The sequence below is a fragment of the Cibotium barometz genome, chromosome 39 (genome assembly GCF_041138505.1).
Source record: "Cibotium barometz isolate CiBa-2024 chromosome 39, ASM4113850v1, whole genome shotgun sequence".
Lineage (NCBI taxonomy): Eukaryota > Viridiplantae > Streptophyta > Polypodiopsida > Cyatheales > Cibotiaceae > Cibotium > Cibotium barometz.
In genome coordinates, this window is record NC_141084.1 from 28,112,242 (window position 1) to 28,256,420 (window position 144,179).

General features: G+C 42.6%; 1 protein-coding gene across 1 annotated transcript; it reads left to right on the forward strand.

Annotated features, from left to right (window-relative positions):
• Nucleotides 1-7,585: 7,585 nt before the first annotated feature.
• On the forward strand, nt 7,586-64,508 carry LOC147615956 (uncharacterized). Its single transcript, XM_086778588.1, has 5 exons — nt 7,586-8,088; nt 27,608-27,784; nt 27,861-28,085; nt 63,795-63,923; nt 64,028-64,508. Exons 1-5 carry the CDS (start codon nt 7,870-7,872, stop codon nt 64,253-64,255), a joined length of 978 nt encoding a protein of 325 aa, XP_086634714.1. The 5' UTR covers nt 7,586-7,869; the 3' UTR covers nt 64,256-64,508.
• The last annotated feature ends 79,671 nt before the right edge of the window (nt 64,509-144,179 follow it).

The following is a 144,179-nucleotide window of genomic DNA, read 5'->3' on the forward strand; positions in this document are numbered from 1 at the left end:
CCTTAAGATATTAATTTTGAATTTCAGCAAATGGAGATTCAAAATGATAACAACCACTCAAGAGGTGTACTGGATTCTTCCAATGAAGAAGTAGCTTTGTCTATTCCACCAGAGTTGATGAATGTTCGAGCTGCAAAACACCTTGCTAGGTCAAGGTCTCCATCCGGACAACCAAAGTCTAAACGTCTACAAAATATTGCGAACATATGCGAGCGGTCTGAGAAAAAACAAGTTGCTTGTTGCAAGAAGTACTTAGAAGCCCTTTGGGATGAGATCCGTGGAAGTGGCAGCCAAAGGGGAGATATGCTAAGAGACGAGTTGTCTCATCATCTCCACCATGTCCTTGACAATAATGGTCAGATGGAGGCTAACCAACTAGATATGATTTCTTACATGGAGAATATTCATGTTGAAATTGGGGAACGTCAAGGTGGATGTAATAGGCAATGTAAAGAACAAGTGGATTCTCTAAAAGAGCAAGTACGTACTTTAGGCTTGGAGGTATTAAGTCTTAAGATATCTATTAATCGACTCAATGCTATTATGAAAAAGATGAGTCGTATGTTAGAAGCCCAGGCAGTTGCCTAGGGTTTTGGTTAGAGTAATGATGTTTTTACTCAAGGCACAAATTGTATTGCAACTTGCAGAATTGGATCTCTCTTTTGGCTATATGTATGAATTTTCCATTTTCTTAAATTCAATACTTCTCTCTTATTTTGTTCTCTCGCACTTTTTTATTGTGTCTCAACTTCTATTTCCTCTCTCTCTCTCTCTCTCTCTCTCTCTCTCTCTCTCTCTCTCTCTCTCTCTCTCTCTCTCTCTCTCTCTCTCTCTGTATCTATCTACCTCTGTGATTGTATATGTTATTACCCTTTATCTTTGTAAGAGATGGATTGTATATGTTATGCTCACTTATTCATCTAGGAAATGGTTTGTATACATTATACTCATGTATGTATTAAAAACTTCTCTAAAAATTACAGTCTTATTGAGCTGAGTCTATTTGGTCACATGTGTGATAATGGTTGTTGAAGTAGAATATTATGTTGGTGTTTGAAGTTAAGAATGTTTTAAAAGGAAGTTAGTATTCCCTATTTTGTGTTTTGAAGGAGATTTGAAGATGGTTAGGAGCTGTTTTGAGTTTAAACCAAGTTTGTCGGCTTCGAGTTTTGGATGTGACACGTGTGTCTCACCCCGTAACCGTTCAAGGACAAGGGCTTACATTCAAAAACAAAATGTTGCTAATTTAATGAATTAAGTTAATAAAAATGAAGTTGGAACATTTGGAAGGGTTGAAAATGGAAGGAACATAGAGGAATCCATGGTGAAATCCACTTACTCCACAAGAAACAGAGCAATTGCCAATGCTATGGTACTTCAAGAATCTATCAATGAACGTCAAAATGCACAGGCACAAAGAGATATAGAGCAAGGCTCTTTTTCATTTGATTTAATGTGAGGCATCAAGAAAGCTAAGACAATATGTTGGCAAACACTGCTGGTGGAAGTGGGAATGTCTCTGCTATCTTTGGAAAACCCACCTCTTGCATTGGCTGAGTTGCTACTTGGTAATGATAATACAAGTAAGGAATACAGAAAGAATATCCGCTCTCTTACAATAATGCCTTGGCATTTGTTTCACTTGGTGCTCACTTGGATAATCAGTTCACTAGGGGGGAGGAGTATTTAATTTCCGAATCCATGGTACTACCTATCATTGTGTTGGCTCTGTAATACCTGATGAAACACGAGATGCGGCTCCTCGATTTGCCCAACTATATGTGTATGATAAAGAGCATGAATTAGAGAATAGACTTCATGGGATGCCTTCTTTAAATCATAATGTACTTGAGAGGTTGTAAACAATGATGTATGGATATAATCTGTATGCATGTGCTCTTGATACAATGAGAGAAATGTGGCTCCTCGATTTGCCCAACTATATGTGTATGATAAAGAGCATGAATTAGAGAATAGACTTCATGGGATGCCTTCTTTAAATCGTAATGTACTTGAGAGGTTGTAAACAATGATGTATGGATATAATCTGTATGCATGTGCTCTTGATACAATGAGAGAAATGTTGCAGTCAAGTGCACATGTAGATTTGAGAATGGTCATCACTGAATCATGATTAACTTCAAGGAAATACCTAGTTCCTATAGGAAGTGAGGTAGCAGCTATCATGCCGGGGTAAGGGGATGATTTACATGTGGGGCATAGAGATATTCAAATAGTGTCGCGCGCACAGGTGCTATAAAAAAAATATCCAACCTACACCATTCGTATATGCCTCTATTATATGTTCGTCTATTTCCTCGAGGCGAGGATGGTTGGCATGTTGGAATTCCACTCAATGGTGGGAATAGAAAAGGTTCAAATGAGGAGACAAAGACCGTAACTCAACGGCAATATTATGCATATAGACTACAAATAAGGGAAGATACAAATGCCTACCTTCTGCATGGTGGTCGGCTATTTGCAACAATACATCGTTGTTGATGCATATAGTAGCATGCAAGAATCTAGATTAGGATGGATACACAATAGTCAAAAAGCATTGCGTGCTGAAGTATACCAAGGTCTTGCATATATGGTTAATTCAAGTGATGGGGTCAATAGAGTCTCTAGGGGGTTGGACGTATGGTAGTTCTACCATCTTCATATACCAGGGAGCCTAGATATATGCATCAACTGTACCAAGATTCAATGGTAATTGTTAGGAAGATGGGTAAACCTGAACTGTTTATTACCTTCACTTGCAATCCTAAGTGGGATGAAATAACCAATGCCTTACTGCCTGGTCAGGTTCCCCAAGATCGACCTGACTTGACAACTTGGGTCTTTTATGAGAAACATAAGGACATGATGCACTTATTGGTAAAAAAAGCAATATTTGGAAAGGTGTTGGGATTTGTGTATGTTATTGAATTTTTTAAAAAAGGCTTGCCACATGCATGTATATTATTGATATTACAAAGTGGAAGTAAACCGATGGAGATTGCACACTATGATATGTTGGTATGTGTTGAACTTCCTAATAAGAAGGTGATGTTACCTGGGTTGCACACCATAATTAGTCATTGTAACATCCATGAACCATGTGGGGAACTAAATATGCACTCTCCTTGCATGGTCAACAAGAGGTAAAAACATTGGTACCCTCGAAATTTTTACGAGACTACTAGCATTGATAACAATGAATATCTAGCTTACATGTGGAGAGACGATGGTAGTTTATAGGTAAAGGATCAAAGGGTGGATAGTCGATGGGTTGTTCCATATAACCCTTCTCTATCTATGAGGTACAAAGCCCATATTAACATTGAAGTATGCTCTACTATTACTGTCGTAAAGTATTTGTATAAGTATGTATACAAAGGACATGATAGAGCTACTATAGAGTTGCAAGACTCACATGGGGTTATTGATGAGGTTAGTCAATATTTGGTGCATGGTACGTGTTTATGTCAGAGGCATGCTGGCGCATAAACCAATATGATTTGCATGATGAAAAGCCTGATATACAAAGGTTGCATGTCTATCTCCCAATGTAGAACGATGTGATATTCAATGATCAGGGTGATTTGCGTGTTATTAGTTGTGATAGAAACCAAATAACATCTTTGATTGAATTGTTCAAAGCTAATCAATTGTATACGGATGCAAGTAGCTTGCTATATGTTGATTTCCCTTGCAAGTGGGTGTGGAATTCAGCTTTGCGCTCATGGACTACAAGGAAAAGGGAAAATGTGATCGAATATATGTATAATGTTACTCCAAGTGTGCAGGTGAGCAATATTACTTACGCATGTTACTTACTGCGTGCAAAGGTTTTAAATCTTTTGAGGATTTATGAACGGTGGATGGACATTTGTATCCATGTTTTAAAGCTGCATGCAAAGCCAGAGGAATGCTAGAGCGCGATGAGGAGTGGTATATGTGTCTCCAAAAAGCTGCATTTTGGAAAACAGGATTCTAGCTGCGTCAATTGTTTGTCATTATAATGGTTTTTTTGAGCCTATATCCCCTGGACACCTTTGGAATAAATTCTCCATTGAGCTTTCAGATGATTTTTTCCATACCTTGCAGAGCAGAGAGTGTGTACAGATGTTGGTGTTTGTCATTCTATAGCAAAGAATCAAGCTCTGTTGAATGCGAGACCTCTTACAAAGAATCATTCTATAGATGTTGGTGTTTGTCATTCTATAGCAAAGAATCAAGCTTTGTTGCAAATGCAAGACCTCTTACAACAATATGGAAAGCGGTTGCATGATTTTGAAGGGTTGCCTGTTTCCAATAGATCAAGTGTTGCCCAGTGTCAAACAATGTATTACTGATGGAAGAGATGATGTTTGATTCTGTTCAGCAGGATGATTTGTCCGTTTCCATGGAAAGGAGTATAAATACTTGTCAATCAAGAGCATTTGACACTATCCTTGAGGCTGTTTCTTTGAACCAAGGTGGTGTTTTTTTCCTTGATGGACCAAGTGGATTAGGAAAAACCTATCTTTATAATGTCTTTGCTGTCTCGATTACGTGGAGAGAATTAAGTTGCATTGACATGTGCATCATTTGGAATAGCTGCATTGTTGCTTTCAAATGGTCATACATTGTACTCACATTTTAAAATTCCATTGGTGCTCAATGCTTCTAGCATATGTGGAATTAAAGCTAATAGCCCATTAGCGGAGGTGTTGAAGCTTGCAAGGTTAATTATTTGGGAAGAGGCTCCAATGATGCATCGGTACGCATATGAAGCATTGGACAGGACATTGAAAGACATTATGTAGAGAGATTCAGTGTTTGGTGGGAAAGTTATGCTCTTTTGGTGGTGACTTTGGCAAATCTTACTGCCGGTTGTGCCAAAGGGATCGCGTGAGGACATTGTTGATTCAACGTTATGCCGGTCATATATTTGGAGATATGTGAAAGTTCTAAAGCTCGCCCAAAACATGCGGGTTAGACACAGTTCTTATGATTGTACGGAACACAAATTTGTCAAATGGACATTACAAATTGGGGACGGCTCTATAGGCCATCCAAACAATGAAGGTAGAGTGGAAATACCACCATGTTGATCCATGGGAACTCCATTTTGAGTTTGGTAGAATGGTTATACAAAGATCTTTAGAGGGTGGAGGAATATGGATACTTCTTTAAAGACCGTGCTATACTTGCACCACGAAATCTAGAGGTTAATGAACTAGTCTTGAGTGCATTGCCCGATCTTGAAAGATAATACGTCAGTGCTGATTTGGTTGCTTCTTCTGAGAATGACGCAATATTGTACCCAATTGAGTACTTGAACAGTTTGAACTTGGGTGGTGGTTACCCTCCTCATCGCTTGATTCTAAAGATCAACGCTCCTATCATGCTGCTCCGCAATTTGGATCCTCGGCGGGCGGCGACTTTGTAATGGTACAAGATTGATATGCAATTTCACTCAAAGGTGATAGAAGCAGAAATCATTACAGGTACCAACATTGGAGACATGGTCTTTATTCCCAGGATAACCTCATACCTCCTATGCTGCAATTGCCTTTTGACACGAGAAGGAGACAATTTCCTGTAAGGTTAGCCTTTGGTATGTCAATAAATAAGTCCCAAGGACAAACATTGAGTGTATTGGGACTTTACTTGGCCACCCAAGTATTCACACATGGACATTTGTACGTTTCTATGTCATGTGTTTGATCATCTGCAAGTGTGTGTAAATCATTATATGGAACATGAAAGCAGCATAGAAGGTTCAAGCAAAGTCTTCACAACCAATGTTGTCTACAAGGAGTCCTTCCAAATGGCATAAATCAGGATGTAAGTTTAATCTATGTCCAAAAGGTAGAGAACAAGCTATTGATATAGCAGCTTACAAACGCTGGAGACTATAATCATAGATATATCTGTATTATCAATGAAAAAGATGTTTTCAATGATGTAACATGTGTAATCTATGTTGTCTTTATGTGCAATCTTTCACATTGATGCTTCTCTTTGGTATTATTGAATTCATGTGTATAAATCTACTTGCATTTAGCTAAAGATACCATGTAGATCCATAAAAGAGAGTGTCCCGTCATTGCTGAAGCGGTGGTTCTAATTGATGAGATGGTGGACGGGTATTGGTGAGTTCCTATTTATTATTTTTGGACATTTGGATAAGCAAACGTTTACTTTTGACTTGCTTTTATTTATTTTTCTTGCTTGGCACAAAATACTATATATATATATATATATATATATATATATATATAGAGAGAGAGAGAGAGAGAGAGAGAGAGAGAGAGAGAGAGAGAGAGAGAGGGAGATCTTAAAGTGTTATGTAAATTATTAGTGTTGTGAGTGTTATATTTGATATCAGGGGTATATTTCTTAGGATGGAGGTGGCAAGGAGATCATTTTCATCTGTTTATGGTGATGGCCAAGATATTGAAGGTAATTATTTTTGAGATTGCTATAATTCATGTATTTTTGTTTTCCATAATCTATGTAATATTCATGGCTGAATTGTAGACCCTTCATTTTGGGAAGGACAAGCAACATCATCTCTAATTATCGAACTGTTAGAGAGCACCGGTGTTTTACGGTATATATAGAAACTCGTTTTTTATGTAGGTTTTGTGTTTTGTTTGATGAATTTATATTGCTTATTTGATACATTCTTTTCGTCAACAGGGAATATCTTTATTTTTTAGAATCCAAATTGTTGTTAGGTTTGTATGGTCGAGACCCTTTACAAATGAGAGCTTTGGGCTCCTTGGAATTTACAGTCAGAGATTACAAAAGATCGTGGATCAACTTCATGTACATGTAATGTTTGTGGACTATAAAAAGCCTGATAGGTTAGATTTTCGAGTCATAGGCACTGGACAATACATAATTTTTCGGTTTGCTGTCTATAAGCCTGTTCAAATCCCATTCACCTCAAATATTGATCCACCAAATGAGTTTTGTAAGGTTTTGTTGTTTTCCTTCCTTTTTTTCACGAAAAGTTTATCTTGCATTAGTTAATGTTTTTTCCTTTAATGTTTTTTTGCCAGATGGAGCGAGGAGTATAGGCTTCCAAGGAGAGATAATCCAGTTGTTCGAAGATTGTTTTAAAGCTTTGTTCAGGTGTGTTGAGATTGTCAACATTATTTTGGGTTGAAATGTTGGCTGTTTATTTACGCCAAGTTTGGTGCTTAATTCAATGAGATTAAGCTTTAGGAGTATATATATGGCAAGCATGGTGTGTTTATATATAGGTTGGCAAGCTAGGGACCATGGGACTCATCACGGGCTTCAAATATAAGGCTTATCCTTCGAAGATGAGTGTTTTTTTTTCAATTGTTTGGAATTAGAAAGTAAGAAAAAAAACACATCCGTAAAAAAACACACCCATACGTGCCATCGCTTTCGCAATGAGGGCTTGAACCCGTGATCTTGGGACTCTAGAGCAACACCTCTTTCTACTGCACTAATTTGTGATCGACAAATAAGGATACTCTTGCCCGTCAGAGACAGGTGAAGCGAGTAGTCTTCTCTAATTTGCTCTCGTCCTCCTCTTCAGCCACGTGTCACTCTCTAGTATCTCCTTTCAAACACTCTCCTCTATTCCTCCTCTAGCCATGGAGCCATGGGGTAGGGTAATTCAAAGAGGCTGATTGTGCCAGGGGTTTACAAAGGGGCTGATTGCACTGGTGGGGTAGTACCGCAGCAGTAGCGCGGGGGTCCAGAATGTGTTCGGTGTGCGAGATGTCAAGTATATGTCAACTCTTGAAAGAAGACGAAGACGAAGCCGCACAGCAGTAGCATTAACAACCGCAACAAAAGCAAGGAGGGCGCGATCGCAGGGTTCATCATCAACAGCATCAGCGCCAGCACCATACCATGGCCCGGGTCACCACTTCCCTTGAGGAGATGAGCAACGACGGGGCTTTCAAGCGTACCCCTTCCACCTTCCGAAACTTCATCTCTCGCGAGAGCTCCGCAGAGTTCCCTGCAGTCTCTGGTAGATACCAGCTCTACATCTCCTACGCTTGCCCCTGGGCCTCCCGCTGCTACGCATTCATCAAGCTTAAGGGCCTCGACCACGCTGTTGGCATCACTGTAATATCTCATGCCTTTTCTCTTTCCATTTTGTAGGTCTAAATTTCAAGGGCTACTGTTAAGCAAGTAAGTAGAAGTAAACTTTTAAATGCCCTTTTTGCTAGCACTCCTGCTTGCAAAAACAATGGGCAAAGTCAAATGTTTTTCTCCTCACAGTTTTTTTCCCGAGAAAAGATCCTGCATTAGTTATAAAAGAAAGAACATCAACTTAAGCAGACTACAAAGATGCATGCTCAATAACACACCTTTGCTGCATCTTGTTAGAATCGCCACTCAGGTGCTGTAATCTCTCTCGAAGAGAATGTATAATGTCAGTCCAAAAATGTCGGAGAATCTTTGCGGGAGGGGTATGAGAACTGTCAACAGCCTAGAGACATCTGGCTCATCATTGGAGATGCCAATGATGTGCTCCCAGCACTGCCTCACACAGAAATTTTGGGGGCTATTAGAAATTACGGTAATTAAAGCCTTTTTCATTTTTTTTGGAAACCCTAATTTTTCAGGGCCATTTTCTGTAAGGGATTGGACATTGGCATTGGAAACTCTCCTTTGCTAAGACCTTCCTAGATGCATTGCATATCATGGCTACCCACATGTTCATTGACAAGTTCAATGGGGAAAGCTTCCGTACCTGGAAGACTAAACTAAAATTTAGTCTCATCAGGCCTTTGGCCTTTCATTGAAGGAGAAAACAAGATGCCTCAGAATGAAGATGCAGCTTAGAAAGCATGGAAGCTTAGGGATCAAAGAGCCTTTAGCCTCATAGCTCTTGGCCTCTCTTATAATTTCATACACCATGTTGTAGATCTACCAACCTCCAAAGAAGCCTATGAAAAAATGGACAAGCCTTTTGGGGCTCAGGCAAAGAACTCCAAAGTTTCTTTGCAGATAGGATTCTATGGTTTGTTAATGCAACCACATGAGAGCTTTGATGCTCATGTGAATAGGATGAAGTTCTTACTGAACCAGCTTGCAGATCTAAAGATGCAAGTTGAAGATAATGTGGCCCTTGCAGTACTTGTAAGGTCCATGCCGGAAGAGCTTTACGAGAACCTCATCGCTACGAAGAACTTGCCAAATCTTACCTTGGAAGGGATCATAGCCTCCTTCAAGGAAGAAGAAAGGAAGACGAAGAACAAAGCGGAGGGGACAACTCCTTCACAAAGAAGAACTCCAAAGATAAAAAGTGTTCTATTTTCATCTCGAAGGAACAATCATGTAGAGAAGGATTGCAATGCTAAGAAGCCTTGCAAACATTGTGGAAAACCCAACCACAATGAGAACAACTGCTTTCACAAACCACAACTTGATTTTAAACATATATCATGCCAGAGGGTTACATAGACGTGCCATGGGCTGCCATAAGACTACTTCATTCTAGAGGGTTACATAGACATGTAGGATATGCACACTTGACCATGACCCTTTACAGTGGATTCCTGGCTGACTCGTCCCGAACAAGGGGTCACAAAGGGCTAGTTACCACTCTTAAGTCTTGCATGTGCTCTCCAAATATGGCCATGTGGTATCCAAGTGCAGCATGCACATGACACAAAATTATAAAATAATGCTCTTCAGAAATGTGAAGTGAACTTGTGATCTTTGTCTGAAGAGATTGTCAGTGGTAGATCACAAACGGGGTGCCAAAATCGGATAAAGAGCTGAGTAATAATATTTTCTGTGGCTATGTGCTTCCAAGGAATGAGCATGCAAAACTTACTCAACCGGTCAAGAATGGTCATACATTGTGCATTCCTGGTTCTCATAGTTGTTGGAAGAGGGTCTACTAAGTCTATGTTGATATCTTGAAAAGGCTGCACAGGAACAGGCAAAGGTTGAAGCAAGTTGAAACGTGGCTTGCTTCAAGTGTGGAACCTTCACTTTTTGGGAAATCTGGCATGCTTGGACATATTGGTAGACTCCCCTCTCATTTTTGGCCAATAGAATATCCGCTCTAACTTCTCCAAGGTCATGTTAATACCACGATGACCCCCAACGAGAGAATCATGGGCATCATGTTTATGCAATCAGTATCATCATGCAACTTGCAGCAAGGCCTTCTTTATACCTTTATGTTAGTGAGCATGAAGCAATCCACTTTAATCTTTAATACATGAGATAGAGCTGTGTAGAGGCGACAGCAGATTAGGTCCCAACTACCTACTTAAGGGTGCAAGCAAGAGTATTTGATTTATTGCTTTGGAGAACTTTCTTTACGATGCAGAAAACTTCCTGATGATGGTTGATTGTGGAATGCCAAATGCAAGGACAAGGTAGACCAAATGTTGGCTGAACCATCAAGCGGATTGAAGACAACTTTGAAACCACTATGCACACCCAGATCTGCTGAGGGAAATGCAAGACTAAAGGCTGAATGTTGAGGAGGACCTTGGGATGCCTTGGATTGAAGCACAATGAAGTGCTTTGCTGAAAATATGTATGCACAAGTATGTTTCCTCCGAGCTTGGCATGAAAGCCTAGTTTTATAGGGACCACATCTTGAGAGTCTCCAAGGATGGTTTCATTGTGATTAGGAGATACTAAAGATCCATATGTCACATGCCATGCGTATCGTGATTGGCGGGCTCAAGGTGTCTTCTCCCCACCTCAGAGTTAATAGTGGCTGCCCCCACAGGAGGACCGGGGGATATGTAGAGTATGTACCACAGGACAGGTGGAAGATGAGGCGCACTACATGCTTAGCTGCTTGGCCTACTATGAGATACTGGGAGGGGTTTGGTTCACTTGCACAGGCGATACAGTTTCATGATAAGAGATGCCTAGGCATGTATTTACTGGAGCTCAAATTTCATAGGGATGCATTATTGAGACAGTATACTGAGAGGCAAACCCGGCATGATACTTCCCAGAGTGCCATTACAGATTTCTTTAGTTGTCATGCATCCACAACAAAGCCCACTGCCCACACTAGCGGTCTAGTCCTCCGCCCTAGAGGGTTCCTTAGTGGTAGAGCTTGATCTATTTCGTGGGCCATATGTTCTCAACCTAGAGTACCATGACGATCCAACGGATAGATGCAGATCGAGGAGGTTCTTTGATGCCATGATATGCTTCCATCAGAGAGACCATATACTCTAGGGCATCATATGTTAATCATGGCTCGTTTCTCCCGTACATGATCACATGTTGACATCACATCTGTATACACTAGTGAGTTGTTGTTCCTTTTCTTTCACTCTCTTTTTCCATGGCTCAGTATATCCATGGTATCATTGTATCAGGTATGGTCTCATAGACCCTTTGGGTCTTTTGTAGACGATAATATTACTCTCTCTCTCTCTCTCTCTCTCTCTCTCTCTCTCTCAATGGTCGCACTATAAAGGGTATACAATTACATCACCAAGATAAATGGTATGCCTTCACATCGCCTACCAAAGATTGCATGGGAAGCGAACTCTAAGCCACAAAAAACACATAAGAGCAAATTGCTTTCCTCTAGCTGGGCGCAAGACCTGCAAAGCTGGTTTGCACATTGGGGGGTGTAGAATTGCCTCGACCTACCACTCAGCGTAACGCAGTTAGTTCCTGTGCAACAGAAGCTATTAGACATCCTTCATCATAAGTGGAAAACAGTAGAAAAGTGCTCCAAGTTTGAATTGCACACACATAAACTCAAGATATTGGCTCGTGTATGCTCAACCACAAGCAAAGGCTGAACCTCACATCAATTTTCCCATGCTAGGATAGGCCAAGAGAGCCATTACTTTATTATGCACTAGATGCCACCCTCTTAGACAATGTCCTATGCATGCCATTGAGATGGAGGAACATTTCACATTGACTCGTGTAGCTACTCTCGGGTTATTGCATGATTGGAAGTTGTGGTGGATTATCCTATATACAAGAGCATGGGAAGTCGAAGAGCCATATATAGGGTGTGGTGGGCCTGGAGGCACCTTGTCATAGATCTCCTCCGGCCAGGTTTTTTGGGGGGAGTAATGGCTGGGAGATGGGAGCCTAGCCACTGGCGTTGCTCAATGCCTTGGGGTGGTGTGTTGCTGTTGCTCATGAAGTGCCCAGCTTATTCACATATTAGAGAGAATTTCAGGTAGCTTCTAGATGGATGTGAAGATATACAACAGCTTTTGCGGTCAAGTTTCCTTTCTCCCACCATGCTAGGCACATTTCTCAACCAACATTTGGATCATAGACAACAGCTTGTAAGTAGTCAAACTGACACCTGAAACCCTTCCGTTTGAAAGGAGAATTATCTATGCTTTGTAAGGAAATTTGGTCCCATGGGTCATATATGGCCCCCAGTGGACGATAATACCTAATCTAATCTAATCTCTCTCTCTCTCTCTCTCTCTCTCTCTCTCTCTCTCTCTCTCGGCTCACACATGATGGGTTCATACAGAGAGCATGCTACCTGACGTTCACATGTCACATGCTATGAGGATAGCAATTGGCCAAATACATGTCTCTTCCCACTGCCTCAGCAGGAGTCAGAGTGGAGATTGGTAGGGCATATCTAGGGAGAGCCATTTGCAGACTGCCTCATTGGAGTCGAGAACTGCCATTGTCTGGTTTATTATGAGATACGAGGGAGATTCCATTGCCTCTTTAGAGAGGGATTCGGTCCACTGACTCGGATCGTTGATTGCTATGACCAACGATGATTGGGGCTCTTTCTACTTGAGCTTCGCAGACACAGAGAGTCCCTTCTTAGAGAGCCTCGCCCACAAGCACTGTCACGATTGTGACTTAGTTCATTATACACAGTCTCCTTATGGTTACAGATACTGAAGTGACATGATTACAGAGGACCCCTACACTCAGATGGTCACGACTATTCGCTCTAGAGACATGCCTCTTCATCAAGAGCCACACTCCTTCGACGACTGGTCACACCCCTTCGCTCTAGGGTTGCAACTCTTCACCCAATGGTTGCAGCTATTCGTTCAAAGGATGTGTCTCTTCGCCTAGAGTCATGACTATTGGTCATGGGATGTGTCTTTTCATTCGTGTCTCTTGGACTCCTATATAAGGAGCCTGTTGTATCACAATTTCAATCAATCAAACATCTGTGTTCAAGTCTCTCGAGTCTACTTTCAGTCTTAAATACACAGATAAGTGGATGAAATACTAAGTAATAACAGTAATCCTCACAGTGGTATCAGAACAAAATTTTTTTCCTGGGCCTACGGTTGTGAGCCTCTCACCCTCTCCGCTCTACTCCCCTACCCGGTCTTGTATGGAAGCAGAAGAAAGATGGAACCTACATCTACGAGTATGAGGTAACCTAAACCTTCTTTCTCAATTCACATATAGAAGACAGATGCACAGATGTGTGTGTGGCGTACCCGGTGAGTGTGCAGAAATTTCCTGCTGGTAGCCCTTCGTGTGCCTCTTCATCGGGTTGTGCCCTTTCGTGCATGGGTTCGCATCCCTTCACACGAACGGTCATCAAATCAGCCCGGCAGGTACCCCTTCACCTTGGCGGCACTCCTTCCAGTCAGAATCATCAAGATCTCTCCATTTAACCAAAAATTCTGTAGTGAGTTTATGTCTTGTTTCTTTTTGTCTGACATCAAGAATTATCTCTGGAATTAAGAGTATGTGTTCATCTTCGATTTCTGGAACATAATCCAAATGATCTAAAACTGGAGAATCACCGTCCACAAACTTCTTAAGCCAAGAAATGTGGAAAGTTGGATGAATTCTACCCCAAGAAGGTGGTAACTCCAACTTATAACTGAGAGATGAGTTCTTCTTAATAATACGAAAGGGTCCATAATATCTTGGACGAAGCTTTGGGAAAACTGATTTCACTGTCTTGTATCGATGAGGGGCAATATATAATAATACCAAGTCTCCTTCTTGAAATTCAATGTGTCGACGACGCTTATTAGCTGTGCGTTGATATTGCTCTTGGACGTTGATCATCTTATCCTTTATCTGTAATAGAATATCTTGCATTTCCTGAATGAGGTGATCTGCTAAAGCCACTTTATGTTGAAGAACAAAGTTGGCAGGAATAAGGGGAGTATGGCCATAAGCTGCTTGAAAAGGTGTCATTCCAATAGCTGAATGATAAGAATTGTTATAAGCAAATTCTACCAACGGTAAATATTCTTCCCATGAAGCTAATCGAGACTGAACATAATGTCGCAGCATTTCTTCCAGAATCTGATTAACTCGTTCCGTTTGGCCATCTGTCTGAGGATGATAAGCAGAGTTAAAGAGTAAATTTGTACCAAGAGACTTGAATATTGAAGTCCAGAAATGTCCTGTAAACTTTGGATCTCGATCTGAAACTATAGATTTTGGCAATCCGTGAAGTTTGAAGATATACTGTATAAACAATACTGCAATATCTGAAGCTTGAGCTGCTTTCTTGCACGGGATGAAATGTGCCATTTTAGAAAATCTATCAACCACCATAAGAATCTGTGTATTGCCTTTAGAAGAACGTGGCAATGAAGTGATAAAATCCATACTAACAGTTTCCCAGCGTTCATTTGGAACTGGAAGTGGTTGAAGAAGACCAGCTGGAACTTGTCTGCTAGCTTTCATACGTTGGCACGAGAGACACGCTGTAACAAACTTAATAACATCTTGCTTCATTTGAGGCCAATAGTATGTAGCTGTCAAAAGACGATAAGTCTTGTTGATGCCTGGGTGTGCAGCATAAGTGACCTCGTGATGTTCTTTCACCAATACTCTTCGAACATGAGTATCATGAGGTACACAAATACGGTCCTGATAATATAATAAATCATCCACTATTGTGTATGCGCCATAAATCTTTAAGTCGGAAGGAGTTGCATTCTGAGAATTGAGAATTCGAAATGCATTTCCAAAATCACGATCTGTTGAATAACGGTCCTTGAAACTTTGAGGTATATCCATTTCAACTGTAGAAATAGCCAAGACCGAAGCTGACAGCATACGACTGAGGGCATCCGCAACCACATTGGTAAGACCAGGAACATACTCAATTGTCATATGAAAATTGGCTAAGAATTCGACCCAACGTGCTTGCCTAGCATTCATAACTGGCTGCGTGAAGATATATTTTAAAGAATGATGATCTGTTTTCACCACTGAATCTGCACCAAGGAGATAATGTTTCCATGCTCGATAGGCATGAACAATAGCTAAAAATTCCTTGTCATATACCGGGTATCTTCCTTGAATTGCAGAGTGCTTATGACTGTCAAACGCAATAGCAAGTCCTTGTTGCATTAAGATGGCACCAGTGGCAATATCAGAAGCATCCATGTAAACATCAAAGGGGAGAGTAGGGTCTGGAATAGCCATGACAGGAGTTGTTGTCAAAGCTGTCTTTAAATTTTCAAAAGCTTCTGTTGCGGCTTCAGTCCATTGGAATGCAGGAGCGGACTTTAAAAGTTCAGCGAGAGGAGCAGCTATTTCGGAAAATCGATGAACCTTTGTGTGATAGAAGTTGGCAAGTCCCAAAAAAGAACGAACATCATGGATGTTTGTGGGAGTTGGCCAATTGACAATAACCTGTATTTTCTTTGGATCTACGAAAATTCCGTCTGCTGAAACAACATGTCCAAGGTATTCCAAGGATGTCTTGAAAAATTCACTTTTGCTTGGATTAATATAAAGAGCATTGTCTCGAAGCACCTGGAAAACGATCTTAAGATGTGCCTTGTGTTCTTCCATATTGCGACTGAACACCAGGATGTCGTCAAGATAAATAATGACGAACTTGTCCAAAAAAGGACGAAAAAGATCATTCATCAGACTCATAAATGTTGCAGGGGCATTGGTTAACCCGAATGGCATGACCAGGTACTCGTAATGACCATATTTTGTACGAAAAGCTGTCTTATATTCATCACCTTCGCGAATGCGAATTTGATGATATCCGGACTTAAGATCTACTTTGGAGAAGACCTTTGCGTGGAGCAATTGATCAAACAATTCATCAATGCGTGGAAGAGGATACTTATTCTTGATAGTTAACTTATTAAGGGCACGATAGTCGATGCAAAGGCGCATAGACTTATCCTTCTTTTTCACCAAAAGCACTGGAGCTCCAAAAGGGCTTTTACTTGGTCGAATGTGTCCTTTCTCCAAAAGCTCAGTAAGTTGTCGCTGTATCTCCTGAGATTCCGTAAAAGAAACTCGATATGGAGCACGAGTAGGTGGAGCACTACCTGGAAGAATATCAATAGCATGGTCGACTGGTGGACGAGGTGGGAGGACCGCAGGAAGCTCCTGAGGGAAAAGATCCAAGTATGGAGCAAAGAAAGGTTGCGTGAGATACATCACCTTTGTATCTATATCCTCGGGAGGGTCGTTTGCTGAATAGACCATTAAAAGTGCTGAGGAACGACCACTCTTGCGGACCCACCGTTTCACTTGAAGAGCTGAAAGGGTTGGTGTAGAAGGTTGGTCTCTGATTCCTTCGAGAGCCACAAGCATATCATTTTGAGCAAATTGTATAGAATGGTTCCGGAAACTGATCAGGGGATCATATTGATACAACCATTCTTGACCAAGGATCATATCATAATGTGCCAAATTCATGACTTGGAAATCCAATTTGTCACGATAGTGCTGAATTCGAAAGGAGAGGTGTTTGACAATGGTGTTACACGAGGATGTAGAACCATCAGCAAGCTCTACTTCATAAACAACACTACTTAGAGAAGTCCGAATCTTCAATCTCTGAGTCAAGGTGGTTCCCACAAAATTATGAGAACACCCACTGTCAATGAGCACCTGAATAGGGTGACTGGAAATAGAACCTTGAAGAACCAAAACTTGAGTAGACCGCTGAGGCAACGGTGAAGAGGCAGGTTGTGTTGTAGCAGTAGCGGTGATTACTGAAGCATGTGCAATAGCATGGTGATTAACTGCACGCTTTCCTTTGTCAGCAACTAGGGGTTTCTCCGCAGAAATGGGGGGTTCAGCATTAGAATTCTGTCGATGAGTTGGTCTTTTGGGGCACTCAAACCAACGATGAGGTCCATTACAAATTGTGCATAATCCTGTCTTTTGTTGATCCCGTCTAGAAGGAACAGTAGAAGGACGAGGATTGCGAGATTGGTCACGTCTTTGGTCCTGTCCACGATCCGAACTGCGTGGTTGAAAGGAGTTAGGACGTCGGAACCGAAAAGAGGACGATCCTTCTGATCGGCGAGGTTGTTGAGAATTATTCCATTGAGGATTAGGTCGGGAGTTAGAAGAGCCAGATGACTCTCTGCGACTGTCTCAGCTCATACGAGATCCACTGGCTTTCTAAAAGTCATTAGTTCGACTGGAAGAGGTCGAATTTCGAGAATTAATGTCTGCAACACGCTCGGCATATCGTATGGCATCGGCAAGATTGACAGGGTTATATTTCTGGACATCGGCACGCAGTGTGGGGTTAAGCCCTTCAACGAAGGCATGAAGTTCGTCCGCTGGGGACAAAGAATCAATCTCCAGTATCAAGTTGGTGAACTGGGAGATATAAGAGGCCAAGGAACCAGTTTGGTCCAAATGGCGTAAGCGAGTACGGGCTTGGAAATCCGCATTGGCAGGTATGAACTGCTTACGGAGGACCTGCTCGAATTTTTCCCACGTTGTAACCGTTTTTCCAGAGTGCTGTCGTCGTTGCCACCATAATAAAGCAGTGTCTTTGAGGAGGGATACCGCAAAAGTTGAAGACAAACAGGGTTAGGGTTAGGGTTTACAGAAAGCAATCAGGCGTGGAAACCAAGGTGAAGGAGTGAACACGACTGCTGTACTCTTCAATGATAGAAAAAAGTGAAGTACAAGCCACATGATAGTGACCCCTAAAGGATAAGTGTTCACATGTCCGGCCATAAATGTGCCGGGTGGACCAAAACACTTATAAACTGCATATAAGTGAAACTGAACTAAACTGGGGGAAAAAACCTCCACTAACTGAAGTAAAAAGTGCCCCAGTAACCTACTGATGATCACTAGCACTCCTCTGGGTGCATACACAGCATAAAACCCAACAAACCCCCCTGGAGTGATATGTGATCACTGTACATCATCCACCAAAAGGAAACAAATTCAAAGCATTGCGGAATGCTTCAAATTTCGGACGTGGTAATGCCTTGGTGAAGATGTCTGCCACATTCTGATCTGTAGGACAGTAGATCAGACTGATATCTCCTGCCTGGAGTCTCTCCCGAACAAAATGATAGTGAATCTCAATGTGTTTCGTGCGAGCATGAAACACAGGATTCCTGGCCACAGCAATGGCACTCTGACTATCAGTATAGATAGGTGTAGGCTCCTCCACTGAAATATCCATATCAGTCATAAGACGACGCAGCCAAACACACTCAACAGTAGTAGTGTAGGCTGCTCTGTACTCTGCCTCACAAGATGAAGTGGCCACTGTGGTCTGTTTCTTGCTTAGCCAAGAAATGCATGAAGCGCCAAGGAAGAAACAATTCCCACTAGTGGAATGTCTGGTATCAAAATCACCAGCCCAATCTGAATCACTGTAAGCATGTAACTGCATGTCACCCCCCTCAGGATAAAGCAACCCAAGAGACAAGGTACCCTGCAAATAACGGAATACATGCTTCACAGCTTGCCAATGTGACAACCGTGGGCTGTGCATGAATCTGCTCAACTGAGAGACTACATACTGAATATCTGGCCTTGTATTACACAAGTAAATGAGGCACCCAACAGCCTGAGCATATGTAGTGGCATCAAAGGAAACACTATCATCTTGTAGTGACAGTTTCATCCGAGGCTCCATAGGAGTACTAATAGGCTTGCAATCCTGAAATTTAAACTTCTCCAGAAGTTTAGCAACATAACGTGATTGCAACAACCCAATGCCTCTGTTATCCTGCACAAACTGTATGCCCAAATAGTAATGTACAAGGCCCAAGTCAGACATGTCAAATGTCTGTTGCAGTATCTCTTTAAAAGCTGCAATTTTGTCATCATTTGATCCCATGAGCAAGAGATCATCCACATAAAGACTGATGACCAGCAGATCTGTCTCTTCTTTCTTCACATACAAAGTGGCCTCTGATGGACTGTTCACAAATCCCTGAGTGAGTAGAAAAGCATCTATTTTTGCATACCAAGCTCGTGGAGCTTGTTTCAAACCATACAAGGCCTTTTTCAGCCTGCATACTTTCCCCTCATGACCATGTTCTGCAAATCCCATGGGCTGAAATACATATACTTCCTCCTCGAGGTCCCCATGTAGGAATGCAGTCTTTATGTCCAACTGGTGAACAACCCAACCACGATGTGCAGCCAATGCAATGACACACCTAAGTGTCGACATACGGGATGTAGGAGCAAATGTCTCCTCATAATAATTGCCCTTCTTCTGTGCATAGCCCTTTGCAACTAGACGGGCTTTGTACCTGTCAATGGATCCATCTGCATGTCTTTTCAACTTATAGACCCATTTAGTACCAATGGCTTTCTTGCCTTTGGGCAGATCAACCAAATCCCATGTTTGATTCTTTTTAATAGAATCAATTTCATCCTGCATGGCTTTGTTCCAATGCACATTATCTCGTGCATCCACAAATGAATCAGGCTCATCATCATCCTGTAAACTGGCTGCCATAACCAGATTCAAATCCATGATGTGTGCATGCTCATTGGTCCTTGTCTCCCTACGAGTACGACCAGCAAGAGGACCTTCTAAATGGCTGTCCTGTAATGTCCTCAAATACCATCTAGGTATATGTCTGACCTGTGGTGCCTGCTGTCCCATATTTGGTTCAGCTTCTGGCTGATTTGGCTGCTGAATTTCTGCACCACCTACATCATTTGCTGGCTGTCCAGTACCCTCATGAGTTGGATCACCAACTGTGGAATGAAACTCCATGGGTAGTAGACCTTCAAACACATCATTTTCAGCCTGATTTGCCTCATAACCAGCCATGGATAATTCTGATTTTTCATCAAAAATCACATCCCGACTGATGAATATCTTCCTGGATAGTGGGTCATATAACCTGTAGCCCTTGCTCTCACGACTATACCCAACAAAAATGCATTTTGTGGCTTTATCATCAAGCTTCCTCCTCAACTCTTTGGGTATGTGTGCATATGCAAGACACCCAAAGATACGAAAATGCGATACAGAAGGCTTGCGGCCATGCCAAGCCTCAAAAGGAGTAATAGAAACCAATGCCTTTGTGGGACATCGATTCAAAATATGACAAGCACACATTACTGCTTCCACCCAAAAGATATGTGGTAGTCTTTTTGCCTTTAGCATACATCTGGCCATCTCCATGAGTGACCGATTTTTCCTTTCTGCAACCCCATTCTGCTGTGGAGTGTAAGGAGTAGTATACTGATGTTTTATACCTCTACTCCCAAGAAAGGAATTCAGCACATGTGACATATATTCCCCCCCTCGGTCAGAACGGAGAGTCTTCACCTTGCATCCTGACTCTGTCTCAGCAAGTGCTACAAAGGCCAAAAATGCATCATATACCTGTGATTTCTGTGTCAAAGGATAGACCCAGCATATACGAGAGAAGTCATCAATAAATGTTGCAAAATAAAAGCAACCACCTAATGACTTTGTCTGCATGGGACCACAAAGATCACTGTGTATAAGTTGCAACTTTGCAGTTGCTCTTAGAGCCTGATCACGTGGGAAGGAAAACCTGTGCATTTTTCCCAAAATACATCCTTCACAAATGTGATCTGGAGGCTTCTCCATGAGAGGTAGATCTGTAAACATATTATGTCGCTGCATAAGCATAAGACTACCAAAATTTACATGCCCCATGCGAGCATGCCATAACTCCGCATCAACCATAGCTGGAGTAAGAGTGAATGCATGATAAGCAGACTGATCCACTGGCTGAAATGCATCCAACTCATAAAGTCCATGACATAATGTACCAGTAAGCATCAAGGTCAAGGCATTTGCTTTGTCTCTGACCATGCATTTATCATCATCAAAGTGGACTTGCATTCCACAATGTGCTAAAGAAGAAATGGACAACAAATTCTTCTTTATCCCTGGTACATATAAGGCATCTGTAAGGCGGAGAATGGAGCCATCAATGGCTGTAAGCTGAATCTCCCCAATGCCACACACTGGATATGAAGCATTGTTGGCACACTGAACAGTTTTGCCAACAGGGGCAGGGCCAACATGACTAAACAAATCCCTGCGAGATGTGATATGCTTTGAGGCACCACTATCAAAATACCAAGTACATGCATGCTCTGTCAAACTGAGTGCCTGTGAAGACCAAGAGGCATCGTAGCTGCATGTAAAAAAACAGTAATCCCTGTCCTCAACAAAAGAAGCAGTCTCTGGAGGAGCTTTAGGAGCATCATTAACAGACATCCCAGCTTCCTTTGCCTTCTCTTTGGCAATCCTCTTCCTACATTCCGTGATGTAGTGACCTGGCTTCTTACAGTAATGACATTTGCCCTTCTTCTTGGGCTGTCCATCACCTTTCTTGGTATCCTGTGAAGAACCACCATCACCTGAATTTTGATTTGCACTCTTTGGCTGAGATTTCCCTTTCCCCTTTTGACCTGTAGTAAATGCTTGTTCAGCATTTGTGTTCATATTCATATTCTTCCTCATTTGCTCCTCTTGTAGTAAGAGAGCAACAAGTTCCTGATACTTGAGGGGTTCAACAGCATTCCTCATGCTAAGGTTCAAAGAGGTATGGAAAGCCAAGTAAGATCTTGGCAAAGAGTGCAAGATGGTGGACACAAGCTGTGTCTCAGGAATAATCTCATCCACATTGATGAGTTGCTCTCTCAAATCCTGCAGCTTGTTTAAGTGGCTAGACATATCATCTCCTTCATTCATTTTCTGATTTTCCAGCTCTCTTTTCAAAAATGAGATCCTAGCTTCATTACGAGCAGCATACATTTGCTCCAAAGTCACCCATGCATTCTGTGAAGAGCCAGCTGAACGAATATGAGGTATAATGGACCTCTGAACTGACAATGCAATGAGTGACAAAGCTTGTGCATCCCTGGCATCCCATGTCTTTTGAGCATTTGTTCTCTGAACAGGCAATGGCTGTCCTGGAGCCTGTACCTGTTGTCCTCGTCCACGAGCACCCCCTTGGGGAGGAGTCTCTGGAGCCAATGGACCTGGACGTGGTTCATCACCACTAACAAAATCCCAAAGACCTTTTGCCACAAGCACATTTTTCAGCATAAAACTCCACAAGGAGTAGTTCGTGCCATCCAATTTGTCTTCCTTAGACAAATATGTGAATACATCACTTTGCTGTTGATTTGCCATTATGCTTTACGCACAATGTTGTACCTGTTTACCAAAAAACCCAATAGCAAAAACCCAGATAACAACTGTACTCCACTGAATACAGTCCACCCAAATCTGCCTGCACTCTCAATCCTCTGAATGTGCAGCTCAATGCACCAATGACTGAATAGAGCAGCAAATGGCGTACACAATGCCAAAATGCCCCAAAAATGCCCAAATTTGCTGCACCCAAACTGTGCTAAAAACCTGTATATTTTCTTGCTAGAAAAACTGCCTGTTGTGCCTGTGTATTTTTCACAGAGAAAAATAAGAATGCCCAAAACTCAAAACCTGTAATGCTTACCAGCTGAGATTGCAATACGTATGAGTTGATTGTTGTACTCGTAAACTGTTGTACTGTGCAGGTAATGTACGAAAGCAGTCCTCTGTAAGCAAGCAGGTACAATACGGATACTGAGGCGACCACAGTACTGAAGGCGTCGCACAGCTGCAGGCGGCGATGTACTCAGCTGGTACTGTACGGAGCACTGTATTGAACAGTGCGAACAGGTACACACAAGGTACTGTATTGAAGGCGACTAGGCACAGTTGGTACAGGTGCTGACAAGTGCAGTACAGTACTGCGCTGTCTTGTACAGTTGGCGCAGGCAGGTGACAGACGGCACTTACAGGCGTATGGCTGCGCAGGTGACTGTCGGCGCTGTCGGTGGCTGGTACACGTACGCTGAGGTTGTAGGCGGCGTGCTACAGGTGGCGCTCAGGTACACGGGCTGAAGGCAGCGCACAGCTGCAGGCGGCGTCTTACAGGTGGCGCACAGGTATAGTTGTACGGGCAGCAGCAACACAGAGCTTCAATGCTCTGCTAAAGTCGGCGCAGGCAGTGTACGTATGATGTACGGGTAGTGCTGAGCAGAGCTTCAATTGCTCTGATACCAATTGAAGACAAACAGGGTTAGGGTTAGGGTTTACAGAAAGCAATCAGGCGTGGAAACCAAGGTGAAGGAGTGAACACGACTGCTGTACTCTTCAATGATAGAAAAAAGTGAAGTACAAGCCACATGATAGTGACCCCTAAAGGATAAGTGTTCACATGTCCGGCCATAAATGTGCCGGGTGGACCAAAACACTTATAAACTGCATATAAGTGAAACTGAACTAAACTGGGGGAAAAAACCTCCACTAACTGAAGTAAAAAGTGCCCCAGTAACCTACTGATGATCACTAGCACTCCTCTGGGTGCATACACAGCATAAAACCCAACAAATCACCTTTTTGGAATCAGAAAGGGTCATGGATTCAAAGTATAACTGCAGTTTGTAGAGCCATTGGTCTAAGATGCGCTTATTGCGTTGACCACCATAAGAGTCAGGGGGTTTAATTTCCAATTTCTTTGTTTTACTGGCTTGCAAAAGACGATAAAGAGTTTTAAGATCGTCACCTTCTACCTCGGAAGGAATGACGTCTTCGTCTGCTGGTACTGTTGCTGAAACATCTGTTGCTGGCACAGAACTTGTGTTGGATTGGCGATCCGTGTGAAGCTGCTGGATCTGAGAGGCCAAGGATGCCATAGACTCCTGGAGTTGCTGTTGGAACTGTTGTTGGAGTTGCTGTAACGCTGACTGCCATTCCGGAGGGGCTGGTATATCAACAGGTTCTGCCATGAGAGGAGATGTGGATGTAGAGGCTTCCAGATGATGAGGCTCAGGGGGTTTTTGTTGCTGATCACGCCGCTGGGCTCTAGTAAGAACCATCGGCTGGAGGGTGCGGCATCTGTAAATCCCGAGAAGGAAGGCTACGTACTGGTGAAGCGGCTATAGACCATCCAGTATAGTAAGGACGATCCTCTGGTATTGGGCTCTCACGAGAGTCTGCAACTGGAGAAGAAGGTACAGGAGTAGGGACAGCTACAGGTGTCAAGGGTGTATACTCCGGTGTAGAGGGGCGCACCGTGAATGAAGATGGATAAATGTCTTCAGAATAAGTGCAATATTCATGAAAGATGATGCTACACTCGGGTAGAATCGCACCCAGATAAGGATGACGCCTGAGCATAAAACAATAGTGATCCAGATCTTGTGCAGAAGTACGAACACGTATCACCCACATGTCGAATTCTCGGAGGTGAGAAGTCGGTGTGGCTATCTGTATTCGGTAATGAGTGGGCTGGACATAAGGGGGCACACTCACTGGAACAGGGGTTGGGGCTGGTGGAGAAACACGGGTAGGAGAGGGCACTATGGATTGAGAGGGTGTATCCTGTAAATAACTGAAGTCATAGGTTTCCTCTGCCATAAGCCGTCGGAGAAGAGGGTAGTGTGTGTCCACGTGATCCCTTTAAAAAAAAGGTATTGGCCCCGGAAGAGTGGAGAGCCCAAAAAGAATAAATGGCAGGTTGTTGATATGTTAATACTCCACTTGAGGTGAAATATGTATACCCAAGAAAATGGAAAGATCACACCTGAAGTAGGTTGCCATAATATCGCTGGAGAAGAAGCACCAAGGTAGCCGTCACACCGCGGAGAACACCATCATAGACCGCAGGTGGGTTTTTTTTTTTTGAAAATGTGCTGATTGCTGGCCGTGAGGTGCTCCTTTGATTTTTCTTTTTTTTAATAATCGCTGGCCGGCGGCTTCACGTCGGGTTCTCCCATTCTTTTTTTTTTTTGTATGCGCTGGTCGGCGGCTGGGTTTCCTTGCGCTGGCGGCTTCCTTGCGCTGGCGCTGGCCGTTAGGTGCTGGCTGCTTTACGTGGCTGGTAAAGCCACGTGTAATAAGGCTTAGTATAAGCCTTAAATCATAAGGCTATTGGTTTTATTGTTTTTTTTAAATGTGAAACGTTACGTTAAAAAAAAAAAAACGTGAAGAGGTAAGATCAAAGGGTGGCGACCCTGGGTGGAGAGAAATGCAGCCCGAAAAGATGCGATGAGGCCTCCAGTAGAACACAGGCATACTACAAGCACTTTGATGTGAGTTTCTGCTTCTCTGCTTCCCATCGTTTTTTTTTGATAGAAAATTAGGAAAATGCTTAATCAAGCAAAATTGACAAAATTGGGTAGAATTAAATGGGGCATTCTCTCCTGCTCTTCCATTCAACACTTGCTACACCCAATTTTAGGGTTTGGGCAGGCTGATTTTAGGGTTAGGGTTTGGACTGATTTTAGGGTTAGGGTTTGGGCATCTCACAGGGCGGAAAAAAGTTTGCTCTGATACCACTGTAAAGCTTTTATAGCTTTATTAACATGATTAAGACTTAATTAACAAACATAAGACAAATGCTGATAGAAAGATTGAGATTGTTTGCATTGAGACAGGGGCCTTTCTTAAATAGAGGCCAAAAGGTTACAAGTGAAGAGACACATCCCTGGGAAGGGGTGTGGCTCTTGAGTCAACGGTTATGTCCTTTGGACTTAGGGGTGTGCCTTTTAATGAATAGACATGTCCTTTGATAGTGACCTATGTGTAAGGGTGTGACCCTTCACAGGTGTCCTTTCAGTTAATAAGGGATTAATGAATAATTAAGGAGAGATTAAGAGAGTTAGTCACAATCGTGACATTGTTGTTCAACACAAGGTGGCATTAGCAGATCAGTTGATTCAAGAAATGCAAGATATTCTTGTGCAAGTTCGAGACAGACTTGTTCATGTTCAGCAGAAGTATCAGAAGTATGCGAATAAGCACAGAAGGCATACTGAGTTTCAAGAAGGTGACTTGGTTTTGCTTTATGTTGCACCGCATCGATATAAGACAGTAAAGTCAGTCTTTCCGAAGTTGCGACCGCGTTTCTATGGTCCATTTAAAGTTATAAAGAAGATTTCAGTTGTTAGTTATAAGTTGGATCTTCCACCATCTTGGGGAAAAATTCATCCGACATTTCACATCTCTTGGCTCAAGGAATACATACAAGGAGATTCATCTATTCCGGAGTTATCTTCTTATGTTCCTGAGATTGAAGATGATCACATTATTCTTGTTCCTGAGAAGATTCTTGACGTTCGTCAGAAAGAAACAAGACGGAAGATTACTACAGAATTTCTTGTTAAGTGGATGGACTTGGATGAGTCAGATTCTACTTGGCAGACAGATGAAGAAATGCAACAATATCCTCAACTCCTCCAAGAATTCTTTGGCAGACGACCGACTCTCATTTAATCACATGGGTTTTATTTTAAATGGGAGGGAATGTCACGATTGTGACTTAGTTCATTATACACAGTCTCCTTATGGTTACAGATACTGAAGTGACATGATTACAGAGGACCCCTACACTCAGATGGTCACGACTATTCGCTCTAGAGACATGCCTCTTCATCAAGAGCCACACTCCTTCGACGACTGGTCACACCCCTTCGCTCTAGGGTTGCAACTCTTCACCCAATGGTTGTAGCTATTCGTTCAAAGGATGTGTCTCTTCGCCTAGAGTCATGACTATTTGTCATGGGATGTGTCTTTTCATTCGTGTCTCTTGGACTCCTATATAAGGAGCCTGTTGTATCACAATTTCAATCAATCAAACATCTGTGTTCAAGTCTCTCGAGTCTACTTTCAGTCTTAAATACACAGATAAGTGGATGAAATACTAAGTAATAACAGTAATCCTCACAAGCACCCCCTGGACCTCGGCAGCAGCCCATTACCAATTTCTTCCAGAGACAGGCTGAGAACAATGAGAGGCTGGATCCCACCACACAACCACCAGCTCGAGCCCTTCCTAATACAGATCCCACACCACCATGGGGAGTCATCCTCGCCTGAGCCGATACTTTACAGCGGGCTAGACGCCCACCTTCACCTAGCCCACCATCTTTCTGTCAGCTGCTGCAGATATGGGATATGCTCCGCCGACACCGATCAGACCCTTCCGACCTAGTGGATATGTCACGGATATCTAATCTACTTGTATCACCCATGCTAGATATCCCAGATGGCCCTCTACCCACCCCGGGGGGGATGATCATACTAGCTTTGATGATGATGTATTTTCATGGTAGTTTTTAGGCAGCTGTTTCTCGTCTTTCATTAGTCAGGTATATTTTCAGTTTCATTTTCTTTTGTTCCATGGCGAGATATAACACGGACTATGACTGTAATCTTTTGGTCTCATAGGCCCTATGGGTCTTTTGAAGACGATTAATATAACTTTCTTTCTTTCTGTTTTCCTATCTCATGTCATATTAAGGATTTAGGGGATGTTCTATTTATCTCCATCTGCAATACACAGGAGAAAATCAGCAACTATTGAAACCATATGTTGGTGAATGGATTTTTTGAAACTTTGTCTTGTGCATTTTTTGCTAATTACAGGTAACAAAGCCCAAATGGGAAAGGACCAGGGAAGGAGAAGACCATTTTGGATGGGTCTTTCCCACCTCAGAGGATGAGGAACCAGGCGCCCAACCCGATGTTCTAAATGGCACCAAAAGCATTCGAGAACTATATGAGCTGGTTGTTCCTGGTTATTCTGGAAAATGCTCAGTTCCTGTAAGTTTTTGCCTCTATATTCTCCCTACATAGGTCTTCTTGGGCGAATTTCAATTCAATCCAATGAAATTCACAGGTTCTATGGGACAAAGAGAAGAAGACTATAGTCAACAATGAGAGTGCAGAAATCGTTCAAATGCTCAACAGTGAGTTTGTCCATGTTGCTAAGAATCTCGATTGTGATTTGATCCCTGCTCATCTCAAAAGCAGTATAGACGATGTCAACTCATTTATTTATGACTATATCAATAATGGTGTTTATCGGTGTGGTTTTGCAAAGCAGCAGAAGCCATACAACGAGGTATTTTTCGTTAAATATACCAAATATTGAATATTGTAAATGCCAAAGCTCTCTGTTTATATTAACTCTCTCTCTCTCTCTCTCTCTCTCTCTCTCTCACACACACACACACACACACACACACACACACACATGATGAGATTCACCGTACTGTCCTCCGTCGAACAGAACTCTAGCAAGATGTCATCAGCAACGATCTGATCACGAACAAAGTGCCTCTGGATGACCATGGGTTCCTCCGGTGGAAGCCCAAACCTGCAATGCAACCTCTGCATCCTCACCACCTCACAAGCAGCATCGCAAACAGCCCGGTACTTTGCCTCTGTGCTCGACAAGTCAAAAGATGACTGCTTCTTACTGCTCCATAAAACTGCTCCTGGGCTTGAAGTAGATCCCCTCGTGTCCGGATCTCCTCCCCAAACTGAGTCACTCCAACCGTGGAGTCGGACTCTATCCAGCAATCCCCCTCCTGTGTACAAGAGTCCACGATCCTTCGCATGCCGCAGAAACCACAGGAAACGCAATCCTGCCTCCCAAAGAGACATCTGCAACAACCATGAGCTCAACTGCCTCATCAGGAAGCTCCCGTCCAATCTGGTGTCCATCAACCAGATCAATGAACCATTCTGCTTCTGAGTCAAAGAGGCATCACACTGCTCACAAGGATCAACACCTGTTACGGTGCAAAAACAAGTCCTGAAAACCTGATGAAGACCATGCCAGGCCTTCTGAAACCTGTCAACCACCCCCTCTGAATCCGGAACCACAAAGCCTGGAGTAACTATCTCTATCTGCAAGTAATCAACTGCCACCTGCCTGGCTTTCCGAAAGGTCCCCGTGGAAAGAACATCCTCATCCACTGGAGGTTCTTTGTCCCGAACACGACGAGACATCAGAGCATAAGTGACCTGTTCAATTTCCTCTGACTCACGAACACAAGAACCACCAACATCAATACTGGAAAGTTCCTGCCAACTGCTGCCATCTACTGGCAAGCTATCCACCATTTGGTCCCGGAAAGCCCGCACCTGCAGCGTATCCACACACAAGTGGCCATTTCCAGACTGCCACTCATCACAAACCTGAGGACCTGGGAGAGAGAGTGCTGAAAGCTTGTAAACTCCATTCTCCACTCCGCCTTCCCAAACCACCTGGCCTGTTGCTTTGTCCCGGAGAGCAACAAAATGCTCATCAAACTCCACCCGTACGCCAGTCTTGCAAACCTGATGCACTGACAACAGATGAAAACCAAGTGCCGGAACATACAACACCTGGGAGGAATGCTTCCCCCCTCTGCCATCAGGAACTATCTCCAACCTGCCCTCACTGTGAACTGGGATAGTGGATGTATCCCCAGTAAGAATGTGACCAGAACACCTGTAGAGATCCTTTAAACCGGAACGGGAAGGAGTCATGTGCCTGGAAGCACCACTATCGAGAATCCACTCCCGAGTATCCGTTGCGGAGAATCCTCCAATCTCCTCCCTGCCTGAAGAAAATGAAACATCGGTGTCCACCACCTCCAGGTGCACAAAAGCCAGAGTCTTCATGATTGTTGCTAAGGAATCTTCACCCTTCTCGGGCTTCTGCTTGGGACACTGCCTCCAATAGTGGCCTTTCTCGCCACAATCATTACAGGTCCTCTCTGCCTTTAGTTTCTCGCGATCAGTAACGGACTTCTTCTCAGAAGACTTCTCCGACGAAGCCTTCCCTTTGTCCGTGTTACGGCCTTTCGACCGTTGGCCAGTTAAGGCCTCCGAACTTCCACCCTGAGGAGGGTTCGTGAATCGTTCCTCCTGGTCCAGGACCATGGGCACAAGCTCCTCCCACGTGATGGTGTTGAGCTTGCCACTGGTAATCAAAGACGAGTAAAATGCTGAGTACGAAGAGGGCAAATGTGACAGCAACGTTATGGCCATGTCTTCTGATGATATCTCCTTCCCAGCCTGAAGAACTTCTTGCTGAAGAGCCTGCAGCTTGTTAATATGCTCCCGCATCATCGACGACTTTGCAGGGCTCATAACCCGCATTTGTACTTCCAAGGAAATCCTCTTCATGGGCGATACCCTGCTGTAAAGAGAGGCCAAATGCTGCCATATACCTCTGGCCAGCGTCATATGCTTTACATGATTGATTACGTGTGGTGTGCAGTTGAGAAAGATAAACGAACGGACCCTGGTGTTGACACGATCCCACATCTGTGTCTGAGCCTCCCGGTCCTTTCGGGTTGACGGTAACTCCCCTTCCTCCACTTTCGGCCGTGGAACCCCAACAATGACGAAATCAGCGAGGTCGTAAGACTCCAGAACAGATTCCATCATCACCTTCCATATGCCGTAGTTGCTCCCGTCCAACTGACGGTCCACCGGGAACGTGGGGAGTGTCGGGATCTTCACATGCCTCTCGGCCATCTCTAACAGATCTGCCATTGCGGGGATGTACTGTGAAAGGGGTGGGTGGGTGGGAACAAAGAAGAACTAAAACCTGCAAGTGGCTGTCCAGCAAATCAGCCCGCCGTCCTCTTGCTTCTCCTCTTCCCGAACAGTCCAAAACAGTCCACCAATCAGCCACACAACAGTCCCCCTCTTGCTCACACAAATCCCAAGACCTATCTAGAGCCTAGGGCTCTGATACCATGTCAGAATACGCAGCGGAGATGATGACCAGATCTGGGAACACGAGCAAAACGCATGCAGAAAAAATACAGCACAAGAGAGAGAGAGATGTAGGCGTGTAACTCTGCTCTATATACACAAGAAGATCCCGGGTATGATACACAAGTGGCAAGGGGGCTGTATATGCCCCCACATTAGCAGTCGGCCTGCTGTAGGCAGCCGACTGGACACAAGAATCCTCACGACTGGATAAACACAGTCGGCCAGCATCAAGATGGGTCGGCCAGTAGAGCAGAAGAGTCCCACGACTCATGAGGTGCAGTCGGCCATGTCACAGATGCAGTCGGCCAGGCTCAGGGTCCTCTTGCCACTACAGGGCTGCCTCCCAAGCCACAGAAAAAATGGGAAAAATAGGGGAAAAATGCGGAGAATGGGGAAAAATGATAAAACACCTCATAAGGGCAGGCACACCCACAACAAAGGCCCTGGTGTATAAAACTAGACAGGAGATGACTTCTAACAACACCTCCTATTTATAGGTGAGGTATGCTAGCGGACTGGGGATGCTAATGCTGGCCGATTAGAGCATGTATGCTGGCCGATTGGTAAAATACCAAAAAGGCTAGGAAAAATCCGAGAAAAATAGGAGAAAAAGGGGTGGCCAGCCCACAATCAAGGGCCATACAAAAGGGACCAAATGGGCACCAAAAGTCAGTAGAAACTGGGGATTGGCTAACACCCCCTCTCAGCACCAGATGCTGAACAAACTCTGAGAAGCCGAAGATGAGGAGCCAAGGAAGCGTGAGAAACCGGCTTGGTGAACAAATCTGCAGCATTCTCCGCTGAAGGACAATACTCCAAACGTAAATCTCCAGCAAGAACCCATTCACGAACATAGTGATACTGAATCTCAATGTGTTTCGTACGAGCATGAAACACAGGGTTCTCGGCGATGGCGATGCAACTTTGATTGTCACCAAAGAAGAGTAGATCTGGTAGGAGGACAGCCGAGCTCGTCCAATAATCTCCGCAACCATATCGCCTCACATGCAGCATAACACACTGCACGGTACTCTGCCTCAGTAGAGGAAAGCGCCACAGTAGGCTACTTTTTACTGCTCCATGAAATGGCTCCAGACCCGAGTGTAAAACGACAACCAATGGTCGAACGCCGAGTATCTGGATCTCCAGCCCAGTCTAAATCAGACCATCCAATAAGAGTGCATCCTTGGCCCTAGAAGATGCCAAAGTCCAGAGTGCCACACAAGTACCGAAGAACTCTGAGAGCACACCGCTAATGCTGCTGATGGGGTTTGGATGAGAAAGAAGTCAATAAACTGGTTGCGAAACATATGTCCAATCGGGAGTAGGTCAACCACACCAAACAGCCGACGAGAACCTGATACTGTCCCTGATCAATCCCTGGAGAAGCATCAAGAAGAGAAAGCTTCTCACCAATATCCATAGGAGAAGATATTGGTCTGCACCCAATCATCTGAAATCTGTCGAGAATCTCCGTGTGTACTTTTGCTAAGAGAAGAAAATGCCCTTCGAGGTCTGCCAAATCTCAAAGCCGAGAAAATAATGCAAGAGGCCAAGATCCGTCAGTTCAAACTCTGTCTCCAAAGCATCCATAACAGAACGGATCCTCACAGAATAAGAACCTGTAAAGATGAGGTCATCAACATAGACCAAAATGATAACAATCAACCCCCTCTCAAGGAGGATACAGAGGTTCGAATCTGCATGAGAACGGCGCAGGGCGAGCTTCTGAAAGAACTCATCAATCCGCTGGTACCAAGCCTGCGGAGCTTGCTTTAGACTATATAAAGCCTTCTTCAGCTGGTACACATGATCCTGTTTGCCTGGAACAACAAATCTCGGCGGTTGATCAACATAAACCTCCTGTGTAAGCTCTCCATTAAGGAAAGCCGACTTGACGTCCATCTGGAAAATGGGCCATCTATGATGACCTACGTGTCACCAGCCTGGACATTTCCCAGTCTGAAAGGGGTCTGGTGGACTCCAGGATGTTTAAAATATTTGGAAAGTACAAGCTTTGGGAATGGGGGATTATCCTGGAATACAAAGGACCACACTCCTAAAATTTAGGAGAGTTGCTATTTTTGGCCCGACTTCGATGGAAATTCTGTTCGCGTCATTACATCTGGAATTGAGCAGATACCAAGAGTTGGCAAAGTGCCTATGACAGAATGTCTACCAGTTCGGATATTTTTAGAGATAAAGTTTATGGAAGGACCCATCTCTTAGATTGGGACATGTGGCAAGTAGGTGGACCAAAGTGAGACAAGTGGCTTGACATTTGTTAGAAAGTGGATCAAAGTGAGACAAGTGGTCTCACACTTGTCACTTCAGCTATTGTGTGGCTCTCCACTTGTCATCGTAGCCTTCTCTTGCCATTTTAGCTCATGGGAGGCCCAAATCTATAAATTGGAGCCCTATCTCTTCATTAATGGAGGCTCTCTTGCCGCACACTAGCCTCTACCACCGTTACAGGCTGCCCTAATGATGGCTACTCTCTTTCTCTCTCTCTTGAAGGCTGCCCATGAAGAATACCGGCTGTTGGGGACTGTTTTGGAGGCTTCCATCGCGAAGAAATACTGAAGGCAAGGGTATTTAATCATTTATTATGATTTCTAGCCATTGTACTTGTTGCACCAGCATTTGTACTTGCTGTACCTGCTGTACCAGCCATCGTACCTACTGTACTGGCCACTGTACCTATTGTTTCGGCTGAATGGAGAGTTGTACTTGCTGTACCAGCTCTATTGCATGAAGACCCGTGGTTTTTGGGAAAGAATCAGTGCCCACACGGAGGTATATGGATTATATTGTTGGCTCGGCATTTCTACAGCCTATGTTCCGGCTTGGTAGCCTTGTGTTGGGCTGTGTTATGGCATTTGTATAGGGATAATCCGACATCTCCCGTGGGGAGAGTAAGGCCCCTCAAAGCTTGTACATGATATTATTCTCCTTGGGTAATAAAATACTCCAAGGGGGGGGGTCTGTTGAGATATCGAGCTCATCTAGTGAGGCGGTGGACACTGATGACCCGCCTGGGGGATAGACCCCGCACTTACACCACTGGCATGGTTGTTGAGATCATGGGAGATATGCGGCCAGTGGGATGACAGGCTGTGTGACAGCCATTCTAGAGACTAGCATAGTTATAGCGCCAGCTCATTTAGTTGGATTCACACTATAGAGAACCCGTGTATGTATTGGTTGAGTACCTTTCATATTATGTGTACTCTTATCTTGTATATGGTGTGTTGAGTGTTGAGTGAAGAAGAAGAAGATATTCAGCCTCTCACCTTGTGTGTTCTCTATTAGGGTTTTGTGAGTGTGTGTGTGCTTGCAAGAGCTCAAGCTCTCTTCTCCCCAGCATCTTTTCATGGTATCAGAGCCTGGTTCGTGCTAAGGGCTGAGCTGCAAGCAAGAGAACCACAAGAAGCGGTATGAGGGTAAGAGCTTCAACTACTCTTCCCTATTTGTGTTGGTTACACCATGTCGGGAGCTCTACGGGAGGCACCGGCAAACGATCTCTGATTGAGGAGCTTTCTTCGCGGGAGTAAAGCTATAGGGCTACTATTTTGTCCTATCGGACGAAATTTTCTGGGCCGAAAACGCGTTTCGGGCGCGTCTGGACCTCCGTTTTTCAAAAAGCAGGCAATTTCGAGCACTGCGGGTAAGTCATCGATTCTCTGCAGAACTCTGTTTTAAGAACTGCAAGAAGACAGATTGACTGTGCAGACACTGTGGGTGCTGCAAGAGGTCAACAGTTGCCATTGGGTGTATGTATGCACATTGAAGTCACTGGTTGTGATATTTGAGAGTACAACAATACCGCTGTGCAGAAAATACAGCAGTTTGTGCAGAAAAACCAGAGTGCAGTTTCTGGTAAAATTGTGTGTTTGGTAAGATGTCAAATGATGGGATAACTCAGATTGTGGCTGAGAAGCTTGACAAGAATAACTTCCATGCTTGGAGGTTCAGGTTGACGAATTTCCTGATGGGAAAAGGCTATTGGGACTACATAGACGGTGAGCATGAAGAGGCACCGGAGATACCAGACATAAATCCGACTGCTGCAGATGTGAAAGAGTTTAAAGACTGGAACCAAGGAGCCAGGAAAGTTATGTATTGGCTTTCCATTAGTATACAGGACACCATGATTGGGCACATTCAGGATGCCAAGTCCCCCAAGGAGGCGTGGGATACCTTGGGTAAACTCTATGAAACAAATACCAAGGCACGCAAGATACAGTTGAAGAACGAACTTCATACTGTAGAGAAAAAGAGCATGTCTGTGAATGACTATGCGCTGAAGATAAAGGGTATTGTGGAATCCCTTGCATCTATTGGTGTGTCAGTAGATGATGATGACAAGGTGGAAGTCTGTCTACGTGGTCTCGGGCCACAATACAAGGCGTTCAAGACATCTATTCAGACTCGGGAAAACATTCCCAACTTTACAGATTTGGTGTCTATGCTGATTATAGAAGAGAAGAGCTTGGGTGAAGACCAACAGTCTTCACAAACCAAAAATAGTCCAGAGCAACAGGCCTTCTACACAAGTTCAGGAAGAGGATGAGGTAGAGGAGGCCGTGGACGCGGTCAAGGAGGTGGCCGAACAGGTAATCAGAATTATGGCCAGCACAGCAGCAACAACAGTAGTCCCAGAATACACAACAACAACAACAACAACACACAGGTGGAAGAGGCAGGGGGAGTCAAAGAGCCCGTGGAAATTGGCAAAGACAGTATAATGATGCACGTGAATGCTATTACTGTGGTAAGCCTGGACATGTGCAGGCAGAATGTTATAAAAAGCAGGCTGACATGCAAAATGGGAAAGTGCAGCAAAACAACTATGCATCCTCAAGCAGAAATAATGAGGATAATGAAAGGTTGTTTGTTATGCAGCATGTCGTGAATGCCATGTCTGAAAATGTTGAAGCAACATAAAAAGATGATGTGTGGTATGTGGATTCAGGTGCTTCGAACCACATGACAAGTCATGGGGAGTGGTTCAAGGAGATGAAAAACCCGGAAAGACCAAGTTTTGTGGAAACAGGGGATGACACTGCTCATCCAATTGCCCATGTTGGAGATGTGCCATTGTCTATGCAGGATGGCAAAGTAAAGTACCTTGCAGATGTACTTCACGTTCCGAACATAACAAAGAATCTGGTTTCAGTTGGCTAGATGATTGAGCAGGGTTTGCAGGTTCGGTTTAACCCTGATGGGTGTTATGTGGAAGATTTTAAAGACAAGTGCAGGTTGGTTGCAAAAGGCAACAGAGTGGGCAGAATGTTTACGTTGAATGTAGACATGCCTGAAATGAGTGCTGCGATGTTTGCAAATGGTTCTGGAATTGTTGCAGACACAGACAATTGGCATAAAAGGATTGGACATGTGAATGTGCAGAGATTGAAGTCTATGCAGACAAAAGGAATTGTGACAGGGTTGTCAAAATTTAAAGTGGAAGGTATGCAGAAAATATGTGAAGCATGCCAATTTGGGAAGCAAACAAAGCATGTGTTTCCACGTAACAGATATGTGAGCAGAAATGCACTAGATATTGTGCATTCAGATGTATGGGGTCCTACGAAGACCATATCTATGGGAGGTTGCAGGTATTATGTGACGTTTATTGATGACCACACAAGGAAAGTGTGGGTATATTTCATGAAGGAGAAGAGTGAGGTGTTCACTCACTTTCAGAATTTCAGAGTTTTGGTTGAAAAGCAAACAGGGAAATATGTAAAGTGCCTAAGGTCAGATGGAGGGGGAGAGTACTTCTCCAATGAGTTCTCTGAATTTTTGAAGAAGAATGGTATTCGGAGACAGTTTACATGCAGATATACTTCGCAGTAAAATGGAGTTGCTGAGCGGAAAAACAGGCACATTGCTGAGATTGCACGAGCATTGATGGAAGAGAAAAATATGTCGCATAGCTATTGGGCTGAGGCTGTTTCTACAGCAGTATACATCATGAACAGGACTCCAACTGCAGCCATACATGATATAACTCCAGAGGAGAGGTTTACTGGTAGAAAACCAGATTTGTCTCATCTGAAAGTCTTTGGGTGCATTGCATATGTGCATGTGCCAGATGAGCTGAGATTTCTTGAATATATATATATATATATATATTCTATACTCTTAAAAAAAAAAACACTTTGAAACCTTGGAGGAGGGGTCTTTTAAAACTTATTTTTTTTTTAAACTTAAAAAAAAAGTGCTTTCCTTGCTTTTTTTTTTCTTTCCTCTTGGATTAGCGCCGTCGGCTGGTTGTAGCTGCTGTCGACCATGCTGCCGGTGTCGGCGCCTGTGTGCAGCTTGCGCATCAAGGCAGCGTGCCTGGGGGCGCCGGCCTGGCCTGGCCTGGCCTGGCCTGGGCGCTGCCTGGGCTGGCCACGCAGGCCTGGCCGCATGCCTGGCAAGCCTGGCCGCCTGGCGTAGGCGCTGTTGCGTTCCCTGGGCTGGCCACGCAAGCCTGGCCACCTGGCGTAGGCGTTGCTGCGGCCGCCTGGTTGCCTACACGGCCTAGGCCGCCTGGCTACGCACTTGCCCGCCTGCAACACGTCAACCACACGTCAGCAGTACTCGGCCAGCATGCTCACTCGCCAACCTGAATCTGCAATCCAGCACTTCTCTCGCTCTCTCTCTTGCGCAAAAAGCAACGTGCTTTTTTTTTTCTCTGTTTCTCTTCCAATTTGCTCATGCGTATGACTGCACAAACTATTCTCCTCTTCCTTGCAAAGCAAGCGACCCTTCTAAGACTACCATCTCCCATCAACATGGGTGTCTTTGATGAAGGAAAAAAAAAACACATACTATTTTGAAAACTGCAGTATGCATAGAAAAAACAGCAAGCTTTTTAACACATACCTTTCTTCGACCTCTTCTTCTCCACCTACCGACTTGCTCATTCACGAGGTATGCTCTGATACCACTGTCAAATCCCCATGGATCTCCTCGTGATCGTTCTTGGTTCGAGACTCGAAACCTGCAAACAAAACAAACAAACAAACAAGGGGGTGCAGGCTTGACTCACCTCCCAACCATGACAGCCATGGGCAAGCCCACAGTCTTGGCTGTCCCCACCGAGCCACGAGCTGAGCTAACTAGGATGACGTACCGACCAATCTCCTCCTCGCGACGTCCCATACCGCCACGAAGCTGCCCTCGCGGGCCTCGAGATTGCTGCCGGCCTCGGCTGCATAAAGCAGGTGTACGTCTGCACTAGATCCAGGCTCCAAGACCATAGAGCTCTCACAAACTCGCGAGACTCTCTATATCCCAATAACTAACCTTGGCCACCCTTTTATAGGCTCTTGGCCAGTCATCGGGCGTCCACACTTGGGTGCCCGCCCGTCCATACTTGGGTGCCCGCCCGTTAGTATTTCCCTAACTCAGCTTGTCAATCAGCCTGCCTAGTTCCAAGCTTCCCCAAGCCTCGAAACTAGTCTTGTGTGCGTGTAGCACACGGTAGATACACTCTGTGCACATGACACCAGCCCACAATCAAGGGCTATACAAAAGGGACCAAATGGGCACCAAAAGTGAGCAGAAACTGGGGATGAAAGTGCTAACACCAAGTAGTATCAATCCAGTCTATACTGTGTATGAGGAATTGTAACACGCGGAAGCTCTGGGGGTCTTCTTTCAGTCCTAAACACCACTGAGAACATGCTAATGCAAAAACGCAGACAGAAGGGAGAGGAGAGAGAGAGAGATAGCTGGAAATTCAGTATATTCATATAGTACAAAAAGGTACTCCTAATCTACAGCCATAGGCTGCCTTTCATAAAAGGTGGTAAACACCAAAACAGTCCTAGTCTAAGGACTTAACTCAAAAGGAGTTGAATGACTCAAACAATGAGCACCTACGCCTATTTATAGGCCCTTTGAACCATTGGAGTGTCGTTCAGCCAACAGCCCCTTGTCTTGCAGCCAACAGCCTCTTCCAAGTCTTCCATGCCTTGCACCAAGTCCGACACTGCCTCTTCTGCCCTTTGTGCTCAAAATCCTAGCTCTAATCTGTTTTTCTGGTTGCCCCTTTAGGATTAGTTCCAGGAAATGTCCATGGGCAAGCATGCACATGACAGGAATATCTTGTAGTATGTAGCGCTGGGTCACACCTCTGCATATCATTATGGTGGTGTCGAGATCCCTGCCCTCAAAAAATATTTGTGGACCAGACTAAGTGATCTAAGTAATAGCACCCCAAGCAACATAAACGGTCTCTTTCCTCACATCTGCACATAAGGTGAGCGATAGAGTTCCAAATCCTTTGAGCAGCTCTACAGTCCCATATGCAACGTGAACTGCTATTTTGGTTTCATATTTTGGCATTAATATTTTTATAAGGCTAAGGCTTCAAATCTTTGAACATACCAATTAGTATTTATACTTTTTGTAGGCCCAATAGTTTATATTTGTAGCTTGCTATATAATGTTAGTATCTATATATTTTGTAGACCCAAGACTTTATATTTGATATTATTCACACTTTTGTGGCCACATGGGCTCGAATACAGGGACCATCTAGATCTACGCATGCAAAGCACATTGTTTTCACAAGGGAGAGGGATCAAGGGATCTTTTTCTCAACGACCCCCACAGGACTCTCTTGGTTGAAATCACCTTACATTTTGTGATGAGGTTTTGTTCTCAGAAGCTACTGGGCATACGGGGTAGGCGGAGTCTACTCCAAAAGTAGCCTTCCACTGATTAATGGGAAGGCCACCATGTAAGAATAACCAAAAGAAGTGGGAGATCTGGCACCTCCTGTATGAGTGCCAAGGTGTGTGCCAAAATCTCTTGAATTAATGGGGTGATTTCATAGCTCTCCCAGTGCAACCCGAGAGTAGGAGTCCTCTAATGTGCCCTAGGAGGAGCCTGGCATTACGGACAGTGTAGGTGAAAAAGGCCGACTCTTCAATCCACTCCCACTCACCAGGATCCCAATGAAGATATCTAATAGAACATTGACATACAACCATAAGCACCAAGACCCACGGGTCACAATATTAGGCAGAGGGTCAACATTCCACTGCTTTCTTGAGCAGCTAACTACTCTCACTGGATGAAGGGTAGTGCCAGGAATAATCTCCTATGTGTTACATTTCAACAATCTCTCTCCTGGCTGGATAGAATAAAACACACGATCTCCCTCCTCATCCTGATCTAGCAAGGCTAACACCTGTAATGACACTCGTGGCTTGGAGAAAACACCCAGCCACCTAGGATTATGTTGATCGTGAAATGTGCGAGTAATCCACTCATGAGGTGTAGCTGCATCAATTTGATTGATCCATCTCTGACTCCCTCTGAGCTGCTGGATAGATGCAAGTCTTCGATCCATAGGGAGACTTTTGAAAGTTTTCCAAGCAATAACTATCGATGCACATCTCTCCTAGCCAAGCCACTGCATATATCCAGATGCACCCAAAGATCATCCAACCTCATCTCTAATGACGTCATTCCACATAATGGGCTGTCTATCAGCCTCATCCTCTGATCTACGAAGCCTCTGTCTCCAAAAAGGTCTCATGCTACTCCAAGCTATGATAATGGTAGCTATAAATGGAGGTGGTGGCCTATGTTCTACCTCGGAGAGGAAGGTGGCCTGCACTCTGCCTTGGTGAAGATGAATCGTAAACTCAGCATCCAATTTCCACCACCATGAGGTGTGTAGTTGTAAATGTGAAACATAAGAAATCCTTCCAAGGCTCGGTGCTTGGAAGGAACGTTTTGACCGCTAGCTTGCAAAGCTGCATTGTATATCCGAATCTACAATATTCAGCCCCCCCTGCCTGTCTGGGGCGTATAACAGTCTCCCAAGCCGCTTTGTGTTTTTGCGTACTTGATTTTTGTACGAGATCATGTTGAGGAAAATAATGTACATGTAAACACTCTTAGTAATGATAGGCTGAAATTTTTGCAAGAGCACAATGATTGTTTTGCTGATGAGTTACCAAATGAGTTGCCACCTGTATGACTGGAAGATCATCGCATTGATCTCGTGCTGGGTAGCTCACCACCTAATAGGCCAGCCTATCGTGTAAGTGCATCCCAAAATTAGTGTTCCATTGGGTCTGGTACTTTGTGTACTTGCCTGGAGCACGTCTATTTTGGTATAGTCTCATGAACGGGGATTGTCCATACCAATGTTGCATTGCATAGCATCTTTATGTGCTTGCTTGTAATTGAAATTGCATGCTGTTTTCATGCTTGCTTTACCAATGTGTAGTTCCGGGTAAGGGGACACCCGCTCGCGAACCGTGCGTGTGAAACTGTCTACTGACATGGTTATGTGGCATGTGATAGGTGGTAAGTATTGGTCATAAACGTAGCCTTAGGAGTTAGCACTAATTTATAAGTGAGTGTGTACACACTTCATTAAGTTTTGGGCGACCAAAACTCACTTATAAATTATGACCAGCTCGGTGTTCAAACACACTGATGTCCCGAGGTGGACATAACCCGATGTCCACCGCTCAGACCTTATCCCCTTTGTACAAAGGGAGTAACTAGCCATGTGTCCACTCTAGCTTGCTCCACAAAGCACCTGCTTGCCACCTACATTGGACAACTCACCACCTCATTCCTCCTCTCTCTAGAGATTGGCGCCTCCTTCATGAGGGCTGTTGGGTTGCATTTTTTGCACTTTCTCCTTCCCAACTCCATTTCCAAGCTTGCTAAGGTGTTTCTCAAGCTTCCAAGAGTGTTTCCGGATGTTGATCACTCTCCTACACACTCCCAATGACTGAAATTTTGCAAAACAGCTGTCTTTATTGCTGTAATTTCTGGTCTTTTTTATTGAAAATCCTAATTACAGCCCTCCTTTCTCAAGTTGAACCTTAGGGGAAGCTTTTCCAAGGTTCCCTTCATCCTCTTGAAGACTTTTGTCGCGAAGCAATGCGACAAATTGAAGATCTCATCACTCCAAGGACTTCCATCGTCGTGAAGACTTTCGCTGTCATCGACTCTACTTGCAATTGGTAAGCTTTTATGCTTAAATATGGAACCGGATTACAAGATCACATACCCTGTGTAGTGTTCTCTTGTCCTACGTACTCTCTTGCAGATTGTTGCTACCATGTGTTGGTGGAACAATAGAGAGCAGGTGGTAGGGAACATGGGCACTTGAGAGGGTAGTGTGGATTGCAAGTCTACATCGATAACCACTTGTTTGCAATACTGTATTCATATGCATTGGTATGGAAATCTGGTCAGAAATGCCCATGACACTATGTACTTGATTCTCCCAAGATCAATATACTTTATTTGAGGGAGGGGTCGGCCGTTCCGGCTCATTGTGCGTCTCTTGTCAATTCAACAAATTACTTCTTGTAATTGAGCAAGTGTCCATCAAATCTTAGTGTATTTAAGTGTATTGATTAGCATTGTGTTCACCCAAGTTACAGGGTCGGCCCATTCCGGCCTCTATGCGGTGTCACATGTGCAAGCTCCATTTTCAGCATTCGTGGATGTTTTGTCCAGCTTTTATGTTTTATTCACAGTGATGATGGATATGTGTTAAGGCTATGGCCATGTTTAAATGTTTTAATATGCATTGATGGTACCAACAAATGTGTCAAAGGCCCTAGTCTCCCGGGCAGCGAGTTACACACACTCTCTCTCTCTGCCTCTTTTTTCTCAGAATCCACCAGGTTCCTTCATGCAACCCCAATAAAAAGCACTTACCAGATTTGCAAATCAAACATGAAAATGGTGACCGAGAGATACGTGGGCAAGACATTTTAGTAGATATGCAAACCCTGTAAAGTTTCTTGCTTCCGTGATCAGATAGGCTTTGATACCAAAAGCTCCCATAACATCACTTGATACACAAGCTAAACACAGAAGGTTAGAACACAAAGAAGGGTGCAGGAAAACTCACCTCCCAACCGTAGATTCCATAAGGAATCTCCTCCGAGCCAAGGGCTAAGGTTCCACTCCCATTGGCCAAGCCAATTAGCCCTGACGTCCATGGTTATTGGCTATTTATGACTAATCGGTTATTTATAGTAGCAACAATCACTATATAACTGACTTATGGGTTATTGTGTTCATATATCGTCTCACCTGACAATTGGTATGTGCCTAGACTATGAAAGAATGAGTACTGTGTTGTGATACCCACAAAGAAATGCTGCAAGATTTGTACAACATTGTGTATGGACAGCAAGCATAAAGGAGAAAAGAAGATCATTGTTGAATATCACCAGACTGCAAGATTTGTACAACACTGTGTATGGACAGCAAGCATAAAGAAGAAAAGAAGATCACTGTTGAATATCACCAGAAAAGGTAGTACATCAAGTGGAGCAGCATGAGGGAGGTCCCATAGATGCTACCTATCACTGCGGAAGCTGAAAAGACGGATAAAAATGAGGCTAAACCTAGCCACCTTTATATAGGTGGGAGGACTTGTGGGAAATGGTTGTTAGGGTTAGGGTTTTGGAAGGCACATCAACAGGAGGCGTGAGAGAGAGAGAGAGAGAGAGAGGAACACGTTTGCGCATATGATGATAATGATAAAAAGGAGTAAAATAGCCACATATAAAAGATGTGACCTAAAGTATGTTCACATGGTCCGGCCATAAACTGTGCCAGGTGGACCAAATCACTTATAAACCCCTATAAGTGAAACTAAGCTAAATTGGGGGAAAAAACCTCCACTAACTGAAGTAAAAAGTGCCCCAGTAACCTACTGATGATTACTAGCACTCCCTTGGGTGCATACACAGCATAAAACCCAACAAACCCCCGTGGAGTGATATGTGATCACTGTACATCATCCACCAAAAGGAAACAAATTCAAAGCAGTGCGGAATGCTTCGAATTTCGGACGTGGTAGTGCCTTGGTGAAGATGTCTGCCACATTCTGATCTGTAGGGCAGTAAATCGGACTGATATCACCTGGCTGGAGTCTCTCCCGAACAAAGTGATAGTGAATCTCAATGTGTTTCGTGCGAGCATGAAACACAGGATTCCTGGCCACGGCAATGGCACTCTGACTATCAGTATAGATAGGTGTAGGCTCCTCCACTGAAATATCCATATCAGCAATAAGACGACGCAGCCATACGAACTCAACGGTAGTAGTGTACTCTGTCTCACAAGACGAAGTGGCCATTGTGGTCTGTTTCTTGCTTAGCCAAGAAATACATGAAGAGCCAAGAAAGAAACAATTTCCACTAGTGGAATGTCTGGTATCAAAGTCACCAGCCCAATCTGAATCGCTGTAAGCATATAGCTACATGTCACCCCCCTCAGGATAAAGCAATCCAAGAGACAAGGTACCCTACAAATACCGAAATACACGCTTCACAGCTTGCCAATGTGACAATCGCGGGCCGTGCATGAATCTGCTCAACTGAGATACGGCATACTGAATATCTGGCCGTGTAGTACACAAGTAAATAAGGCACCCAACAGCCTGAGCATATATAGTGGCATCAAATAAAATACTGTCATCTTGTAGTGACAGTTTCATCCCAGGCTCCATAGGAGTGCTGATAGGTTTGCAATCCTGAAATTTGAACTTCTCCAGAAGTTTAGCAACATACCGAGATTGCAACAACCCCATGCCTCTGTTATCCTGCACAAACTGTATGCCCAAATAGTAGTGTACGAGCCCCAAATCAGACATGGCAAATGTCTGTTGCAGTATCTCTTTAAAAGCTTCAATTTCGTCATCATTTGATCCCATGAGCAAAAGATCATCTACATAAAGATTGATGACCAGCAGATCTTTCTCTTCTTTCTTTACATACAAAGTGGCTTCTGATGGACTGTTCACAAAGCCTTGAGTGAGCAGAAAAGCATCTATCTTTGCATACCAAGCTCGTGGAGCTTGTTTCAAACCCTACAAGGCCTTTTTCAGCCTGCGTACTTTCCCTTCATGACCATGTTCTGCAAAACCTATGGGCTGATGTACATAAACTTCCTCCTCGAGGTCCCCATGTAGGAAAGCAGTCTTGATGTCCAACTGATGAACAACCCAACCACGATGTGCAGCCAATGCAATGACACTCCTAAGTGTCGACATACGGGGTGTAGGAGCAAATGTCTCCTCATAATCAATGCCCTTCTTCTGTGCATAGCCCTTTGCAACTAGACGGGCTTTGTACCTGTCAATGGATCCATCTACATGTCTTTTCAACTTATAGACCCACTTAGTACCAATGGCTTTCTTGCCTTTGGGCAGATCAACCAAATCCCATGTTTGATTCTTTTTAATAGAATCAAGTTCATCCTGCATGGCTTTGTTCCAATGCACATTGTCTCGTGCATCCACAAATGAATCAGGCTCATCATCATCCTGTAAACTAGCTGCAATAACCATATTTATATCCATGATGTGTGCATGCTCATTGGTCCGTGTCTCCCTACGAGTACGGCCAGCAAGAGGAGCCTCTAGATGGCTGTCCTGTAATGTCCTTAAATACCATCTAGGTATATGTCTGACCTGTGGAGCTTGTTGCCCCATATTTGGCTCAACTTCTGGCTCAATCTCCTGCTGAATTTCTGCACCATCTTCATGATTAGCTGGCTGCCCTGCACCCTCATGGGTTGGATCACCAACTGTGGAATGAAACTCCATAGGTAGTAGGCCTTCAAACACATCATTTTCAGCCTGATTTGCATCATAACTAGCCATGGATAATTCTGATTTTTCATCAAAAATCACATCCCAACGAGTGAATATCTTCTTGGACAGTGGGTCATATAACCGGTAGCCCTTGCTCTCACGGCTATACCCAACAAAAATACATTTTGTGGCTTTATCATCCAACTTCCTCCTTAACTCTTTGGGTATGTGTGCATATGCAAGACACCCAAAAGTACGAAAGTGTGATACCGAAGGCTTGCGGCCATGCCAAGCCTCAAAAGGAGTAATGGAAACCAATGCCTTTGTGGGACATCGATTCAATATGACAAGCACACATAACAGCTTCCACCCAAAAGACATGTGGTAGCTTCTTTGCCTTTAACATACATCCGGCCATCTCCATGAGTGACCGATTCTTCCTTACTGCAATCCCATTTTGCTGTGGAGTATAGGGAGTAGTATACTGATGCTTGATACCTCTACTCTCAAGAAAGGAATTCAACATGTGTGACACATATTCCCCCCCTCGGTCAGAACGGAGGGTCTTAACCTTGCATCCTGACTCTGTTTCAGCAAGTGCTACAAAGGCCAAAAATGCATCGGTGATTTCCGTGTCAACGGATAGACCCAGCATATACAAGAGAAGTCGTCAATAAATGTAGCAAAATAGAAGCAACCTCCTAATGACTTCGTCTGCATGGGACCACAAAGATCACTGTGTATAAGCTGCAACTTTGCAGTTGCTCGTAGAGCCTAATCACGTGGAAAGGAAAACCGATGCATTTTTCCCAAAATACATCCTTCACATATGTGATCTGGAGGCTTCTCCATAAGAGGTAGGTCTGTCAACATATTATGTCGCTGCATAAGCATAAGACTACCAAAATTTACATGCCCCATGCGAGCATGCCATAACTCCGCATCAACCATATCTGGAGTAAGAGTGAATGCATGGTAAGCAGACTGATCCACTGGCTGAAATGCATCCAACTAATAGAGTCCATGACATAATGTACCAGTAAGCATCAAGGTCAAAGCATTAGCTTTGTCTCTGACCATGCATTTGTCATCATCAAAGTTGACCTGCATACCACACTGTGCTAAAGAAGAAATGGACAACAGATTCTTCTTTATCCCTGGTACATATAAGGCATCTGTAAGGCGAAGAATAAAGCCATCAATGGCTGTGAGCTGAATCTCCCTAATGCCACGAACTGGATATGAAGCATTATTGGCACACTGAACGGTCTTGCCAACAGGGGCAAGGCATACATTACAAAACAAATCCCTGCGAGATGTGATATGCTTTGAGGCACCACTATCAAAATACCAAGTACATGCATGCTCAGTCACACTGAGTGCCTGTGAAGACCAAGAGGCATCATAACTGCATGTGTAGAAACAGTAATCCTTGTCTTCAACAAAGGAAGCAGTCTCCGGAGGAGCTTTAGAGGTATCTTTTATAGACAACCCAGACTCCTTCTCCTTCTCTTTGGCAATCCTCTTCCTACACTCTGTGATGTAGTGACCTGGCTTCTCACAGTAATGGCATTTGCCCTTCTTCTTGGGCTGTCCATCACCTTTCTTGGTATCCTGAGATGAACCACCATCACTTGAATTCTGATTTGAACTCTTTGGCTGAATCTTGCCTTTCCCTTTTTGACCTGTCACAAATGCTTGTTCAGCACTTGTGTTCATGTTCATATTCTTCTTGATCTTCCTGTAACAAGAGAGCAACAAGTTCCTGATACTTTAGGGGCTCAATAGCATTTCTCATGCTAAGGTTCAAAGAGGTATGAAAAGCCAAGTATGATCTTGGCAAAGAGTTTAAGATGGTGGATACAAGCTGTGTCTCAGGAATAATCTCATCCACATTGATGAGTTGCTCTCTCAAATCCTGCAGCTTGTTCAAGTGGCTAGACATATCATCTCCTTCATGCATCTTCTGGTTTTCCAGCTCTCTTTTCAAAAATGAGATCCGTGCCTCATTACGAGCAGCTCCAAAGTCACCCATGCATTCCGTGAAGAGCCAGCTGAACGAATATGAGGTATAATAGACCTCTGTACTGACAATGCAATAAGTGATAAGGCTTGTGCATCTTTGGCATCCCATGTCTTCTGGGCATTTGTTCTTTGAACAGGCTGTGGCTGAACCGGTGCTTGTGCCTGTTGTCCTCTTCCACGAGCACCCCCTTGAGGAGGAGTCTCTGGAGCCAATGGACCTGGACGTGGTTCATCACCACTAACAAAATCCCAAAGACCTTTTGCCACGAGCACATTTCTCAGCATGAAACTCCACAAGGAGTAATTCATGCCATCTAGCTTGTCTTTCTTAGACAAGTACGTGAACGCATCACTCTGCTGTTGATTTACCATTATGCCAGTGCACAATGTTGTACCTGTGTATCAAAAAACCCAAAAACAACAACCCTGAAAGCAACTGTACTCCACTGAGTACAACTGACCCAAATATGCTTGCACTCTCAATCCTCTGAATGTGCAAAGCAATGCACCACTGACTGAGTAGAGCAACAAAAGTGGCTCACACAGTGCCAAAATGCCCAAAAAATGCCCAAAATTTCTGCACCCAAAGCCTTGCAAAAGCCTGTGGAGGTTTCTTTGCAAGAAAACCTCTTCTAAGTGCTGGTTTGTTGGCTGAAGGGCTGGCCGATTGGACACTAAATGCTCTACACGACTTGTTCATGATAAATAAATGGTATTAAATACTGAAAATTATGGAAAAAATGCCAGATAAATACTAATAAATACTAGATGTTATTTGAAGGCTTCTGCAATGATCTATATGCAATGGATGAATGATATGCAATATGCAGAGTGCTTTCTAATGCAAACCCTAAGGTTTCTACTGACTCTACATGCATGAATGCATCTCTTCAAGTGGGTTGTAATATGCAGCGGAAGTTTTTGTATGGGAAGATCCTGTCACACAAATGCTCACACCGTCTTCTGTATCCTGAGTTTCGTGAGTTTAGCAATCCACTTTAATACTTCAAACTTTAAAGAGATGAGAGAGAGATATATGAGAACTGTACACCAGATTGGGTCCCGAATTACCCACTGAAGGGCCCCCTATCCCGATAACGAGATAGTATTTGCTTTATTACTTTAGAGTGGCTGAACTGTACATGGCTGTAGAAACACCTCAATGAACTGATCTTGAGCCTATGCACTCTTCCCAAGGGCATGAGGAAGGGCTGCACACCTGAGGCTGAGAAAGGATTGTGGTGGACTGCTCTAAGCTATGTAAATATGCTGAAAATGCTTATGAATGATATGTTACCTTCACTAGATACTGTAGCATGTATGGATGATGCACAGAGGGCGGAGGCACTGCTGTAGGGCTGAATACACAAGGTAAACTGCTGTAGAACTGCAAACGCAGGACTGAATTGACCTGAATACCTGCTGGTGGTGATCTATGCTCAAACGCAGAGGGTACCTACTGAACTGGGGCCTGAAAGAGTGCTGTATGCAAGCGCCTGTAGGATGAAAGGACAGAACTGCTGGGTTAGCGTACAAATGGCTGCGCCTATGGTCTGAAGGGACTGCTGTGTGGCACTGTTGAATCTGCTGCGTTGGAGTACAAGGGATGCTATACTGTTGCGTTGGATTGCTAGGGCTGACTGAAGCAGAAACGCAGGTTCTCAAGGGACTGGAGAAGCAAACGCAGAAGCTCCAAGGTGTTGGATGAGTCTATGGCTGCAGGCATGGATGCTCCTAAGGCTGAGGATGAGAGGCACCTGGCTTTTGAAGACTGAATGAATGTCTAAGCCCTATGCAAGCCTATTTATACTAACTAGGGGCCGGTCAAGTTGGCCGGTCATTTATTTAATAAAGTTTATGTTTATAAATGACATTAAATGCGAAATAAATACCATAAAATATGGAAAAAATACCAGATAAATCCTAGTAAATTCCCTAAGGCTTCTGGGATGTTCTAAATGATGCACAAGCATATGAATGCATATTATGCAGGATGCAGAGTGCTTTTTGATGCAAACCCTAAGGCTTCTACTGACTCTACATGCATGAATGACTCTCTCCAAGTGGGTTAAGGGACCTGACTGATTGACTGACCCGCTAAGGCTGAGGAATGACCTACGTAGCTCGTGCCTAACTTATCCTGGAACGAGGATATACAATGGGGTCACGGCGTACGACAAATATCTTCCTACTGGGTTCTAATAATGTGCAAATGTTGCACAGTGCATGTGACATGGGTTAAGGGACTTGGACTGATTGGCTGACTGTCTAAGGCTGAGGAATGACCTACGTAGCTCGTGCCTGACTCATCTTGGATCGAGGATTACAATGGGATCACAGCGTACGACAAATATCATCCTAAAGGGTACTAATAATGTACAATGTTGCATTGATGATGATGAGCCATCTTGTCATCATGCACTACAGTGCAGAGTGCATGTGACATTCCTTCCTGCTTAGCTTGGCGCGGCAGGTTTATGGCTTCCAAGTAGTCCGCCAACAACTGGGGGTACTTTCAATCTGAAAGAACTCCTTGTCTAGCCAAACGGCTTCGTGGGTACCTCGATCTCGGAACTTCGTATAGAACTGACGTATCCGTCGATCAGAACCATGCTTCCAACGATGAAGAAGGATTTGCTTAGGCTCGATGACTTCTGCTTCGTGTACCACGTCTGGCTGCTGTTTATCTGAAACATCAAACACTTCTGGTCCAACATATGGTTTTAGCCAAGAAACATGGAAAACATCATACATTGTCCAACTGTTAGGCAACTTCAGCTTCATGGAGACATCACTTATCTTTTTAACTATTGGGAAAGGTCCAAAACTACGGAAAGAAAGCTTGGGACAACGTTTGCTCACTTGTTTCAATCTCTGTTTCATGATGTGCAGATAGACCCAATCCCCTTCCTTGAAGTGAACATCTCGTCTAGACTTATTTGCCTGTTTGCTATAAGCTTCTTGTGCTTTGGTCAATGATTTCCTTAAAGGGGAACCTGCTAGGAGGTTCTGATCTAGGGACCAAATTGATATGATGGTGCTTAGGACGTGATGGAGGGAGACTGGGCGGAAGATTGTCCCTAAGCATAATGTCCGGATGTCTGGAAAGGAGGTCTGCTAACTGTGGGACTGAAGATGAGATAGGTGCTACCGATGAGGTAGAGGCTATCTGAGCACGAACATAAAGTAGTGCCTCTTCCGCTCCCTTGCGGATAGCTCGTCGGACCTAGAGGTGCGAAATCAATGGGATGCCAAGAATGCTTCTATCCCCATGAATCATGACGGGCTCGGGAAAACCTTTACAGATAGTAAAAGTGTCTTGTCCCCAATCGGGAATAGGCTCATATTGACGAAACCATTGGATCCCTAAGATCATGTCACACCCCAAAAGAGGTGAGACAATGAAATCTCATTGGAATGAGGCCTTTTAAACTTCAAAGCAAACTGCTGTGCCTTTTGAGATATGTGGGTGTGGAGACCAGGTGTGAACTCGTCCACATCCAAATGATATGGCACTAATGTGCAGCTCATCTTGTTAGCCAACTGGGAGGAGATGGCGTCCTTAGAACTGTCCATGTCAAACAGGACTACAAACTGCCGGCCCTTGGCAGAGCCATAAGCTTGGATGAGGCTTTTCTCTGCAGCATCGCTCTCACCCTCCTACTTAGCATTAAATACCACGGTTGGCATAGGATGCATAGAAGGTAAAAGCTGAATTGCATTTGTGGTAGTAGGCGGGGCTGGAGGAGCTGGAGATGTTGTGGCAACTGTGGCAGAAGGAGCTTTGGTGGCTTGCTCTGCTTGCCATTTGTGGCAATCCTTCTTACCATGCTCTATGGTATGACAGAAAAAGCATCTGTTTACTGAATAGTATTTCCTTTGCTACTCTGGAGGAAGATAACATCGAATGATGCTTGCTTTAATCTTTTCCTTGGGGGTTTTCTTAGGCTTGGAGTCTTTATTCTTCTTACTCCCTGAACTAGGGCTATTACTGCCGTCCTTCTTAGCATCTTTAGAAGATGCATTACCTTTCCATGGTTGTGCAGCAGATCGCTGCTGCTGGGGTTTGGTACTCGACTGTGATGACTGCTTGGGCTTGCCTCCGTTCATCTTCATTTCTTCATTTTGAGCAAGAGTCAAAGCCCAGTCATATGTATTGGGTTTAAAGTTGTGAACTGTGAACTGGATGTTGGGATCTAATCCACGAATGAATTGATCCATCTTGGCCTGCTCAGATATCCCTAACTTTTGTGCTAAAGTTTTAACCTTTCTGGAAAACTGAAGCACTGGTGACCCGTTCTGTTTGAGTCCATAAAACTCATATGCTAGGCCAGTCATATATTGGGGCGAGAGAAATGTGGTCTTTAGGTCATGAACAAATGTATCCTAGCTAAAAGCTATGACACTTGTGGTTTGGTTTGTATGAAGACTAGACCAATGCTGCCACCAAGTGACTGCTTCACCCGTAAGGTGGGGAGCCACTACGTGGACTCTGTCTTGAGGATCTGTAATCCTACCTAATGGAAAATGAGCAGTAAATTGATGAATGAACTGATTAACTGCAAATGATCACACTTACCATCATACTTACTAAAATTTGGTTCGAATGATGGTAGTCGATGTCGTGGGCTGGTGGCACCTAAGGTTGGGAAAACTGAAGAGGTGTGCTGATATCTAAGATACACGGCCTCCTTCCCCCTTTGGGGCTCGAGTAACATATGTTCTTGATCGAGCTCTCGTTGGTGCTCCCGAGCGGTGAGTTTAGCTTGACACCGATCTTCTTCGATTCTACGTTGGGCTTCCTCATAGTCCCGTCTATCTGCTTTTTCTTGTTGCTTTCTTGCTTCAGCTTTTGCTTTTTCCTCTCTCCGTCGAAACTCGTCTTCTCTTCTTTGTTGTTCCATCTCAAAGAAGAGGGAGATGTAGTCGGGGGTTGTTGGAGGCGGAGGAGGACGTGCTGCTGTTGCCTCCAAGAGTTGGAGACGCTCCATGAGAAGTTGGTTCTGAGCTCTAGGGAGCTATGGTGTCTGCGGTAGTCGGAAGAGCAATGTCTCCTTCGGGGGAGACTTCTTCCAGCTGATGGGTACTCTCCTCTGTAGACATGATGCTGAAGTCGGTGGTCGTACTGGAACACAATCTGACCATCCAAGGATGCCCTCACGCTAGGATGTGGTGTGTGGACAAGCTGAATCTGATACCAATGTAACACGCAGCGGAAGTATTCATAATTAAGGATCTTGTCACACAAATTCTCACACCACCTTCTGTATCCTAAGTTTCGCGAGTTAAGCAATCCACTTTTATGACTTCAATCTTTAAGAGATTTGAGAGAGAGAGAGAGAGAGATAGAAACTGTACACCGTATGTGTCACCATTTCGTCCATCTCCATTTCTTGAGCCGCTTCTATGGGATTGTCACTCCATAGAGCGGCCAGATTTGTACCATGTTCACATGTGGCCAGGCCAGTGACCCATGTGAAAGGGTCAGTCATTTGGTGTCACATGGACGGAAACCAGTTTTGTGCCACCCGTGTGTGACCAGTATTGTGCCATATGGACGGGAGCCTGTTTGCTGCCACCTGTGTATGACCAAGATTGCGTCTTATCCATGGGATTGTCACTCCATGGTAGGACTGTGATATTTGTGCGGACTTTGTCTGTGGGATTGTCACTCCATGGTAGGACTGTGATATTTGTGCGGACTTTGTCTATGGGATTGTCACTCCATAGGAAGGCTCGTGCCAGGACTTATGTTTTGCCTATGGGACTGTCACTTCATAGGAAAACCAGGACTTCACATTTCTGTCGCGCCAGTTTTGTGCTCGACAAGAAATTCTTGTATAAGTTTCATGAAAGGGAGATTTTGTCCATTACATGTGCACATGCATTTATGTTTGCATGCATCAAGGTGGTTCCAAACGTAGTGAACGATACGTACAGTACGTTTGGAAAACGTGTTGAAAAGATTCCAAACGTAGTGAACATTGCCCCCCCGATATATATATATATATATATATATATATATATATATATATATATATATATATATACTTATAAACTTTTGAAATATGAAGTTTGAAGATTCATCAATGAACATTAAAGCACTTACTAATACTATACAACCTTTAATTTCAATTTTGCACAACTTACAACTTAGTAACTTACAAGTCACAAGTGACAATGGCAAATGCAAATATCAATAATCAAATAAAATAATTAAACAATGAACATAATTGAAAGTGAGATGGATCATGGATAAATGATAAATCTGAAATCATAAGATTGTAGACATATGTTAACAATAATACATGAATGATGATTCCTAGAGGCTAGTCACAAAAAAAAAAACTAGTAACTATAAACTATAGTAGCATCTAGCTACTCATCTAAACCACATCTCCATCCGTGTTGCCATCCGAGTCATAGTTAGGCTCTCTGACCACCGACATTGCAGGAATGGTGTCACTCGTATCTATGGGCCCCTCATCTAAGGGATCATCATCATCATGTGCAAGAGGCTTGTGTTGCTGAGCTATCTGAGCACGGCCTCATCCTCGACCTCTCCCACCACGACGGCAAAGCCCCAAGGCTTTTGGCCTTGGGGCATGTGTACATCATGTAGTTGGTGTGTCCATGCCATCTACATCTACATCTATGAGGTGAGCTGCTTGTGCACACAAATAAACGTCTTCAAAACAGAGTCACATGGGGACGGGGGACGGGGGATGGGGACGGGGAAGTGCCGTCCCGGGGACGGGGTCGGGAACGGCAAAAAAAAACCTCTTTTTTAAAAGCAATTTAGGAGTTGTATGCATGACATACATATAGAGACACACTTTGAACAAAATTTTACACTGAATATACAAAAAAACAAGAGTCATTTTGAGCAAAATGCGCTAATAAAACATCGATGGCACATTGATTATGTGACTGATAGTCTGATAGATACAAAGAGATAAGTACATGCCTCATGGGCAGTGAGGGTTACAAAAAAGAGTGGGTACAAAATAGAGATACTAGATAGATCATAGATGATAGATCACAATAGATCATGGCCATTGGCAGTGGGCACAAAAAAGGTGAGATGGCTCAAGGCTCAAGAGTCAAGCCTCAAGCTCTTGAAGTGCTAGCCTCGTGGGAGGCTTGGAAGTCGAAGTCGTCGATGCCATTTGAAGCCTCCTCCTCCCCCTCAGGTTGTAGCTCCTCCTCTACCTCCTCAAGGTGCTCCTGAGCTGCAGGATCCTGCTGTGCCATCTCCCATTCGGTGAAGGAATCCTCCTTCCCCGTTGCTGTCGCACATAGCATGCGCAAGTTAGCGCTCACAAAAACCAAATCACTTGCCCTTTGCACTTCAAGGCGGTTCCTCTTCTTAGAGGCAATGTGACTGTAAACGCTCCAAAGTTGCTCCAAGCAACTAGAGCTCACAGCCTGGCTAAGGATGCGAATAGCCAAGCGCTGCAACTCCGACCCATCTGATCCGTAATCCTCCCACCAAAGAGGAGACCCAATCTTGAGGCGGTCAAGCTGTGCATCTAAACATCCAAAAGATCCCTGCCACGTCCTGTACTGAGATAGCTGGTCTCTGATCTTCCGCCTGATGGTAGGGTCGGGCTCTAAGCGCTCCAAAATGATCCGCCATCCCCTGCTTACTTCCTTGTCGGCCTCTTGCTTTCTGCCCTGGAACTTTGGATCAACCACAAAGGCAGCCGCATGAAGAGGGGAGTAGTAGGAGTTCCACCTGGACTCACATAGTGAATGGATCTCCTCAAACTCGGCCCTGTCTGGCACAAGCTGCTGGAGTGACTCGATCATGCGATCCATGGCCTCATAGACCTTGCTGATACATGGTTCACGGCCGTCAATGACTCGTAGAAGGTGAACAATAGGCTTGACCAAGGCGTCGAGTGTCTTCACCTTCTCCCACCAAGCGGCATCGTCGGCGCGATCTCGGCACGTTCTCCCTGTTGCCGATTTTGACTGCGGCATGGCAGAAAATTCATCACTAAGGAAAAGCCCTCTTACGGCTCCGCCACATGTAGACAAGCGGCCTAGCATGAGGAAGTTGTATGCAAACCTTGTCTCAGAATACTTGAGGAGGGAAAGAGTGCTCCTTTTAGAGAACTCATGTCGCAGCCTTTGGTGGTTGAGGACAAAGGATACAAGCTGGTTAGCCTCCTCAATGGTGGGTGCAATCCATGGCAAGGCACCTATGTCTTTGAGGAGGTTGTTGAGACAATGGGCCATGCAAAAAGAAACTGTGATGGATGGATACATTGACTCAATAATGGTCCCGGCTGCTCTATTTGACGCCTCTCTATCCGCCACCATGCCGACCACAAGCTCCGGCCCAATGACCTCGATCGTGAACGCCCATTCCGCGGCAAGCACATCCACGGCCTTCCCAGTGCCACTCGCATCATGTGACTCGATGAAGTACACTTTGCCCCTTGAGTAGGCCACCACTCCATGGATGGAGCGCTTGCGCGCGTCACTCCATCCGTCTACAATGAGAGAGACTCCGTTAGTCTCCCACGTTGCCTTTGTATCCGTCGCCGCGTGCTCAACGGCCAACTTCTCCCTATCAAGCAAAGTGGTGCGAATCTTTTCCGATGAAGGTGGCACATAAGAGGGGCCATATGCCCCGATCTTTGTGGCCATCTCACGGAAGTAAGGAGACCTATTTCAAGTAAGGAAAACCATGTAGCATGTTAGTTTTTTTTGGCAATATGACAAATGCTTTGAAGCATGAGACATTTAAAAAAAAAAGAGTGAAGAGAATTGAGTCTCGACTCTCACCGTGCCGCTTGAAACGCAATGTGGTCGTGGTAGAAGAACCTAGCCACCGACCTATCCACCTCATCCTTCAATTTTGGGTTCCAATTCTCGTTAAGAGTGGATTGACGGCGGATGGGAATGGAGGCACCCGATGTGGATGTAGTGGACTTGAATGGTTGAGAGCTTGAAGCAAGATTTGGGTTCCTCTCCACCTCCATTCGCGTCGGTTGCTCTCGTGCTCTCACCACATCATGAGGATCAACGGCAACATGTCGCCCTCTCTTTGCCGCCTCGGCCGCCTCATAAACCTTGAGCTTCTCAAGAAGCTCCGCTCGCTTCTCAGGAGTAATGCGTGCGCAAAATTGCACTTGATGACCGGCCTCGTGCAAAAAGTGAGCTCGCACTTTGTTGGCGCCGCCACTTCTCTTGTAGGAACAAAGCTTGCAATTCCATGCCCTGGAACCACCGCCCACTCCACGACTAGTGTAGTGGACCTCATCCCACCATGACCATGTGTGCACCGTCGGCCTCCTTCGTGAAGAGCCCGCAACGGAAGATGTGGCGGCGGCGCCTTCACCTTGAGATGCCATGAATGATGATAGTGTGAGAGAGAGGGAAGAAGGGTGCAATAGAGAGTTGCAAGTTGCCACTTGACTCTTGAGGCTTGCAAGTCTCAAGAGGGATGGATCATGGAACTTGGAGAGAGAGAGAGAGAGAGAGAGAGAGAGAGAGAGAGAGAGAGAAATGAAATGATATATTAACGTCTTCAAAAGGCCAAAATGACCTATGAGACCAAAAAGGTTACAACAATTGGTGGATCTGATACAATGTCTGTGTAAGAAAAGCTAAAAACAACTACCTGAAACTGAAATAACTATGAGGAAAAGTACGGTACTAGGAGCTCCTAATGGATAACATCTGGGAGGAAAACTCTAGCAACAAAGGTAAGCATCATACACATCACTATCCAAAGAAGTCTCTCATCGGTCGATGGCGGATATCCTCAATGTCCTCCAACTCTGACTGGACGTCTCCCATGCCGTGCTAGTATGGTCCTGATCCTCTGTTGTAGTCTCCGCCGGTGTCGAGATGGGCCTCTCATCTTGGGGCGCTTGGACCGTCCCAGCTCTATAGCCCGATCAATCAGTGTACCTCTAGTGCGGCTATACTCTGGGGCTAGAGAGAGATGGCTTGGAAGTTGGCACAATGTAGATAGTATAGAGAGAGAGAGAGGGCTAACTTGCCACTTGGGCCTTGAGGCTTGGACAATGAAACTTGGAACTTTGGAAGCTTGAGGCTTGAGCAATGAGGCTTGAAGCTTCAAACTTGAGTGTGGATTAAAGTCCTAAAGTGTGCCTTCTTTTATAGCTGGAAATCTGCCCGTTTCTGCCCGTTTTCTGCTTGTTTCTGGCCGTTGGAGGCGTCCCCTCACCGCGTCCCCTGCCCGTCCCGCGTTTCGGGAACGCGTCCCCGAGACGACTTCATGCGTCCCCAGTCTGCATCGCGTCCCCTGCGCCCCCCCCCCCCCCCCCCCCCCCCCCCCGGGTCCCCGGCCGTCCCCGTCCTCGCGTCCCCGTGTGACTCTGCTTCAAAAGACCATAAGCCAAAGCCCCAAGGCTTTGGGCCTTGGGGCATGTGTACATCATGTAGTTGGTGTGTCCATGCCATCTACATCTACATCTATGAGGTGAGCTGCTTGTGTGTGTGTGTGTGTGTGTGTGTGTGTGTAGCTTACATCAAAACTACATTAGGCTCTCCTTTGGAGTCTAATGTCTTGTATATTGACTTTATGAAAATATAACAATTACTGGTTTTACTAAAAAAAAAAGTGTGTGTGTGTAGCTTCACGGCATGGGCTCATCACGAGAGAGAGAGAGAGAGAGAGAGAGAAGAAAGAAAAAAAGAAAGTTGTATTAACGTCTTCAAAAGGCCAAAATGACCTATGAGACCAAAAGGTTACATCATATCCATGAGGTACATCATCTTGGGTACAAAACAGTAATAAAGAAAGATAACAAAAATCTAGAACTATAAAATCTGATCTAAGTACATGAGCAGAGAGCTCTCATATCACCCTAATACATCCCTCATGGGCCGGTGTGACAAGGTGCTTAAGGTGGTAAAACTGAGTTGGCGCGAGAAGGTTCTGCGATGATGGGAGATGATGGCCCGGTTCCTCCTATGGTGGCGTGGCCGTGGGCGAGGGCTATGGGGTCTGGGGCGTCGAGCTCTGCATAACTTAGTGGCTCTGTCGAGTGTCACACCTCTCGGCTGAGCTCCTGCAATAGCTTGTGGTCTGGGTATGATGGGTGGATCGGCCCTCAGAATACTGGTATGGAAGAAGTCCGTGAGAGCTCTTTGTTCTCGTCCTCAAGCAAGTACAGCTGATCTGGATCTCACTAAGGACTCCTGTGTCTATGGAGCTCTAGAAGAAAAAGTCCAAGGCATCTCTGATCCGGGAAGCCCATGATCCTGGAAAGTGGCCGAACCTAGCTCGGAAGAGGCAATGGAACCTCCCCCGAATCTCATAGTATACTGGGCATCGGCATATGTAATGATCCTCTGTCTCGGGCTCTCTATGATAGAGCTGGCATATCTTGTCCTCTGGTGCGGCCGCCCTAGGCCCATATGTGGCAATCTCCACTCTCAGCTGGTGGGACCTTTGTGCGGGTCTGGTCGATCGCACATCTCACCCCAAAGGATAGGTGTGTGTCCATGTAGCGTGGGCGGATGATGAACCCATCCTCTGTTAGGCATAGTAGGTGATCTCTATAGAAGGCCATCTTCGTCCCCAGTGGACGACTAGGTGAACTCCATGTCCTTTGAGTACCCAGTCTGACAATGTCCTTCCTGATAACCTTGTTTCGCTATGTGCTGCTGAGAGCAAATGACGGGGCCTTTACCTCTATGCTGTGCTGGAACGGGGGGAGTGCCTCCATTCGCATATCGTGCATGCCAAACCAAGTGCCTACTTATGCACACCAGCACTCTGTATCTCCCTCAAGTGTGAACTGTCTCGAGGACTCCAGGGCTAGCCGGGGGTATCTATCAAGTGGAATTTCCCATAGCCTGTGCCAGTACGTCACTGTCTGGAATAGAGGCTCCGTCACTATCGGTGTAGCCCCCGTCTCTGCCCGCACAATCTCGTGTGGCACTGATGGCTTACTCCTAGTCATGCGTGAGATCATCGCCACTAGGGGTCTCTCCATCGGCTTCCACCCATCATAGACCTCCTCTGTATGTCTCTGCCGACTTTCTCCTCTGTCTCCTCCTGTGGTATAAGCTAGGACCCCATATGGCGGCACCATACAGTAGTGCAAGTGTAACTAGAGTATCAAATAGCCAAAGCTTTGTCCTCGGCTCTTGAAATTGTATCTGTGAACATTGCCTCTCTAGCGAGCCAAGGGCTGCATATTACCTCATCAGTCTAGCTTTGGCCGCCTGCCGCATCTAGAACTGAGGTCCAGCAAAAGTGATCCCAAGGTATACATATGAGGTAACATACTCCATAGGCTCTCCACTGTATGTAAACTGTACTGCAGATCTACTTATCCATTGTGAGGAGGTGTTAAAGATCATGACCTTGGTCTTTCCAAGGTTCATAGTGAGGTCTCGGTCCTCGCAAAAGGCCCAATGAGAGAGAGAGAGAGAGAGAGAGAGTAAGAATCTACTAAAGACCCAATGGGCCTAGGAGGTTAGAGTGATACAATAACGTCCATGGCATATCTCATCATGGAACGGAAAATAAAATAGAACAAACCAAAAAACTCTCATAGGAGTGATACAAAACTGTCCATGGAAATCGCATCATGGAATACAACGAACATGATGGCGATGGAGCATGTCTTGTATCTAGAGTTGATGAGGGGATTTTGGTTGACCCCCGGGGGGCCCCGCCGGGGGGGTGGGGGGGGGCACGTTGGAATGCTGAAGCCTAGTCTGAGGTAACTTCTCTCGGGCAAGGTGGGTCCACGAGATCCATTGTATGGATGTCCTCGTCCTCCTAGGTCCGGAAGAAGCTGGTGATGGTTGGTTGTTGAGGGAGGGGTCGAGTGGCTGGGATCGAAGCTCTTCCACCAAGAAGTGTCTCTGTGTTTGTAGAGCTGAAGGAGGAAGAGCCCTAGGCAGCGGTGGTCTGGGAAATCAATGACCTTGGAAAGTGGACCAAATCCCTCATGGAATAGACAGGGAAACCTCTCGCAGATCTCATAGTATACTGGGCAACAACATATGTAATGCTCCTTTGTCTCAACCTTTGTGGAATAATTTGAGTCTTTGTATGAGCTCCTCAGAAGACACAACATTCTCCAGAGATCACTTCCTCATACCCCTCTCCCATAGTAGACTTCCACACATCAACTCCCATACAAATGAGTCACAATCCCGATATACAGCCCAATAATTAGTTCATACTACTAAAAGAATTGTGTCCGACCGGTCTCTTATCACTAGCTTGGTTATGTCCAAGCACGGGACATAACATTCTCCCCCTCCCCCTGCTAATGAGAGTAAGGTTAGGAGACAAAATCTGGATACTGGCATTTGAGTGAAGCAACATTCTCCCAAGTGTTGTCTTTGTTGGCAGGATCCCTGCATCTAATCAACCACTCAAGAACTAACCTAATTCTAAGGGTGCGTTCCCTACGATCCAAAAGAGCTGGCCAACCAGCTCCTCTAAGCATATATACAAGCATGAGCCAATCATTGGCATGATTCATTCAGCATAATTCATCATTTACAGCATTGAAGAAGTAGAAGCATGTAGAAGAAGGCTAGATGTCACCCTTACAATAGCCTAGCAGATGGACAGCATTTCAGTCACCTTTTTGCACTATATAATACAATAAAACCTGACACCAACTCTCTCTCTCTTCTTCTCTTGTCACCCACGTGTTTTTGTTAGAAACCCTAACCATGTACATGGAATCTTGTATCAAGAATCTTGAAGATAAATATAACTTGGACATGTTGTTTGACTTAGCACGGCAGGCTTCATGATTAGACATGAGTTCTTATTCTGGAGGAACACATGAATGGACGTGCTTCCATCCCTAAGTGGGGAAGTATGATTGGACATGCTTCCATCCTGAGAGGGGAAGTATGATTGGCCATGGACATACTTCTATCCCTAAGTGGGTAAGTGTGATGAGACATGCTTTATAAAGCATGATGGATTATGCACTCTTACCTTTATGGGGGAGAGTATAGATGGATACAAAGTGTATTGAACGGATGGTATTCACCTTAGGCACATACACATTAAGTTGCTTGATGAACTTGCATCGAATACTGTTTTGGGAATGTGTGAACACGCAGGCATTCATCCTTAAGCATCAAATGTCTGCATGTTACTGGTTGTTGATCTAGTTTCTCGTATTTTGCAGGAGGTTAAGTATTCTTATCACCTAAATTTCAACAAATTTTAAAGATATACTAACTTTTAGGATTGAAATCTGATTTAAGGGATTTCCCTTCATCTTTTGGGAAAACGGAGGTCGGAATTAGAATCAGAACGGTCGAAAACTCCAAAGCAAAAAAAAAAGATGACATGGCACCGAATCTGCTTGCCCGTGCCAGCTTAGCAACTTTTCCATCAGCTAAACATGCAAACTCGTTTTAGAAGTTTAGTTATCAGCATCTCTTTCTATTTCTTGAAGGGGGAAAGTTACTTGTGAAAAACCATGGCTTTCTATTTAAAAAGAGAAAAGTAGACTATCTCTTTCTATTTTGAGGAGAGAACTATTAAAAAAGTTTCTCATGCACACTCATTCTTTCTATTTTCAAAAAGGAGATGCACTTTTAGAAACCATCTCTTTCTATTTTCAAGAGGGAGATGCACTTTTAGACTATCTCTTTCTATTTTTGAAGAGGGGAAAGAACTTCACTATAAAAAGAGGCTAGCTACCCTCATTATACACATGTGAGAGGAGAGGCAAGAACTTCATAATCATTTTGTGAGAGAGAAACAACACTTACAGCTTGAGAGCAAGAAGACAAGGAGGCTAAAGCTACTCTATCAAGTGTGGAGGTTCTTTTGCAAAAGAGAAGACCATCACTTCGTGGTGGAGGGGTTGCCCAAGTGTATGCGGGAAAGTGTTTCAAAGCCCTTGGAGAAAAGCTAGCTGAATTCTTCTTCGAAGGACTATACTCTTGTGTGCATCTAAAACACAAGAAGACAGCCGCTTGTGTAACCCATTGGAAGGCGATTGGGGTGGCACACAGACGGGTGAGTTTCTCCAACTCTTGTGCGTGTATGGTAAGCCGTGACGTACAAATTAAGAGATTCCAAAACGTTTGTTTTCAATCTTGTTTGATGGTGATACCATACTGAATTTAATCAGCCAATATACTTTGTAAAAAAAATTCTGGAGGAATAATCTATATTCTTGTGAAGGGGCCCGGCTATTGTTGGTCTATGCTGTGTCGGCTTTCTCTCTTCATTTCTTCTCTCTCTCTCCAGTGATTGCTGAAAATTCTGAGTGGTTTGCTTCAAAATTCAGCAGTGATTAAAGTTGGCTAAGTGTGATTAGCAACGAATAGTTTGTTATGCAACTGCGACGAATTTCATCTCTCCTCTGTCTTAATAATGTTTAATCAGCATCTTGTTCTTAATCAAGCTTAGGGCTGTGGATCAGTACAGCAAGGCTTCCATGCATGCAGCAGAGGCAGACTAGTTGGTACAGCCGTCTGGGTTGGAGTAGTATGATATGTGTCCTCCTGGGTGGGTTTTCAGATCTAGGTATCACTCAGGGGCATCGACGGGTGCTGGCTTCCTATGTCTGGAAGAAGCTGGTGATAGCCAGCTATGTGCAGATTTAGGTATCACTCAGGGACACCGACGGGTGCTGGCTTTCCAATGCGTTGTCTTCTGGTTCCCTTGCCCAACACTTTCATGCTCAGAATGCTCAATGCCTGTCGCTTGCATCCTCAGAATCAGCATTGCCTGTCAATATCAAACCCAGCCCAACCATGATGGTCCTGAATGGCCGAGGGTCAGTCAGGTTTCCCGAAAAGGGATCCTGGCTGCCGCCAGTGACCGGTCACCCTTAGCTCCTTCCACTGGCCATTCCTTACTTCATCATTCATTGCGCCTATCTTGCCTAGAGTAGGGCACACATTATGCTCTTAAATGCTTTTGGGTCAACCTAGCACGCTCTAGCTTTGATGACCTGGAACCCTCTAGCTTTCATGGGTGCCAGGTTGACCCAAATGAATAGCTGCGAGCAGTTCTAGGGCTTGTTTGCATTGCCCTTCCGAACAAGCCACAATTTTTATATTGTAAGTGATTGTATTAGGATAGCATCCCTTCTGTATTATCTGCACTAAACTGGAAAGGGCAATGCCATATTCACCAACCTAGAGTAAACGGAGAGTGAGTACTGAAATTATATGCCACTGGGGTACAGTTGAACCATGGATGCTCCGGTGGGTCAAAACGCTGTAGGTGGTTGTGTCAGGCAGGCATCCTCGGACCTCTAGTCATCATTTCTTTTAGCATTTATAGGCTTCATCTATATTGCCCTTCTTAGCGAGCCAATTGATATGCCTTCAATTTTTGATCTTTAAGGATATTTTTTCTTAGTGGCTACAGCCAATTCTAGTTTTAATCTTTGAGGACCTTTTTTGTAGTAATTACAATCAATTCTGGACTTGGCCCAGGCTGTCGAAGAATTATTCACCGCACTTGATAGGTGTGAAGAAAAACTGGGGACTCAGAGGTACATGTGCGGAAATGTTTTGACTGAGTCAGACATAAGGCTTTTTGTCACATTGATCAGATTCGATGAGGTAATATTTCACTGCAGACATGCTAGCAAATCATCCCTCAACTCTCTGGTGGTGTTCTTTGTACAGTTCCTTTGCATGATGTTTAATAATTGTTGCCTAAGCAGGTGTATACAGTTCATTTCAAATGCAACAAGAAACTCATCAGAGAGTATCCAAACTTGTTCAACTATACCAAGGATATCTACCAGATTCCCGGACTCTCTGATACTGTGAACATGCATCACATAAAGAAATGTTACTATGGTATGCCTTCCATCAACCCCTCTGGTATCATTCCAGTTGGATCCGACATTGACTACAGTGCACCTCATGATCGCAATAGGTTTAAGTGACAGTAGGGTCTTTGTAATCTAGACAGCCATGCAACCATAACTGTGCAGACAACATGCAGTCTGCAGGACATTTGGACAATGTTTTGTTTTTTCCCTATGTGAGCACTGAGAGGGTACTGACATAAATTGCCATTTAAGTAGATTTGAACTCAGATTCTTCACTTTGGGAGGTATGAGCGTTGTTACATTTGGGCTATAGTCCAAGAGGCATTTGTTTGATACGCAAAGTTTTGTTAAAAGTTTTAACTTTTCTCTTCTGATCTCAGTTTTTTGTTTATCGAAGTGCTCCTAGAGAGTTTTTCTAGTGATGAAGAGACAACGGCTATGGGTACCTTGATGATCAAGATTACCGGTGTTTCAATCAAATGCCACTCTCCAAGGTCCCACTGAAATACGTTAGAGTTGTCCTTGCCACAATAGATTGACGAGTAGTTGATGTGCCTCTTAAACCCAAGGCACAGACAACCTGAACTAGAGCATGTGGCATTATTAACCTTGTAGGTTGTGAGCAATGGTCCACCCTCTAGGCCAATAATGAAGGTGAGAGGGAATATCTTTGTAGCAAGACCAAGGCGAGAGGGGATAAGATATCCACAGAGAGGAGGGCATTAACTCATTCATAAGGATGACGATCTAGATGGTGAGTATGTGCTTGTTGAGTTCTTCTTCGTAGGTGCATGTATTCTTGATCAATCTTTTCAGTTGCTAATGTATGCTTCTGAAAATCAGTAACAACACACCGACTCAATTGTTACACTCATACTTGTCTACACCACACACATTTTCATCCACACATTCTTTTCTTAGATACTTTCTTTTCTTAGATACATTTTCATCCACACATTCTTTTCTTAGATACTTTAATTTTTAGTCTTCAAGGCTCTTTCAGTTTTTTTCTCAACGATTCCAACCGTGACTTATTTTTTAGGGTTGAAATGTTTTAAACTTTCCTTGCCGTCCCCCCCTTCCCTCTTATCAACGATTCTAACCATGACTTATTTTTTAGGGTCGAAATGTTTTAAACTTTCCTTGCCTATTCCCACTCATGATGACAAGCTTTAACGCTCTTATGTACTTCTTTGCATGTTTATTCATCGAGAAAGGTTCTTGGCAATTGCCATGCATCTCTAATTGTTGCGCAGGAACACTGTCACTCTCTTTTGAGAAACACCTATGACTCCTAAAATCCTTCTCAACCACACGTGAAGCAAAGCATGTTGCCTTGTACTCAGCCTTTTGTAGAAGAAAGTGTCACTGTAGGTTGCTTCTTGTTGATTCAGGTTGTTGTTCCACACTTAATAAGAAAACAATAATCAGAAACAGTTTTTTCTTCTATCATAATCTTCTTCCCAATCTGAGTGACAAAATTCAATCTAGGTATTGCTCGATATGTAAGTGATGCCATACCTAATGGTTCCTTTGATTGGCTTTAACATCCACACCTTGCCTTCCCCAATGGTTATCTTGGGATTGATTAGAGAAACTGCCAAGGATACCATTTGCAAAGCTGATGTCAAGCCATGTATTGCACTTAAATATACAAACTTTGCATTGACTTCGTGTACTTTATATCCACAAGTGGAGAAGCATCTTCCATGTCAATTGCCTTCAGAACGTTTCTTGCAAACTTTTGTTGAGAACTGAAAGTTCCATCTGACTCATGCTAGAACTCAATCCCTAAACAAGAATGCACAAGCCCAAGGTCTATCATTTCAAACTTTGAACTCAACATTTTTTGTTTGGCGGAATCTCCTCTCTTTTTGGTTTCCCCATCATAATGAGGTCCACCTAAAGAACAATGATCATGTATCCACTTAGAGAAAATATATAAATTTGCATCTAACGGGATTTTATAAAGACTAATACTTGCAAAGAAGGCATGTCCCAGGGGTCTATTTCTGCCCATACAATGCATGCTTGACTTTACACACTTTGTACAAACACTTTGTTTTTTGAATTGAGGATCTCAAACTCGGGTGCCCATGTCACATAAATCTCCACCTTGAGATGATCCTTTAGAATTGTTGACTATACATCCATTTGCAATATCGGACACTTATCATGGTGTCAGGTCTACTATTATGTGCACATCATATTATGTGCATATACTAGGAGGCTAACCCACCCTAGGCATGTGAGCATGGGAGCATGGGAACATGCTTCAGTGGAACAAGGGTTAGACTTGGTGTCTGATGCGTTGGAACGTCAACATGGCAGTTGGAATGCGGTACTTCTCGACTTGGACGGACGTATCAATGATGCAAGAAATTTCGCGTGAAAATATTATTTTTCTCTATTTATATGATAAAATAAGTATTTTATGGATTTTTGAAATCAAAATACTATACATGCTATTGTGGGTATTTTTTGGTAGAAGGGATTCTCTACATATCTATATTTTTTAGGAAATATTCTAATTAATTAAGACTTTTTAAGAGCATTTTTATAATAAAATAGACATTTTAAATGCATTTTTACGAGTTTCTTGTGGGTGTGTTAATTAATCTCTAATGACATAATTAGTGATTAACCACTCCGTTTAATAGAGGAAGAGAGGAAGGAGATGAGGGAAATAGATGAAGAGGATGATGAGGTGGAGAAGTGGAGGGAAAAGAGAAGCGTTTTCTTCTCCTCCTCGTCCTCAGAGATTCGCGCGCGCACAACCGCCTGTTGGTAAGGGGGACACTTTTTTTTTCTCCAGCCGGCGGTAGCCTATGCTCTCTCCCACAATAATTCGTTAAAAAAAAAGCTTTAAATCAAAGCCTTGAAAAGGTTTAATTTTTTAAAAATCATTTTCATGAAAAAAAAAGTCATTTTGAAACCTTTAGCCTTTCGGGTGCAAATTTTTTTCGACCATTCAAATTTCGGGAGTTTCATGTCCTTTCATTTTTCCCGATTGTTGGCTGTCCGCATTTTGGAATGATTGTTTGGGTTCTGAAATTTGTGTTTGTTCGTATTCTTGTGCGTTCAGGGTACAATTAAATTTTTGAAAAACTTCTACGCTCCTCCTCACAATAATTCGTTAAAAAAAAGTTTTAAATCAAAGCTTTAATTTTTTAAAAATCATTTTCATGATTTAAAAAAAAAATCATCTTGAAACCTTTAGGCTTTCGGCACAAAAATTTTTTTGACCCTTGAAATTTCGGGAGTTTCATGTCCTTTCATTTTTTCCGACCATTGGTTGTCCGTATTCTGAAACGATTGTTCGGATTTCGAAATTTGTGTCCGTTCGTATTCTCGTACGTTCAGGGTACAATTAAATTTCCAAAAAACTTTTGAAAATTCGTGAAAAATTATACATGTTTTTTTTTAAAATTTTGGAATATTCGGGTTTGTTGTCCGACATGTGGTGTGTCCGTTTAGGCGCCTGTGACCGTTCGATTTCTTGTAAAAATCTATTTTTTTCTAAATTTTTTTGCCTTCGTTGCATGGTGGTGGCATGGCTTCGACGTGGCACCTGACCCTTTAGGAGTGTCAGGCTTTCCTGTGACAGTCTGCTTTCCAGGCCTCAGGAAAAGGAATACCTTCTTCTCCCAGTGATTGTTGGTGGTGCCATATCGGGACAGTGATGGAATCCCCCCGCACTGCTTCGGGCCCTTGCACGAGTAGTGGAGATTCCATCTCTTCGCATTTGTATTGCCTTGTTGGATTCTGTGCCTCACATGATATCTATTCCCAGTCTTCAGGGCGATCCCATTATGCAACGAGTGGAGTATTCAAGCCTTCCACGCTAATGCTTTATTTACAGACAAATGGGTCATCTGGCCAGAGTCTGCCCTCGGTGTGTCAAACTAGGCGACTGTCCGTGGTGGTTCCCCCTTCTACTTCCCACTCAGATCCTCATCAGGGAGCCAAGGGAGGAGCAGGTTCCTAGGCCATGGAGCACCAAGTTCCGACCATGGATGACCCATCAGCCGAAGAATGGCAGACGGTTGGCCCCTGTCGTCCTGGTCGCCAGTCGAGGACCAGAGCCGAGCGTCGCTGCCGTGCACGCCAGGCTGTCAACATGCAGAAGGATTTGGTTTTGTCAGAGAACCGTTTCGAGCACTTATCAGAGCACCCACCCGCAAATGGCGGGCTCCCTTTAGTCACGGAGAGGGCCCCCCGCCCCCCCGAGGTGGCGGCTGATTCCTCGCGACTTCTCCTCTAGCCTTCAGTGGTGCCCAGTGGGGTAGACCCATCCCTTGCTTTGTTGAGCCTTCCCTAGCAGCCTTCCTCTCCGATGGATATCTCTCAGCAGCATCCCTCTCTAGCCTCTTCGCCCTCCCACTCCCACTCCCACTCCCACTCCCCCTCGCCTCCTCCCCCTCCCCCATCCTCGCCTCCAACTCTTCCCGCAGTCAGTCCATTTGCCCCTTCCTCTTTCTTCGTGGCTATGATCCCTCCCCCCTCCGCCTCTCCAGAGCATTCCGGTCGCCCCCCTGCAACCCCCGACCCCAGAGAGGAGACATAGGATGAGTACCGTTCGCCACTTGATTCATTGTTTCTCTCAGAGCCGGTGGAGATGACCATTGCGGCCTCACAAGTGAGGGCTCTCCCACCTGAGTCCCTAGGTGGCCCCCCAAGGATCTTGGGGCAACCTGTGGATTATAGTTTCTTTCGATGTCTTTCGGTGCAAGAAGGGACAGACAGGTTCGAGGAGACCATAGCCCCTATTCGGGTATGTGTGGTCTTCCACCATTCCAGACCCTCTACGCTAGAGAATGGCACGATGATCTTCTCTTTCCCCTTGAGCGCAACCCTCGGTACAGAGTGGGATCCAGAGTTGGTGTCTGCTACCATACAAGATCAGGCAGTTGAGCTATCGCATCATCTGCAGGATCTCCGGGATCACTGATGTTCTTACTCATCTATGGCCTTTGGCTAGGATGGAGCTTGGTGGATCTGTCCATAGAGACCAAGGAGGGGAGATGGTGACCTCTAGCCTGGAGGTGCTGCTTTTTGTGTTCATGCATACCTCTGTCACAGTACCTTTCCCCCCTTCTTACACAGATACCTCCATTGTGATCGATGGACACGGAATATGCATACTCTCACGCTCGGGGCAGAGTGGCAGTACATGGAGGGCAAGATCCATGTCCACTTGTTGGCATGACTCCGCACCAGGATAGATTGTGACTATTCCTCGTCTGCGCCCAAGACTCTTCGAGTGGAGGGTGGTTCTGGTAGTTCTGCCTCACACAGAGATTGATATGAGGATTGTCTCATGGAACATTTAGGGCTTAGGGGGGCCTCATTGCTTTTAGAGACGAGGCGTCCTTAGAGGAGATGTTGCATCGTGCTATGGTGGGGGGCATAGTTGTTAAAAAACGTGTTTTTTTGAAGGAATAAAAAACGTATATATTTTGAAACGTTTTTTATTTGGGTACGTGTTTTTTTTAAGGTGATTTTTTCAAATGAAAAAACCCTTGGATATCATGCGTCGCATGTACTTTTTCAAATGAAAAAAACCCTTGGATATCATGTCGTCGCATGTACTTTTTCGATTGTACGCTTCTTCGATCTTGCTGCCGCCGCCGCCGCCGCCGCCGCCGCCCTCCACCGTCCACGTAGCTGCCGCTCCCTGTTGCTCTGGTTCTGCCCGCTGCTCTGCTCCCGCTTGCTACTATCTCTGCTCCCGCCTGCTGCTCCAGGCTTGCTCCTACCCTCTGCTCTAGCCTGCAGCCTGCTCCCTCTGCTTCGCGTGCAGCCTGCTCCCGCTTGCTGGCAGTGCTGCTTCAGTCTCTGCCCTCCTACAAGCTGTACCCTTTGCTTCGCGGTGTGAGCCTTCTCCCACCTATCTACTGCAAGCAGCAACGTGCTCCCGCCTCTCTACTACTCCCACAGGCCACTTAATCATTCTGCTCAGTGCTCCCGCTTGGCAAGTTGCCTCCCGAGTCTCCACTCTCTGCTCCCGCCTCTGCCATCTGCAGCTCTGCTCCCGCCTTTTGTGATTTGTCCCCTCTTCTACACCCGCCTTTGCCCCATTTTCTCATGAGTCTTGAAATGGGCTGAACTCCCAATCCACTGAATGTGCATGTAGAGGACTCTTACGCACAGTTGTTTCACGCGCATGGTTTGAGATGAATGAGGTAAAAGAATGAAGGACCAAATATGTGAAGTTTGAAACCAATATAATGGGAGATGAAGCCTTTTGAAAGAAGGCTGAAGTGTTGGGTGAGGATTCTACAGCCGTTCTACAGTGTCTTACGCATCACCGGTATATGGAGGGCACACACTTGGCTTATTGTATGAGTATATGGACAAGATCGGTGAATGCATTAATAAGGCACAAGGCTTGGAAGAAGAGGAGTAAGTACATTACTGCATTGACTTAGAAGTTGTATCATTTATGCATAGCATCCCTAACGAATTTTAGTGTTTTATGTATAGTGTTTTAATGAATCAATTAGGGTGACAGATCTTCGCAATGTGTGGCTCACTCGATGGGATTGGTTTCATAGACCAATTAATGCTGTTGCACACATCCTCCATCCTCTATGGAGAAATGACAAGCAAGTCTTATGTGAGGAGTTGGAGGATGGCTGGAGAGAGTACATCGATGATTTGACTGGTGGAGATGTGCAGCAGTTGAGGATACTAGAGTAGGAGCGCTTACACTTTCGGAATAGCACATGAAAACACTTTGGGTCCCCCACTGCTCGCCTACGAGAGTGCCAACTTGAGCTTGTGTCATGGTGGAAGAAATATGGCGTTGGTGCTGCCCATTTGGTAGGAACTTTGTTGCAACTTGCTTGTGATCCTTAAGTGATGGAGTGTTAGTAAATTTTCCTCAACTTTTGGAATCTTCATTTACTGTAGAGAAGCTTCTAAGTTCTTCTAATTTTTGAATGGCAGAGAAGCATTGCCATGAGAGTGCTCTCACAGGACTGCAGCTCAGGTCCTTTTGTGAGAGAAACTGGAGTACTTGGGTCCTCTTTCACACAAAGAAGATGAACATATTATCTACCGCTCAGCTGGAGCGTTTGGTGTGTTGCCACTGCAACCTTTGTCTTCTTTGTGCTCTCACAGGACTGCAGCTCAGGTCCTTTTGTGAGAGAAACTGGAGTACTTGGGTCCTCTTTCACACAAAGAAGATGAACATATTATCTACCGCTCAGCTGGAGCGTTTGGTGTGTTGCCACTGCAACCTTTGTCTTCTTCATGAGAAATGCAATTCTATTGAGCCTTGCTAGGTGAATGTCGACTTGATCGACATCGAGAATATGAAGGAAATTCTAGAGATCCCACTAGATGAGCGAGACATTTATGCTATGCTCTACGAGGAGGCCATCTAGCCGATTTGCACCACGCGGAGCCATTCGAGAGTCAGAGTCCAAGTTCAAGGCCATGACCACTTCATTAGTAAAACGAGATCTAGTGCTCAAGTTGGCACGAGAGTATCAGAGTGTTGCAGCATAGATAGAGGAGGCAGATATGGATGATTCAGATGATTTGGATGATTCATCTACTTACACTACAAATTCAGAGGCTGAGGTATCTGATCATGATGTTGAGATGGATGTGTAGACTCTAGAGTGTCAGTCTTCAGTCTTGACATTTTTTTATTTCATTTGTACTTGGCACTTGTGATTGGAATTTAGCATTTTGATTTGACTTTGATCATGGATCATGGATGGTGGATTATGTTACTTGTCTCTTAGCTCTAGCCTTTGGAGTCTGAGTTCTTCAGTTTTATCATTCTTTCTATTTTTAAACTTTACAATGTACACGAATGGTTAATGTTGAATGATCATTGGTAAACCAATATTAAAGTCAATGAAGATGCAGCTTCTCCTAATGCGAGAAGGACTTGAAATCAGTGGTTCCTTGGTCATTGTTTTCATGCACAAGGTTAACTTTTATACATGAAATCTGTGTTCCAACATCCTAGGCTTAAAAATTATAGATACAGGCCATAATTACAGCTTAAAAAAATTAATAAATAAAAAACTTATTTAAAAAACTTCTCCAAAAATAAAAAAACATTTTTAAAAGTATAAAACTCGTATAATACTTCCCATTTTTAAAAGTATAAAACTCGTATAATACTTCCCATTTTTAAAAACGTCTGGCAACTGTGGTGGGGGGATCTATTGACATTCTTTTCCTTCAGGAGCACCATCTTACTGAGGGGCGTACCCGCTCTGCTGCGGGAAGATTCTACCAGACAAGAGTCATACTTTTTGGTCTCCATCCTTTGGCCCTTCAGGGACACATGGAGGAGTGACTCTCTCTGTCACTGAGCATCTTCTGCCATCTGTACAGGATCAAGAGTCATAGTTCTAGGACGTGCTCATTGGGTTACCATTCTGATAGGAGAGGATAGCGTTGGCTTCCCCAACATTTATGCCCTGAATGCGGCTTCAGAGGTAGAGCTATCTTTTGGAGCACTGTCCAACATGCCCTTCGCTAGGTTGATTTTTGGTGCATGGGCAGTGACTTCAACATGATAGAGGCAGCAGAGGATAGACTTGGAGGTGGCACGTCCACTGTCTGCGCGGGGTGTAGTACTCTGCATGGGAGGAGATGATATTGATTCTCAGGGGATAGGACCCTTGGTATATTCCAGAGTTTGGGCACAGCCCTGGGAGTCTTAGATTTTTTCGATTGGATAGGCGGAGCACTGGCCCCAACCTCTCGGCTGGACAGGTTTTATGTTGATGAGTGGGCTTGTAGCTGTGGAGGCATGGTTGGTATTCTGGCAGGAATTACATTTTCAGATCATGCCCTAGTTATTTTGTCCCTTTAGGACCCATGGAGGCATGACATACATTCGAGCTCTAGAATTCCATATAGCCCTCATTCAGGACCCCGAGATTTGTAGCCAGATTGAGCAGATTTAGGTGGGTTTGGAATTTTCCTCATTAGGATCTGCAGCGTGCGCTTTGGATAAGGGTCTTGGGGAGGTCAGTATTTTCTTGCAGGAGGTAGCCTAGAGTAGATTGGAGGGATTTCCAGAGCAGAAGAGGAGTCTGAGGAAGGGCCTAGCCACTTTACAACGTCTTCAGGAGAGTTCCTCGACCGGATAGCCTCTAGATTGAGAGTCAGAGCACTGCTGCCCGCACACAGAGATTTGGTCCATTAAGGAGAGGAGGGTGGATTATAGATACCATGCCAAGGTCTCATTCTGGACAAAGGCCGGTGTGACAGAGTTACTGGAGACTTTTTTGAGATAGCCGGCCCTCATAGGAGGAGAGACGGTATTCACAGGCTATGTGGCGCCAGGATGGAGTTATTATTTCCGATCCCCCTCTAGGTGAGAGCCATCGTCATGGATTTCTTTCGGTCTCTTCTCACTGCTGCCCCATTGTGTACATTATGTGTGCTATGTTATATGCACATTATGTGTGCATATACTAGGAGGCTAACCCACATTAGGCTTGTGAGCATGGGAGCATGGGAACAAGCTCTAGTGGAGCATGGGTTAGGACTAACCTTAAGGGTTAAGGTTAGGGTCAGGCATCCAAGGGTCACACATAGGAAATGGAAAGTCAAGAGTCACTTGAGGGCCCTCCTATATAATAGGGGCATGGGGAGGGCTTGGGAGCTTGGAGGTTTATGCTATGGTCTCTTGTGTAGAGGTCCATATCTACTCACCTACCATTTCATTCTATAGCTACATGCTATTGGATTGGAGTTATACCTCTTGATGGTATGGGACATCAAGGTAGAGGTATGATGTATTTTATTTATAATTCATGTGTGCATCCCTTGGACTCGGGGGTGGTTAGGTGGTTGAGTTTATGCCTGATTTATACATGTTTATGCATAACAATTATCTAGAGAGATCTTAGGGTTTTAACAGTGATATCAGAGCAATCTCTATTTAATTGTTGTTAATTTTTTTAGTAAATTTTAATATTTACTAATAAAAATATTATTTTATTGATTTGTGTTGATGAATTTCACGTGGATCCTCGATATGGCGATTGGAATGCGTGTTACTACAATTTCAATGGACGAATCGACGTTGCGAGTGAATTCCGTGAGTTTAATGCTATTTTTTTCTATTTTTATGGTTTAAAATAAGCATTACTGAAATTTTTTACGAAAATACCACATATTTTATTGTGGATATTTTTGGAAGAATGGATTTCCTAAATTCTTAGAATTTTTAGAAATTTTTTTTCTAATTTTTAAGAAATTTTTTGAGCATTTTTATGATTAAAAATATATATTTTATAGATTTTTGCGCAGGTATGCGATCAAATTTCTATCTAGTTTCTGCTGAAATGCAGTAAGGGATAGCATGTTGATGCATGAAATGCTCTCCCGTGTGCGTGGAGTCCTCTCCGCCTCTCAATTCTGATTTTTTCTTCTTTTTTTCGTAAAATCTCTTAAAAAAGAATTTTTAAATTAAATATTAATCATAATTAATATTAATTATAATTAGAGATTTAATAAAAAACCTTAATGAAAAGATTAATTTTAACCTCCGTTAACACAGAGGAGAGGAAAGAGATTGAAAGGGAGAAGAAGGAGAGGAAAGAGGGGAGAAGAGAGGGAGTTTTCATTCTCTCCCTCTCCTTCTCTTTTGTGCACAGGGAGAGGAGCGCTGCGCTGCAGCCAGCCGGCGAAAAAAATTGCCCCCTCCCTTAAAAAAATCAAAACCTTTACAAAGCTTAATTAAAACTTATTTTATTTTTTTAAAAATAAGTTTTTTATTATTAAAAAAAACTTTTGATAATATTTAAAAAAAAGCTTGAAAAAAGCCTGAAAAATAGTAAGAAATTATGGGATTTGAGATAAAATTCTCTTTTCTTCTTGAAACTTTTTGGCTTTTTATCTTCCGGAATTTTTTGGCTTTTTGTTTTCCCGAAACCTTTTGGCTTTCCAAATTTCGAAATTTTTTTTGACCTTTCGTATTTTGGAAACCTTTGACCTTTCACATTCCGATTTTTTTTTGGTCTTTTCATTTTCCTAAAACTTTTGGCTTTCCATATTCCAGGAAAACTGTTGGAATTTCGAAAATTTTTGACTGTTCATATTTTAAATGCATTCGGGGTAATTTAAAATTTTTAAAAAATTCTTGAAAATAAGTGAAAAATTAGACAAAGGTTATTTAAAATTTTGGAAAAATGTGGGGTTGGTGTTTGGCATGTGGTGTGTCCATTCGGGCGCCCGTGACTATTCAAATTCCTTTAAAATATATTTTTTGACCCAGAAAATTAAAAAATCCATTAAAATTAAAAATTTTCATTGGATTTGAGAATTGTCGAGCGGAATTGGAAGTTTCGTGAACGATGGGATTCTTAGGAATATTCTAGATATTATTTTTAGAAATCTTAAAAATTGATATTTTTAAAATATCAATGGTATTTTGGTAAAATAAATTGCTAAAATGCTGAAAAAATATAGGTTTGGAATGCCATAAGATAGGTTTGGTGGAATTCAAAATTATTATATTTTGAGGTCCTGGAAAATTAGAAAAAATCAGAAAAAAATCACGATAATTCTTTTTCTCGAGAATTTAATATTTTCGAGGGTTATTTAATGTTGAAGTATGTTTTCTCGTGCTGACATTAGATAGATGCGGGTTATTCATATATTATTAATATGATTATATCTTGTATTTATGGATATTTATGTTTGGATTAATTTTAAACGATGTATTCATGGTTTTTTTACCATTGTTTAGCCATTCTTTTTGGACATGTTCCTTAATTTCTTTTGATGGCTATAATTTGCGTTCAAAGTGTGTTTCACCTTTGACACTTTTCCATGATAATTTATTTTGCACTTATTTAAGTATGGATCGTGCTTAATTTCTTAAGCCTAAGACAAATTCTATCATGGGTTAGTTGATCAGTTTGTTTTGGTGGATTTTTATTGGATATTTTTCAAGTTTTATATGGACTCATCAGGTTCTGCCTAGATCACTTGTATCTAGGGATTTTTTATTGAGTGCTACACACATGTGTTTCACTTGCTTACTTTGGAGTTTTGCTTAAATGACACAATGTTCATATACTCTGGATTGATGAGTTGGCCACCAATTTTAATGCTTCTTTTGGCATGATTAATGTCCATTAGATGGTATGCATTGATTTTTATGCTATGGTCTCTTGCGTAGAGATCCATATCTAGTCACCTACCATTTCACACTATAGCTACATGCTATTGGATTGGAGTTATACCTCTTGATGGTATGGGACATCAAGGTAGAGGTATGATGTATTTTATCCATGGTTTTATAAGGATCTTTTGATCTTTTAAATAATTACATGTGCTTTGAAGGTAGCATTTGCCTTCGTTTTTTGCACGTAATTTTGGAGTATATTTCTTGTACTCTTGTACATATTCCAACTCGGATACCTAGTTGCTTATATATCTAGGTGAGTTATTTTTCTACCCTAACTTTATTGTGTTTTGGGTAGTTATCATTAGAAAGGCGCCAATAATTCAATTTCTTTTCTAATGATATACTTAGAAGGAGTTATTCCTTGATGTAGTCTCAAGTATATAGAGACAGGTTTAGTATGTGAAAGTCTGGATAAGGCCATCTTATTCCTTTTATACATGATTTTATTCATATTTCCTAGACGGCATACTAGGGAGGTTCAAATTGTTAAGGTATGTATGGGTGGTATCATGGTGGTATGGGACGCTAGTGATCCCTCCACATATATTATCTTATGGGATAATTTGGGCTCAAGATTGTTGCTTTGCTTACATCACTTAGCATGTTGTCCTCAACATTCAAAGACAATCTCATTTTCTAAATTCACTAGAAGTTATAGTGTGGGCATTCTTCTAGATAAACTTCTTTTATCTATAGCTTGCATGTTTTGATGAGGGTAATCTCGTCGGCATTTTCACTTGTATAAATCTCTTTCTTTAGAGTTCAAACAAGTTTATCTTGTTGTGTTCGGATATAAGGAAATTCAGATTCTTCCTTTGTTGGCATTTCTTTCTCTAGATCCGTACTTTAGGTGATTTATATAGTCAACCTGATTGTTTACAGGGATGGACATATGTGACTCATCGAGATGCTGATGACTCTCTATGTTGATATGGATAACTCGGGACGTCGATTATTCCATATACAGATGTGGGTATGTCGGAGCGCCAATGAATCCCTGGTTTCTGCTGTTATAATGTCATGTTTTTCTACTTTATTCCGAATGGTTTACAACAACGAGGAAGTTACTTTGAATGTGAATTGCTCTGATCATCCGCAGTCTGATGGGCAAACAGAGCATGTGAATCAGATTATAGTGTATATGCTTCGTGCATATGTCTCTAGAAAATCATCATATTGGAAAAAATATCTTCCAATGATGGAATTTTTCTATAACAGTTTTAAATATACGGCTATTGGTTTTTAGTCCGTGCATACTTATGTATGGGTATTAAGTTTTAACACAGGGCACCTATTGATGTCGGTCTTAATAAGGACATCGAGCTTGATGCATCGAGGGATTTCTTGCTGACCGAAGCTGACCGAAGCTCGGGATTCTATCAGGAGGAGTGCTCAAGATAGGGCACGATTTTATGCTGATAGGGGACGCTCATCTTGGTCTTTTGAACCAAGAGCGTTGGTTTATTTTAATGTTCTTAAAGATTCTCAGACTTTGTCAATAGAAAAATGCTCGAATTTATCTCCTAAATATTGTGGTCCATTTTCGAGTTATACATCGGATTGGCATAGTTGCGTTTGAACTTAAAACTACCTCCACATGTTAGAGTTCATCCAGTCTTTCATATCAATAGATTGAAAGGAAAACTGGGAGGTGAGGATAACACAGTTACTCCTCACAAGAACTCATTGAAGTTGATTATTTATCCTATATTCCACATGAATCTGATAAGGTACTTGAATTCAGGGAAAGAAAACTTTGTAGTTGACTAATCTTTGAGGTTAAAATTAGGTGAAAAGATAAGGAAAAAGAGGATTCGACTTGGGAGTCGGTTGAGATTATTCAGCGCAGTTCTCCTTCTTTTCATTGTAAGAGTGCAATGTTTTGAGAGAGGGGAAGTATGTTATATGTACATTATGTATGCTATGTTATATGCACATTATGTGTGCATATACTAAGAGGCTAACCCATATTAGGCTTGTGAGCATGGGAGCATGGGAACAAGCTCTAGTGGAGCATGGGTTAAGACTAACCTTAAGAGTTAAGGTTAGGGTCAGGCATCCAAGGGTCACACATGGGAAATGGAAAATCAAGAGTCACTTGAGGGCCCTCCTATATAATAGGGGCATGGGGAGGGCTTGGAGGCTTATGCTATGGTCTCTTGTGTAGAGGTCCATATCTACTCACCTACCTTTTCACACTATAGCTACATGCTATTGGATTGGAGTTATACCTCTTGATGGTATGGGACATCAAGGTAGAGGTATGATGTATTTTATTTATAATTCATGTATGCATCCCTTGGGCTCGGGGGTGGTTGGGTGGTTGAGTTTATGCCTGATTTATGCATGTTTATGTATAACAATTATCTAGAGAGATCTTAGGATTTTAACACCCATTATCCCCCAAGTGATAGATGCACACGAGAGAGTCTGTGGAGACACACAAGAGATGTGGTTCCCCCCTCCCTTCGGTCTTTCTTATTGACTCCTTTCACTACTGCAGAGGAGCTGGTGGAGGCGGTGAAGGCATTACCCAAGGAAAAATACCCGGGGGCAGATGGGCTTCTTGCTTCTCTCTTTCTTCACCATTGGGACCTCATGGAAGGTGGCCTTTGCATTGCCTTCAATGAGATTCTCATAGGTGCCATGCCAGAGAGGCCCACAGAGGGCTTGATACATTTGATTTCCCAGGAGGGTGGTGATAAATTGGAGATCTGGTAGTGGAGACCCATCACTCTTCTAGGGACAGCCTACAAGATTTTGGCCAAGGCCATCAGCAGAAGCAGGCGACTTCAGACTTCCCATCCCAGACTTGATCCATGACACTCATACTCGTTTTGTTCAGGATCAGAGTATTCTGGACAACATCTTTACCTTTTTGGGAGGCGACAACTTCGGCTAAGATGCGACAACAGGACCTCATTGTGCTACTCCTTGACTTTGAGAAAGCTTATGATAGGGTGGATTGGAGCTTTCTAGAGGGCACTATGAGCTAGATGGGATTCCCCATGGAGTGGATCCGTGGAGTCTGACTTTATTCAGCATCTCACAGCCAGGTTCTCATTCAGGGAGCCCGGAGGCGACAAAGCTCCCCTTTCCCACTCGATTCGATATAGGGCTGTCCTCTGGAACTATACCTTTGACACAACAGCCTACCTTGCTAGAGATGTTGGGAATCTCCAGAGATTTGCGGAGGCGATAGATTTTCTGCCGTGCATCAAGAGCATAGATCAACTGGCACAAGTCGTGTGGTTTTTGGGTAGGCTCATCACCCATCCCAACTTGGCAACCAGTTGAGGCTTTCCAGTGGATCTCGAGGGGCACTCCAGCCCGATACCTCGGCTGCCAGGTTGGCATCGATATCTCTCTCCTGATGAGCAGCAGCTTGCTTTGTTTCTTCTGAGTATTCGGAAGAAGCTTCTCTACTAGAGCTCGGCGAGGTTATCCCTAGCAGCAGGCAGAGTGGTGGTGGCGAACCAGTTACTGCTTGCCACCATGTGGTACATCACCTCTCATGCTGGCCCTTTTCTCGGGCTTGTATATTGGAGCTAGGTACAGTGTTTGATCCAGGCCACCGGAAGTGATGGGAGGCCAGCCACACGGGCCAAGGTGGCATGGAGAGTGATCATTCAGCCATGTAGCAGAGAGGGGGGCTAGGTCTCATTGATCCGGCTATACAGAGCCGTGCCCTGTTGGGCGCAAGTTGATTGTCTGAAGACTCCAACCCGCCAGTGGTGAGCCTTGGAAGGATTTCCTCTTGGCCCGGATTTCAGCTTGCACTCCGAGCCTTGGAGCCCAGTGGCCGCAGAGTACTAGATGGATCTTCACAGAGATGCAAGCCCGTGGTTTTAGTCCTGCCTTTGAGGATAGATTTGCAGCCAGTCTACTTTGTGCTTGGGATCATCTCAGGCTAGCCCTCAGACTGATTGTTTGAGTGGCCTCAGAGGAGCAGCTTCGGTAGCCTTTGATCTGGAACCCCCTTATTCATTTACCCAGTGGCCACATGCTAGGGGCCCGACCACACATATCCTGAGGTGCCTTGAGCATGGGACCAACTAGGTCTCTTGGAGATTGGGTTGCACACAGGAAGTTACCTTAGGAGGAGCAAAAGAGAGGACTGACAGGGATCCAGGGTAGAGATAGGCTTAGCATCGACATTGACTCAGCTATTCCTCCTCCAGAGTGGCTAACTCCTATTCCAGACCCGACCCCCCGATATGGCTAGGTGTGTTCACCAGACACGATATTATTGTGGCGGTCTATGGAGTAGATGAGGACAATTGTTTGATCACTTTTTCTATTGGATTACATAGTAGATTGGAGAGATCAGAGCACCCCTTCGAGGATTTTAGAGGCTGAAAAGATGCAAGGGGGAAGAGAGCTTGAGCTCTTGCAAGCACACACACACACTCACAAAACCCTAATAGAGAACACACAAGGTGAGAGGCTGAAAATATTCTTCTTCTCTACTCAACACTCAACACACCATATACAAGAATAAGAGTACACATAATATGAAAGGTACTCAACCAATACATACACGGGTTCTCTATAGTGTGAACCCGACTAAAATGAGCTGGTGCTATAACTATGCCAGTCTCTAGAATGGCTGTCACACAGCCTGTCATCCCACTGGCCGCATATCTCCCATGATCTCACCAACCATGCCAGTGGTGTAAGTGTGGGGCCTATCCCCCAGGCGGGTCATCAGTGTCCACCGCCTCACTAGACGAGCTCGATATCTCAACACTCCCCCTCGAGCTCAACTCCATCTCATGTACACCAAGCGAAGCCCTGAATTTGCGGAGCTTCTCTGTACCCAATGCTTTGGTGAAGATGTCAGCTACCTGATCCTCTGTGCTGACATAAACAAGGTCAAGATCTCCTGCCAAGAACTTCTCTCTGACGAAGTGGTAGTGGACCTCTATGTGCTTCGTACGAGCATGAAATACTGGGTTCCTGGCCAACTGTATACTGCTAAGGTTGTCACAGAAAATGACAACTTGTCTATCCACTGATAGACCCAAATCTGCAAGTAGCTTTCTCAACCAAGCTACCTCACATGCTGCCATAGCAGCTCCTCTGTACTCGGCCTCTGTACTCGATAGAGCAACCGTAGGCTGCTTCTTGCTGCTCCAAGTAACAGCAGCACTCCCCAAAGAAAACATGAATCCACTGGTAGATCTTCTATCTGAGATACTACCAGCCCAATCAGCATCTGTGTACCCATGTACACATATCTCTGTCCCAATCTCATAGAATAGTCCACAATGCAAAGTAGACTTCACATACCTCAGTATGTGTCTCACTGCATCCAAATGCGGTTTCCGTGGAACCTGCATAAACTGACTCACCAACCCAACAGCATAGCTCAAATCTGGTCTGGTGATCGTCATGTAGATCAAACTTCCTACTATGCTCCTGTACATAGTAGGATCCTCCAAGATCTCTCCTGAATCTGCACTCAACTTGCCATTCTGATCCAATGGCACAGAAATAGGCTTACAGCCCGTCATACCATACTTGGACAACATGTCCAAGCCATACTGTCTCTGCAGTAATCCAATACCATGCGGTGACCTAATCACCTCAATGCCCAAGAAATATCTGAGCTCCCCCAGATCTTTCATCTCGAACTTCTGTCTAAGCAAGATCTTTACATCAAAGATCTCTGCATCATGGTCCCCCGTAATGATCAAGTCATCTACATAGATGACAACAAGCACAACTCCTCTATCACCATGTCTCACATACAGCGAGAAATCTGCATTGGCTACATGAAAGCCAATAGTGACAAGATATTCAGAAATCTTGTCAGACCATGCTCTTGGTGCTTGCTTTAAGCCATACAAGGCTTTCTTCAACCTGCAAACATACTCGGGGTGACCCTCATCCTCATAACCAGGTGGCTGCAACATATACACCTCTTCTTGCAAATCCCCATGCAAGAATGCATTCTTTACATCCATCTGATGTAAAGACCATTGCTTTGACGCAGCCACTGCTATATCAACTCTCACCGTTGCCATCTTGGCAACTGGACTGAAAGTTTCCTCATAATCAATCCCATATGTCTGCGCATATCCTTTGGCTACCAATCTAGCCTTGTACCTGTTTATGCTTCCATCACTGTTATGTTTAACTTTGTACACCCACTTGCATCCAATGGCTTTCTTGCCTTCAGGCAATTGCACTAAATCCCAAGTTTCATTTCCATATAGTGCATCCATCTCCTCATCCATAGCTTTCTCCCAACACATATTTCCAACAGCCTCATTAATGCATGTGGGCTCAACAACCTGCACAACCTTTGCCATATATGCATAGTGATGTGCCACATAACCATCATAGGTAAATCTCTGTACAGGATTTCTCACTCTCCCAGATCTTCGCAGCTTCTCATTCATGGCTTCCATAGCCTTCTTTACACCAGGTGTTCTCATAGCTGGGATCCCAAGCTCCTCATCAAGGCTCATATCTGAGCCACTAGACTCTCCATCAACATGAGAATGCCCTGCAGAAATGTCAGGCATACCAAGGGGCTCAACCACTTTCTCTTTTCCTTTACGTGATGTACTAATCACATTTGCAGGACTGGTATTATGATGCAGCTTGCCACTCCATGGTCTATCAACAGACCCACTAGATGAGGACTCTCCTGGTCCACTCAAAGAGTGTGATTGCTGACCTGCATTCTGTGCAACCACACTTCCACTCACATCAGCCCCAACAGCTTCTTTTCCAGTAGCATACCAGCTGCTCATCTCATCAAAGACAACATCCCTGCTTACCCTCAACTCACGTGTAGCAGGGTTATAACACCTGTATCCCTTTTGCTCAAGGGAATATCTAATAAACACACATTTTTCAGCTTTCGGATCCAGCTTAGTTCTCAGCTCATCTGGCACATGCACATATGCAATGCATCCCCAAAGACTTTCAGATGAGACAAATCTGGTTTTCTGCCAGTAAACCTCTCCTCTGGAGTTACATCATGTATGGCTGCAGTTGGAGTCCTGTTCATGATGTATACTGCTGTAGAAACAGCCTCAGCCCAATAGCAATGCGGCATATTCTTCTCTTCCATCAATGCTCGTGCAATCTCAGCAATGTGCCTGTTTTTTCGCTCAGCAACTCCATTTTGCTGCGGAGTGTATCTGCATGTAAACTGTCTCTGAATACCATTCTTCCTCAAAAATTCAGAGAACTCATTGGAGAAGTACTCTCCCCCTCCATCTGACCTTAGGCACTTTACATATTTCCTTGTTTTCTTTTCAACCAAAACTCTGAAATTTTGACCACACGAGGAAAGTGTGGGTATATTTCATGAAAGAGAAGAGTGAGGTGTTCACTCACTTTCAGAATTTCAGAGCAAACAAAGCATGTATTTCCACGTAACAGATATGTGAGCAGAAATGCACTAGATGTTGTGCATTCAGATGTATGGGGTCCTACGAAGACCGTGTCTATGGGAGGCTGCAGGTACTATGTCACTTTCATTGATGACCACACGAGGAAAGTGTGGGTATATTTCATGAAGGAGAAGAGTGAAGTACATCTGCAAGGTACTTCACTTTGCCATCCTGCATAGACAATGGCACATCTCCAACATGGGCAATTGGATGGGCAGTGTCATCCCCTATTTCCACAAAACCTGGTCTTTCCGGGTTTTTCATCTCCTTGAACCACTCCCCATGACTTGTCATGTGGTTCGAAGCATCTGAATCCACATACCATACATCATCTTTTTGTGCTGCTTCAACATTTTCAGACATGGCATTCACGACATGCTGCATAACAAATAACCTTTCATTATCCTCATTATTTCTGCTTGAGGATGCATAGTTGTTTTGCTGCACTTTCCCATTTTGCATGTCAGCCTGCTTCTTATAACATTCTGACTGCACATGTCTAGGCTTGCCACAATAATAGCATTCACGTGCATCATTATATTGCCTTTGCCAATTTCCACGGCCTCTTTGACTCCCCCTGCCTCTGAATTTGCCTCTTTCACCTGCGTGTTGTTGTTGTTGTTGATTCTGGGACTGTTGTTGTTGTTGCTGCTGCTGGCCATAATTCTGATTACCTGTTCAGCCACCTCCTTGACCGCGTCCACGGCCTCCTCTACCTCGTCCTCTTCCTGAACTCGTGTAGAAGGCCTGTTGCTCTAAACTCTTTTTGCTTTGTGAAGACTGTTGGTCTTCACCCAAGTTCTTCTCTTCGATAATCAGGATAGACACCAAATCTGTAAAGTTGGGAATGTTTTCCCGAGTCTGAATAGACATCTTAAACGCCTTGTATTGTGGCCCGAGACCACGTAGACAGACTTCCACCTTGTCATCATCATCTACTGACACACCAATAGATGCAAGGGATTCCACAATACCCTTTATCTTCAACGCATAGTCATTCACAGACATGCTCTTTTTCTCCACAGTATGAAGTTCATTCTTCAACTGTATCTTACGTGCCTTGGTATTTGTTTCATAAAGCTTTACCAAGGTGTCCCGCACCTCCTTGGGGGACTTGGCATCCTGAATGTGCCCAATCATGGTGTCATGTATACTAATGGAAAGCCAATACATTACTTTCCTGGCTCCTTGGTTCCAGTCTTTAAACTCTTTCACATCTGCAGAGTAGTCAGATTTATATTCGGTATCTCCGGTGCCTCTTCATGCTCACCTTCTATGTAGTCCCAATAGCCTTTTCCCATCAGGAAATTCGTTAACTTGAACCTCCAAGCATGGAAGTAATTCTTATCCAGCTTCTCAGCCACAATCTGTGTTATGCCATCATTAGACATCTTGCCAAACACACAATTTTACTAGAAACTGCACTCTGGTTTTTCTGCACAAACTGCTGTATTTTCTGCACAGCGGTACTGTAGTACTCTCAAATGTCACAACCAGTGACTTCAATGTGCATACATACAGCCAAGGCAACTGTAGACCTCTTTGCAGCAGCACCCACAGTGTCTGCACAGTCAATCTGTCTTCCTGCAGTTCTTAAAACAGAGTTCTGCAGAGAATCGATGACTTACCCGCAGTGCTCGAAAACGCCTGCTTTCTGAAAAACGGAGGTCCAGACGCGCCCGAAACGCGTTTTCGGTCCAGAAAACATTGTCCGATAGGACTCCGATAGGACAGTATAGTTGCCCTATAGCTTTACTCCCGCGAAGAAAGCTCCTCAATCAGAGACCGTTTGCCGATGCCTCCCGTAGAGCTCCCGACAAGGGTGTAGTCACCAACACAATAGGGAAGAGTAGCTCTTACCCTCGTACCGCTTCCTGTAGTTCTCTTGCTTGCAGCTCAGCCCTTAGCACGAACCAGGCTCTGATACCATGAAAAGATGCAGGGGGGAAGAGAGCTTGAGCTCTTGCAAGCACACACACACACTCACAAAACCCTAATAGAGAACACACAAGGTGAGAGACTGAAAATCTTCTTCTTCTCTACTCAACACTCAACACACCATATACAAGAATAAGAGTACACATAATATGAAAGGTACTCAACCAATACATACATGGGTTCTCTATAGTGTGAACCCGACTAAAATGAGCTGGCACTATAACTATGCCAGTCTCTAGAATGACTGTCACACAGCCTGTCATCCCACTGGCCGCATATCTCCCATGATCTCACCAACCATGCCAGTGGTGTAAGTGTGGGGCCTATCCCCCAGGTGGGTCATCAGTGTCCACCGCCTCACTAGACGAGCTCGATATCTCAACAGAGGCTACACCTTGTAGAGAGTGAGGGTGATTGGTTTTTAGGCATGTGCATGGCACATAGATCCAGCACCGGCCAAGGTAGCCCAAGGAGAGATTTTGGCAGTTATGGATTTGGGAGTGCCGACCACTCACACGGTTGCAGTGGGACCCTAGAGAGTGGACATGGCATGATCCCATAGACTGGGTGGTGGAGATTATGGATGCCCCTTTCTTTGCATATACAACGAGCCACAGGATCTAGATGTCGGAGATAGATAGCACACCGACCAGCAGCACACTGGCAGTCTCACACAGGGCCTATCACAGTGCTTCCTTTCAGATTTCTAGAAGATGCTTTGGGAGGACAGCTTTCGGTCGAGGAAGATCACTCTCTTCCTCTAGTTAACGGCACATATAGGAGTTTGGTAATGGGTACTTGGCTGGTAGTCGGAGGGCGGTTAGCAGCTTGCCCGAGGTGTGGCGGCCACCCCCAGGAGTTTCAACGACATTGCCTTTGGGATTGCCTGAAGGGTTAGCAGATTTGGTAGCGGATTCTGCATCTTTGCTATGGACAGGGCATCGAACCGGATTATCACTTGGGGTATTGTTGCTTGGGCCATCGAGGCTAGAGTGGTCAGGACTTACGAGGAGGACGGGGGAGGCCATGCCCTTCATGTCTCCCACCATCATACTGCAGTAGTACCAGTCACAGCCCCACTTGTAGGTGTTTGGTGTCCAAGCTTATGCCAGCGTTGGGAGATTTGCAGTAGCATAGCAGCCTGGCACATTTGGCATGCTAGATGTAGCGAGGCTATCAAGGGTACCCACACTGCCTGTTGAGACTATCAGGAGAATATGGCTCGACATCATTCACACCCTCCATGGTCAGTGGGGAAGCTGTAGGGAGGTTTTGACCGCATGTGCAAGCGGCGGGAAGCCTTCTTGAGACTTTGGAGGGCTGGCCCTTTCCTCATTGATAGAGGCGGTGACCCCATTTGGCACTACAGACCACCTATGTGGTTGTTTCCACCCCCTCCCCCTATATGAGATAGCCTTCTCCTCAGAGAGCGGCCAGCCAGAGGAGAAGTATCTCTCCCCCTTATGATCACTTGTTTCTCGCCCTTATAGTAGGCGAGTTTGTATTTAGCCCTTCATGGTTGTACTTAGCCCTTTTGTGGCTGTTGTCTCTTTAACTAATTGAAGGATCTTTTTCCCAGGAAAAACAAAAAGACCATAAACTAAGACCCGTAGAGATACTATCTCCATGTCTTTAAAGCATAAATGATCGCATACAACTCTTTCTCTTGAACTGGATACCTAGTTTGTGCATCGTTGAGTTTCTTACTCTCAAAGGCCACAGGCTTCCCATCCTAGAAAAAAGCTATGCTTATCGCAAAATCACTAGCATCAGTCTCAACAATGTAAGGCCTACTAGGATCCGATAAGGCTAACACATGAGTTTCTCGACCTTTATTTTTTAAAAGTATCAAAAGTTCCCTGTAGTTTCTTATTTCAATCAATCAGAGAATTAGATTTCTTATTTTTACTCTTAAGAAGATTGGTAAAAGACATTGTTAACTTTGAATAATCCGTCATAGATTTTCGAGGAAACACCACGAAACCTAAGACAGATCTTAACTACTTGTCTGCACACAAAAATGACCATTCCAAAACGTTTTGGATTTGATCCAAATCTATACTTGAGCCATCTGGAGAGATCTTATGACCCAAATATAAAAATTCCTTCTTGAAGAAATCACACTTAGATAATTTACAATATAGTTTCTTTCTGAGCTTTCCTAGAATCTCTTTAAGATGATCCTCATGCTTAGTCAAAGTTTTACTGTATATCAAAATGTCATCTAATAAAATCACCACGCATTTTTCTAATACATCTCGAAATAAATCATTCATGATCTGTTGAAAAGTTGCTGGTGCATTAGTAAGACCAAAGGGTGCACTAAAAATTCATAATGGCCGTAACATGTCCTAAAAGCAGTTTTAGGAACATCTTCTTCTGCAATACGGATTTGATGATAACCGGTTTGTAAATCAAGCTTTGTGAAATACTTAGCTCCTTGCAATCTATTAATAAGATCATCTAATCTAGACAATGGGTATTTGTTTTTAATTGTAACCTTGTTAAGACGTTGTTGTACCCAAGGAAACTTTCATTAATGAGCTTGAGTTAATAGAAAACCTTTTTAACTACTATGAACTTTTTCAATTGGTTATGGATCCAATGTCGTTATGTTTTCATTTTGATGTCAACACTATTTCTTTAGATGTTTGGGGAAGTAAAGTGATTAATTCCATTAAGAGCGAATTTCAAGATGTATTTTCTGATGAGCTACCTCACAAATTACCTCCTAAACGAGAGGTGGACCATAAAATTGAGCTAGTACCGGGTGCAGTACATGTTAGTATTCCTCCTTTGACTTAGCCAGACTGAGAAAGATGAGGTAGCCAATAAATTAGCTGAATACTTCAGGATGGGTCAGATTAGACCAAGTAAGTCTCCTTGGAGTGCACCAGTTCTCCTGGTTAAGAAAAAAGATCAAGGTACCACTTGACGGATGTGTATTGATTACAAACGTCTTAATAAGGTTATAATTAAAAACAAATACCCATTGCTTAGATTAGACGATCTTATTGATAGATTGCATGGAGGCTTGATTTGCAAACCGGTTATCATTAGATCCGTATTGTAGAAGAAGATGTTCCTAAAACTACTTTTAGGACACGTTATGGCCATTATGAATTTTTAGTGTTACCCTTTGGTCTCACTAACAAACCAGTAACTTTCCAACAGATGATGAATGATTTTTTTCGGGATCCGTTAGGAAAATAAATGGTGGTTTTCTGAGATAACATTTTGATATACAATAAAACTTTGGCTGAGCATGAGGATCATCTTAAAGAGGTTCTAGAAAAGCTCAAGAAGAAGAAAGTGTATTGTAAATTATCTAAGTGTGATTTCATCAAGAAGGAATTGTTATACTTGGGTCATAAGATCTCTCGATATGGCTTAAGTATAGACTCGGATCGAATCCAAAAGGTTTTGGAATGGCCAGTTCCGCGTACGATCAAGCAGATCTTTTTTAGGTTTCATGCTGTTTCTTCAAAAATCTGTTAGGGTTTATTCAAAGTTGATAGCGTCTTTTACTAATCTTCCTAGGGGTAAAAATAAGAAGTCGAATTCTTCGATTGAGTGGAATGGGAAGCTAGAGGGAACTTTTGATACTTTGAAAAATCAAGTTCTCTATGCTCTTGTGTTAGCCTTGTTGGATCCTAGCAAGCCTTACGTCGTGGAGACTGATGCTAGTGATTTTGTGATAGGTGTAGCTTTGTTCCAGGATGGGAAGCTTGTGGCTCTCAAGACTAAGAAACTCAACGATCTACAAGCCTGTGGTACCCAGTTCAGGAGAAAGAGTTGTATGCGATCATTTATGCTCTAAAGACATGGAGACAATATCTCTACTACGGTTCTAAGTTTGTGGTCTTGACAGATCACCAATCTTTGCAGTACATTTATGATCAGCCGGACCTGAAAGGTAGAAAGGCCAGATGGACTGAGTTAATGCAGGACTTTGATTTCATAATTAAATACAAGAAAGGTAGGTCGAATCGCATTGTTGATACGTTGAGTTCACAACACAAGAATTGAAGGCAAGAGATAGGCAAGGTTTGAGAGAATAGATCACTATCTTTACTTGAGAGCATACAAGAGTGCATGCAAGAATGCATCCAACAATGCATACTATAATGTATACAAATGAGGATTTAGAGTTACAATTTGACCTTTATACTTGGCTCATAATGTTCACACTTGGCCAGCCAATGTTAAAAATGAGGTTCTAGTGCATCCAAAATAAATAATGTTCAAGTTGTGTACAACGTATTAATGCTATATGTGTTGGGCCAATACCAATTTTATGGTATTAGACTTTCCAACAAGCTCCCTCTCATCATTGTGAACATGGTGAAATGTTTGTGAGGGTTTGAAGAAAGATGAGATTATGTCCTTGGGTCACCACCTCATATTTTTCCTTTACTCACTCTGGTGTAAGCTTGATGTGTGAGACCCCCGCCCCCTCCGGTGTGCCCCTTCCGAGGGCATTGGCGACGGAAGCAGCGTCAGCCTCTCACATGGGGTAGGGATCCACACTTGGGGCCTCGCCCACGAATATCTGGACAAAAAACTAGTTTGGTGGTTCCTCTAAAACCGCACCCGGAAAAACTTCCCTCGCCTGGAAGGCATAGGCGATTCCGCCAGGAAAATCATCTAACGGGAGAATTAATCTAACGAGTCAAAGTCTTAACTATTCTAACTGATCCGATCGAACCTGAAGTCACATGGTCAGATCGAAGAAGAGACTTGCACTTGGTCCATAGAATCACCGCTTTTTTCCTTCTTTTCAAGGTACAGCCGCCGCACTGATTTCCTCCCACAGAACAAGGGTCTTCCTAGGACTTAATCTAACGTTACTAATCGTAACTTATTTGTATCACAAGAATCCCCCGATCTAGCCTCTAACCCCAACCAGCCCATGGGTTAGCCAACCGCTCGACCACTGTATTGGTGGGATTCCTTTATAAAAATTTGGTTATGTTTTGCTCGGGTATCGTGGAAAAGATTTCCCAGGCCCCCTAGCCGGTGTTTCATGCAAAAATTAAGGTAGGCATACCACGTACACACCCAATATGAAATTGCCATTATAACAGATTTGACTATCTTTAAAACAATCCTTCAATGAAAATCATAGTATTACTGATCATAATCCTCCAAAATATTGAGTCCACTGTATTATAAAATATGTCATTTGGACTCTTCGTTGAAGACCAGCTGGCCAACCAACGAGATCCAATATCAAAATTTGATTCACAAAAGTCATTCTTTTTAGTCCATCCAAATCTTCCTGGACGCACACATGGGTGTCCCAGTAACCGCGAGCCTGTACATCACCTGGTCAAAACTCTCTAGGATCCTACTTAGGTGTCCTAGCACTTCACTCAGGGACCGCTTCGTCGGTCCTCGCCCATCATACTGGAAGTGCACCATTTTAATCGTGCCGAGGCTGGTCAAGACCTCAGCAGGCTTTGCCGCGAGGGACGTCCCTCGACGACTCCCCTCCAGTAGCTGTTACAACAAACCTCTTCTTAGTTAAAACACATACCAAATGCTTCCTCCAGCATTCTGGCGTAAAACAGTCCTTTAAAAGAAAATAGAGGTTCTAAGTAAGTAAAATTTCCGGTTTGAGATTGGTTCCAAAAAACCCTTTTTCCTTAATCCATAATTTCATAATGAGAATCATTGATCTCTCATTAAGGTAATACACCCATCATTTGACTGAATGTCCAACTAGATTCTTGGTGATTTCGGTCAAGAAAAAACTAGGTTAATTCAACAGTAGTCTATTCTTTGTATTAAGATCTGGAATTGGTCTCATGAAGTTTTTGCTTGATTCAGATCAAGAGATGGACAAGTAGTTTACTGACCGTCCCTCTCATAGTCGTGGTCTAACCAAAATCATTCGATTTAGTTTTAGCTTTGATTCCAAGGATTTTCTTCAGATAAACATCTACTGAACTTCTAACCGAAGAGAATTCCAACTTTATGAATTTCATTCCTTCTTAACTATAATAGATTAAGAAATGGTTTTACATGATAATATCGGATTTTATAATGAAAATACTCTTCTTCCATTTTGGAAAAATATCAATGTGGTGAATTATCCACATAAATATCTAAAGATTCTTTCTACCAACTTATTTATTAACTCTAATTCTCTGGGTGGAATTATGGTGAAAATTCCTCTTTTGTCACCAAAAATTAATTCAAATCTTTCTCTACTTAAATACCATAAAAATTCATCTTTTAACTAAGTACAAATATCTATTTTTTTGAATAAGCTTAAAATTCATCTTTTTCTCATTTAATGATTGGATTCCAATTGCCATGGGAATTCCTCTTTTATCATAAAATAAATTTATCTAAAATTTCTTTTTAAATTAAATAAAAATATTCATTATTTCAAGAATTCCTTTTTTACCATTTAAATGATTGAATTCCAAATGTCATGGGAATTCCTCTTTTATCATTTAAATTTCCTCATGCATAAATTTTTTTTTATCTAAAATTCCTCTTTAAATTTAAATAAAAATATCCATCAATTCAATTATGCCAAGAATTCCACTTTTACCATTTAAATGCTTGAATTTCAAATGTTATGGGAATTTCTCTTTTATCATAAAATAAATTTATCTAAAATTTCTCTTTAAAATAAATATATTCATTATTTTAATATACCAAGATTTCTCTTTTTTTATTTAATTACATGGATCTCCATTATCATGGGAATTTCTCTTTTTGCATAAAAATAAAAAAACTAAAAATTTCTCTTTTCTTTAATTAATTATTTATGCATAAATACTAAAAAATAGTTTTCCATGAATGTGATGAAAATCATTCTTTTAGCATAGGATGACTAATTCTAGAATATGGTAGGAAGTCCTCTTTTCACATTATGCATAAAAATGAGTTATGTATTAATTTCTAAAAATTTTACCATAGCTTCGCTGCTATTACTAATAATTTTTAATATTTCTAACTATCCTTAGACTTAAATCCACTTTATGGAATTAAATCATAAGTTTACCATAATTTTATTAGCATAAAAGCATAAAAAAGTCATTTTCTTAACCTCTAGCTTAACTAGCATAGAGTTTGATTTTGAATTGAGAATTTATCAATGAGAAGCATCTACTTGAATAAAGAATTAGTCATAGGAATGACTATTCTTTTGGGAGAGAGAGATATACATAAAAAGCATCCTAGTTAAGCATAAAGACTAACTTTTTTGTGATTAATCATTAGAATTCTTATAGAAAGCTTGATTTGCAATGAAAATAATTAATTTAAAACTTCTCAAGCTTGAGAGGGGTTGAGAAGTGAAATCTTTTCAGAATATTAATGAAAACCATGAAATTACTTCTTACCTTTAGATTTTGCTTGTTTCTTTATCTTACAAGGAAGCCCCCAATCAATCAATTGGTTTAGTATGTTGAGAAGAAATCTCCAAGGATTGTTGAAGAGAGAGAGAAGCTCTAATCTCTCCAAAAGTAGAGGATTTTTAAGGGATAATAGAAAATATGAGTATTTTAATATAATACTGGCATGGTATAGTTCACAGATGAGAATACAAAAGAATGAGGGTCTATTTATAGGTGAGGGAGGCCACTAACTGAGTCCAACTAAGTTCTAGGCTTTTCCAGCTTCAATTTGATTGAATTTGGATAAGATTTGGACCAGTTTAGCTCCCATTTTGATCCAACAGAGAGGACACATAAAAATATCTTAACAATTTTGAATTAAAAATCCTCCCACACATGTGAAGGAGGCGCCTACCTCAAACGTCCCCCTCTCGTACCAAGGTGTCAAAAATTTATCATTCCTCCAAAATATCTCATTTTTTTAGTAATATCTCTTAATTTTTAGCTAATAAACCTTATACTCAGTCAACTCTTCATCTTATGTAAGCATTCACTCATTTTTGGATGTTTTTTTTTATTCATTGGATTTATCTCATCCCAACACTTGGCCCATTGGAACCTTAATTGGACCATAATCTAGAAATTTCTGAAAATCTTGACCCTTAGGCTAAGGTCACTTATATCATTTTTAATTGATTCCTAATGCACCTTGGAGAATTTTTTTTGAGCTTTTGTTTCAGGGAAATATATTTTTGATATTTGTAGAATTTTTATATCAAAAAATATCTCAATATTGAATTATCTCTCTTTAGAATTTTTCTTCTCTCTAGACAAAATCAAGGAAAAATAATATTTTCTTGTATTCAGAAATAGGGAATGATTACAAGGGATTTAAGTAAACGTTTATTCATTATTCAAGCGCTGAGGAGGAATCTTACATGATGAAACCATTCTTTCTAAATTTTATAATGTTGAGATGGCCTAGGTGATGGTACAGATGTGAGTGCTTGAGAAGTGCTTACATCCAATTGAAGAGGTGGCAATGTGCTTTCATAAGAGTGAATTTGGCTTAGGTACTCTTTATGATGTATTGGCATGTCTATTTCTTCTTATTAAGAGGGTGTTGAATTGAAGAGTTGGAGCATGAATTGATACTTTGATGGGTGAAGAAGTCTCTTGGCAAGGTGAGATGGCCTAGGTGATGGTACACATGTGAGTGCTTGAGAAGTGCTTACATCCAATTGAAGAGGTGGCAATGTGCTTTCATAAGAGTGAATTTGGCTTAGGTACTCTTTATGATGTATTGGCATGTCTATTTCTTCTTATTAAGGGGGTGTTGAATTGAAGAGTTGGAGTTCAATAGCATGAATTGATACTTTGATGGGTGAAGAAGTCTCTTGGCAAGGAGGTCTATGGATTTTTGATGTTGAAGCATAGTTTGACTCCCCCCTTCCTAAGTTATGTTGTACCATAAAAATCTTTTTAGGTAGCCAAGTTTAGAGAGGTGGAGATGTTGTATACCTCTATAAGTGCCTTGCCCTTGTCTACTCTCAGGCAGCGAAGCAATTGCTACCTAGTGGTGGAGTCGTCACATTCTCTGTTCAGATAGGTTTCCTCTTCCAAGTCTGATTTGGTCATTGGGGTGCATTGGTCATGGTAATTAATGAAGAAACCTTGATGTATTTGGGTTGGGGTAAGATTGTAGTTTGTTTTTGTTTAGGGACCCAAATCCAAGAATTTCCTTTATAAAAGCCTTGTGCTTGTAAAATCTCTTTTTGGATCCACTATAAGGAGTAGTTTTTAGCTTTGACCTCCTCGATTTATTCCTGTTTTTAGCTTTGACCTCCTCGATTTATTCCTATTTTTTCTCCTACTTGTAACCTTTGATTTTTGAGGAGAGGATGCAATGGTTGGACAAAATATTGGAACTTCTTGGGAAGTCTGCTCCCTAGATTTTGGTTTTCATTTATGAGCTCTTTCATTCTTCTTTTTTGGAGTAGTTGATGGAGAAGTTGAGGTTAAAGAATCTTCCATTGATAATGGTGTAGAGGGGTGTGAGCAACTAGCTTTAAATCCATTTGATGGCAAAGCTCCTTGCGACTTGTGATCATCCTTGAGACCTAGCAACTTCACTGAAGGTTGCATAAATACTAGAGTTTTGTAGTTAGGATGTTCTACCATATGTTCAAATTTTTTTTACAAGGTTTCTTTTACTTTTTGTACTTGCCAATTGTAACCAAGGGTGATTGTCCCTTTAAAGTTACCTTTAGGCAAGACTAAGAAGTCACCGACAAGGTGCCCATTATCAGAATAGGTGTCAATTTTTAACAAACGAAGCACTTTTGTATTTTTCTTCTTGTTACCACTCACTCTAGCTTCACTTGGTTGAAGCTTGGAATTTCCTAGTTGGCACCAAGAAGCAAAAGAGATTAAGTTGTGCATGGTTTCCCCATCAATCAAAGCATTAAGTAGCACTTTCCCATAGGGACTAGCCAACAAAACGCATCTTCTTGTTGGTTCTAGAGCTGTTGCAGCTGAAACCACAGGTGCTTCAACACATGAAGTAGAAGCTTTTGGAATAATCTCACTCATGTAATTAGAGTGAAAAGATGTGTTCATGGCCATGGTTTCACTAGCTAGAGGAACATATAGGTCACTAGCTAAGATTTCATTTGGAGTTCTATCCATGCTTGTGTTAGATGGTTTTGGAATAATCTCACTCATGTAATTAGAGTGAAAAGATGTGTTCATGGCCATGGTTTCACTAGCTAGAGGAACATATAGGTCACTAGCTAAGATTTCATTTGGAGTTCTATCCATGCTTGTGTTAGATGGTTCTTGGACGTTTTCTTGATTTTGTGGAGTAGTTAATGGTTTTGTTAAAAACCCCAAGGATGTCATGCTAGATGCAATTTGAGAATTGGCTAATAGATTGTCCCCTTGCTTAGAGGCCTTAGCAACTATAGGTGCATCTGTCTTTGAGAGCTCAAAAGATTTCTTGCCATTAGAAACAATGTTTTGCTCTTTGAGAGCTCTTGAGATTTCTTGGCATTAGAAACAATGTTGTGCTCTTTTCTCATTTCTTCCACAAAGTGATCCAGTCTCATCATCATCAAATGAAGACTTAGTTCTATTCCAATGTCCTCGATGGCTACTTGCATAAGTGCTTGCCAATCCAAAGGGCCATATGGCATTTCTCGGTGACAAAATCCATAAGAATGTTTGTTGCTATGTTATACTCCCAATATTTTTACTTTAGGGGTGGCTTCAAGGGACCCACCGAGTTAGAGTCCACCACCGATTGGGTCCAAAGCTATTTGACCGACATGTATGTAAAAAAATACCCCCTTTAAATGGTACCCTTCTGTATGTAAAAAAATGTGTAAAAAATGGATTTAAAAAAACCCTTCTGTTGAACCCACATGCTACGCTTACATATTTATGATTGCCCCCCCTTTCCCCCCCCCTCCGAGCCTGAATACATCATCCAATTTTACACTGACTCAAACTATCTTCGGGTCTTCCACTGTACTAGGATTGATTTCCATTAGATCATCTTCTTTGACCCTTTTGGATCCACTCTTCAAGTTCTTATTGAAAGCCTTCTCCACCACAATGATTTGCTAAAGGTTTAGTACACTGTCATCTTCGGCCAATCCTTCGAAAAAGTCCAAAGCCTCATCTAGAGACTCAACCTACCTCAATGAACCTCAAAAAAGTTGATCAAATTAGCATTCTACTGGAGGTATTCCTCTTCTTCATCCATATCTAGTCCTGCCAACATGTTGACACCCTTGACTACTTTCGGTCAAGATGCGTTTTCCACTTTCTTGTGCTACTGGAGGTATTCCTCTTCTTCATCCATATCTAGTCCTGCCAACATGTTGACACCCTTGACTACTTTCGGTCAAGATGCGTTTTCCACTTTCTTGTGCGGCTAGCCAGTAACAATCTAACCTTTTAATTACCTCTCCAAATGGTGATTTTATCTGCATCACAATCTTGCTTTCTATGTGCCTACTAGAGCCATGGTCTTCGTATAGTAACATCGAGTAGGCACCTTTGATGTCATCCATGCTGAGCACCACCATTGCTATTTGGAAGGTGAATCCAGAGACTTTCATTATCAGCCCGCGGAACAATCCGAGCAGCTATACTCTGTGTTGATATGCCATTTTCACAATGAATGGGGCTATATCCCAGCTACTTAATCCAAATTTTTGGCATGTTGTATTCGACACAATGTTGACTCCTGATTCTCTATCCAACAATACCTCTGCTATGTCCATGCTAGAGAGCTTGACCTAAATCATCGGGATGGCCTCATCATAAATTGGATCTTCCTTCAGCGGAGTTAGATTTTCAGACTCCATTTTGTGAGTGTTTTGTCAATGTGCATGGTTTTGAGAACCTGGGATGGACCTGTCCTCTCCTTCTAGGGTATGAGTGGGTGGACCAACTACTCTCTGAAGTTCGGCTAGGATTAGCAGCTACTCCACACTAACATGTGGATCTATTGTTTCTTCAAATCTTCCCGTAGATCATACTGTAGAGTTTCTCCCTCAGACTGGTACCTTGATCAGCCTTTCTTCCTGCCTTGGTGCCTCCAAACTTTCCTGATGGTTTACTTTATCCCATGTCTTTGACACTCATTCCCCCTTATCCATGACTTTTTTGATTGGATCACCAGATTGTATTGTGACCTCAACTTCTTTGTTTAATTATTGACCGTGGCCTTTTGAGCTTGCGCTTCTCGAGCTTACTGCTTCTGTACCCAATTGGACACCTATGTCCAAACCTTGTGCTGGTCCTACCATGTTAGCACCTTGTGCTTCCCTTTCTTCTCCAAGGTCAGTTCTTTCTCCATGTCCAGAATCACAGGTTGTATTGACCTTGTCACTGCCATGGCTGGCGATTATGCCTCCTCTATGGTCAGCCTATCTACTTCTTGCTCCTCTAGAGTTGTAATTTCCACGACATTCCGTTTTGGCGGGCTAGAAGTTGATGCTTGAGCACCTTCCAGCTCGGCTCTATGTTTCTTCTAGATTTCACCCGTCAGACTTTTGATGACCCGATGCATGGCAATAGAAACAGGTGAAATTTAGAGCGGGGCGTTGTGCACCTAGGACATCTGTGGGAGCAAAATTTACTATTGGGCGGAATGGAGGCCGTCTGTATGGTTCCTCGGAGCCCCCAGTGTGGGGCAGTTTGAACTGTCACCCACAGCTAGGGTCGAAATCGTAGTTGGTTGAGGTTATCTCCTTCCATTGTATCTACAAGCATTAGTGTTGTTGTGCATGGAAGTCCTATAAATGGCACACGAGATCACATTTAAGCCGCATTCCTCAGCCGTGATTTCGACATCTCGTGCACCAAGTTCCCGATCAGACTTTTTGAGGAGACTTTGCTCCTTCACATGACAACTGAGCCATGGTCGCCAGCCCTTTCCTTGGCTGCTTTCCCTACCTTCTTGCTCTTTGACCGTGTCTTTTGGTTTTCTTCCTCATCCTTCAATTCTTCTTTTGATTTTAAGACATCGTAATCTTGCTCATCCTCCAATTCTTCACTTGATTTTAAGACATCGTAATCTTGCTCTTCTTCCTTATCCAAATAATTAGAAGTGTCCTTTTACAATTTTATTTTGCTTTTTCTCTTACTTTTTCCTTTGAGAACACTCTCTCTGATTTGAGTGTGATGAGTCCACCAGCTGCTCCAAAGTCAAATTTGTGAGATGCACACCAGCAAACTACCCTTTTTAGTTGCTTACTCAATCTCTTTATGAAGTAGGAATTAAGGATCTCTCCTGGTGGCCGATTGGTCGCATCCATTCTTAGAAGGAGCTTCCTTGAAACTTTGCTGCATAATCTTCTATCGTCAACATTTTGTGGTTCATTCATCATAGCTTATCATCCACAAAGGTATTATCGTCCTGAAATGTCTAGAGAAATGTATCCTTGATTTCATCATAGGTTGGAAAGTGAGCATACTCATATTGAGCAACCTAGAGAGACGCACTCTTTTGAAGGTTGGTACAAAAGTGGCCTTCTTCTTCAGATTCTGATCAGTAGGCCCGAGAAAAGTGACATGCCAAGCACTGGCAAACATAAGAATGTGTGCATCCGTATCCTCCAAGAATCTCCCGGAGATTTTTGAATACATCACTATGACTCCTGGTCATGGAAGCATGTTGTAGTGATAAAATCAAGGAGGGGATGGCAGGGGCAGGAGGTTTGGTGGGTGTTGTGGGGTGGGTTTTGTGGTGGAATGTTTTTCATGACCTCCGGAGAGGATGGACGAGTTATAGAGTCTTCCTCATCCTTAGAATCATTCTCTAAGTGAAGTTCTACTGGTGGATGAACTAGGAGGGCTCCTAACAGTTCCAACCCTCCTCCTCCTCCTTAGCTATTGATGCATTCTCGTAATCATCATCGTGTGATGATTTTGAGCTGGATTCAGCAAACAGAAGTGCCCGAGCATGTAGATGCGCTAGATAGCGCTGCTCACGTGCTGCTATGGGCTCTCTTGGCTATACGAAGAACGACGGACTCTAAATCAAAGAAAATCACATAGATAGCAAAACTTGCAAAAAACGCAAGATGCATCGTGGTCGCCCCAAAGTGTTATCAGGTGACTGTTGCCCAATAACCTACTGAGTTTTCTCTCATTATGCATGCAGCATACACCGGTGTAGTGCTGAACAGCTACACATAAAATGAGAAGAAGACAAAGCATAAATTGAATCATAAGAGACGAATAAAATTACAAGAGACAAATCAACACTTATGTATTACCAAATGAAAAAAGGAAAGAGATTAATATACAAAGTAGACGATTGATCAAACTGGCCAACAACACCCATTGTTTTGATTTCCATTACAAGTATATACTACTGAAGGCACAATTACAAAAAGATAAGTTCTGTTCTCTAAGCGACGGATGTGTTACACCCATGATTTCGTTAGAAGTGCCCGACTACTTGACTACGTTGCTCCAACTTGTCCGGCTGTCTAGCCCCAACACATAGATAAAATTATAAAGCCCATAGACCATCTAAAGTAGTTTTTTATTGTGAAAGAGGTGAGCGGGAAATCACTTGCTTATAAAGATGGAGAAAGGCTATGGTGAAGCATAGGAAAAACTATGTAGCCCATAGCCTACCTGAAGTAGTTTATCAAAGCCAAAGAGACGAGCTACATAAGAAAGTAGTTTCTTACAAAGATGCAGAGTTAAAGCAACTAAATGAGGAGATATGAAAATATAATTCTACACCACTAGAAAAGGTAGGCGTAAAAAATAGGAAAGGCTAGATCAAGTGTTGACCCACACAACTAACATTAATGAGTTCCTATGTTGTCCAAGGCAGTCACTTCCAAGTGATTTAACCTTTATATTTCTACATTGTCCCCTTATATTTCTACATTATCCCTCTTTCTTGCAACACAACATTAACTATACAAAGACACTTGTACCAAATTATATCACAAGACGAATTGAGCACACAATCCCCTACATTCATCCATGGTGGTGGCCAAATCATTCTTCCAGCTACCTTTCATAGCATCATAACTCTATAGAACCCCATAAATGCATTCAAGCTACCTCCTCATCTGATGGTTTTGAACTTCAAGTCATGGTGTCACATCTTCCAAGACACCACAAATTTTGGAATTGTGTACTATATAGCAAAACATTGATAGCATAATCTACATCAAAAGAGATACTGAAAGATCGTCTTCAATGGATCCAAAATGAAGGTTGGCTTGCGGCAAGAGTTACAAGAAGACATCTAAAACATTTAGAACCCTACAACAATTTTATCTACAATCCAAGGGGTATTATACTACTTCATAAAGTTTCATACATCTCCAAGCCCAATGTAACAAGGCTCTTTTCACAAGCTACAAATTGTGTTAGAGATCCGTAACGCCGCTACGGGCGTTACCACAAGAGGGGACGGCCTCTGGCTCACCACCCAGCCATAGAGGAAGAATGAGGATTGCCCCTCATCCCCCAGGCTATATAGTGTGTGGCCTGCCGTCCACACTAGCCTGGCCGCCCATGACTCCGCATGGGCGTCCTCTCCCATTGAACCCCGGACATGGCCATCCGGTCTGCCGTCAGTCACGGGCATTACAGCTTACGTACCCACTATCATTACACTAGTAGCTCCATACTAGTCTGTGAGTAGCTCCGTACCCAATGGCGTACCTCCCCCGAGTGGGAGTACCATATACAACCATCTATAACAAGATGCTTAAGTCACTTGCTGCTAAGAAGTGACTACACAAATTGACCCCTCCATTGCACATTGCAGTACAATCTCTGGTATTACAACACGAATTTTTGGACGTCCTTATCATAGAGGTCAACTTAAAAACTAGTGCATAGGTCTTGTGGAGTCTCGGTTGACCTAACCACACCACTGGTGACTTTCTACAAAAAATGTGGCGCCGAAGTCACCACCTATGTACTTTAACTCCGTAAAGTACATGGTCTTCATCTATCATCTATGGAAAGTTGTAAAACATTCCTGCGATGGATTTTTATCACCCTAAAATTATTGTGCACTATTTTAGTGTGAAGAGCTTTTTTCCTGGGTACCATGCTTCATCTGTTGCTAAATTCTTCGATTTAACAAAAGATATGTCTGCCTCCGAACACTCCAGTTCAGCCCCAGACTTTGAGTTTACTTCTTAATACTTTGGTTAAGTCAAAACTTACCAGATACAGTAGGATTTACCACTAAGCTCTCCGGCTTAGCCTCCTATCCTAACTCAGCCCAAGTTTATGTACACTACATATGCCGGATCCGATACTAACAACAACCAGGCTCGTCTGGAGTGAGATACTACTCACTATTGCCATGTAAAACCTTATTAAATCCTAGAAATGCTCCACTCATTCCCCAGGGGTCATACGACTTATAGGGTTTACACGCACATGAACTTTGTAAGCAAAATAGCCTGTCATGCAATATTACAATTGCTTATGTAGGAAAGTAATATATTTTCCAAATTCATATGGTAGCAACTAAAATGTGCTCACAATCGCACACTTATGTTGAACATAGGCAAGACTACACTTGCAAAATGCTATAGGGCATCCCCCATGCATGAAACTATCCAACCAAACTAGTCTTACTGCTAACCTCTAGATTTAGATCACTCCGGAACTAAATCACTCTGTTAGCACTAGTACACCATCATGATCTTGCTACCTAGAGCTTCTCCAAACTTTGTAACTGGGTTTTATCCCAACTTAGGCTATATTTGGTAATTTTCAAAGTTCAAATTTTATCTTGCACACTTTATCACTACAGACAAGTGTACATATAGACCTGCCAAAGAGTCAAGTTACATGCACAAGCCTTGGCGTCCCATTCCACCAAGACTACAATCGATTCCGTGAGAATTTGATGTCCCATACCATCAAATTACCACCAAACCAATTGATGTGACATATAAAAAGGCTCTTTCCCCCCTCGAAAGATCACCACAAACTCTCGAGTAGTGGGATGTCGACGCATGGCAATAAAAAGAAGAGAAAACCATGCTAGTAAGTTTAAGAACAGTTCTCTTCGATCAACTTCTATAAGGGCATTGAGCATTACATCTCAAGACTATACCCCTTCAGATTTACCTTTGATTTCTACAAATCAATCCTAAATCTACTATTATTATCTAGGCATATGCTAATCCCCCAGATTAGTACTCCTAGATAAACCATTCAATTGAGTACTGCTAGCAGCACTGCTAGCCCCTTTATCCCAAGTAATACACACCTTAGGGATTACTTTTACAAGGCAATCTATGTGACTAAATCAAACTACTCACTACTCTCTAGGCCCAAGTAGTGACACTATTTTGTTACTACCAACAAGGGCCAGCTTGCCTACGGGCCAAGGCTCTCTTGTTGCTACAAACAGTAAGCAACTTGTTTGGACACAAGGCATAACCACATCAAGACTACGCTTGTACATTGTTCTCATTTGCCAAAGTTTATCACAATCTTCTAGCATCTGTTAAAAGATTGTGAAGGGTTATGAGCACTACGGCTCAATTAGGCTTACCTTGATTTCTCGTGATAAGCACTTCGTCTAATTTGGGCACAACTAACGCCACTGCCGGTCCTCTTAGCCCAAGTAAAACACACCGCAGTTTTAGATTTACACTATAGCCAAACTACGTGACTTTGATGGTCAATACTAAGTCTATGCTCAGCTTAAATTTAGTCTCTCTGAACCAAATGTGTGATCACCACATGTGCTACCCTCGAGGTGCTACGGCCATAGAAGTGTTCACTAGGCACAACGGCCATAGAACGGCTCTCTCTCGAAGGACTCGGCACTACGGCCGTCGTGGGATTTGTCTCTCTCTTAGCACACGGCGCTACGGCCGTATGCGGTGGGTCTCTTTCATGGAAAATGGGCACTACGACCACACGGCGTGACGGTCGTGTTGGGTTTGTTTCGTGGGGTGTACCGTTGTTTTGTGTTAAAAAAAATACGGGCCGAGCCGGCCCTCGCCGCTTCGGGTGTGGCCGCCCGCCCGTGGGGAGTGTCCACACGATTCTGGTCGCCGCTGCCTGGCTGGCCGCCCGCCTAGCCACCCGCTGCCCGCTGGGCCGGCCGCCTGCCTGGCCGCCGCCTGGGCTGGCCATTTGGGCTGGTCTTCGCCCCCCTTCAAACGTGGTCTTCGCCCCCACCCACTCAGACGTGGTCTTCGCCCCCTCCCACTCAGACGTGGTCTTCGCCCCCACCCACTCAAACGTGGTCTGCTCCCAGCAGTCGTGGGGCTAGTGTCGCCCCCCCCCCCTCGCAGAGTTCATTTAACATTTAAGCCACGGGTCGTGGGCTGGTTTTCGTCCCCCCACCCCCACACATGGTAGTGCGTATCAACATGCTTTCATGGGGCTGGTCTGCGCTGTCGTGACGTGGACGGTATCGCTGGGGAAGTGCGAGACTTTTGGCTGTGAGAGTAGCTTTCAAATCCAGCAAGGAAACCAAACAGATAGCTCTTCAAGGAGCACCACCAACAGAAGCTGGTATCATCAAAGACCAAGTACCCAACTATACATGTGCATCCTCAAAGCCAATATTGGACACATGATACATATAAAAAACTGACATTAACATGGCTTGTCTCATCTCATATGGCTTTGCACTCCAGAAAATTTCCTCATGGTATTCACATGAAAGATACACATGGCTATCATGGAGCATCAGAGGCTCAACATCCAACAAAACTATAAAATCAAAGCCGACATAGACACCTCATATACATGACCAAACCAACCATCTTATGGTTCCAAAACCCAAGAAAAAATCAAAACCCACAAGTTGCAAATGGATCCAAAACTGCAGCAACTCCCGTCAACATTTCATCTCTTTCAAGGAGTCAGCAAAGTAGAGAAAGGTAGGATCAGTTACCCCATCCTTGTAGTAGGCAAAAACCAAAGACGCATCATCTTTCATTATCGAAAGACGGTTGTTCTTGGAGCCTGAAAGTATCAACAATGTCCACCACCTTAATGGCTTCGTTACTCACACCTTCATCATCTTCTCCACCTTCCGCAGAGGGGTTAGCTCCAATATCAACATCCACTGCAATTTCGACCAACAAAATCCGCAACTACCAGCCTAGAGACTTGCTCGCAATGCAGCCCGATGACAACTGCCCTATTCAATCTTGAAAAATCTATCAAATAAGCTCTTTGATTGACAACATCAAACGCGCTTCACTTTGCGAAACGAAGCATACGGAACAATCGAGAACGCTGACAGAAGATCCTGGTAAACCAGCATGGTGGCGAGCCGCCAATCGACCTGCCCGCTACACAGAACGGCACACACCGATTACAGTAGCAGGGAACCTTTATTTGTCGAAAATTACAAGAGGCGTATCGCTAGATGCAGCCTGAATTCCTCTGTATTTTGAAATCCTACATGACATGAACAGAAACGGCCTCCTCGATTTTATTCATTCTGGTTAGTTGGCAGACTGGTTCTCTCTTTTTTCTGCAGACTCCCTTCTGATATCCGCTCCTCTCCCACACTCTGGTTTTTTCTTCTTTCCCCCGCAAGGAATTCGGCACCCCTCCCACCTTTTGCAGCTATCTTCACGCATTTTCCCTCTTCCAAAATACTCATGCGCCACCTTTCCTTTTCTAATGCTTTCGATTATTTCTCCTTTTTTATGCCACGCAAGCTGCTCTCATAATGTCCCTTATTATAATCTACATTCAATAAGGTATGTGATGCTCCTAACATTGGCATCAAGGCAAGCTTTCCAATACAAGGTTGATCATCCAATTGTGTCTCCCGCATTCAATAAAGACTTCGGCACTCTAATGCTCCATTGGATCTCCATTGGGGTCTTGATGCCTCCATGGTTTATAATGTCATCATATCAACCATGTAATTTGTAGAATCCTCCAATTGTTCACTCAAATATATCTCCATGTCTTCATAAATGCATTCCCTTGTGCATTGGCATGCCCTCATGTTTGCACTCCCTTAAGAGGTATTCACTGACTCGGCCCATCAATACCATAAAAAAAAGCTACTACACATTATGCACATGGGAAGCCATTAACATCATTAACATATCCCTTTGGCGAACCACTCATACCATCATATATAACTGAATGTTTCCAACTTACCCATGAGCTCTGAGTAACAGCAAAACCATCACCCACCACACTCATATACAAAAACTCCGAGACCTGGCTCAGCCTCAGCTCGTCTTATTGAACCTCATTTACAATATGAACATATGTACATGGCATCATATAATGACTCGTCATGGCACTTAACCCATGCATCTGGATTTGCATTTGATAGCCTCACATGCATGGTTTCACACCATAGACATGCCATGGCACGACAGCGCCCCCCCACGCTGGTCAGTATTAGCGACGGGCACATTTGCTTTTCTTCGCACATTTGTGCTCTTCGCCCCACTTCTCAGACGACGACCACTAGTAGACAGAGCTTCCTCTTCAACGCAAGTCGTGGGACTGGTGGGGCTGGTCTTCGCAGTGGGGCTGCTCTTCGCCCCCCCACCTCCCCCACACACAGTATAGAGGCGACTTCTCTGTCTATGAAATGAATTTCAACGCAGACAAGAAAAAAACAAAAATTACTTACCTGCAATTTGCTTGCTGTGTGTGATGGGGAGGGAGAGAGAGAGAGAGAGAGAGAGTGAGAGAATTCTTCCCTTCCATTCTGTCTTGGCCGCCTCCCCTCCACACACTCCATTGGAGATAAGGATGAGAAGATGAATGGCTGAAAACCTTCGAGTGGGCTCCGGTCCCCCGGTCACGCGTGGGCTCTGACAATCCCATCGAACCACGCTCTGATACCAATGTTAGAGATCCGTAACGCTGATACGGGCGTTACAACAAGAGGGGACGGCCTCTGGCTCACCACCCAGCCAGTGTTAGAGGTTAGATATCCGTAACGCCGCTACGGGCGTTACCACAGGAGGGGACGGCCTTTGGCTCACCACCCAGCCATAGAGGAAGAATGAGGATTGCCCCTCATCCCCCAGGCTATATAGTGTGTGGCCTGCCGTCCACACTAGCCTGGCCGCCCATGACTCCGCATGGGCGTCCTCTCCCACTGAACCCTAGACATGGCCATCCGGTCTGCCGTCGGTCCACAGGCGTTACAGCCTACGTGACAAATTGCCAATGAGGAATAGAATATATTCGAGGATGCCACACATTTGTTTGTGAATATTAAAAACTATTTCTAGTAATCGTCAAAGTAACTTTGGAGAGCATAGCAACTTATATTGATTCAGAAGTCAAACTAGGTGAATCCATTAACATATTTAGAGAAACTTTCTGCCAACATAACCAGCCCTAGCCTTCTCCATAAACAACTACAAGCCTGCCAACAAGTCTTTTGAGGATGGAACCTACTTTAGGACCGGGGGGTATAAAACGGCATATTATTAAGCCATTCATATCCCAATTTTGTAATCATGAGTCAATATATTATTTCGCTATAATATTCCAATGGCAATTGTCAAAAACATTTGTTATTGCTTCATGATGTCCATGTAAAGGATAATGCTATAAAGCTACCATCATTTTGAGTCTTTTTTATGGATGTCTTGCCTAATACAAGTGACTTTTGTGACACTTACTAGAGAGGCTTTTACAAATAATTTGAGAAGCTCATGTGCACACAGAGAGAGAGAGAGAGAGAGAGAGAGAGAGAGAGAGAGAGAGAGAGAGAGAGAGAGAGAGAGAGAGAGAGAGATTCATTGCATGGTGTGCCTCATGTTCACTTGCTTTTGAGAGTGAAAGAGTTATCTTTCTCATGTATTGGAGTAACCAATATGAGTGACACATCAATTTAGTGGACTTGGAGAAGAATGGAGCGACGACATGGAAGCAACATCTGAGAACATGGCTTTGTGTGTACCTTAACTAGAGTGAGGAGTAATAAGACACTAGTTTCCATAATAGGGATTACAACATGATAAAATGTTTCTTATATACTTTATAACCCTTCCACATCAAGCCAACCAAGAGTAAGTAACCATAGGGAATCCAAAATGACTTCTCTACTATACATATTACATTTTATGCTCATGGATTTAGTTTTATTTCATTGTTTGTGTGTGTGTGTGTGTGTGTGTGTGTGTACTACTAGAGGTGGAAAAAGGGGTAGTATTGTCATTTATGTGTGGAGGCTTCTTCATCTCTGAAGATAATACGAGGTTTATGTGGTGGACATTATTGCCATGTTTGTCAAGAGTTTTGTCATCATAAAAATGCACATTTTGAGACCTTCACATGGTTAGGCAACAACATTAAATCATTTTTTAGTGGATAGGCTTCAGCATCTTTGAAGAAAATAAAAGGTAATGTGGTGGATAGTATTTCCATTTTTGTCACGACCTTTGTCATCATAAAATGCACATTTTGAGACCTTCCCGGATTGTAGGCAACAACATTAAACAAAATCATTTTTTAGTAGATAGATTGCTTTGTAGTTTTAAATTAATGGAAATCGTACTTGATAGACAAAATGTAGAAGAGTCAAGATATGAAGATTAGAGCCCAAAAATGGTATGTATGTATGGAGATACATCAACTATATATATATATATATATATATATATATATATATATATATATATATATATATATATAAAATAAGGCATAACCCAAAAACGTCTCAAGAAAGGATTTCACTAATAGGATCACGTAAACGTTAACATGTTATTAATGTTTGTTAATAACATTCTCCAAACTCGTTATTAACGTTCCTTCACGTTAATATTAAAATTATTAAAATTTCACCAATTGAAATCTTGTGCTAGACTGACCCATCATGCTTTGGTTCTTACTATTGGACCATATGCACTCCAATCAAGGTGACATTTAATTTGTCATGTTGGACAATGTGCTATAGGCAAAAAATTTACCATTAATATAACTTGTTAACAATATGATCACGTTAACATATTATTAACATTTCTTAATAACATAAAATTTTACATGATCACATAAATATAAAATCCCTGATCTTCGACCTTACCTATACATGGTCTCAAGGTATGAGTGTGATTGTCTTTGTCCACTACTCATGTGGTTGTGGTCCTGGCACTCACACTTATCCTCGACTATCACATAGTGTTCCACCTATTATAAAAAGTGATAATATAGCAAATATAATTTCTAGATTTTAAAAGAAAAAGAAAATACTATAATGTAAAAGAAATTGTACAATGGGTCTCTAATACTCTCTATCCTCCCTCATAATGAATTAATGTACAACTATTCCTCATGATCGGCATTACAACTAGTCTTTCTAGCTCTATGTACAACTATTCCTCATGACAAGAATTACACAAGCCGTAAGCTTGGTCATCCCATGTCTCTTTTACAATAAGCACTTTGCACGGTTACAAAAGATGGATTACAATAAATGTAGCCACGCTAAAGGTAATGTTAACCAGAGTGGTTAACAATGGTAGTGGAAGGGGTCTATTTATGGTTGTGGCATTGAGCTTCCTATATTCAACATAGACCCTGAGCTTTTGATTTCAATGGGGGGACAATTACGATCGGAGATAGCCAAGCTGCCTGATTGATTGAATATATGAACCCGACATGTAATAGGTTATCTAGCTCCTCCTTCACTCTTTTTGCATAGTTTGGTTCATCTGATACCTTTGTTGTTGGATCAAAACTGCATCGTCCTTCAGATTGATCTGATGTTGGTAAGATCGGGGGTCAATCCCTCTTATGTCAGTGTAACTCCATGTAAATAAATTCTTAACACTAGTTTGGTACCAAAACAGGACACTTGAGTGTCCTTTTTTGGGGGTTGCAAAAAAAAATCAAACTCCTAATGTAGGCTTTAAAAACCAAAATGCTTCATTGGGCATGTAGAACATAACCCTATGCTTATGTAAAAAATGCTAAACATATAAAATGCCTTTTTATTTGGAAGTACATAAGCAACAAAGTAGCATATGTCTTGAAAATGAACATTTTTCAGGATTTTTCCAAATATGCAAGCATCATTCTCTCAAAAAAAAATCCAATGATATCAATAGCATTTTTCCCAAGATATTTTGATAGCATACATCAGTCCAAGGAGGTAGAAGCTCACCAAAAAAATCATTTTCCTTTCCTAGAATTTTTTCCAAAGAAGTTGTATAAAATCAGCAAAAGTAACGCGTATTATCAAAACTCAATCACGCCACTAAAAAAAATTGTAGCCCTATCAATGAGAATGTTGATTATTGGTTTTCATGCTTGAGATGAGATAAATAAGCCATAATTTGATGTGTATGACACTAACTTAGCATCCACTTAAGTAGGTTCTTATCGCCTAGTTCTAAAAAAACTGTAAAAAATAAAAATACAAAATTTGATCATCTTTTTTCAAAAACTAATCATAACTATGCTTGCACAAGTAGTCTACACCTATAGTTACAACAAATAATGCACTTACACAGCTTTTCCCTTTGATGAAAATCAAAATTAGGCTCATAATTAGACATTTTACGTATTAAAAACAGGTTGCGCAAAAGGCCATGTATGAGAAGAGGCCCAAAAAGTGGCTCTAAAGTTTTGGAAAATTCAAAACAAAGTAGTATTTACCCTATATAACATGGGTGCACCTCAACGAGTCAAAAATTTATCCAATAATTATCGTTTGATGATTCCAAGATTTAGTTTACATCATGGGCTTTCCATCAAGCCAAGTTTCATGATCAAACTATGTCCCTTCTAAAAGTTATGTACAAATTACTACTATTTTGAAAACAGCAAAAATCATTCGTTTTATCAGCATGCGTCTAAGAAAATTAAAATATTGCCTTGCAAAAGCTAAGAAAAGTGCAATTTAAAAAATCTCAATTTTTTTTGGGTCTTGAGGAACATCTGTGGATGTTAAGCATTTCAAAACTCTTAATAGATTGCCCACAAAAATTCAAGAAAAATGCTAACTTTCAGGACACTTTAGTGTCCTCAGGACACTTTAGTGTCCAATTACAGAACTAGTGTTAAAGGATGTGAGTAATCCCCGAATCTCCTCTGACTCAAACTATCTTCGGGTCTTCCACTATACCAAGATTCATTTCCATCAGATCATCTTCTTTGACCCATTTGGATCCACTCTTCAAGTTCTTTTTGAAAGCCTTCTCCACCGCAATGATTTGCTGGAGGTGTAGTACACTCTCATCTTCAGCCAATCCTTTGAAAAAGTCATGAGCCTCATCTGGAGACTCCACCTACCTCAACAAATTCGGGGGACTCCTCTCGCCTGCCGCCTCATTCTACTGAGGGTGGTACTTCTCCTCCATGATGCTAACTACATCAACCTCAAAAAAGTTGATCAAATTAGCATTCTTCTAGAGGTATTCCTCTTCTTCAAACATATCTAGTCCATCTAGCATGTTGACTCCCTTGACTACTTTCGGCCGAGACGGATTTAACACTTTCTTGGGTGGTCATTAACAATCTAACCTTCTTCTTACCTCTCTGAATGGTGATTTTATTTGCATCCCAATCTCGCTTTACCTGTGCCTACTAGAGACATGGTCTTCCTAGTAACATCGAGTAGTCACCTTTGATGTCATCCATGTGCTAAGCACCACCACTGCTATTTGGAAGGTGAATCCAGAGACTTTCATTAACTTCTTACCTCTACTCTGTGGTGATCTGCCATTTTCACAACGAATGGGGTTGTATCCCAGCTAGTTAATCCCATTTTTTGGCATGTTGTATACGACACAATGTTGAGTCTCGATTCTCTATCCATAGTACCTCTGCCATATCCATGCTAGACAGCTTGACCTAAATCATCGAGATGGCCTCATCATAGATTGGATCTTCCTTCAGTGAAGTTAGATATTCAGACTCTGTTTTTTGAGTGTTTTATCAATGTGCATGGTTTCGAGCACCTAGGATGGACCTATCCTCTCCTCCTGGGGCATTAGTGGGTGGACCAATTGCTTTCTAAAGTTCGGCGCACTAGGGTTAGCAGCTGCTCTACTATAGAGATTTTCCCTCCGCCCATACTGTAGATCATACTGTAGAGATTCTCCCTCCGCCCACTGGTTATCTTTTCTTCCTTCCTTAGTGCCTCCGCATTTTTCTGAAGGCCTTTAACCCTTCTCCCCCCTTATCGGTGACTTGTTGGATCGAATCACGAGATTATATTATGACCTCATCTTCTTTGTTTAATTATTGATCATGGCCTTTTGAGCTTGCGCTTCTCAAGCTTACTACTTCTTTACCCAATTGGACACCTTTGTCCAAACCTTGTGTTGATCCTACCATGTTAGCACCTTGTGTTTCCCTTTCTTGTCCGAGGTCGTCGTCAGTTCTTCCTCCACCTCCAGAGTCTCAGGTTGCATTTACCTTGTCACCGCCATGGCTAATGATTATGCCTCCTCTATGGTTAGACTGTCTACTTCTTGCTCCTCTAGAGCTGTAATTTCCACGACATTCAGTCGACGGGCCAAAAGTGGATGCTTGAGCGCCTTCCAGCTCAGCTCTATGTTTCTTCCAGATTTCACTATTAGTCTGCTGATGAGCTTGTTAATGGCAATAGAAACAGGTGAAATTCAAAGCGAGGTGCTGTGCACCTAGGACATCCCTAGGAGAAACATTTACTCTTGGGCGGAATGGAGGTCGTCTGTATGGTTCTTACGGAGCCATCTGTGGGGCACATTAAATTGCCACCCACAGCTAGGGCTGGAATCACAGTTGGCTAAGGTGATCTCCTTCCATTGTATCTGCCAGCATCAGTGTTGTGCATGGCAGTCCTATAAATGGCACACTAGATCACATTTAAGTCGCATTCCTTGGCCACATGGCCATGATTCCGACATCTCGCACACCAAGTGCCCGATCGGACTTTTTGAGGGGACTTTGCTCTTTCACAAGACAACTAAGCCATGGCCGCTAGCCACTTCCTTGGCTAGCGGCCATGGCCTAGTTGTCTTGTGAAAGAGTGAAGGAAAGCAGCCAGTTCCTTGGTTGCTTTCCTTGCCTTCTTGCTCTTTGATCGTGTCCTTCTTGCTCTTTGATCGTGTCTTTTGGTTTTCCTCCTCATCCTCCAATTCTTCACTTGATTTTGAGACATCAAAATCTTCCTCATGCGAAGAGTCAAATGTGACCTTTTTTGATTTCATTTGCTTTTTCTCTTACTTTTTTGCCTTTGAGAGATGTCATCAACACTCTCTCCGCTCTGAGTGTGCTGAGTCCACTAGTTGCTCTAGAGTAAGAGTTGTGAGATTCGCACCAACAACTGCACTTTTTAGTTTCTTACTCAATCTCTTTATGAAGTAGGAATTGAGGATCTCTCCTCATGGTGGCCAATTGGCCGCATTGAATCTTCGAAGGAGCTTCCTCGGCCACATGACCGTGATTTCGACATCTCGCACACCAAAGTGCCCGATCAAACTTTTTGAGGGGACTTCGCTCCTTCACAGGACAACTAAGGCATGGCTGCCAACCAGTTCCTTGGTCGCTTTCCCTGCTTTCTTGCTCTTTGACCGTGTCTTTCTGTTTTCCTCCTCATCCTTTGATTCTTCACTTGATTTTGAGACATCAGAATCTTCCTCGTCGTCTTCATCTAAAGAGTCATAAGTGTCCTTTTTTTATTTCATTTTTCATTTTTCTTTTACTTTTGCCTTTGGGAGATGTCATCAACACTCTCTCCACTCTAAGTGCTAAGTCCATCAACTGCTCCAGAGTCAAAGTTGTGAGATCTGCACTAGCAACTTCCCTTTTCAGTTGCTTACTTAATCTCTTTATGAAGTAGGAATTGAGGATATCTCCTAGTGGCTAATTGGCCGCATCCAATCTTCAAAGGAGCTTCCCCAAAACTTTGTTGCATATTCTTCCACGGTTAACTTTTTTTGGTTCATTCGACATAGCTTATCCAACACATCCACCACAGAGGTCTTATCATCCCAAAATGTCTGGAGAACTGCATCCCCGATTGCATCATATGTTGGAAAGTGATATGAGCGTACTCATATTGAGAAACCTAGAGAGACGCACTCTTTTGAAGGTTGTTACAAAAGTTTCCTTCTTTAGATTCTGATCCAATAGGCCCAGGGACATTCACATGCCACTGTCAAAGAGAAGAATGTATGCATCCGCATCCTCCAAGAATATCCCGAAGATTTTTTAATACTTCACTGTGACTCTTGGTCGTGGAAGCATGTCGTAGTGATGAAATCGAGGAGAGGGTGGCAAGGGCGGGGGGTGTGGTGGGTGTTGTCGGGGGTGGGTTTTGTGTTGGAAGGTTTTTCCCGACATCTGGAGAGGATGGACAAGTTACAGACTCTTCTTCATCCTTAGAATCCTCCTCTAAGTGGAGTTTTGCTGGACGAACTAGGAGGGTTCCTGACAGTTCCAACCCTCCTCCTCAATTATTGATGCATTCTCATAATCATCATTGTGTGATGATTTCGAGCTAGATTCAGCAAACAAAAGTTCCCAAGCGTATAGACGCGCTAGATAGTGCCGCTCACGTGCTGACATGGGCTCTCTTGGCCATGTGAAGAATGACGGACTCAAAATCAAAGAAAATCACATAGGTAGCAAAACATGTAGAAAAAGCAAGATGAATCGTGGTCGCCAAAGCATTATCAGGTGAACGCTACCCAATAACCTACTGAGTTTTCTCTGGTTGTACCACATGAAAAAAGAAAAGAAATTGATATACAAAGTAGACAGTTGATTGATCAAACTGTCCAACAACCACCATAGTTTTGATTTCCATTACAAGTATATACTTCTCAAGGCGCAGTTATAAAAAGAGAATTTCCCGTTCTCTGAGCAACGAGAGTGTGTTACATCCATGATGTTTAAGACAAATTTGTTACAAGTGCGTGACTAGCCACCATGACTACGTTGTTCTGACTTGTCTGGCTGTCGACTTGTCCGGCTGTCTAGCCCCAACACATAGATAAAATTATAAAGCCCATAAAACCTCTAAAGTAGTTTCTTGTTGGGAAAAAGGTGAGCTACATGAGAAATCACTTACTTACAGAGATGGAGAAAGGCTATGGTGAAACATAGAAAAACTATGTAGTCGATAGCCTACCTAAAGAAGTTTATCATAGCGAAAGAGACGAGCTACATGAGAAAACACTTTCTTACAAAGGTGTAAAGATAAAGCAACTACATGAGGAGATATGAAAATCTAAGTCTACACCACTAGCAAAGGTAGGCCTAAAAAATAAGGACCTCAAGGAAAGTCTAGATCAAGTGTTGACGGATGCAATCAACATTAATGAGTCCTATGTTGTCCAAGGTGGTCACTTCCAAGTCATTTAACCTTATATTTCTACATTATACCTCTCTTTACTACAACACAACATTAACTACACAAAACCACTTCTACCAAATTATATCACAAGACTGATTCAGCACACAATCCCCTACACTCATCCATGGTGGCCAAATCATTCTTCTAGCAACCTTTCATAGCATCATAACTCTATAGAATCCCATAAATACATTTAAGCTACCTCTTCATCTTATGGTTTTTAACTTCAAGTCGTGATATCACATCTTCCAAGACACCACAAATGTTGGAATTGTGTACTAATAGCATAATCTACATCAAAAGAGCTGTTGAAAGATAGTCTTCCATGGATCCAAAATGAAGGTTGGCTTGAGGCAAGAGCTACAAGAAGACATCTAGAACATTTAGAAGTCTACAACAATGTTGTCTACAATCCAAGGGGTTTGCCTATAGCACATTGTCCAACATCACAAATTTAATGTCACCTTGATTGGAGTGCATATGGTCCAATAGTAAGAACCAAAGCATGATTGGTGAGTCTAGTGCAAGATTTCAAGTGGTTAAAATTTAATAATGTTAATATTAAACGTTAATAACGAGTTCGGAGAACGTTATTGATAAATGTTAATAACATGTAACAAATGTTAATAACATGTTAATGTTTATGTGATCGTGTTAGTGAAATCCTTGCTTGAGATGTTTTTGGTTTATGCCTTATGATATATATATATATAATGTTGATGTATCTCCATATATACATACCATTTTTCGGCTCTAATCTTCATATCTTCACTCTTCTATATTTTGTCTATCAAGTATGGTTTCCATTGATTTGAAAACTACAAAGCAATCTATCTACTAAAAAATGATTTTGTTTAGTGTTGTTGCCTACCATATTGTGAAGGTCTCAAAATGTGCATTTTATGATGACAAAGGTTGTGACAAAAATGGCAATACTATCCACCACATACACCTCTTATTTTCTTCAAAGACGATGAAGCCTATCTACTAAAAAATGATTTAATGTTGTTGCCTACCATGTGAAGGTCTCAAAATGTGCATTTTTATGATGACAAAGCTCATGACAAACATGGCATTAATGTCCACCACATATACCTCATATTGTCCTCAGAGATGATGAAGCCTCCACACATAAATGACAATACTACCCCATTTTCCACCTCTAGTAGTACACACACACACACACACACAATGAAATAAAACTCAATTTTCTAAATCCCTGAGCATAAAATGTAATATGTATAGTAGATAAGTCATTTTGGATTCCCTATGGTCACTTACTCTTGGTTGGCTTGATGTGGAAGGGATTATAAAGTATATAAGACAAATTTTATCATGTTGTAATAAGGATATTAATCCCTATTATGCGAACTAGCGACTTATTACCCTCACTCTAGTTTAGGTACACACTAAGCCAAGCTCTCAGATGTTGCTTCCATTTCGTCGCTCCACTCTTCTCCAAGTCCACTAAATTGATGTGTCACTCATCTCAGTTACTCTAACACATGAGAAAGCTAACTCTCTCACTCTGAAAAGCAAGTGAACAAGAGGCACACCGCACAATGAATCTCTCTCTCTCTCTCTCTCTCTTTCTCTCTCTCTCTTTTTGCACATGAGTTTGCCAAGAGCTTCTCAAATTATGTGTAAAAGCCTCTTTAGTAAGTGTCACAAAAGTCACTTGTATTAGGCCAGACATCCATAAAAAAGCCTCAAAATGATTGTAGCTTTATAGCATTACACTTTACATGTACATCATGAACCAATAACGAATGCTTTTGACAATTGCCATTGGCATATTATAGCGAAGTGGCTCAATAATGTCCGTCTTGAAGTAGGTGAGTCTCCTGTTACACCGAAAATCTCCCCGCTTATGTATCCACGCTAGATGCTAACTTGCGGCAGAGTGTTTTATTAGACGGGAAAATAGCGACTGGGTGTCAAGAGAATGACTGAAATCCGCCTCAATTGATCAAAAACAGCTCTCAGGATGCAAGTAGGAGGGCGATTGAGGCTGCGAGAAGAAGCGAAGCAAGACGAAACGCTCGGCGGGCATGCCGGACTGCGGCGGCGGAGCCAGAATTAACGGGAGAAGAGAGCGGTAGAAGGCCGTCAGCTGCGGCGAGAACGCTAGCGAGAGAGAGGAGGAAAGAGAGGCACTTTAGCATCCAGGTAAAGCCGCCTTCGGACGAAGGAGAATTTAGCATCAGCAGGTGGTCGAAGCTCGGGCGCACCGCCCACCACATGCGGCCGCATGTGGGTGCTTCTATCTGGTCTTGCACTTCCAAAGCCATGAAGCTCTTTGAATGAGAAGCGAGTGGCACACTGCAAATCGGAAACGTAAGAAGCCTTATGATTAGATTGCAAATCAAGCTGCCCGGGTCCAGACGCTATCGAGACTCCTTACCATACAAGCGTAACCCACACGCCTCACCAAAACCTTACAATTCTACGATGTTTTACAAAGTTGAGACAAAGTTGCAACTTGACTATTGTGCTTTCACTTATAAAGTTGGCCGGATCTAGACAACGTTGAGTCTCTTGCAACTTGGGTTGTACCACGGTTTAGTGTCAAGAAATAAACCTTTTTTTTTGGGGAAGATGATCTTGATTTTAAAATTTTTAATCTTTAATTCAAGGCTAGCCAAAATTACAACCGATTTTTTCTAATTTGAGCCGTAAAAATCACACAAAAAGACGGCTTTTTTCTTGACACTCTCAAAGGCGGTCCACAAAAAAAAGGGTTTGAATTTCAATGAAAGGCCAAGATTCGGGAAAAAAATAGCACTTTGCCTTTACTATCCATTTACATAGAAATGGAGATTTACTTCCAGCCGTTCATATAGAAATTTTGGGTCACCCTTCATATTAAGTCACACGAGCATTTGTCATGATAGTGCTTGTAAGGACTAAGGGTTCTAGAACTCTAGAGGTAAGGTCACAATGTGGAAAAAATAGCACTCTACAGAGCCCTTCTCCCTTCTATGGATGTCATTGAGCCTCCCTTCAAATTTAAAGTCACACGTGCATGTGTCATGATACCGACTTGATCTTGGTAGTAGTACCCAAGTTGCAAGAGACTCAACCTTGTTGATTCAACTTTGTAAGGGTTAAGGGTTGGCTTTTCAAATGGAGTGGAAGATTAATATGAGTTGTTGAAATGGAATTGTATGGTCACGCTTCAAATTTACTTGTCACATGGGTATGTGCCACTATAGTGTTTTGACCCTATAGTACTTGTAAGGATTGAGAGTTATAGAAGTGGGGAGGAAAAGCCAAGATAGCCCTTCCTATGGAGGTTTGATACGGGCCCTTATTAGGTTCCTATGGAGTTGTAGAAGTGGGGAGGAAAAGCCAAGATAGCCCTTCCTATGGAGGTTTGATACGAGCCCTTATTGCGATCACTTTTTTTAATTCAATCACATGAGCAACATGTGTCAGAGTGGAGGTTGATATCAGCCCTTCAACTGAAAATTTTTGGGCACCTTTAAAATTCAGTCACCTAGTGGGAATACGTGTGACGGTAGTGTTATGACCCCCCAATGCAGTCAGCTCGCCCCAAAGCGCAGCGAGTTATCGCTGCTACACAACACTGCTCTCAGCAGTGCTGTTTGCAGTTAAGCAGTGAAATTTCGTTGCCCAATAGCGAAATTTTGTTGTCATGCAAATTGCATGGTAGTGAAAAAAACGCTACTATATTATAAAAAACACTACCTCTCTTTCTCTCTTACTCTTTATTGCATCTGTCAACATGGTATCAGAGCAAGTTACCCTTTCAACAGCGCAGAAGATTAGTTTGAACAATTTTGAATGTTTTAGTTTTGAAGTAATCTATAGATTTTATAGGTTTCTTTTAGAAAAAATCTATGTTTATATGTGTAAGTATTTGTGATTTTGCATGAAGTATCACTTTTGTCCTCATTGTGTATTGAAACAAGTTGCAGGATTTGACCCCCTAAGCTTGCCCGCCCGTAAGTTTTGAGGGCCTTCTAGTCTGAATTTGAAGATTTGGCCAACAAATAGGATTATAGATTATATCGTGGCTTGAAATCATAGAGCCGATTGTCCCCTCCATTTTGAATAAAAAATATTTGAAAACGGAGTTACATGGTGAAAGTTATGATTGTTTTACTGTTATACAGCTTTTTGGCGTTCTGCACGCACAGCTCATGCAGAAGTTTCCTTAGCTTTTTCGCATATTATTTTTTCCTTGGATTGCTATTTTTGGCAACCGCCTGTCATTTTACATATACGCTTTGGGCACTTTTTTCTTGTTTTCAACATATTAATATTTACGTCCCCAAAAGCATTAACAGTGCTATTTTGGTGACATTCAATTTTGTTATCAAGGCTTTTCTACCTCATATATTCTTTCCGTCTCGAAAAGCATGAACACTGCTATTTTGGTAAAGTTTGTTTTTCTTTGTCGCACTCTCTCCATGGCAAATATTGCTCTTATTAATGGTTATCCTTCTAGTCAGTGCTCTATTTCTATTTTTCAAGGCCATGGTTTTCTTGGTTGGAAGGCAAAGATGACTTTGATCCTTGAAGGTGACGATCTTTCTGATATTGTATATGGAAATTTTACATGTCCTTAACGACCTATTGATGTTGCTAGTTGACTTATTATTGATGGGTAGTTATTTATTGATTTGCAAATACTTTCATTTGAATGGACAAAGAAAGATGAGGCTGCTCGACGGTATATTTTGTCTGCTCTTCATGATTCTCTTATGTTCAATGTATTTAATCTTCCCACTTTCAACGATTTTTAGAAATATCTTATTTCTACTTTTGAGAAGAAATCTATCACTAAAATTCTTCATCTCTGTAATATGTTGGACGGGTTGGATTACAAAGTCACTACAACACATGGGGAGCACAACAACGTTTTTTAGTAGCGTTTTCAGAAGGAAAATATCGCGGATTATTACGCTACTCAGCACAGCGAGTTATCGCTGCTACACAACGTTTTTTCACTGCTTAGCAGTGCTGTTTGCAGTTGAGCAGCGAAATTTCATTGTCCAGCAACATGCATGGTAGTGAAAAAAACGCTACTATATTGTAAAAATATCTCACTTTTTTTATCGCTTCTTTTGCTGGCGAATAGTTTTATGTTTTTTTAATACAATAAACTTGTACCTAAAGTTTTTTTGTGCAGGTTTATGCCTTATCTATCATTTCTACCTCTCCTACGCTATCCTCCTCAAACTCAAGCAACGTATGTCTACTCTTTTTATTTTTTTTCTATGCAAACAAGCTTTCCATGAAAGCTTTCATGTGAGTTTTTCCTCTCTCTTTCTTCTCTTTTAAGTTTTTCTTTTCTTCTTTTTCCCTTCTTATGTAAGCTTAACCATTTACAAGTAATTTTTCTTCTTCTTTTTCCCTAATTAAGAGCTCTTCATATGGTAAGAGATCTTGATTTTTCTTAATACTTTTTTTCTTCACTTGGTTTAATTTTGTAGGTTTAGGGTACATACAAGTCTCACAAGAAATCTCTTTCTTATATGTTTCTTCTTTCATGCTTTTACATGTTTTAGGCCTTTTACGTTTTAGGGCTTTTAAGATTGCGGTTTGTTATTAATACTTTTTTTTCTTCTTATTTTGGTTTGATTTTGTAGGATTTCAACACATACAAGCCTCACAAGGTAAGAGATCTATTTCTTGTATGTTTCTTCTCTTATGCTTTTACATGTTATAGGGTTTGTAAGTTTAGGGTTTCTTATTTTTTTCGTGCTCCATGCTCCATGCATTTTGGTAGTTACCTATGCATACTGGTAGCTTCCAATGCATGCATGTCGGTAGCTTCCTAGGCATGCCGATAGCTACCTCGGCATGCCAGTGTAGCAACCTAGTCTACCTATGCATGCCGGTAGCTACATATGCATGGAAGTAGCTACCTATGCATGCTAGTAGCAACCTAGGCTTCTAATGCATGCCGATAGTTTCCTATGCATGCCGGTAGCTACCTATGCACTCCGGTAGCAATCTAGGTATACCGGTAGTACCCTAGGCATGCCGGTAGAGCAACCTAGTCTACCTATGCATGCCAGTAGCTTCCAATGCATGCTAGTAGCAACCTATGCATGCTGGTAGCAACCTAGGCTACCTATGCATGCCGGTAGCTTCCAATGCAATTACCTGGGCATGCCGGAGCTTCCAATATATGCCAATAGCTACCTATGCATGTTGGTAGCAACCTAGGCATGGCGATAGCTACCTATGCATACCGGCACAGCAACCTAGGCATGCCGGTAGCTTCCAATGTTGTATGCCGATAGCTACCTAGGCATGTTGGTACCAACCTACGCATGCTGGTAGCTTTTAGGCATGTTGGTAGCTACGTATGCATGCCGATAGTAGCAACCTAGGCTATGCATACGGGTAGCAACCTGGGCATGCTAGTAGCAACCTAGGCTACCTATGCATGCCGCTAGGCTACCTAGGCATGTCGATAGAAACCTAGGCATGCTAGTAGTAACCTAGTTAACCTATGCATTCCGGTAGCGACCTATGCATGTCGATAGCTTCCAATGTATGCCAATAGCTTTATATGCATGCCGATAGCTACCTAAGCATGCCAGTAGCTTCCAATGCATGCCAGTAGCTACCTAGGCATGTCGATAGCTACCTATGCATGCCGGTAGCAACCTAGGCATGCATTTAGTTACCTATGCATGCTGGTAGCAACCTAGGCATACCGGTAGTAACCTAATCTACATATGCATGCCGGTAGCAACCTAGTGAGGCAGTGGACACTGAGTGATGGCCCGCCTGGGGGATAGGCCCCATGCGTACACCACTGGCATGGTTGGTGAGATCATGGGTGATATGCGGCCAGTGGGATGAAAGGTTGTGTGACAACCATTCTGGAGACTGGTGTGTACTCTTATCTTTGTATATGGAGTGTTGAGTGTTGTGTGAAGAAGAAGAAGATTTTCAGCCTGTCACCTTGTAGCGCCTGCTCATTTAGTTGGGTTCACACTATAGAGAACCCTAGTATGTATTTGGTTGAGTACCTTTCATATGGTGTGTACTCTTATCTTTGTATATGGAGTGTTGAGTGTTGTGTGAAGAAGAAGAAGATTTTCAGCCTGTCACCTTGTGTGTTCTCTATTAGGGTTTTGTGAGTGTGTGTGTGCTTGCAAGAGCTCAAGCTCTCTTCTCCCCTGCATCTTTTCATGGTATCAGAGCCTGGTTCATGCTAAGGGCTGAGCTGCAAGCAGCAAGAGAAGCACAGGAAGCAGTACGAGGGTAAGAGCTTCAACTACTCTTCCATATTTGTGTGTTAGCGACTACACCCTTGTCGGGAGCTCTACGGGAGGCACCGACAAACGATCTTTGATTGAGCAGCTTTCTTCGAGGGAGTAACACTACAGGGCAACTATGTTGTCCTATCGGACATCCTATTGGATAGAAATTTTTGGGCCAAAAACGTGTTTCGGGCGCGTCAAGACCTCCGTTTTTTAGAAAGCAGGCGATTTCAAGCACTGCGGGTAAGTCATCGATTCTCTGGAGAACGCTGTTTTAAGAACTGCAGGATGACAGATTGGCTGTGCAGACATTGTGTGTGCTGCAAGGAGGTCAACAGTTGCCATTGGGTGTAGGTATGCACATTGAGGTCACTGGTTGTTGTGACATTTGAGTGTACTACGGTACCGCTGCTGCTGCTGCAGAAAATACAGCAGTTTGTGCAGGACAAACCAGAGTACTGTCTCTGGTAAATTTGTGTGTCTGGCAAGATGTCAAATGATGGCATAAAACAGATTGTTGCTGAGAAGCTTGATAAGAATAACTTCCATGCTTGGAGGTCCAGGTTGACGAATTTCCTGATGGGAAAGGGTTATTGGGACTACATAGAAGGTGAGCATGAAGAGGCACCGGAGATACCGGAGATCAATCCGACTGCTACAAATGTGAAAGAGTTCAAGGATTGGAACCAAGGAGCCAGAAAAGTTATGTATTGGCTCTCTATCAATATACACAGGATACCATGATTGGGCACATACAGGATGCCAAGTCCCCCAAGGAGGCGTGGGACACCTTGGTAAAACTCTATGAAACAAATACCAAGGCATGCAAGATACAGTTGAAGAATGAACTTCATACTGTGGAGAAAAAGAGTATGTCTGTGAATGACTGCATTGAAGATAAAAGGTATTGTTGAATCCCTTGCATCTATTGGTGTTTCAGTAGATGATGATGATAAGGTGGAAGTCTGTCTACGTGGTGTCGGGCCACAATACAAGGCATTCAAGACGTCTATTCAGACTCGGGAAAACATTCCCAATTTTACAGATTTGGTGTGTCTATGTTGATTATAGAAGAGAAGAGCTTGGTTGAAGACCAATAGTCTTCACAAAACAAAAACAGTTCAGAGCAACAGGCCTTCTACACAAGTTCAGGAAGAGGACGAGGTAGAGGAGGCCGTAGACGCGGTCAAGGAGGTGGCCGAACAAGTAATCAAAATTATGGCCAGTAAGCAGCAACAACAGTCCCAAAATTCACAACAACAACAATAACATGCAGGTGGAAGAGGCCAATTCAGAGGTAGGGGGAGTCAAAGAGGTCGTGGAAATTGGAAAAGGCAGTATAGTGATACACGTGGATGCTTTTATTGTGGTAAGCCTGGACATGTGCAGGTAGATTGTTATAAGAAGCAAGCTGACATGCAAAATGGAAAATTGTAGCAAAATTACTATGCATCCTCGAGTGGAAACAATGAGGATAATGAAAGGTTGTTTGTTATGCAGCATGTTGTTAATGCCATGTCTGAAAATGTTAAAGCAGCATATAAAGATGATGTATGGTACGTTGATTCAGGTGCTTCGAACCACATGATAAGTCACGGGGAGTGGTTCAAGGAGATGAAAAACCTTGAAAGACTAGGTTTTGTGGAAACAGGGGATGACACTGCTTATCCAATTGCCCATGTTGGAGATGTGCCATTGTCTATGCAGGATGACAAAGTGAAGTACCTTGTAGATGTACTTCATGTTCCGAACATAACAAAGAATCTGGTTTCAGTTGGCCAGATGATTGAGCAAGGTTTGCAGGTTCGGTTTAACCCTGATGGTTGTTATGTTGAAGACTTTAAAGACAAGTGCAGGTTGGTTGCAAAAGGCAACAGAGTGGGCAGAATGTTTACATTGAATGTAAACATGCCTGAAGTGAGTGCTACAATATTTGCAAATGATTCAGGAATTGTTGCAGACACACAGACATTTGGCATAAAAGAATTGGACATGTGAATGTGCAGAGAATGAAGTCTATGCAGACTAAAGGAATTATGACAGGGCTGCCAAAATTTAAAGTTGAAGGTATGCAGAGAATATGTGAAGCATGCCAATTTGGAAAGCAAACAAAGCATGTGTTTCCACGTAATAGAAATGTGAGCAAAAATGCACTAGATGTTGTGCATTCAGATGTATGGAGTCTTACGAAGACCATGTCTATAGGAGGCTGCAGGTATTATGTGACATTTATGTTGATGACCACACAAGGAAAGTGGGGGTATACTTCATGAAGGAGAAGGGTGAGGTGTTCACTCACTTTCAGAATTTCAGAGTTATGGTTGAAAAGCAAACAGGGAAATATGTAAAGTGCCTAAGGTCAGATCGAGGCCTCCAATGAGTTCTCTGAATTTTTGAAGAAAAATGGTATTCGGAGACAGTTTACATGCAGATACACTCCACAACAAAATGGAGTTGCTGAGCGAAAAAACACGCACATTGCTGAGATTACGCGAGCATTGATGGAAGAGAAGAAAATGCCGCATAGCTATTGGGATGAGGCTGTTTCTACAGCAGTTTACATCATGAACATGACTCCAACTGCAGCCATACATGATGTAACTCCAGAGAAGAGGTTTACTAGCTAAAAACCTGATTTGTCTCATCTGAAAGTTTTTGGATGCATTGCATATGTGCATGTGCCAGATGAGCTGAGAACTAAGCTGGATCCAAAAGCTGAAAAATGTGTGTTTATTGGATACTCCCTTGAGCAAAAGGGATACAGGTGTTATAACCCTCCTACACGTTTGTTGAGGGTAAGCAGGGATGTTGTTTTTGATGAGATGAGCAGCTGCTGGTATGCTGTTGAAAAAGAAGCTATTGGGGTTGATGTGAGTGGAAGTGTGGTTGCACAGAATGCAAGTCAACAATCACAGTCTTTGAGTGGACCAGGAGAGTCCTTATCTAGTGGTTCTGTTGATAGACCATGGAGTGGCAGGTTGTGTCATAATACCAGTCCTGTAAATATGATTAGTACATCACATAAAGGCAAAGAGAAAGTGGTTGAGCCCCTTAGTATGCCTGACATTTCTACAGGGCATTCTCATGTTGATGGAGAGTCTAGTGGCTCAGAGATGAGCCTTGATGAGGAGCTTGGGATCCCAGCTATGAGAACACTTGGTGTAAAGAAGGCTATGGAAGCCATGAATGTAAAGCTACGAAGATCTGGGAGAGTGAAGAACCCTATACAGAGGTTTACTTATGATGGTTATGTGGCACATCACTATGCATACATGGCAAAAGTTGTATAGGTTGTAGAGCCCACATGCATTGATGAGGCTGTAGGAAATGTGTGTTGGGAGAAAGCTATGGATGAGGAGATGGATGCACTATATGGAAATGAGACTTGGGATTTAGTGCAATTGCCTGAAGGCAAGAAAGCCATTGGATGCAAGTGGGTGTAGAAAGCAAAACATAACGGAAATGGAAGCATAAACAGGTACAAGGCTAGATTGGTAGCCAAAGGCTATGTGCAGACATATGGCATTGATTATGAGGAAACTTTCAGCCCAGTTGCCAAGATGACAACAATGAGTTGTGATAGCAGTGGTTGCGTCAAAGCAATGGTCTTTACATCAGATGGATGTAAAGAATGCATTCTTGCATGGGGATTTGCAGAAAGAGGTGTATATGTTGCAGCCACCTGCTTATGAGGATGTGAGTCACCCTGAGCATGTTTGCAGATTGAAGAAAGCCTTGTATGGCTTAAAACAAGCACCAAGGGCATGGTCTGACAAGATTTTTGAATATCTTGTCACTATTAGCTTTTATGTAGCCAATGCAGATTTCTCGCTGTATGTGAGACACGGTGATAGAGGAATTGTGCTTGTTGTGCTTGTTGTCATCTATGTAGATGACTTGATCATTACGGGGGACCATGATGAAGAGATCTTTGATGTAAAGATCTTGCCCAGACAGAAGTTTGAAGGATTTGGGGGAGCTCAGATATTTCTTGGGCATTGAGGTGATTAGGTAACCACATGGTATTGGATTACTGCAGAGACAGTATGGCTTGGACATGTTGTCCAAGTATGGTATGACAGGCTGTAAGCCTATCTCAGTGCCATTGGATCAGAATGACAAGTTGAGTACAGACTCAGGAGAGATTTTGGAGGATCCTACTATGTATAGGCGTATAATAGAAAGCTATCACCAGGCCGGATTTGAGCTAGTTGTTGGGTTGGTGAGTCAGTTTATGCAGGTTCCTCGGAAGCCTCATTTGGATGCATTGAGATGCATAATAAGGTATGTGAGGTCTACTTTGCATTGTGGACTATTTTATGAAATTGGGAAAGAGATATGTGTACATGGGTACACAGATGCTGATTGGGTTGGTAGTATCTCAGATAGAAGATCTACTAGTGGCTTCATGTTTTCTTTGGGGAGTGTTGCTGTGACTTGGAGCAGCAAGAAGCAGCCTACGGTTGCTCTATCCAGTACTATAGAGGTCGAGTACAGAGGTGCTGCTATGGCAACATGTGAGGTAGCTTGGTTGAAAAAGCTACTTGCAGATTTGGGTCTATTAGTGGATAGACAAGTTGTCATTTTCTGTGACAACATTTTAGTAGTATACAGTTGGCCAGGAACCTAGTTGTCATTTTCTATTAGTGGATAGACAAGTTGTCATTTTCTGTGACAACATTTTAGCAGTATACAGTTGGCCAGGAACCCAGTATTTTATGCTCGCACGAAGCATATAGAGGTCCACTACCATTTTATCATTTTCTGTGACAACATTAGTAGTATACAGTTGGCCAGGAACCCAGTATTTTATGCTCGCACGAAGCATATAGAGGTCCACTACCATTTTGTCAGAGAGAAGGTCTTGGCAGGAGACCTCGACCTTGTTTATGTTAGCACACAGGATCAGGTAGCTAACATCTTCACCAAAGCATTGGGTACAGAGAAGCTCCACAGATTCAAGGCTTCGCTTGGTGTACATGAGATGGAGTTGAGCTCGAGGGGGAGTGTTGAGATATCGAGCTCATCTAATGAGGCGGTGGACACTGATGACCTGCCTGGGGGATAGGCCCCACACTTACACCACTGGCATGGTTGGTAAGATCATGGGTGATATGCGGCCAGTGGGATGACAGGCTGTGTGACAGCCATTCTGGAGACTGGCATAGTTATAGCACCAGCTCATTTAGTTGGGTTCACACTATAGAGAACCCTAATGTATTTGGTTGAGTACCTTTCATATGGTGTGTACTCTTATCTTTGTATATGGAGTGTTGAGTGTTGTGTGAAGAAGAAGAAGATTTTCAGCCTCTCACCTTGTGTGTTCTCTATTAGGGTTTTGTGAGTGTGTGTGTGCTTGCAAGAGCTCAAGCTCTCTTCTCCCCTGCATCTTTTCAAATATATTGCTCAGCATTCTCACGGCAATTGGATTAAAGCAAAGCATGCTTTGAATTATTTAAAGGGCACTAAAGATCATGGCCTCCTCTATCGTCGACAGCAGGCATCTTCATCTCACTCTTCACCTTTATGCTTAGTTGGTTATTGTGATGCTGATTGGGTAAGTTCTCATTCTTCAATGAGATCTACAAGTGGAAATTTATTTTTTGCCAATGGATGCTTGGTTTCTTGGACAAGCAAGAAACAACGTTGTGTTGCAGTTTCAACTACAAAAGCAAAATATCTAGCGGCGTCATTGGCAGCTCTCGTGAGTTGATATGGTTACGTTAGCAAAGGATTATGTTCAGCATAGCAAAACCAGACACATTGTTGTTCATTATCGCTATGTTTGCCATGAAGTGAACAAAGGATCTATTATGGTTAAATATTTTCCAACTGATCAAATGGTTGCAGACATTCTTATAAACGGACTTGGTGAAGCTCGATTCACTTGTCTATGCAACGAACTTGGAGTGACAGCGGAAATTTCTTAGAAACTGGTCTATGATCATCGTAACTTGTATATATTCATTCAAAAGTTTAGACACACCACACATCACATTCATCCATGGTTTATGGAAATTGATGTATATATATATATATTATTTACACTTATCACATTCATGCACATGTCAATTATCACATTTGTATATAAAGTTTCATAGATGTATAAAGGAGCTCTAGTTTTTCGCTTGTACTCGTCGAGGGGTTTTCTCATCCAACATAGTTAGAGGCCCTAGTTTGAGAAGGGATGTTGGACTATATATAGCTCACCGTAGCTTGACCTAGATCTGACCTATATATACCTATGCACTATCAAAAATATAGACTACTTTTGGGAGCGATGTCTCGTGTGCTCTTTATCGCATCTGTTGACACAAAGAAGGAGATGCAAACAGTTATTCTATCGATCTCAGTCAAAATCCCGTTGATGATGGCCTCCTCAAACTTGTCACTTCAAAATTTAACGTAATTTAGATCTTTTAGATTAATTTCAACTAAGTAAAACGCATCAAAACTTGCAAACTGTTTTGAAATTGAGAACAACAAATTCTATAGGTGACGTAAGAATCTTGAAGCTTGAATCTATAGTTTGCAGGTTTTGCGTGAATCGTAGTTGTCTGTGTAGTCCTTGCACTTGAAGGATACAGGGCTTCTTATTACAGTTATTTTCAGTCATCCAAGTGCTAGCTATAGGACTGTTATTTACAGGTAAAATAAGAATCATGTATTTCCATATAGAATTTGCAGGAGTCGTAGTTGTCTGTGTAGTCCTTGCAATTGCGGGATACAGGGCTTCTGTTACAGTTATTTACAGTCATCCAAGTGCTAGCTGTAGGGCTGCTACTGACAGTTATTGACAGCAGGTGGGTGAACCCTTCCATGTGTTTCTTTCCCCTCAGGCGCCTGATTTTACAGTTATTTACAGGTATTTACAGTTGAGAAAACCCTTTCATATATGTTTCATGGCGCCTCTTTATATGCGGATAGCAGGCGTGCGAGGAAACACAATAGCATCACAGTGCATGCAGCTACGGCAACGCCCACGGGGACGATGGTATCGGCCTTGTAATCTCCCATGTCTAGTAACTGGCTCATCCCGAATGCAACAAGGGCACAGACAACGGACACAGCCAGCAAAACGCCAGCCATCTGGAGCACAACGACTCTAGCTCGCTCCGCGGGCTGCGTCGGGAGACGGTTCGCCACAGCGGCGAGGGAGGCTGCCATTGCAAACACGAAGGCCATAAAGTTGAAGACCCACCCACTGCCGCCGGAGACGCCTGAAAATGTCACCTGCACAATGATCCCTGCCAACGCTTGTACGCCAGCCAGGGAGTCGGTCAGCCTTCGCAGTTCTGCCTCCTCGAGCTTGACAAGGATCTTGTCGATGACGTCCGGCCTGTTAAGCAGTGCTCGAAGAGTGCTGCCCTCCGCGTAATCGAGTGGTGAATTTCCTCGTGGATCTTCCAAGCTGACATTTAGCCTCGCACCAAAATCCATGAGCAGGTTCACGATCTCCGGCCGGCCTAACCTCACTGCCCAATGTAAACCTGTCCAACCCGAGGCGACGCCCTGCTGGTTCAAGACATCCCCCTCGCCGTGCTGCACGATGAAGTTTGCTACGTCAATCCTCCTGGCGTGCACCGCCAGAAATACTGGCGGTACGTGCCGTTCGGTCAATCCCTGCCACCACCGGACATCCGCTGGGTAGCTGAGGAATAGCAAGAAAAGACCAGATTAGAAACCTGCAACCGAACTAATTCTATATAAAACGAAGTCAGAGTTCAATGAGATGTTTACTATGCAGATTTGTAGAGTGTATCGCCAATGATCCAGGGAGCGAACATGTTGGGTGTTCCCGGATGCGCATTCCGAACTGCAAACACAGCCCGGTGAATCCAACGTTGATCGCCATTGAAAAAACGCTCATTACGCCGGAAGAGCTCCTCCGCATCCGCCGTACGTCCATCACACAACATCCGGCATAGAAGCTCGACGGGCTCATCATCCGACGTCGCCGTCTCGTGCTGAACATGCACACTCACATCGTCCGAGGGATTGGAAAGATTCTGAATATTTGAAATGGGCACGTCGAACCTCTCCATAGCGAGATTGCGCCAGGAATGAAGCTGCTGTTGGGAACCTGACAGTCAAGCAGCCTGGGCGTTGAGAACTTGTCAATGCTACACGCACTCAAACCCTTGGTGCACCTATGCATCCGACCACCACAATGTAGTGTGTGAAGCAGTTTCAGAGTCTTGGTACAGGGACATGGTCATGTGTCTCGATAGCGTCTTGACCATGGCACCAGGCCTATAATTTGAAGGCGGCCATGAAAGGAAGGGAGGTAAATCCTTCGCAAGAAGGGTAAAATGAAACGTCGAGATTTATAAAAAAATAGCACTATACACCCTCAAGGGAGGCTAACAAAAAGGGGGGTTGAATTCCAATGGAGATTCGGAAAAAAATAGCACTATGCCTTTACTATCCATTTACATAGGCATGGAGGTTTCCTACCAGCCCTTCAAATAAAAATTTTGGGTCACCCTTCCTATTAAATCACACGAGCATATGTCATGATAGTGCTTGTAACGACTAAGGGTTCTAGAACTCGAGAGGAAAGGTCACGGTGTGGAAAAAACAGCACTATGCATAGCCCTTCTATGGATGTCATTGAGCCTTCAAGTATTACCCTTCGAATTTAAGGTCACACGGGCATGTGTCGTGATACCGACTACCAAGTACTGAGCCCTTCAAGTGTTACCCTCAAGGTATAAATTTGAGATTTTCATAAAATTACCATTGGAACATATTCCAAATTTAGAGTTACAATGTGGTAATTTTCTAGATCTTAAAGTTACCAAAGATCTCTTCATTTCTTTCATACATGCTAGATGTTGTATTGAGTTTCAAAAAATTAAAGCTATTTCTATCAATTATTTAGGGAACTTGGGAAATAATAGCAAGATATTATAGTGATTTTTACTTGGTGAGCCTCAAGTCATGAATATAGACTTATAAACAACCCTAATGGTAATTTTTCTTAAAAGGTGAGTTATCGTTTGGTATTTTTTTACTAGTGCAAAGTTACCAAATGGTAATCATCAATCTAAATTAGATTACAATTTGTAACTTTTTAGTCGTTTGGTTCCAAAGTGGTTACCAAATTTATACTGTGATCGCCCTTCAAATTTAAGGTCACACGGGCATGCATCATGATACTGACGTAGCACCCAAGTAACAAGAGGCTCAACTTGTTGATTGAACTTCAACTTTGTAAGGGTTAAGGGTTACTTGTCACATGGGTATGTGCCACTATAGTGTTTTGAGGGCTCTATAGTACTTGTAAGGGTTGAGGGTTGGAGAAGTGTTGAGGAAAAGCCAAGGTTTGGGCCTTCCTACGGAGGTTTGATACGAGCCCTTCAAATGAAACTTATGAACATGTCACAGTGGAGGTTTGATCTCAACTAAATTTTTTGGGTCATGTTTCAAATTCAGCCACAGCAGTGGGAGTATGTGTGACGGTAGAGTGTCATGACCGTGGTACAACCCAACTTTGAAGAAACACGGCTTTGTCTCGTTAGAGACAGCACAACACCCTGCAAGTTGCGAGAGACTCAACTTTGTCTCGTTAGAGACAGCACAACACCCTGCAAGTTGCGAGAGACTCAACTTTGTCTCGATCCGGCCAACTTTGTAAGCGTGAGCACAACCCAAGTTGCAAGAGACTCAACTTTGTCTCGATCCGGCCAACTTTGTAAGCGCGAGCACAACCCAAGTTGCAAGAAACTCAATTTTATCTTCATCCGGGCACTTTTGGGTTGTAAGAAACTCAATTTTATCTTCATCCGGGCACTTTTTGTTAGCGTCAGGGGTTCTAGAAGCGGAGAAAACATCTTAGAATTGTAAGGTTTTGGTCAGGCGTGTGGGTTACGCTTGTATGGTAAAGAGTCTCGATAGCGTCTCGACCCGGGCAGCTTGATTTGCAATCTAATCAAGAGGCTTATAACGTTTGTGCGCCATTCACTTCTCATTCAAAGAGTGCCATGGTTTTGGAAGTGCAAAACCAGAGAGAAGCACCCACATGCCGCATGCGGTGGTGGGCGGTACTGCGCCCGAGCTTCGACCAGCTCACGCTGAATTCTCCTTCGTCCGAAGGCCAATCAAGCGGCTTTACCTGGATGCTAAAGTGCCTCTCTTTCCTCCTCTCCCTCGCCAGCATTCTCGCCGCAGCTGACGGCCTTCTACCGCTCTCTTCTCCCGTTAATTCTGGCTCCGTCGCCGCAGTCTCGCATGCCCGCCGAGCGTTCCGGCTTGCTTCGCTGCTTCTCGCAGCCTCAATCGCCCTCCTACTTGCATCCTTAGAGATGTATTTGATCAATTACGGCACTGGATTTCAGCAGCATGCAGTCATTCCTTTGACACCCGGTCTCTATTCTCCCGTCTAATAAAACGCTCTACTCTGCAAGTTATAATGTAGCATGGATAGATAAGCGGGCAGATTTTCGGTGTATCAGGAGACTCTAAATAGGATACTACTGACACCCGGCTAGAAGCGAGCTACAAATTCTGTGTTCGAAAAACCCTGTTTGTTCTGTTTTTTGAAAACTTATTGATTGTACTTTGCATTGCCAGCTTGCCTTTGTTTGTAACGAAAAGAAAACATTTCACATTCCTGTTTATTTTTTTGCTTTGGCAGCATATATAGGAAAGAAAACATACAATTCCTTATATTCCTGTATTTCTTTTTTTTCTTCTTCAATCAGGAGCTCCATTTTTATTTTTTGTTTTTGTTGTAGAGTGTTTCGCTATCACTTTGCTGAACGAGAGTTTTTTTTTTTAATGCAGCTTTAAGCCATTAGCGCTTTGTCTTCAAAATCATGGGGAAATGTGACACGCTGTGAAATTTACTTTTTCAATTTTAATTTGCAAACGTTTAGTTTTTCAAATAGGGTCCTACGATGAGTGAAAACCCTGCACACTTTGTTAGGTAACCATGTGAAGGAGACAGTTGCCACGATGAATGGCCCACGTCCCCGATATAGAACGATGAAGCTTCTTTGAGGCACCAACTTTGCACTGTTTTCGTCGAAGGTTCGTTAAGAAGATGATGGAGAAAAATTGGTCGAATCTGTCGGAGACGCTCGATGTGGGTATGACGACCCTTGTGCCCACCTGCACGAATCCACATCAAGCACGAGAAATGGATTTTACTTTTTCTTTGTCATCCAATTATATAGTCGGGGAAGGGAGGCTGTTCACAGCTATATCGCTCATAGTTTGTAACTTTGATTACTAGCAATGTATTTTGCTATTTAAGTTTTAAGATTCAATTTTTAACTACCTTGTGTCTTAGGGAAAGAATTACAATACTGGACTTTAGAGGAGAGATGCGTCGTCGTTGCCACCCAGAAGAACCATTGACCAATAATTGAACAAGTAACCTCACCCGTCTTCGATGGGTAGGAACCTCCAAATACTTCCAAATTCTTACCATTCTACCACGTAGCAATCTTGTGAAACTCTTCCTTTACATAATATAGCGATGCAGCTTGAGAGAGGAGAGAGACGAATTGCAGGCATTAATGGAATGAAGCTTTATGAGAGAGGATAGAGACGAATTGCAGGTAAAATATATAAATTTTTTACATCTATAGTATTTTCTTTTATTTTAAAAATTGAAGAATTATATTTGCTTTATTAGATCACTTTTTATGAAAGGAAGAACATGATGTGATAGGCAAGGCATGTAGTTGTTTACTAAGGAGGCTAGGGCTACTGATGTTGATAGGTAGTTTCTCTAAATATGTTGATGAATTCACCTTGTTCAAGTTTTGAATCAATATGAGTTGCTATGCTCTCCAAAGTTGCCTAAGGATTACTGGAAATATATTTTGAAATAATTGTTTAGCATCTTAAATATATTATCTTCCTCATTGTCATTGGGATAAGAAATTTAGAACTAGTCAAAAGAGTAGGCCCTGCTTGTTACATTGGTCTTAGAGATGTATTACGATTTATTGAAAAAGTAGGATGATACACCTTGGATTGTAGACAACATTATTGTATGTTTTTAGATGTTTTCTTGTAGCTCTTGCCTCGAGCCAACCTTCATTTTGGATCTACAACAACACACCGGATCATAGCACATTCAGAACCATGCGATAATAAAAGAAACTTGGTTAAAGAAAAGTCTCTCACATGGCTATAGGCACACAGCGATGCACATGACTAGGGACACACAACTGTAGCCATGTAGTAGCTGCTGTGACAATAGTCGTGTGCATAGCCATGCCTATAGCCGCACTGCAATCTGCAACAAACAAAATGGGGACAGAATGGGAGAGATGTGTCCCCACATCTCTCCCATTTTGTCCTCGTTATTTTAGCATATAATTGCAATTCATACACATGAGTTTTATAATACTTGGCAAATGTCATTATATTGCATATTCTCGATCCCCGAAAATTTTGAGTCCAAAATGGATTTTAAAAAAAACTAAAAAGCTGAGTAATAAGAAAACTAATTAATTTAAATTATCTTTATCTTCATCTTCAAGATCATCCTTGCCATAATAGTTTTCTCCACCGCCTTCACCACCACATGCACCACATCTTCTTCAACATTGTCTTCTTGCATTTAATAATGAAGTTAGTACTAAAGACGAAACTTAACATAGGAATTGAGACTTTGATGATAATTGAAATTGAAGTTCAAATAATGGACTACTCACAAAGTCATAGTTTCTACGAGCTTTTTGGATATTAGCATCAGTGACTACTCCCTCTTATTTCAGTCATTCCCAAGTCTTGACTTCATTGTGATGCTTGCGGTACCTATTCTCCTGGTGAGCAGTCGAGACGTGACCTACTACTACCCTTTTCTACAACAAAGTATAACATGCTTAAGATATGAAATTTATGAGGAGAAATGAACTAAACTTAGTGATGCATAAGTAAGAAGACACTTACAAATCGTGCAAGCCAAGTTACCTTTCCTCTAAAACCATACTCTGCCACACGATACTTTTGCAATTGACTCACATGTGTTGTGTTTTGCTAAGGGTATCGAGTACCCTCCCTAGCTTCTTTCTTTGCCTTCTTCTACTTATTAATCGAGTAATTGGCTAGCATTTGGTTTCCCTCTCTAACGCACCTCCTTGTGCAAGACCTCTTATTATATTAAGTATCTTTATGATGCGATCCCCAGCCCATTGGTAAAAAAAAATGCATGTGTTGGATTCGAGAACCGCTCATACATGCATTGCACCACATATGTGAAGTCTTTATCCTTTTTCTCAACCACTATTTGAAAGCATGTTTATAGGTTTGATTGACTAATTGATGGAGGTTATGATAAGCCCTCCACCCTATCTCATCCCTAAAAGACCTGCCCTCTTCATCAAGAGTATAATAAACCATACTATCCTCAGGAACCTTGTCTATCACCATAGGTGAAGGTGATCATTCACCTGTTCCAAAGTATCTGCCACACCCACCTACCCCACTACTAGACTGTCAATGGCTTTGAGAAGCCCTCGCACTATCACCACTTGAGTGGCATCATGAGGCTATCGCATGCTCAGGAGATAGCACTATGGATGTGATCAGGGTGTGTTATTTTGAGGGGATAGGAGTAGGCCGTGGTGTTGTAGGAGTAGAAGGACAAGGAGTAGGCAAAGTGGATGGGAGAGGGGTAAGCAAAGTGGAAGTGAGAGGGGTAGGGAAGCTGGTGGGAAACATGGAAATGGGTGATTCACTACTACAAGATGACCCATTTTTGACGCCTAGTTTTGACAGTGGTCACGCTGTCCAAATACTCGGCCAAAAGTAACGTCGAAAGTTAATTTTTTTGTTTTTTTTGTGCGACTTCTTAAAAAAAATCAAGTGTGCAAAAAAAGAAAACATTCATAAAAACCAAGTATTAATTGGTAAATAAAATTAAAATAAGATGTTATAGCTCATCATCGACTCTCTCATCCTAGCTAGATCCATGGCTCTGAATACATCTATTTCCAGAAATACATTTCCATCTGCATCTTCGTCAATGGGTGTAGTCTCCATATCGTTCTCTTTTATTTCGCGCATTAGAGGTGGTTGTGTTGAAAGTTGTTCTTTTGTTTCTTCTTCGAATTTTGGATTATTTTTTGTGTTTTCTTCTGGTTCAAGTGCTAGTAATTGTTGAATTACTATACCTTCATTTGATCCTTCTTCTAGTGGTTCAACGGGATCACTATCTATTTCTTGTACTTTTTGAGTGGGTTACTCAACCTCTACTTCATCTGATATTTTCATATTTTCAAATATTTTTTACTTCGTGGATCAATTTGGATTACAAACAACCATCTATGATCTCTCAGGTCCCCACCTTGAAGGCGACCTACTCATAATTCTCTGGTAGCACAAATGTGTCCCTTTGGTTTTTCCATATCTTTGTGGAGTCTACTTGAACAAATCTGCTCTTATCTCTCTGCGCATGGTTGCTTGTGGTCCTTGAGTCACTACCTTGAACCACTTCACATAAAAAATGAACATAGAAAACTTTTTGAACCAACCTTCATAATGTCTTGCATCGTTCCACAGTAATCAAGCATTCCATAGATCACTTGCACTTGAACGGCTTTCTTGCATGAGATTCACTTTGGCAGTGCAATCAAATGTTGTTCTCGTCTTAACTATTCGCTCCACTTAAAAGTGATGACCGCATAACCAAAGTTCACCAAAGTTGTGATACTACAAGCAAAAGAAGATCATGAAATTGTATCAAGAATAAAGACTTATACAAGACTATGTCTTATGGTTTCTTGTGTACATATAAAAACTCACTTACATGATAATCACAACCATATGCAAGCTTCCCCTCGTCGTCGTTGCTTATAACCTTGCCACTGTGTTTGAAAATTCTAGAAGTTTAGGGAGTGAAGCTAGGTATGGTAATGCTCTAGTTGTTCAACTCTTTCTAAAATTCAAACAATCTCAGTCTCTTTCCCTCTTTGCTAGATTATACCTCTCGATCCATTTCTCCATAGCACTTGACTTGAGGATGCAAAATTTATTAATCTTCTCTTGCAATGCCACATCCATTGTTCTCTGAACCCCTTGTCCTTGAGACTCTTCCCCAAAGAATTGATCATCCTCTTCTTGTGTCCACAATTGTGGCATATATGGGCCCGACATACTAAGAAACTATAGTATGTATACAAGAGATTATTGAACAAGCCATCCCATTGCCATACTACACTTAGGGTGAGCTTTTTGATGAACAAAACCTTTCAGTATCTTCATAAATCTCTCAAGGAAAAACATCCATTGGTTATAAGCAACACCTGCTACTATAGCAACCTTGTCAACCACATGAACAAGTAGGTGCAATTGAATGGTCAGGAAACTTGTTGGAAAGAATTTCTCCGCCATTGTACTTCTTCAATGGATTTTAGGCGAGATACTTCCAACGTATTTCTTCTAATCTCCTTACTTGATATTGACCGTACCATTGCACTAATCTTGTATATTGTCGCTCTTATATCTTCACCGAGGCAATCCTTAATGTCTATTGCGAGCACAAACTGTAAGCTTTTGTGCCAGTCATCATGAGACTTAAAGCCACTAATATCTTCATCCTTTGTGAATTCTCCCTTCAAGCAATGCATACAACTAGTGGGAGTATGAAGCTCACTGATGCACTTCTTTACATGCCACTACTCTTCTTTGGTTAGACCCAAGGTGCTCTAGGGAGAATCAGTCTACTCCGTGTGTCCATAAGTGATGCATGCGATCTACCTCTTATAGATCATCCCTTTGTGTCTTGCTCTCTTTAGCACCTATGACGATTTTCCAAAGCATATCGGCTATGTTATTTGAAAATGTGCATAGGGTCAAGAAGATGATCACTCTAGTATGGGAGTAGATGGAAGATAGATAGCTGCTTCATTCCGAGGGTGAACAACTTGTATCCACTTCCCATGCCCTCCTCCAATCACTTGGCATTAGCACACGAGGAGGCCTCCCTAGAAATCTCTCTCGTAACTCATGGTTGTCAGGGAGATACTTTTTGTGGCCCTCATGGAAAACCTTCCTCAAAGCTCCTGAGTATCGAGCCTCTAATCCAAGCCCACATACAATGCATGCATTATAACTAGATATTGAAAGCTCTGCCAAACATGCTAATCATTGTGATGAGATATGAAAATAATACAAAAATACCAAAATCGTGAAAATAAATCAGATCAAGAAATCTTAGAATAATTAACTTACCAGAGCACTCTCTGTAGCATGGCCAATCATGCATGGTCCATATAAGTATTGCTCGCACTATTGCAGCCCTTTCTCCAAACCGCTTAGACGCATCATGAACTTGGATACCATCCCAGAACGTGCGTAGCTCGTCAACTAATGGAGCCAAGTAGACATCCATGTTCTTAACCTTGTACTTCCCTGGAACTCTCAAGGAAAGTAAAAGATTACCTTTCTTTATATTGCTAACCATGGTGGCACGTTATAATTCACTAGGCAAATGGGCCATGTACTCCATGATGAACTTCGGAAGCCAAATGGATTGACTCTATCCATTGCTAGACTGAGACGAATATGACGAAGATCTTTCCCAAAATCCACCCACTTTCTTCGATATTCCTCCATGCTGGAGAATTAGCAAGGACACGCATAACGTCATCTATGGATATGATGTTTTGATGCCAAGTCATTAAAGATGCAATGAATTTGCATCTGAACATTGTTTAACACTAGTTCTATAATTGGACACTAAAGCTTTAGTGTCCTGTTTCTCACCAAAACTTTGGAATTTTTTGGGGAACCTAGAAACAACATTTCTACACCTTGTTTCAACCATAGGTCAGTTAAAAGTCAAAAAATAAAGGGGATTTTTCATGATGTCAAAACACAAGCTATATTAGAAATTTGACAAAAAACACTCTAACTTGAAATTTTCATTGAAATTTAAAGCTGTTTTGTCAAAAATCCCATAAAATGCCTATAACTTCTTGAATAAATCATGTTTTTCATGTTTGTAAAAGTCAATTGGTAGAACTTGGGATTTCAAAACAACACAATCTCCTTTAGGTCCTAGTTCCTAAGCTACTTGTGAACTATAACAAAAATCTCATAAATATCAAGATGCTGAAAAAGAGAAAAATTTTGGCCTTCCAACAAAGGTACTTCCATAAAACTAGGGTTATGTTAGTGCAAATTGGCAATCGGAAATGATTATATAGTTCAAAACCAAGTTAATACATTTTTTTGGGATCCCAAGCTCAAGTAAATCTTGCTACTTGAGCGCTATCTTAGTTTTTCAATCGTGCTACATTTTTCAAAAATTTTAAATTCTCTCAACAACCATGAAACAAAGGTTTTAGGTGCCCAAATTATGTTTGTACAATGTACCTTAGCGAAATTATTCTATACAGACAAAATGTTGCAAGTTTACTAAGGAGTGTAATGTGTATGACTCAAGAATCTAAATCCAGAATTTTTGTTGTGTGCAGTTTTGACATTTTGAAACAATTAATATTTGTAGCTTACTAAGGGGCTTTTACATATAACTTTAAGATCTCAATGGATAGAGTAAGCATTGTATCACCTTAAAAAACTTGCAAACACATTAAAACCATGTATTGGTTTGGATACAAATGGATGCTAAAAAGTGGTGTATCAAACACACACAGCTTCCTACTATTTTAGACACTCTCAATTGAATTTTATTTCATGTGAAACTTGGCAAAATCTTTGACACAAATATGAAATAATTACTTGGAATTTTTCACGGGGCTTTGTGATTTTTTTCTCTAAGCTTATAAGGCGGTTTTCTCAAACCAGAGTTGCAGTCTCATGCAAGTTCTATTTATGGGTGTAAGTTTTGAAATGCTCATATGAGACCATCCATATATAGATTGCAAGTTTAATATAGAGAGGGAAGTGCGGAGAACTAAAATGTGTGCTCCACGGTAAATTGGTAGGCAAGCAAGCCTACATAGCTCTTTCTCCTCTCGAGAAGCATGCTCCACATGTCATCTGATGTCTTCTACTTCTTGGGCTGTTGCATGCTCCAAATCATGATTGTCTACTCCATGTCTTATGTATGTAGGGCATCTATCATGTCAGCCATGTCATGTTATAGAACTTGATCCAAGGTCGTAAAAGCTTACTCATGTTCCAATCCCATCGAGGTTTCCTCTACCCTTGCTCTTTTTGTTTTGCTCAGGTTGGATATCCACCGGTTCATTGTTGTCTAGGCGAACATTGAGGCCAGTAAGTAGATGCTGTAAGTGCTCTATTGGAATTATGCCCCATTTTTTAGAATGCTTGTTGCAAATTCTTGGATGTCAGGAAACTTGGTACTTGCATGGACACATTGTTTTCTCCTCTAAATTGACAAAATTTGAAAGGTTCATAGCACTCAAAGTGTTATTTCTCATTGAAGTTGTTCTTATGCCTAAAGAGATGCAGAAAGAATCTTTATATCAAAAATAAGAATTCTCTTACATTCTATAAATAGATGTGATAAGATGTGATATGAATCAGATAGATGAGAATGAATAGAGAATGGATGTGATGAGAATAGAAGTGATGAGAATGAGAGGTAAATAGATGTGATGTGAATCAGATAAATGTGAATGAATAGATAAGATGTGATGTCATGTGAATCAGGATGTAAATGAATGATATAGGATGTGAATGAATGTGTTAGCATGTGAATCGGGATGTGAATGAATGTGTTAGTATGTGAATCGGGATGTGAATGAATGTGTTAGCATGTGAACGAGGATGTGAATGAATAAATCCTGGGATGTGAATGAATGATATAGGATGTGACTGAATGTGATAGCATGTGAATCGGGATGTGAATGAAGGATAAGGGATGTGAACAGATGTGATGTGATGTGAATCGGGATGTGAATGAATGATAAGGGATGTGAATGAATGTGTTAGCATGTGAATCGGGATGTGAATGAATGAGATGTGATGTGAAATGGATGTGATAAGATGCGATGTAAACTGGATAGATGTTAATGTATGTGAAGTGATGAGATGTATGGGTAGATGTAAGTGGATGAGATCTCATGAGGATAAATGAGGAAATAAGTGATGAGATTAAAAAATGTTAAAATTTGAGCTAAATGATGAGCTATGGTGGATCAAACACTAGAATCAACATAATTAACAAAGTGATTAGCAAGTGATTAAGACGTAATTAGTGAATAATTAGCACATAGATTAATGTAGGCATGGATACTCAAAAACTAGCAAATTCTCATTAGGGCTATGCCTCAATTTATAGAGTTTACATCAAGCATCAAATCCCATTGATTTCTCCATGATTCACTCCCAGAATATCTCCACCTTTTGCCTGATTCTCTCCACCTCTTCTCTTTTCCCTGAATATCTCCCACAGAATATCTCCACACTCCTAAATTCCCTCATGCTACCCATTATTCTCTCCCAGTAGATTCTTCTCATCTTTTCACAGGTTCTTTCACAATTACATCTTCTCTTTTATAGCCTCTATCCAAGAGCTTGTTCCCACACACACCCTATTCACTTGTATATTTCAACACCTCCCCTCAAGTGAATAATCCTAGCACACCTGGACCCTGTATCAAGTTTTCCTCTTACTTGATAGCCCGCGACCAGTGCCTCAAGTCCCTAAACTCCATAGTCCTTGACACTCTCTCTCTCTATGTGTCCAAGGCTACTATAAGTGCCCGCGACCTTGACTAAAGTGCTCACACATACATCTACCACGTGGCCTACATCATCGGTGGCTCAGAGGTGGTTTTACTTTATTGGGGCAGGTTACATTGGGTTGTGGGTTCTCTCTCTCTCTCTCTCTCTCAGAAAAGATGATCCGACTCCACTTCCCTTGGAGCCTCCATGAAGTTTGCCGATGTCGTTCCTTCTTCACTGGGTTTGCTGTAGCAGTCTCTCGCCATGTGTCCTGGCTTTCCACATTTGTGGCAAGTGAAGGTCCTCCCTCCAACTCTGCCTCTTCCTCGAGAGAATCCTCCTCGGGTGAAGAATGCTTTTTCCTCTCCTGCTGTTGAGTCGAGCTCTTTCTTCTCTTTGCCTCTGCTCTCTTGCTCTAGTAGAGCTGCTTCTATCTCATGTATCTTCAGTTCAGGTACATTCTTTAGTGTTGCTACAATGTTTTCATAATCTCCTTTGTCCACACTCTTCAAAAGTACAGCTAATGCTTCATCATCTTCTACCTTTTTGCCAATAGCTGCCAGCTGTTGCTTAATGCTTTTATATTTGTTCAAGTGTCTGATTAAAGGTTCACTTTCCTTCATGTCTAGTTTGTAGAATTGCATTAACAAATTTATCTTGGAATTTTTTGCTTGTGTACCAAATAATTTATTGAGTTTATCCCATGCATCTTTTGCCCACTGTATCCCTGTGATATGATGAATGATCTCATCATTTAAACTGAGTGAAATAAGCCCCAATGCTTTTTCATTCCTACTCTTTCACTCATTTTCCCCTCTCTCTGGGCATTCATCTCTCCCTTCAACTAATCCCCACAGATTTTTCCTCATCAGCAAATACATGGTTTTTGTTTGCCATGTATAAAACTGTTCCCCATTAAATTTGGCTATTTCCTGTGCTGAATTCATGGTGATGTGAAGGGGGTCTTACCTCTTGATCCAAATTCAAGATTCAAGGGCAGTGTCTACCCTTTTACAACTCAATCTGGTGTTTAATAGATGATTACAACAATTTTATCAGCATAAAATCACCAGAAATTACATTAAATTGAGAGTAACCAATTTGTACGGGATGGTTGGAGTATCAAACCAACTCCGATTTGCAATCTGAAGCTTTAGGGATCTGCAGATTTGATGAAGAGCTTGGATCTCTCTGTAGACTTGATGAAATTGATTTCTGTCTTCACCAGCTTGTAGAGCATGCTTGAAAACTCCTTGGGCTAGGAGGAATTGAAGCAATTTGTCTTGATGAAGTAGCAATGGCAAAATCTGCAGAGAAAAAAGGCGCCGGCAAAAATGACGATTTCTCCTGATTCCTTCGGCGGTTTGCTGCGCCGTTTCGATGACCTGGTAGCCAGGGGTGTTGGCTAGATTAAGCTAGAAGCTTGTGCCCTAATTTAGAGTATGCAAGGTGCTAGAGATCCTCCACTGGCTGGGGGTGAAGGGGAAGAGTGAAAACTCACTAAAAAACTTGATTTTTTGCTAATTACCTACTAATCTTGATAAATTCACTAATGGGCTCATAAATCTGGTTGATTCTAGGCATGGCTCTGATACCATGTTGAAATTTGAGCTAAATGATGAGCTGTGGTGGATCAAACACTAGAATCAACATAATTAATAAAGTGATTAGCAAGTGATTAAGACGTAATTAGTGAATAATTAGCACATAGATTAATGTAGGCATGGATACTCAAAAACCAGCAAATTCTCATTAGGGCTATGCCTCAATTTATAGAGTTTACATCAAGCATCAAATCCCATTGATTTCTCCATGATTCACTCCCAGAATATCTCCACCTTTTGCCTGATTCTCTCCACCTCTTCTCTTTTCCCTGAATATGTCCCAGAATATCTCCACACTCCTAAATTCCCTCATGCTACCCATTATTTTCTCCCAGTAGATTCTTCTCACCTTTTCACAGGTTCTTTCACAATTACATCTTCTCTTTTATAGCCTCTATCCAAGAGCTTGTTCCCACACACCCTATTCACTTGTAGATTTCAACAAAAAAGATGTGATTAGATGAGAATGGAAATACTTATGAAATGAATGTGGATTGATGTGTGGATAATGTGGATTGACGTGAATGGATGTATGGATGATGTGTGGATAATGTGGATTGACATGAATGAATGTATGGATGATGTGGATTGATGTGTGGATAATGTGGATTGATGTGGATGGATGTATGGATGATGTGGATTGACGTGTGGATTGATGTGGATGGATGTATGAAAGATGTGAATGGATGTGTGGATAATGTGGATTGATGTGGATGGATGTATGGATGATGTGGATTAATGTGGATGATGTGGATGGATGTATGGATGATGTGTGGATAATGTGGATTGACGTGAATGGATGTATGGATGATGTGGATTGATGGGTGGATAATGTGGATGGATGTATGGATGATGTGGATT

Coding starts and splice junctions, on each gene's coding strand:
- LOC147615956 (XM_086778588.1), top strand. CDS start 7,870: ATGGCCCGGGTCACCACTTCCCTTGAGGAGATGAGCAACGACGGGGCT. Junction 8,089..27,607: donor ACCACGCTGTTGGCATCACT/GTAATATCTCAT, acceptor TGCTAATTACAG/GTAACAAAGCCCAAATGGGA. Junction 28,086..63,794: donor AGCAGAAGCCATACAACGAG/GTATTTTTCGTT, acceptor GACTTGGCCCAG/GCTGTCGAAGAATTATTCAC.